The following is a 144,179-nucleotide window of genomic DNA, read 5'->3' as shown; positions in this document are numbered from 1 at the left end:
CTGTACAGAATGGGACATTTGGGTGCAGACATTCTGGCACATGACTTTTTGGTGTGATGATTTTTGGCATGGGACGTTTTGATGTAGACATTCGGACGCAGGTTACGAGTTCAGAATTTACCTATATTTGTTGTGAGTTATTACGACTTAATAAATTTCAAGCAAAACAAATAGAAGAATGGTACATAACGGCTACATTTACGTATTTGACAGATGTATTTAACCGTTTCTGGTTATGCTGATCTATCTCAACAATGTTGTTTTATTTATAGCAGTGGCATTGAATGCAGGTGTCTAAAATACCATTTGCTATCATAAGCAGAGAACCTGTTCAGACTAACAAAACCATTTGTATGATAGTTGTCAGCTGTCAGTTCGAGCTACGTATAACTCTTACTGACAAAATATGAGCTCACTACATCAGTAAATAGATAATATCTTGTTACCGTGAATTTTATGTGTCCTGAAGAGTTAAGTACTGATAAAAATAAATTTTCAAGTCTAATACAATGTTTGTTTTATTACGCATAAAAACTACAAACTGACTCTGAGGTTACAAGCCTACTTTACAGTTATGTCAGTTTCTTTTAACCTTTTAACCTTTAATGTGATAATATGCTGCCAAAAGTAAAAAATTACAGGACAGTTTATAATAATTATAATACGCTTACGGAATAAAACACTTACTTTAAGGTGTACATTTCTATGATCAAACATACATTCATACTTCATACATTTGAGCATTTGATTACAGTTTAAAGAAAACTTTCTCTATAGAAATTGTGCAAACTAATAGTAAACTGTGTTTGTCCATAAACACCCATTGATAAGTCTGTCTGACATGCAAACACGTGCTGTTTGCTCTGCCATTCTCACTTATTATCAAATTGATTGGAATGACTATTGAGGCATGCGTGTACCTATATACGTAGCCATATACGTAGCCATATAAGCATCTACTATGTACCTCTCTAGATATTTCTCTATAAATCTATCTATGTATCTCTCTAGATATTTCTCTATGTATTTATCTATGTATCTCTTTAGATATTTCTCTATAAATCTATCTATGTATCTCTTTAAATATTTCTCTATAAATCTATCTATGAATCTCTCTAGATATTTCTCTATAAATCTATCTATGTATCTCTCTAGATATTTCTCTATGAATCTATCTATGTGTCCATATGGGAATTTCTTTAGGCATCTCTCTATGTATCTGTTTATGCATTCATATATATCTCTATGTCTTCATATACATATCTACGCATCTTTCTTTCCATCCACGTATTCATGTGAGTACCTCTTTAGCTATCTATTTACATGTATGTATGCATATATTTATTGGTCTAGGTATCTATGTATCTGTATATTTATGTAGCTATCTGTGCATCTATGTATATAGTGATGTATACATCTGTGCATCCAGCTATATATCCATCTATGTATCTTTCTCTAGTTATTTATCTATGTATCGATCTATGTATCTTTCTCTAGTTATTTATTTATGTATCCATCTATGCATCTTTCTCTAATTATTCATCAATGTATCCATCTATGTATCTTTTTCTAGTTATTCATCTATGTATCCATCTATGCATCTTTCTTTAGTTATTTATCTATGTATCCATCTATGTATCTTTCTCTAGGTATTCATTTATGTATACATCTATGCATCTTTCTCTAGTTATTTATCTATGTATCCATCTATGTATCTTTTTTTAGTTATTCATTTATGTATCCATCTATGTATCTATCTATGTGATTAACTATTAAATTTTACGACCTAGAATCAGCACACATTGTCACATCATCATTCTATTTTGATTGGATACTAGAAGAAATGTCAAATCTGATGACCTTCAGTTACCATAAGAATCATCTACAATGTTTATCTTCTGTTAGAATTAAGCTTAGTAATTAGTAAAATTAGTTTTGTAACAAAAATACAATTCCTACGCTATAGGCCTACTGCTTACTTTATTATTATTTTGTTATTGCATAATAATATTATTATTTTTATGTTAGCTTTTAAACACAGCTCATGGCTGGACTTTTTGGTAGCATCTGGCTGCTCACCACGAGACTTAAAGTTGTAGCACCTTGCGAATGATGCAACACATGCCATTCAGATTATGATCATCATCATTGTTATTTTTATTATAATTGCCATTGTTACTACTACTATAATTTATAACTTGTGATTTCTTTTCCTATTATCTCTCATCATGATACAGTATATATGTATTTAGATTGTGAAATCTGACATTAGAAATGTTAAGTACACAGCCAAAACAAGAACCATGAAGTATGAAGTCCAGATTCTTAAACATAGTATTGAGTATGTTTAGCATAGCATCCTAGTTCTAGTACACTACCTCTAGTTTTAGTACACTACCTCTAGTTCTAGTATACTACCTCTAGTTCTCGTATACTACCTCTAGTTTTAGTACGCTACCTCTAGTTCTAGTATACTACCTCTAGTTTTAGTATACTACCTCTAGTTTTAGTACGCTACCTCTAGTTCTAGTATACTACCTCTAGTTTTAGTATACTACCTCTAGTTTTAGTACGCTACCTCTAGTTCTAGTATACACCTCTAGTTCTATTATACTACCTCTAGTTCTAGTATACTACCTCTAGTTCTAGTATACTACCTCTAGTTCTAGTACACAACCTGTAGTTCTAGTACACTACCTCTAGTTTTAGTACGCTACCTCTAGTTCTAGTATACTACCTCTAGTTTTAGTATACTACCTCTAGTTTTAGTACGCTACCTCTAGTTCTAGTATACACCTCTAGTTCTATTATACTACCTCTAGTTCTAGTATACTACCTCTAGTTCTAGTATACTACCTCTAGTTCTAGTACACAACCTGTAGTTCTAGTATACTACCTCTAGTTCTAGTACACTACCTCTAGTTCTAGTAAACTACCTCTAGTTCTAGTAAACTACCTCTAGTTTTAGTACACAACCTTTAGTTATAGTATATCGGTTTTAATTCTCTACCTTTTTCCAAAATAGAATCACAGAGTCACCAGTGATATAGACTAACTTGGCACATATAATTGTTGACTAAGCTACGGTTTCTTTTCCCTGATTATTTTACATAATATTTAGGTAGTGTAAGATTTCAATCATGAGGAAATATAGCATTACGGTTTTTATAAAGGTAAGCTGACCCCATTTCAAAAGGCCTTCATTTATAATCATATTATCCCCTCATGAGTATTCACAGTCCTGTTTTGATACACAATATTCATAAGTTGTTAAATGCGGTCTAAGCTCTACACAAGCCAATGTAACCACGGGTTTAAATTGAAAATTCCTTCACCCAAGTACGTTTCTTCATTCAGGTTATACAAACTTTCCTATCATAGTCTGTGACCTGACAAGAACAGGACTGGTGTTTTGTAGGGTGCTCAGAGCCAGTCCGCTCTTGTGCCAGCCTGCGATAAATTGAAAGAACGAATTGAACTACTTCAAACAAAAGAAGATGATTTACATTTTAAGTTGTCTGAGGTGAAGATGAAGATGGCAACAGCCACGAAGGAATCTCACCTACTAGAGGTAACATACAGGGTTCAGAGACCATTGCAGGATTAGCATCTTTAACATTTTCAACTAATTAGGCATCATTTCCTATTGTGGGGCAGCTCAAGTCTAGGTTATTTTGTGATGCCAACTTTGTAGTCAAATCCTTTGAGAAAATAGTAATAAAAGTTGGTATGGGTTTCACACGCTTACATCATCTTGAATATGTGCTGATCAATGGAATAAGCGAACAACCAATAGTAATCGATGATTAGCTCCTAGCTTATTGATTTCATTTGAAAATTGAAGATCAGCACGCAAAAAAAATTGCTAGAGGAAACAATAACATGATAATACTCTGGAATAACATATTCACAATATAAAACAAAACTATGCGGTCTGCTATTAATCATGTAACTGCAGCTCACAATTTGAAACCATCATCTATAAATTTCTGGTCAGTACCACAAAGAAGTTGGTGTGAGTCATGATTTACTGCTGACATGAAAGATGTTAGTAAGCAGTTTGAGGGTGTGGTTAGAGTGGCTGCTTCATGAATGACTTAATACTGATCAAATCTCTGGAAAAGCTAAAAATGCTTAATTTTAGTCCAATATCTAAAGATTAACTGCCACAAACAGCTTTCATTGTTTACTTTAGGTAAATCGGACACGCTGATTCCAATTTTGTACTCAAAATAAAAATTGCTCCACTAACATTCAAAGTCGTTTTTGTTTTAGAAGGCTTATTTACAGCGATTCAATATCGGGGTCGCAAACGACACAATCGACACAACAAGCCCTGGCAATAAATATGTGACGTATCTTAGCTTTTTAGGGATGGAACTTGGGGATGTTTAGTCTGATCTAGAATTATAAAGATGGGTGTCTTAAAACCCATTATTCTCTAAGCTCAGCCTTCAAAATAATCTCAGTCTTTCCTTAAAGGTAGATAAGTTATTTAACATTGCTCGTAGCTTCTTACAGGATGTTTAATAGGCTGAACGCTGAAAAAAATGAGCTCATAAAAGAGCTCGTTGTGTCAGTCGTTGCCCTCACAAAAAGGGGCTTGTTGGGACGATTGTGTCGTTTGCGACACCGATCTTGAATCGCTGTAAAAAAGCCTTCTAAAACAAAAATGACTTTGAAAGTTAGTGGACCAATTTTGGTTTTGAGTACAAAATCGGAATCAGCATGTCTGATTTACTTATGAAAAAACAATGAAAGCTGTTAATCTTAATGTCTAATGTACAATACCAAAATTAGCCTAGTTTTGTGGATTCATCTTACCTTTCACATTTTGCGAAATACCAAATTAAAGCTGATCCCTGTCAGATGCCGCAGCTTAACATTCTATTTTTTTAGCATATGTTCAACTGTCAGCAGCTGCCCACTGTCTAGTTAGCAATCACTAGACAGCAATCACTGTCATACATTTCCTGTAGGATCTACAGCTACCTTTCCTATGAGATAAATGATGATCGGGCTTTCGTGATGGGGCTCAAAATAAAACCTCATTAAGCAGAGAGTTGGCTTCCCATCTACTTTCTCCTACAAAGCGTTAGCCAAGGTTACTCTTTTGATTCAGTGTCAGCGATTAGCCCTGGCAAATAGTCAGCAGGTAGAATAGTAAACAAGTTGAATTGATAAAACTGTGAATTTTTTTACCTTGTTAGAAAAAGATTTTATCATTGCAATCTATGAGAATGGTTTTACATTAACGCTGCAAGTGACAGGTGACAGGTGACAGGTGACAGGCTATACATTGACCTAAAAGGTATTTCAAAATGTCAGTCCATAATTTTTAATGTAGGCGCCAAAATAACTTATTTGACAGGTTGGATATCTGTTCCTCAATCTTCAAGCCAGAAAACCATCTGTTCTATTGCAGACCGAAGTAATATGCGTGACAACAAACATACAAAGTTAGTTTATCATCCTATAGTCATACCTTTGATTTTATTGTAGACTGAGAAAATAAAGAGAAGGAAGAGTTGTGACAGGACTATGGAGATGGTGGCCGAGCAGACGACTGCTCTCAAGTCTCAAAAGAAAGCAACGACAACTCTCGCTCAAAAGATCAGAGTTCTGCAGAAACTAAAAAGTCTAAAACAGGCACCAGAGACAATACGAAAGATTGAATTCAACATGATCAACATTGACTACAAAGGTGAGGAACGATAGCCTTATATCTGGCATTAAAAGTGGGGTGGCTATGCAGGCCCTCATTTTAGCTTGCAATACACATCGTGCTGATGCTATAGTAACTGCAAAAGCTAAGAATCATGTTATTTTGTGCTATCCTGGGGTGAACGTTATGTGTTAGCCTATGAAATCTTGTTTCCAAACTTATCTTCACTTACCTCAATAACTATTTCATTAGTTATACAATGGTCTGCTTATCAGTTCTCCTAGGACAATATAATCCACCAATAAAACTTGAGTGATGTAAAATAACTCCAAATGAACACCTGACAGACCTCATCCTTAGATGTACTTGTTTAACATGTCAATATTTGAAGTACTTGCTGAACATGTCAATACCAGCGCTGGTGAAAGGCATATCTTATTTGTGTAGCCACTTGGTTATACTAGTTCTGTAGTTCTGCACCAGCAGTAAAACTGTAAACATAGTTTGACAGCCGTGACAGCCCTGGTTACTGCTATGTAATAAATCCTTATAACAGATACAACTGTTACAAATGCTATAGCAGTGTTCAGTTCGAGAGACAGAAGACACTAAGGCTAGTCTATATTGTTTCACCTAGATAAATGCGCGGATCTGTTTCAATTCTAGTCAATTGTGTTCATAAAATATTACAAAATGATTCAGCATTGATTCAAGAAGTACCAGCTATAGATAAATAAATATGAACATTATCTGTGATTAATGCCAGTTAAAGTGAATTAGAAAATGGATAAATTATAAAGTTGCTCCAAATATTCATTAACTACTATGATAGCACTAAAACTGGGAGACGTCTCCTTCTTATATAACTAATAAAGATCAGTTAACATGCCTTCAGGCGTGTACAACTGCAACTCAAGTGATACAGTGTTTATTTACTAAAAACTTGTGCACACTACACTATTTGCATTGTCAAACAGGATCCGGCATACAGGAAGTGCCAACTGTTTGATCTGTTACGGTGTTTGAGCTTGCCTCAGGTAACGACCTCAGCGTGTTGATCAAACACTGCGCTGCCTGGCTTAGTTACATAACTCGACGTCAGCGCCAATAGATCAAAAGACAATAAGAAGTGTAACAATGGTAACTTTGTTTACTTTGTAAATTTGAATATAAAAGGCAAAACTAACAATACAGAGATGCGTAAATAGTGACCGACGGCCAAGAAGTCAAAGAATTTTCTACGTGTTTCGTGCGGCACACTTGCTACACTCGGTTGGAGGTTACAAATGAATCTATTGAATTCTTGTATTGCCAGCCTCTAACAGTTTCAGAAACAATATGGTCTAGTGCATAATACATGGCAATGACATGAATGAGCCAAGGTTAGTTTCAATTGAAAATAAACAAAGTATCAGTTAGCGTTTTAAAATAGAAGCAATGTGAATTTGAAACTGTTTCAGTTTGATTGAATATTTAATTGCGTAGCTCGCTGCAACCACTCAAGTACGCACTTGAGTATACAGGCAGACAAATCATGAAGTACTTGTATACATGAAGCTGTCAATGAAGGTAAATTGTCAGGCAAATTGGATAGGCAAACCTTTTACCAATTGTCTCAATCAAGCATAAATGTTTAAAGCTAAAGTGGAACAGAAAATAGCAATAATATTTAAAAATTTGTTCAAAGTAGAAACATACTGGCAAAGGCGAACTTTGAGCGTTTTTCTACAACAAATCTGTTTTGTGATCCGATGTCACTTGTCATGAAACATATTTGTAAGGCAAAAATCAAAAATGGGATTTTCCAGATAAGTTTTAGGGTCAACGATTACTCCACTTATTATTATTAGTGTAAGTTTTTTTCTTAGCTTTGAATATTTATGTTTAGTCATAAAATTAATTTTGAATATAAAGGTAGGATAACTCACTACTTGTAAAGATTTGTTGACATGCTTCAAGATAATGCTGTAGAGAGAATAATATGCCAGCATTCGGTACTTTTAAAGATTGACTTGAAACACAGTTAGACCAGGTCTAATCTACTGTTTCAACTGTTAGCTTACGCCTAGTTCACCTCAGTCGCCTTTCACACGTAAAGGAAGCCTGATACAGATAAAAATGTTTGACCTACTCAAACACTTCCATTTGTATCAGACTTTTTATATGTGAGCAGAGATGAATATGAATCAGACTTGAAGCAGAAACATGCTGATTGTGGAGGATTGTTTAATAAAGGTAGTTGTCTCTTCTTGAGAAAAACTGCAACTCAGCACTTTAGCTAATTATGACTGAACCCAATTCTCCAATTTTGACGATGGCTTGTAAATTAGAGGTATGAAGTCTCAAAAAGCAATCTGTAGAAAAGTGGACTATAATTTTTCAATAATCACAAAAAGACTCTCTTTTTCTTTTAAAAACTTCGTTTGTTTTCCGTCTTGCATCTAACAAAATTTAAAATAATGCATAAACGGTGTAGAAATAACACAGTAAACACATATCATAAAATGTAATACAATACATAAATACCATAAAATCTAAAATACTACATAAACGTCATAAAATATAAAACAACGCCTAACTTCAATTCATAGGTCAATACACAAACACCCTAAAATAGTTAAAACCATACATAAACATCATAACATATATAATAATACATAAATACCATAAAAAAACTAACCTATAATTATCATGTCTAAGTAGTCAAAAGTTTACTACAAACAGAAGCTAAATAAAAAAATAAATTAACAAAAACAGCCTTAAAAACTGGCTACTAAGCGTTCTCAAAGTCAAACAGATTTACAATTTTTACTACCATTTCCATTTATATTATCAATACTTCTATTCTCCTAGCATTTGCGGTTTGTTTTTGAATGACAAAAGTGCCTGCTAGATATTCATCACAGCACCATTATTATACTTGTAGAGGCCATGCAGGCATGCATTTGGGAGATCTCTGCTAAAGTTGGAGCAAACTGGCCGGCTGTTTACATGAAACTTCCATTTATGCCTTTGAGGACTGGCGAGCAGAAAGCTGAGGATATAAAAAGTGTGTTCACATTTACTAAATCTGCATGTTGATACTTAAAACTATAGGTAAATCGGTAAAGATACATGCTATTTAAAGCAATGATATGTCTTGGGCAATCCTATGCAGCTGCTACAGCATAGCTAAACTGCAATAAAACTCAGCGGTAATGAAAGATATACTATTATATATATAATATATTCATATATAGTATGTAATGTATTAAATACTATTTATGATACAGAATTATTGTTATGTTATTACAGCTCATAGTCTTTTGTTGAAATGTGTTGTGAATACACACATCTCATACAATGGCACATAACTACTTAATAAAATCGAAATTGTCTTCTCTTACTTTGATATTACACAAGAAGAGACAACTCACAAATATAACATTTTGAGCTAATAAAAGTTTGAGTCCAATTTTAAGGCCAATTTGAATGCTTGTCTGGATTTATAGTTTAGTAATCGTCTGGCCAAGTTTTTGGTAAACAAATACCAAACTGCTTTTGATTTAATAGCAATATGGGCATGAAATTGCTTTGTGTGCGTTTAGTTTTAAACACAATAGTCTATGATTTGAAATAACATACCGCCCATATCATATCGAGAATAATACCAAGTATGACGAGTCTATACATTCTATTCTAGTACTAACTAACCTTGACATTTTTGTGTTTAAATTATGTTGATGCAATCGTATAGAAGTTATTATCTTCTTTTCAGTGCATACGGATCTGTGAGAAAGTGATTTTCTCTGTAGGTATAAAAAGGACAGGAAGCCACATGGACAGGGGAGATAACGAAATGGCAGCTATGGCATTTGAGCGGTGGGCTAAGCGAAGCACTCTGGCAACTATCAATGAGCTTACATACGCTGCTAAACCTTATGTTGAGCAGTTGCACAAAAGAGAAATAAGCAAAAGGATTAAATATTCCATTCCACGAACCAGAAAAAGATTTCAGCAATTGAAAGCAAAAACAAGCGTGATCTATGTTTAAAAAAGTCCTACCAGTATTTACATCTTTGTGTACTTACGTGTAAGTACTGTGAAACAATGACAAATCACCTTAAATATTTATATTTTATTTTCTACTTTATTAGTTATGATACCACAGCACATGTTCTGGTTGCACAATTGTTGCATCGGAGTCCATGACAATCTTATACTCAGCGGTTTGACAGAGTCTCAGACTTTATTATGATAATATTCATTTATATTTCAAAGTAAATAAATAGTCAACAACAATAACAATAATGTAATAAAATTAACAAAAATAAAACATAACTTATGTTGAGTGTATTCTTTGTAATTCGTCTGCAGAACTTTAGGATTGCAATGATTGGCAAGAGAGCAGAACTGCAGCAAATTCATACTTGTATTATGATAGGCTATGTTCATTTATCTTAGCTAAAGCACCATTTTTATATATATATATTTGTATACATATATATGTATACAAATATACATATATATGTATACATATATACATGTATACATATATATATATGTATACTATATATGTATTTGTATACATATATGTATATACATCAGATATATGATCGCCGGTGATCTATATGTATGATCACTGGCATATCTATGTATATACATAGATATGCCGGTGATCATACATATAGATCACCGGCATATATATATACATGTATATACATGTATACTACCGATATATAAAAAAATATATATGTATATATACAATATATATATGTATATATACAATATATAAATTATATATACAGGTATATATACAATATATATCGTATATATTATACATACAATATATATTATATATATAGATATGTATACAATATATATGTTATATATACATATAGATATACATATACATGTATATGTATATATAATATATATACATATATATGCATACATGTATACGTTATATGCTATACTCAGGCTATCGAAGCTTAGCTTTATATATTTCTGTAGTCCGACCTCCACCATTAGCATATATGAGATAAGTATTTGAACCATCTTTAAGTGTTTCCCAATCAGCAGTTCGTGCTGTCTCTATCTTGTGAGCGGGCACAAACTTCTCCGCCCCTTTCCACCTATAGATGATAGTTTCTTTGCTCGGATATTCTGGTCCAAATTCTTGTGGATAGCCAGGTAACTGGTTAGACGCAATGAGGTAGCTATCATTACCTACTGTGAAGTACTCCCAGTCTATGATCCTACAGCCACAGCAGAAACATGCACTAAATAATTGCATAAAAATGTGTTTTTAGTATCATTAGTTTGTACATGTGTATGGATATTATGGGTAGATTATGCTCTCTGGTGAATACTTATGTTTTGTAATTCAATAATGCTCTATAGGTAGATGTCGACATATTATGGGTAGGTAAGGTGGGCACAGACTTACAGAGAATGAATAACAAACACTCTACAGGTAGATGCTGCTATATGGCTTTAAAATTGTGTACTGAAGCATTCTGGGTTCATAGCACTCTATGTGTGGAAATTTATGTATTGTAACTATATAACGCTTTTTAAGTGGCAATTGAAATATTGTTGGTACAAAACGTTTTGAGAGTAGATAATACTCTATGCAGGTATATTGTATATAATACTCCATAGGTTGAGACTGAGGTATTGTGCATACGTATATAAAAGTGTACTCATGGCTGTTGAAGCATCAGGGGTGCGTCTCATGTTGTCACTGGGCACTGAGCTATCAGTGGTATTAGTATCACATTAAAAATATATATTTAGGAAACTTAGGGAAGTAAGTATTACTCTGTAAATAGATAATGAGCAGCTCTTTGTAGGTGAGTGCTAGGGATAAGCAACCTTCCAAAGGTTTATACTAAAAGTTTAAGGTTTTCCTTCCCAAGTAGATATTAGGAGTAAGTATTACTGGCTGAGTAGATACTACAATATGAGAAGTAAATATCATTTTTTGTGTAAATGTGGAGATTTTAAAAATAAGTATCGCTTTCCGTGTATATGCTGTAATATTAAAGGTAGATATCATGTCCTACATAGATACTGAGATATTAAAAGTAGGTACTTATGCCTGTATAGAAACTACAATAATAGAGGTAAGTATAGTTGTCCTTGTAAATACTGCAACATTAAAGGTAAATATAGTTGTCGGTGTAAATACTGCAATATTAGAGGTACATGTAAGTATAGCTGTCTGTGTAGATACTGCAATATTAGAGGTAAATATAGTTGACTGTGAAAATGCTGCAATATTAGAGGTAAGTATACACTAGCTGTCTGTGTAGATACTGCAATATTAAAGATGTAATTTCTTGTATAGATAGTGTTAGATAAAAAGAATTCGTTATTGGTAATATGTTACAATAACATGTTACAATATTATAAGCAAGCTTTCAAAGGCAATATTATGACTCATCAACTAGGTACATGGGGTATTACTAAGGCAACAGTGTATAACTACCCAAATGTAGGAATCTCCTGAAAGACTTGAAACTCCCTGCGAGCCTTATTAGCCTTGTATATAACTGAGACTGTGCTGTGGCGCTCGGTGCTGCGATTGGACTCGAGAGAGCTGACACTGTTAGCCACAGCCAAGTAATCATCACCGTTCAACTCGAAGTACTCAAAGTCTGTAGCGCCACTTGTCTACAATCCATAGTAGTTATTTGATTTTATTATTATTTATATATTACTTTATTGGCAATAATTTTATTCAAGCCAAGTAGAAATGTTTTTCAAATTACGCCATACAACAATAATAAAACAAAAAAAAATAAAAAGGGCACGAGTTAGCCACTAAAATCAAAAGGCATTACTAAAATATTAAAGGCATTACATTTTTGAACATTGTTGTTTTAGATGTTGATTAATAAATAATTTTGTTTTTATAAAGTTGGCTTTTCTGCCAAAATTTTAGAAATACCTATTTAATATTTACCAAAAACTATTCTGATTTCTGTAAAAGGAGGAACCATTTTTACACTTTGAAATAAGTGGCAGTACTTGTCAACGCCTGCATGCTTTTTTATTTATAGCTTTGGCTAAAAGATTAAAATATTTATTGTAAAAACTACTAAAAACAAGAAACCAATCTCCAGCTCTCCGACTTCAACATGCAACTTTTAGAGAGAGAATAACTCTATGTCATTGGCCTGTCAATAACAGGTTTTTACCAGTTAATGGCATAAGAAGAAATCCACTAGTCAATATGTTCTTTGTCATCGTAAGTAACATCAAGAACGAAAACTGTAGCTTTTACGCTGACTCAAAGTATTTTACTAAGCACATTCTTGGTAAGAGTTGTCTACTCAATGCTGAAGAAAGTGGGATAAATTTTGAAAACACAAGTTTTACTTTTATTCTACCTAATGCATGACAAACAGCTATGAATCTCTTAAAAAAATTTTTTATCAGTTTTTATATATACTTTTATAATTTTTATATAAGCTAAGAGTAGTGAGTACTCATGAATTTTTAGTCAAAATGTACTAAATTACAAAAAAATTGTTCATCCGTGACAAACACTGTGCTTAAATTGAAATTGACACTTTACATTGTCAAAACAATTTTTATTTAGGTTAGCAAAGTTTCTGGAAAGAATCAATGTTTCAGTATCACTGGAGAATCCATGACTAAGTTAAACCAATGATATACAGCCCCCACATGGGGGGCTGTATATCATTGGTTAAACTGACCAGATATAAATTAAATATTTCTTTTGGAGGGAACAATAAGCTTCCATCTACTAATTTCTTTACACAAACAATATTTGAAGTTCTTGCTATAACGCTATTTAGAACAATGTTCATTTACCTCATTTTAATTCAAATATTATTTGTTTGGTGTGAGCACATACATTAGTTGTCTACTCTCAATAAATGGAAAGATAACTCTGCTTAAAATAAAAGTTGATTTTGCACATTTATAACTGTATATTTATGCATATGTATAAAATGCATATTTAGAACTGTATCGACTGACTAATTTAGATATCTATTAGCATCGTAAGAAACATGATGACGTCATCTTCCAAAATCAAAATTAAGTCAAAATGTTTTCATGCAAAGGTTTTTTTACAATTCAGCTGGTCATCAATAATAATTATTACCTATTAGATTCTTTAGTCATTATTTTACTGTTCAATTAATGAGATAAATCTGATATGTACAAGTATTTCTCTAATTCATCATCAATTCAATTTTTGATTTTATTATTGACATTCAGTTTTGGATATCATATTTATTATATTTATGTATTCAGTTCTGTTGTTTACCTAACGTAAAAATGATATTTGCTTCTGTGTCACCAGGTGTTACACCACGAGTAATTATCATATTTTTCCAAGGTGCAAAGAGTTTACAAAATCACAAAAAATAACACAATAAATTATATAGTATGAAAATAATCCAACTTAATTTTAAACAAAACATAGCTTTTAACAGTTTGTTATTCTGCACAACCATTTTGGTAACTTCTGCTAGACACCCAGCTGAATGAAGAACACCTACCGATATTGGATGGTACTGGTAGAAGTTGCCGATATTTCCATCTAATTTACTCCAGTAGTAAAGTTGTGAATTCAGCTTGACGTTTCTATTGTTGTCTATTGTGTTAGCAACTACCAAAAAGTGAAACAGCTCCCCTGATTCGCTAGTCGTCGAGAAGTATGTCCAATCCCATGCTCCCTTTGTGACTATCTTTTGGAATTCTGCAAATGTCTTGTTTTTCTTGTCAAACTTCCAAATAAATGAGAGACCATTGTAGTTCACTGATGAGCCTAAAATGGGTTGTCTCAAGTGTCAAGAAAATATAACATTATTATAATATGATAATAATTATAATATTATTATATAGTGATAATATTATTATCACTATATAATAATATTATATAGTGTAAGTTGAAGGTGATCTATAGATTTCATATAAGTAATGATTTAATTGAAATGTTTGGTAATCACTTTTAATTAATCTCATTTTGTCATTGAGAGTCTGTCTGTTAGTCTGCATGATCGCTATGCATTTCCAAATTTTGCAGCTGATTTTGTCTAAATTTCACTCGTATCTGCTTTGAGGCTTCTGCCAGGTCACCGAAAGTATTCAGCTTCAAAAGTTAATCTGGATCTTGAGAACCAGCTTCTGGAACACTCACCTGCGGAGTGTCTGATTGTAAACAAAAAAAATCTCGAACTTCGCTAGAATCAGATTTTTTTTAAACTTATCTGCTACGTTACATCATGTTTTACAAAATTGATTGTAACATTTTTGTAACATTTTTCCCACAGAACAGATAGTTGCTAGTTAGTTGCATAGCATTTTAATTTTAAAAGTGGGAGAATTATGTAACTGGTTGATGTGGAATATTATCTTGCTGCTAATTATTCTGCCTGCACATTGATTACATGGTTTAAGCATTTTAACAGCTCCAGTTTTCCCCGCATTGAACACAATGTCAATAGTATGTTAGTAGTTCACTATTCACATGAAGCCAGTTTTTAACACTTTGAGAAGTATTTTGAAAAAATCTACTATTTAGGAATTTTTTAAACACCAAACATATATTTCTTATTGCTATTCATAGCAGGCTTTGCTCAACGATGCTATTTCTATTAAACAAAATTGACCATTTTTATGCAAACTTAAAATAGTATTTGCTGGCACCTGCTAGCACATGCTGGCACCTGCTAATGCATGCTTGCAAACAACAAAGAAGTCAACAAGCTATTTGGTAGAATATACAAATATAAAAACAGTTGTATGACTCAGCTAATTATAAAAACACTTAGCTGCCTGCTATACAGCATCAATCTCTTCATGAATAGAATACCTGTCTAGTTCACAGGCTACATAGACTGGCGCCTGCTAAGGCAAATTGTTTCACACATCAAAACACCAACACTTCAAATTACAGAGTTTAAATCATTTCATTAATGCTTGAGGTGACCCAACAAGCCACCAGGAACATTCTCTTGGTGACATTTGGGAGATGACAGATAGGCTTTAGGTATGCCATATTTTTAAAATAATGTTTCATTCATATAGCTCTAGCCAAGCTTCCGGAAGAGTCTGGAATATTTCATCATTCCGATACTTTACGTATCAAATTTAAATAAGCAACTTTGGATAACGATCATCGAGCCCAAATAAACAAGCTTCAAGTGTTATGACCAAAAAGGTATTAAGCAACAACACAAATATTCTTATCTCAGACAAACATATAGTTCCTACTTATTTCAACTCTCTGACAAAAATGTTAATAATGGAAGTGAATAAACATCACTCTGATTATCTTTGCATCTGAAAGACAATTAGGATATTTGCCGGCGACTTAAAACAATCTTTGACGATGTATACAGCTGGCGTGGAAATTATTTGACAAGAACACCTAAATATAATGAACATAACATTCGGTGAAATGGTTGTCGCTTTGAAAATCATTTTGAAAGTAGGAATTTTTGCTATGTTGTAGTGTACATCAAACCATACCTCGATTCGTAGGCTTCCATTAGAGTAGGTGCCAAGAGACGGCTAAGCATCCAACATCAAACACAAAACCAATGGGAGAGAGTCTAATAAATTCTAACATATGATCTGACAGACACAATGCTTCGCTAGACTCGTGCGTGACTAGAGGTGTAACTCTATGATGTCTTGCCAGCGACGCTGACATTCCTCTATATGTAATTAATTGTTTTGCTTTGCGATTTTAAATCGTCATGTTATAGCTAGCTTACTGAGCCAGTATTTTTTGGCGGTCACAGTGTCTGCAGATGTTTTTATTGTGATGATTGTGTTAACATGTTATATACAACTAGGTAATTATGATTATTGTGTTAAAATTTTTTATATAACTAGAGAATTATGATTATTGTGTTAACATGTTATATATAACAAGAGAATTGTGATTATTGTGTTAACATGTTATATATAACTAGAGAATTGTGATTGTTGTATTAACATTTTTCATATAACTAGAGAATTGTGATTATTGTGTTAACATGCTATATATAACTTGAGATAACTTGTTATTTTAATGCGTGAGGCTGAAGTGATATATATCGGAACATTCTCGATGTTGCAGTATTAAACATCACACACAGGATATTGCTAAAAAGTTATACAATTAGCCCTTATTTGGCACATATATAAGTTAGAGTCATCCACAAGATGAAAATGACACAAACCCGCAGGTCAAGCGAGTTTTGTTACATACAACTTCTTATTCAATGTTTCAGGCTTGCGAAGAATGGATACAGTCGTTGACACTTGCGAATGGTGCACAAGAAAATGCCAGGCAAAATATTTCATTTTAAACATTTCCACACTTCAGTTGTTCCTATTTCGATTTGAGCAGTTTGATGTGCGCCACTATGACCTTTGGCAAAGAATCACTTATCCTTTTTATCAAAGAGCCTTCGTTAAACCGCAACATATGAATGTCTATTGAAATGCTTATTGCATGGTAACTCAATGTGCACACAATTCCCAATCTATATCCTACACACACAATGGAAATGTAGTGATAGTCACATTCACACAGTTTCATCATCACAAAATGCCGTGATAAGCACCTGTGACAGGTGTCGAAAAAAGACAACTTTACTTACTCTCAGAGTCTTGCGCTGCTCTATGATTGGCCACCGCAAGAAAATGGTCTCCTTCAATTTCAAAATGTTCAACATCTCGAGGTTGTGCGCTAGGCAGATCTTGGTGAGCCTTGAACTTGAGTTTACGGAAATGCCATTTGAAGACAGTGACGTATTCAGCAGATGAGCGGGCTGAGCTTCGCTTCATGTTGGCTACTGCCATGTAGAACTAAAAAGAAACGAGTGGTATTTGTCAACAATAACTGTTCCAAATTTATTTATGCCAGCAAACTAATGAGCTGCGTGTAGTAAGTTGGTCTCACGTAGAAGATATATTTATAATAGAGAAATTCGGAAATTACTATGAAATTTTAGTAGCATAATTTTCTTTCAACATATAAACATCCATCTTCGAAATAATCATTTTTCAATAATGTTAAACACTTGCATTATCACCCAAGGGATGCTAATGACACTTTCTACTAAACTTTTGTTCAATACTAATAACTTTTATACCATTTCTCTCCTATCCCTTTCGCATCTCTGCATTGTTGTGTTTAATGACCATGTATGACGTATTGCTGACATAAGCAATAATGCCCCTCTCTATTCTCACGCCGACCAAACCTTAAAATCGTATCATTTTAATTCAGTTCTAATCTTAAAACATGAAAACTCACGGGGAACAATAAAATGGATTCGCAATTGACAATCAGTTTGATAAATGTACTCGTTAAAGAAAGGTTGCGGCATTACAATGAGCGTTTGCACCCAAAGTGCAATCAGATAATGACGCGATCAGATAATGGATAGGGCTATGCCTAGCGCAGGCTTGCCTGCTACCTCCTAATCTCTCACAACTGCTCCGATATTGTTATTTCTTACGTATATGTATGTGTAGGTATTCATTTGCAAGGCAATATATAAGCAAACATACTTTTTGGTCGCAATATAAATATTAGAATATAGAGTACTATTCACAAAAAACTACTTTTGCTCAAGTAAGTTTGAACAGATTTTTAGCGAATAACCGTTGCATTATTAAAAACAAAACAAATAATACATCTTCTAACTTATATCGTATGACTAATCTATTTTAAATTTATCCATCAAAAGAACTATTTCTAAATTATGCAATAAAACCAGTTTCAAAACACATCTTGCATAAACCAACAGAACCTAAAAACGTGTATGAACCCTAAAGCTCTCTAACGTAACAGGTACAGTTTTCTGAAAAGGAATAAATACTGTTCACTATAGCGGTTCTTTGCCGATGCACGGGAAAGCAATCTTTTGATGTCATATGAGTTTAAGTATTTAACTGTAGGTGCACATTTCCTAAAGTCTTATCTATTACAATTGATTTGTTATGTCAAACACTGCTAGTGCACGCTTTGGTCTGCCACAGACGTATAGGTTATTATGACATAATGAAATGCCAACTCCATTACATCACACACTTTCTTCTAGGACTTTATTTGATTACTTCCTTTGCTCAAAGGTGATATTAGTGTTTTTCCAATTGCACCACCGTTTTGATCTAACGAGCCAAATTGATTAGCTAAATGTGACGAGAAAAAGGTTTATTGAGGGTTATTATGATTGCATCAGAGATAAAAAACGATCAGTAAACACAGAGAGCTAGTATGACATGAGAAGAGGGAGCGGGCAATAAAAAGTGAAAAACCACGTTTTGGGGAATGCTCTAATCGAAGACAGTTAGCTATTTCAGGCTATGCAACTTCTGGGTCTTCGCTGTAGCTGAAAGTGGGAACCAACCTAATGATAGTTTAGGTGATGATTGATGGCAGCTTGCCAAGAACTCAGTGGCATTGCTTGACTTTTTGGCATTAGTTGCTCTGCTGTCAGAGGGTGCCGCTAAGAGACATACATAAATGTGACATAGTTGGCAGGTGATAATTCTGGTGTATGACTTACGTGCCGGCCTACGGCGAAGGTGGTGCAAGACGATGGCTCATAAACGCTGATGTTCTGATATGGCTGTATCGACTCGTTCACCCACTTGTAGAGCATCGCCTTCTGCTTTCTACAGACACGCGCATGCGGTGGGTAAGGGATGGTTCACCTTTAATAGGATCCAAGTTTAATTCCTAGTACTGGTGAACCAGACAAAAATATGTCTGGTAATCCCTCCAATTATACAACCATAATCAGGCATTAAAATTAAAAGGAGTGCCATCCAAAATATTTATCGTCAACCAGCCTCGTGCATTTGTGGCCAGGAGTAGCCGAGTTCAACTTCTACCACAAAATTAAATGCATTTTATATCTTCTAATGTTACCGAGATATTTAATAACAAATTTTGTATCAGGTACTTTATATTCAGGCAGAAACAAAACTGAACTAGGATGTGAAATGAGATGAGCGCAGCTGTACCTCGGTCCATTAGCGTTATAGTTAGCCATGAAGACAAACTGGCCTTCTCCAGGTATTGTGAACACATGGATGTCTATGGCAGGTGCTGGTGCCAATACTTTTTGATGCTCTGTGAAGTAGTCGAGTTTTGGAGTTCTTTCCACAGCGTTGCTAGGAGCTATAAAATTGATGACATCTTAGGTTCTACAGACATAAGACAAGAAGTAGCAAGGAATTCCTTACCTCTGTCCTAATCTTTTTCTGAAGGTGACTGACCCTGTGGTAGGTCTGTTCTAAAGATCACCCTAATGAATAGTTAATTACGTTTTGGTCAGAAGGCTAAACTGGTTTATAAGATACTTGCAGATAAAAAGTGTTTGTTAATAACAGTAAACAATTAAAAATTGAAATTGAAATCAAAATTGAATTCAAATAATTAAATTTATTTAAAATTTTTAAACTCAACCTTGTGTACACAAGTAGATTTGATACTAGACCTTATGAACAATTTTACACTAACTGTGGAAATACTTAGAATAGCACAATTCCTTTTAAACTGAATACATTTTGAAGCTTTGAGCTTCTTTCACACACTCTTAAAGAAGTGATGTTTTAGATTTAACTGAAGAACTATGATGATTGCAGTAAACCGAGTCTGATAGAGTGTGTATATTTGTTATGAATAGAAAAACAACCAGTTTTAGTGTGAAGCTCTTGTTGCTGAGGAAAAGAAGCTTCTTAGCTTTTTCTATTTCAGAATTTCAATCAGTGTTTCATTAGAAACTAGTGTCCTGTCAGTAGCCATTTTTCATTTCTCAGTCTGTTAGAAGTGTCCACTGTAGTTAGAAGTGTTCACTGTAGTTAGAAATGTCCACTGTAGTTAGAAGTGTCCACTGTAGTTAGAAGTGTCCACTGTAGTTAGAAGTTTCCACTGTAGTTAGAAGTGTCCACTGTAGTTAGAAGTGTCCACTGTAGCTCAGCAATATCTCATCAACTAATCATTCAATCGACTTAGACGTAGGACTTATAGTGAAAACATATTTCTCGCAAAACTAACAAAATTTCATAATCCTATGCAAATCAGAAGCGTAAAACAAACAACAATACTACAAAGCAAAAAGGGTTAACAAAAACGATCAATCATCAAATACAAGGAAAGGAAGTATGCGACCTTACAACAGGGTTTCAATTGAATCTTTCAAAATTCTGTCACATTCCCTACTATATATATATACATGTATATATATAGAGTATGGGGTATACAAAGGGTATGGGGTATGTCTAGAGTATGGGGTATACATAAGGTATGGGGTATACATAGGGTATCGGATATGCGTAGGGTATGGGGTGTACATAGGGTATGAGGTATACTTGGGTATGGGGTATACATAAGGTACCAGGTATACATAGGGTATCGGGTATACTTAGGGTACCAGGTATACATAGGGTATCGGATATGCTTAGGGTATGTGGTGTACATAGGGTATGGGGTATACATAGGGTATGGAGCACGCATAGGGTATGAGCTTTTATAGAGTGGCTACTGCTTAAAAAATCATAGCAATGAAAAAGAAATTTTATTATTTGGATTAATATTACGTAAATATTTGAAGCATGCAGAAGTCAAACATTAGGATAATAAAATAACAATAAATAACAATAATAACCTTTTTTAATGTAAAATAACCTCTGCTTTAACTCAAACAAAGTAAAGTTTAAACTAACTTAGGCTATACACATATATACATGTGTATATAATACAGTCATGGGTAATTGTTAGCACCCCTAGGATATTATCCCTTTGTCATATTGGCTCCAAGTAGAGTTACTCAATTAAGTTTAATCCTTTGACTGTTCCAATGAAGTTTATCCGACTATACATCATTAGAAAGCTGAGGTTCTACTTTGTCTGAATCTGGGGATTTTTTTGTGAAAATGTGAAAATGAAATAAAGTGAAAATGTCATTTTTTTGTTGTATTATCATTAAACATGTACTGTATTTATCCAGTGATTGTTAATTAATATATCAACTGTGAAAATAGATTCCCTGTATCATAAGCTTTCATTTGATGTACAATTTGTTAGAATTTGTTCAAACCAGTGCTCACAATTCAGAAAATACCTCAATAAATCTAGGGATGCTAACAATTACCATCATGACTATATAGGCATATATAGCTAACTATATATATTATATATACATGTATTTATAATATATATAGCTAACTATATATATATTATATATACATGTATAATATATATACATATATTATATATAGCTAACTGTATAATATATATAGTTAGCTATATATAATATATATATCTAACTATATATATTATATATACATGCGTATATAATATATAGCTAACTATATATATTATATATACATGCGTATATAATATATAGTAACTATATATATATTATATATACATGCGTATATAATATATTTAGCTACCTATATATTTTTTAATGTAAGTCACCTGACGAGTGCAGTAGTACAAAACAGACCTGTAGTGAACCTAGAAAGAAAGAACAACCTAGATTTCAAAATAAATGCCATTAACCTATTCCAACTCTCTAGTCAATTATAACACTCCGCACTTTCAAAACGTAGAGTGCTGTTAACATTAAGCCTGACTACTTATTCATAATATATACATATGTATATACATGTTCATATGTATGTATATTATATATAATATATGTGATTATATATACACAATCTATTGTTCTATTATAATATGTGTAATATATATAAGCATTATTATTTTTCATAATTTTTCTTAATTTTCAGCTTTTTCACTTATGAGGATACAATACTTGAAAAACCTCCAACGTTGTACGATAAACCTCTAACGTTGTACGATAAACCTCCGACGTTGTACGATAAACATCCAGTCAAATATTTGATAAGCGTCTATGTTACAATGGAAAGTTTATATATAAAGGTCATGATAAATAGACGTTTGAGTGAACTTTTTGTGAAAAAACTTTCCTTGCTCGATAAAGTTAATGTATCTCCTCACTGACATAGTTTAGCTATTGAAATTGTACAGAACATTTAATATTGCAAACAAAATTCTTCAATTCAGAACTATAAATCTTTAACCGTTAAATTTTTTTAAATCCTTCAACTGGCGGAAGACATAATGATTGATAGACTTCCACAAAACTCTCAAAATTTTCTCATATTTTACATCTGACTGTTTCTCCTTACCTTGCTGTGCCATCTGGGCCAATGTCCAGCTACCGCTGCGGCAGACCTTGAGTTGCTGCTGATAAATGTCATACCACAACTTGCCTGTTTCTTGCCAGCTGCACTCAGCATCATACGGAATCTCATAAGATATATGATTTGGATCATCTACAACGAGATGGTTTAATTTTAGAACAGAAAGTGGTTAGATACTTGCATGTTTGTCTGTTTCCAACAAATCGGAACACTAAAATAACATTAAAAAGAATGATAGCAGTAATGTTATTTTGAAATTAAGGTTTAATTTTAACACTGCTCGATGATCAACTCTGCCATTTGATGGTACTACTGCAATGGTTAATCATTGACAAGTTTATCTTGAGTAACTTCTTAATCCTTATCTTTAGAAAATCACAAGGTTGTTTACGCTAAGAATTTGCAGTGTATGATTTATTAAATATTGGTTTTGACCAATGAAAACGATTATAAAACAACTAACAGCCAATGATAATAAGGAATTAAAGCTTGGCATATCTGTTTTGTTTATAAATTAATTACGAGTGAGTCATAATCTCTATTTAATCTTTGCTATAATAACAGCCGTGTCGTTCAAAGTCATACTTGAAGGAGAGGTAAAAAGATTGCTTTTAACAGGGATTGAACTCACAACTTTCAGCTTGCTAGACTGACACCTGCACTAATCAACCACTTTGCCGCATTTTGGAATAACTGTGCAGCTACTTGTTACACCTGACTGTATCTCAAGGCACACCAGACTGCCAAGGTATCAGTTACATTCATAGAAAAAAAAAGTGTATTTGATAAAATAAAATGGCTGCCCACTATTGCTGGCGATTCTCCTAAAGACAGTCAGCGTGGTTGACAGTTTTCTAGTTGTGCATGAACCATTAGAAGCAGGTTATTGGGGACTTTAAGTTTGCTCATAAAATCACTGAGGGTAGATTATGCTTCAAACATTCATTTCTGACCGGAGTTTTTTTGCTAAATAGTTTTATTATACATTAAAAGCCTATAATTATGACGTTGGAAAACCACATCACATGCTTCACTTATATGAGCAAAAGATTGATGATAGTTTATTGAAAACACAGTTTTTGAGCTTAAAGGTTGCTATGAGTGATATATAATTACATCATAAACACAAATATCGGTTGTAAGGAAGCTCTCTTTATTGCCAATTTGAGGTCATCTCATTAAATAATTGTATTAATTCTTTTACCAATAATGTTCTAATTTTTTTACAGATGTTCTTTTTGCCTATTTTAATAATAATATGCAACAATTTAATTTGAAAGGCAAACCTTTTGCAAATTAATTCAGAAATTATTTATTTGAATGTAAATCCACAATTACAGCTGAGACTATAAATATTTAAACAGCGTTTTTAACTGTAGCTTAATTCATTAATTTCTTATTTTGGTATATTAAATAATAAAAACAAAACAAAAAGATTATATTCGTGTCCTTTATTATGCCTTATGTTATTACTTGTTTTTTAATGATAAGTTGGTATATTTAATAATAAAAACAAAATAATACATTAAATTGCCTTAAATTAAGTGTTCTACCAGCTTTAAATTATATAAATATTTTTAGTGGGCAGATCATAATCAGTTTTATAAAAAATTGTTTTACATTTTTATAAAACAATAATAACAATATAATATAATAAAAATATAATAGCTCAGGTACAACAAAAAATAAAATAAATTAAGCGAAAGGTATTAAAAGTATTAAATGTTTAAATCTGAAGTCTTTGTGTTTTTTTCACCATATTTTTTTAAAAACTACATTTGAAACAAAAAACTTAATAACGTACCAGCCTCCATCATCTGAACATCTGGCTGGGTTGATATACTGGGCATGCTTGGCATTTCAGCCGGACAAGCTAACTGGCCGGCATCTGCTCCAGGGAGTATCAGTAGCTGCTTTAACAAGCCCTAAACAGATATCATACAATCTGACAACACAGTTTAGTAGTTATTGGGGCCTCGCTAGTAATGCTTATTATGCACAAGGGAGAACTGTGGCAAGATAAATACAGGCAGTAAAGTGAAAAGGGAGAGGTATGCTATCATTCCTTAGGGCATCACAGTTTATCATAACCTTACAAAATATGACTCAAGCACGCATTGCAGCGGTGATAATGAAGCGATTGATATATATCACACTTCCTAATGCAACGCGGACACCTGCTAGAGGCTGCCAAATGTCACGCTCTGATCAGCTCATTCTAATTAGTTACTGAACGTGCCTGATGTGACCCTATTGAGCTCTACATTTTTTCAATTTTTTCCTTTAATAAGAAATCAATCTCTCACGCTAAAAATAAATTTTTGTTGTTTAATTTCAAAAGTGTACTTCTCCGCTTTGAAGTGCTTTTAAAACTTTTAAAGGAATAAAGTGAGAAAATTATATTACACTGAAAACTTACATCTACATGGATATTAAAACTGTAATGCTCTGCTTTAGTTAAAATGATTTTTTTCATGTAGCAAAGCTAAAAAAACAAGTGATTTGAAGAACTTCCTGTTTTCTTGTAAACACATAACAATTTTACAGTCTAGGAGAGAAAAGGCTTGTAGTAAAGAATGTCTCTTAACATTTAAATATATGTCTAAATACATACACTTGTTGCAAATTTTTCTGTTTTAAATGCTGATGGTACAATTTTTGTATTAAATGTTGCTAAGTTTTACAATAATAGATTGATTTATAATAGCATGATATGTAGTTTTAGACGTCACGGTGTTGATGACATAGTGTTAGTGCTGTGGTAGGGAAATAAAGTACGGCCACACATTAGTAAAGTTACAAACCTACTTCCTAACTGGTTGTGAGCAGTCTAGTAGTTACAGTCTGGTGATTACCAATTCATTATACTAAAGAAGTATATAAATAATGAATGGGAATAATATAAACGAAGAACGACAACCAGATGGCAGTGAGGTTGTTGTTCTTGGATTTAAGTGCAGAAGATAAGAATATCTGCCCAGGGTGAAGAGGATGAGAAGCTCACATACAAAATGATATTTTACCTGCTGCTTGGCTCTAATTGTCTAGTTGTGTTCAACTCCATCTTTCTTATTTGCATTTTAAAGTTTAAAGTAGTTTGACTAATTTTCCAAAAGTGGGTTCGAGTTCACACAACCTAAAGTGAAAATGCGTGATAACTGTTTCTTGTCTATTGTCTGCACACTTTCCTGCACGTTACGCTGCACAAATGACTAGCTGATAGATTGAGTAGCGTTTAACCACTCCATATTTCAAGATAACTAATCAGAAAAATAAATGAGCTGAAAAGTTGATAAACAGTTTATAACATCGTCAAAAACTCAGCCAATTATGACGGAGAGACACAAGGTCTAATCATAATCACCTGGGACAAGAAAAAGGCTGGGAAAATTTGTTAAAATGTGCATTAAAGTGCGATGAAATATGTGTGAAAAACTTTAACTGAGATTGAATCTGGGTTGTCGATACAGAATGTCTGATGAAAAATTGATTTTAAAACTTCATCGATGGACAAGATTCATTACAAAAAATATTTAAAGTGACAAGATGACAGCCTCTTGGCATGAACAGGAGTATTAACGGTAACAAATAACTTTTTCTGGCAGCTGAATTGTCGCTCAAACTATTTTCGTCATACCATTTCTATTTTATTATGTACTTGAACAATTAATTAGTATTTTATTTAGAAGCTAATAGATTGAACAAAACAATCGTTAATAAAAAATAATAAAAAACGGAAAATTTTAAAAACGGAAAAATATATGTAAAACCTTTTTTCTTTTCAAGTACTACACGATTAAGTAATTATAAAGACACACAAACCCTGAGTATTTTTACAGCAAACAGCAAACAAATTTAGCTTATCTAAAGTATGCAATCAGTATACAAGATACTAATTTATTTCATATCTTGTTTTTATTTAAAATGCTAATATCATAGTTGTAGACAATCACATATACATGTAATAATTATAATCATGTGAATTTTTAGCAGACCATATTAATGTTTCAGCGTTGTGAATCTCCATTATTTAATTATTTATATTATTATCCTATTAGATGAATGGTTGGCGTTTCACGAGTAACAAAAATGTTTTTGCACAGAAAATGTTCTTTTAGTCAACATAATTATACAACATTTACTATTCCAACTTCCAAATGAAGGTGTTTGTTTATTTCTGTGCATGCTAAAAGTTTAATTGTATTATTATACTATTATTATATTATTTACTATATTATTATCTTTAATAATAAAATATTATTATTATTTTATGGGCCTATTCTCCATGCATACCAATTTAGTATGAAATAGAAATTTTTATAATGACATCATTTCTAATCTATGCATTGCCAACGAGATTAAAATCATAAGATGGAAACCACCTGTATACCTGATTATTATTTATAAGAAATATAATATTTAGCGCTAGAATTGAGTATTAGTAATTATATTATTTATTATCATTCTATAATTGAGATCTTTTATAGTTAACACCAGTAATTAGCCGACACTGCAATCCGTTCAGAGTCCTTAGACTTAGATAGCATCCCCTTATCCGATTATTATTAATATTCTTATTATTGTTATTGTGGGAGGCTTTTATCGCAACCTTCAAGGTTGGTTGTAAGTGAGCAGTGAGCTATCTAAGGACCAGCGGGTTGACAACGCTTTTTTCTACTGTACAGACTTTCTCAACATCTGTGCTGTCGCTAGAATCGCTGATGTTGTGCTACTTAGAAGGACATGTCTGCGCCTTCTTTTACCAAGTATTATTATTATTATTAAAACCGTCTTCACAACCAAGTTGTTGGTAGTGAGTAAGCCCAGGCCTTTGCTTAAAGCCAAAGGGTTACTAATTTAATGATTCTTTCGACTGAAAAGTCTTTCTTAAACTCTGGGCAGTTCCTAAAATTGTTTCGAAAGACAGTTGAGCGTCGATCTCATCGAGATATGAAATAAGCTGGTTGGATATTGTCTTAAGTGTTCCAGTCAATCTCGGTGTCACTTTTGGTTGAACATTTCACAGCCTTCAAAGCTCAAATTCCATTATTATTATTATTATTAGTATAGTTATTATTACAAATACTATTAATATTACTATTATCGATATCAACAATCTTTCGCTAGTTTGTGCCACATTTCTAAGGCCTGAGTTCATCAGAGATTGTGTTACGTAAAGTCGCTCCAGTGCATCGATTAATAATGTTATTGCTCTTTGATCCAATAAACTGAAACTTGGATCGTAAGAAACAACAAACTGTATCTTTGAATTAACCCACCGATGAGACTAATGATGACTTGCAAAAGGATGGGGTCTAATTAAACACTCGCGCTATTGCTGAATACCCTCTTTATTCTCTCTATATATATTACTATATTATTCACATTTATTCTTTACGTACTTCTTTAGTTACCACTATTTTTGGTTTTTATTATTATTTACATTGTTTGTTTACTACTGTTATTAGCGCTGTTAATATTTTTACAACTGCAGCGACCTCTCGCTATTGTGGTTTATGGAGACCAGCGATGTCTTCAAAAAATGTCAAACTACCAAGTAGCAGTAACCGCCAGTTTGTACACCCATCAGACCAACCGTATGATGTGAGCCAGTATGTGTACAACTACAAGTAGCCTGTGATTGTGCTGTTTAGCTCATTGAGTTACTTTAGCCTGTGATCAAAAACTGACCAGCTTGTTCATCTTTCCAAAACGCTGACAGAACATCTTGAGACCGAAACAGTTATTGCTAATAACCTTTGCCTATACAGCATTTGATAGACAGCAAGCTAGTCCAGCCAGGCTTGTTTCCTCCCTTCTAATTGATAATCTGAGAATCTTGTGGTCTAATAGCTCTCTTTATTTGTTTGAAGTATTGTCAACTTTATTTATACTTCACCCGCATGATAGAACTGGAGCTATAAAGTTTGAGATGTGTCAAGGTCCAAAAAAATGAGGTGTGACGTCGCTGGGTATCACTCTATTGTTACTCTCATCATTAAAGCTTTATTTTGCAGTTATTATTATTATTAGTATTATTATTAGTATTATTATTATTCTATTGAAATACAACTTTTATTATTCTTGTTATCATTCATATCATTGTTATTTTCATCATTCATCTGTTATTGTTTCAATTAAACATATTATGAGGTTTATCCTTGAGTACTTTAAAAAAGAGAAAATAAAAAATATTGACTCAATGATGAATAAACAAAGAATACATGTTCTTAATTGTTGAAATGGACCTTCTGGACATCCTTGTAAATGGCTCAATTCTCACTTTCCCTTTTTCCATCCTCCTTCCCTCGTTAAATGGTGTCAGCATATGAGATATTTTATTACGAGCTAAATTTATATTTACAATGCTAAACTAACGGAGCAGCAATTACATACATAATAATTGTTATCATTTATTTAATTATTATAATTTTATAAATCAAATAATTTTAACTAAACTAAATTATATTTTATAAACATTTTAATACCGTTATTCTCATTAACCTGATACACGCATTTATTAGGCTGACGCAAAAAATATTTTTGTATTCTTGATTAGCACTAAACATTTACTCTTTATGCAGATCATTTGACCTGCTGCGCTGCCCGCAGGTTAACTTCAGTGTATACTTAGACTTGCCTGCCCATCTATCCTCGGAATACCCGATTAGCTTCCAAAAATATTTGCCTACTCTGAGAGCGCCTCTCCTGCCAAGAATGTGCTTGAAGAAAGCATGTCTGCAAATATACTCGGCATGCCTTTCAACCACCTGCCATGAGCTGCCATTTTTATTGATGGCTAAAAGGCAGCCAAATTTTTTCTTGGTGGGCTATGTTGAATTTGCTGGTTCCGGCCTGTTATTGCAACAGATGACAATGTGCGTTATAAACTGACCTCTTGTTTATATCAAATATATTATTCCCACATTTCAATATTATTAGTTGATTTTTGGTTAAAAAACAGATAAACCTTATAAAAAATTTATTTCTTGAAATAGTTATGCTAATTAAATTGAAAATATGAAAAGAAGAGAAACATATCATGGCCTAAAATCGAAACCATTTTGCTCTACTGTATAAAACACGGTTAGAGTGAGCAAACTTCTATATATAAAAGGTTAAAACAACGATCACATAAACTGGATTTTTATGTTTCAAAGATTCATCGCTTAATAATAAACGAAAATACCAAAATATTATTATGTTGTGTGTTTTTTTTGTAGATTAGGTTATATGAACAATCCTTTACTTAACGGAATTGATAATATATTAAGTTCTGAACTGTATGAAACCATATCTGGTTTGTATTCCAGACAGTCTGCCATAAGTCTTATCATTGTAAACTATTTAAGTATCAACTATGACAAGTTTATTAAAGTTTAGTTCGAATTTGAGATTAAAAAAACCATTACAGCTCATTTGTTGAACTTGAAGCACTCGAAAAGTAGATCACTGATCTTGTAAATCAATATTGGTAAATAGATCAATAGATCATTAATAGATAAACAGATCGAGTAAAAACTGTATAAAATTCCCATGGCTACTCTTTAGCCAAAAAACTAAATGCGCTTGAAAGCTAAAAAATTAGGTTATATTCACCCTTTTCTGGCTTCATAAACGTGCATTTGCCAGAATTTCTGAGAAAGTCAATCTTCAAAGCACATTTGAGCACTTTTATGTATTTTTTTAGATACAAAACACTTTATATTATAAGTCGCTCATATGCTTGTCAGTCCCGGGCACTGTGAGAGATAGTCATGAGTAAACAGCATGACTATCCGATTGAGTTAGGTAGTAGTTAAAACGCTAGACGGTAAATTGGAGTACCCGTGTTCAATTCTCGTGTGAGGTAATTTTGTTTATGTTCTTATCGTAGCTTTGAACAAGCGGACGTACAGACGGATGGAATGACAGATGGACAAACAGACTGACGAACAGACAGACACAACTCTTATTGTATACACAGCTCTTATCATAGTAAAGATTTTTATGATACCTTCTGTTTATAAATGATCTCTGCAGCTGGGTAGATGACCCACATAATAGGTAAAGGCATATTTAGTACAATAGCATAGATTTTACCCTATGTGTAGTTAAACATGTCTCAACGTCGATGCGAGCTTATGTACTGACGAGGTGTAACATATATAATTTCCATCAATTATCATTGTCGTATATCACGTAACCTACGTATTTATGAGGTATAACTTACGTAAATACGTAAAGATGTGTATGAATGCGTCACATTTACTATTTCTTGATATAAAGCTGGAGTTACACCATTAAAGTGATGCAAATGAAAATAATCTTTCAATGTAATCTTAGCACAACAGACTTACTTTACCTATTACTTGCTAATTATTTCACATTTACGTTTAAACACTTTTATAGTTGTTTTATTTTGCCAATTAATTTATTTGTTCTGCACAAAACATTTTTCTCATGATATGAAGTTTGACAGTTAGAATGGTAACTGTTGTTATATGTTAATATGTTAAATCCAATTAAATTTTCCGTGCAAAGACTTTTATTACTCGGGACATGCCAGGTATTTAGTAGTATCAATGTAAAGTTAAGACATCAAGCTTGAACGTGATGCAATTTTTGTCTTGGTAGACCTACCCATTCTAGAGATATAATAGTTCGAATGAGATCCTTTCTTGGACTGCTCAGATTCAAGTGGAAGTACAATTATGATGCCTATAGCTGCCAAGAGACTGACAGAATAGAGACACGTAATGCTGCATGCAATATCCGATATCAATAGCCGATATCAATAGCCGATATCAATAGCCGATATCAATAGCCGATATCAATAGCCGATACCAATAGCCGACATCAATAGCCGATATCAATAGCCGATATCAATAGCCGATATCAATAGCCGATATCAATAGACGATATCAATAGCCGATATCAAGAGCCGATATCAATAGCCGATATTAATAACGATAGAAACAGGCAGCCACACCACCAGCCTTTTCTCAAAGCAACTTCTTTTGAGCACATTATTTGTCAATTTTGTTTTGACGATTTTATTCTTGAAACATCTTGGCTGCCAGAGTATCTCAAACATCAAAAGCAAACATAAATGGTAGAAAAATATCGATACTTTTGGATAAAATCTTCTAAAATTTTGTGTAAGTTTATCTTAGGCAGCGCTAGATGCCAAGGTTCATCTTAGGCAGCGCTAAATGCCAAGGTTCATCTTAGGCAGCGCTAAATGAAACAGTGACAACTGCAATACGTAAGGTCAGCTCTCATCACATAGACATATAAATATATAATAATATAGTGAGAGCCTGGACGTGTACTCCATATTACAAATTTAATAAAACTGTTGTGAAAACATGGATGCCTGCATGTGCATCGACCTATAATTGCAGACATACACTTAAGTTGATATTATCAGCGAGCTAAGATTAATGGTTTTATTTTAAATCTGATTATTTGTTGCCCATCCAATTAAGAGAAATCATATTTTCATCATATTTTCATACAAATATATGTTTTCTCTGTAGAGCTAAAGCAAAATATGATCAGATTTCTAGTACATCACTGCAGGCATAAACATAGTGCATCTGAAACATCGTTTGATTTTAGTTTTAAATGTAATTACTTCTTGTCACTTAGTTTAACAAATACTTTTGTGTCTGCTGTACTCGCCAGCAATGAGTCAGCATAAAATATCATTTTATAGTATTAATAAAATAATTACTCCGTTCATCAGTTTATTAGCGCGTATTCAGTAAGCGCTACTGATTACCATATCAAAGCGTATACAGTAGCGTTTTGAAAAATTTACAAAAATATCCAAATGAGAGAAAAATTGGCTAACTTCCCTTACGATGATAGCCGAGGATGACTTGTATTCATAGCAACTAACAACATGGCTGGTGAGTCAAAAGACAGACGACTGCTTATGACACAAACTTACTCGACAAAAGGTCACAGATTTGTAAAATTATAGCCATGACCACGACATCGGACCAGCACAGTCAATTGAATTTGAGTCAAACACTGGTCGGGAAGCAATCGTAAAGATGAATTTGGTTGAGAAAATATGAAGGAATGTTGATCAGACCGTTGCTAAAAAATAATCGTATCATAACTGAGCAACAAATATGGCAAACAATTTGGCGACAAATGGGAAAATCTTTTGAAAAAAACAATACGTGTAGTTTGACAAATAAAAAAATTAAAAATATAAAAAACAAAAATGTGTGATTTCTAAAATCTGCAGTACGCACTACCGGCCTTGACGATGCTTTTGCTACAGATAATACCATAATATTCATCAGCAGGCGGAATAAGACGTCATTGATTGGATGAAAAAAGTCAAAATTGTAAAGTGGGAAGGACCAGCTAACAAATATCACCGCTACATATTTTTCTAAGATCAACATTGTAAAAGTTCAATCGATTTTAGACACAATAACTGAGTGTCATCAACAAAGCTGCTGACCCATAAGGATCAGCCCGTTTGCTGACAGCAAACAAGCCTTAAGATTTTGCAAAGATAACAAGTCGAGGCAATGCTATCTGACTCCTTAGACTCAAGTTGCATTGTGTTGTAATATTTTATTCTCTTATGCTGCTATCTCAAAATTCACACAGAGAATATGGTGCTTTCATGACCATAAAAAGAAAACTATGTTTTTGCGTGAATCTACAATCACAAATTGTTTATTGAAAAAGTTCGACTTTTTGCTATATGAATATTTAGTTTGAACTTTACCAACACATGAAAGACACCACAGCGCCTGATTAGCCCAGAATATTTGTATTTATCCTTCCACAAATACGACAAACATTGTTTTGTATTCTATAACACCAACATACTACGCCTACCATCATATGTTCCAGTATATGAACTTTCTGTTACCAACCCTTCAATTCACTATCTCGACTCCCTTTGCAACACTATTAGATTACCAACTTTTAAAAGACATTTGTTCAACACACTCAATAATTCCAGATTTCCGTTTTCTCATTTTTGTTTTGGCATCTAACGAAAAACATCATTTTGCTAATTAAAAGTTATACATGTACATACATTAGTTTTAATATGCCTGATTGCTGGAAGTGTCAGTTATTGCTTTCCATTCCTTCAACAGATTCCGAAAAACGGCTTAACCAGATTTCATAACCACCTGCTCATTATTGACAAATATTGTATGTCCATCTGAAGTGTGACATAAAATTAGAATACAAATTCATGTAATTATAACTGAGATACACTGAATTAATTGCATTTGCTATAACCATAGCTAGTGCCTAGAAATTCTCTCTATCGTGGTAGCAAAAATATAAAGATATCTTAATGTGGTTCCTTACCACTCTCTAGCATCTGTTTTGATCATCATAAGTTATATCTTAAAAAACTCATTCGCTGTCATTGTCAAAAATTATGTAGGAGTTAATTTACCAAATATGAACTAGAGCAGCGAGTTACCAGTCAATATGTTATATATTATATAATATATTATAAATATATTGTATCCTTAGATTATATAATGGATCTGTCGCTGCCAGGGATTTATTTCATTCTCAATCAGATAGCCTGCTGGTGGGTGAATAAGAGGCTGATTTTCAGGAACCAGATAAAGTTTTGAAACCAAACATTTTTGGGGCTTAGCAGAAGACACGGAGCATGAGTGTGTGCAAAATTTGGATAAAATCGTTCAAAACTTATAGAAATGCAGAATGCTTACCCAGACTAACAGACACACACAGTGATATAGTGAGCTTTATTAATATTCATAACGATGATGACATAATAATTATTATCTTAAAGCAAAATTTCAAGATATTATGATGTAATAAACACATTAAAATAATATTGTAATATGCTGTACATATTCTTACCAACAAATCAATAAAATAAGAAATAGGTACACAAGCAGAAACAAGCTTATAAAATAAATACGATTAAATATCTATTGATAATAAGGTCATCACTAAAACTGTAAAAGAATACAAAGTGTTCTCTATCTTGTTCAAAGTGCCAACGTTAATTTATTTGTAGCCTTAGCTCCAACTACTTGTAGTTTGTTGTACAGTCTACTTATAGTTTGACTGACAAAAATTACTATACTGATACTAAGCAAACTTGGAGTATTTTGAAGTATGAGATTCTAGCGTATTGTTATAACTGAACAATATCATAATACAATTACTAATGCGCTGGTGTTACAAAGAGAATACCTGGTCTAAATAAGTGATATAACAACATTTCTTGGAGCTGCATGAAAGTGCATCAACCTCTACTTAAGATACATGTAAGTGCCTTTTGATTTATATGAACCAGCATGTATTTCTTATTTTAATATAGTTTTAATGATTTTATAAAACATATAGAAACATTATGGTAACCTTAAAATATTAAAACTAATATAATTATTTGCATACTAATAATATGTCTAACTATATTAAAACTACTTAACACATCACACACCTTTTCCAAAACTATTATATTAGCTATTTGTCTCATATATAATAAACAATAATATAATAATTCTAATAAATAGTAACAATGATACCACGGTAATACAATATTGTAGGTTAATGCATGTCGATGCACTTATTCAACAAAAATAATAATACAAGTGTTAGTAGTTTTTATTATACTCATATATTATAAAATAAAATATGGTCTTAAATGCTCATCTTGCAGTTTTTGATACTAGAAACTGAGTGAAAATTTATTTTTATTTTAAATTTATTTTGAAATTCTATTTTAAAACTATTTTTTGATGCTGCCAGATTACAAAAGCTACATAATAAGTATCATTCTACAATATGTTTAATCATAGTCGATATATAATTACAAAATAATAATAAAATAAAAATAATAGGGATAGTAAGAATATAAAATAAATGAAATAAATTAATTTAATAAAATTTGATGCAGTGCGATAGAACATTATTCAATATAATATCACTCGATATAATATTATTACAATGTAGCATAAAATAGTATAAGATTGCATATTAATAATATAATATATATATATATAATAATATACTAAATATTAAATACTAAACTAAATATACTACACTACTATATTTAAATATAAATATTTATATAATACAGTCAAAAATAATATATACAGTATACTATATACATATATAGTAGGATATAATATCATAAAGAATACTGTAACAAAACATGATAACATTGTATAGAAAGATAATAAGTATAACTTAATACAATAGAACTTGCTAAATTTCACTACAATATCGCTTACATGAAGATGCTATATTACTGTAAGTTAGGTCTATAATGTTAACATTTTATTGCATGGTATGATACTATGTTAAAGAGTGTTATTCTTCATTATACTAGAATGGATTTGTATTATTGCCTTATACTAAGACTAACTACACGGCTGAACAAGGAAAAATTACCCAACATCAAAGTTTTAAAAGATTTATGTGTTTTGTTCACCAGCTAACTACCTCCAGACTCACATTAAAATGTTTTTCGGTTTTGCAGTGTTATGCGTCATCATTAAGCCCAGTAGCATTACAGAAAATTTTTTCACTGAATAAGTTGAATGCAGACCACAATAAGAATTTATCCCATATATGTATATGGTATGGATTAAAATTTATATAAGTTTTTACATTTGAGAATTTATCTCCCCAACGCCATCCGCATGATAACATTAGTGGCTAATTAGTAGGCATAATGATAAGATTAGAATTGACCACCACAGGCTGTTACAGGCAATCTCTAGTCTAAGTTGCCTAAATTATAGCCTCTGAGTTTTTCCGCAAAGTTCGGTGTGTGGTGAAATAATGGTAGTGGAATGATTACAGGTTATGGTGGGAACAAATTTCGAGGTTCGTTGGCGAATGATTTATGAAGGTGTTATTGACAATGAGTCACAGGTAATAATAGTCACATCAGGTTCATCAGGTTCATCAGGAGGTCTATTTTATTAATATATTAATATATTTTATTAATCCGTGAAAAACATACTTTAAAAATTGTTTAAATTAGAATAAAACAAGTTTTGAAAAACTGTGATGTCTACAAAAATGAAAAAATTACTAAATAGCGTCAACCAACAACCTGTACAGTCATCAGACCAGCCGTAGCTTACACGGCGTGAACCAGCTGGTGTACAACCAACAACCTGTACAGTCATCAGACCAGCCGTAGCTTACATGGCGTGAGCCAGCTGGTGTACAACCAACAACTTGTACAGTCATCAGACCAGCCGTAGCTTACACGGCGTGAGCCAGCTGGTGTACAACCAACAATCGGTACAGTCATCAGACCAACCGTAGCTTACATGGTGTGAGCCAGTTGGTGTACAACCAACAACTTGTACAGTCATCAGACCAGCCGTAGCTTACATGGCGTGAGCCAGCTGGTGTACAACCAACAACTTGTACAGTCATCAGACCAACCGTAGCTTACATGGCGTGAGCCAGCTGGTGTACAACCAACAACTTGTAGTCATCAGACCAGCCGTAGCTTACATGGCGTGAGCCAGCTGGTGTACAACCAACAACTTGTACAGTCATCAGACCAGCCGTAGCTTACATGGCGTGAGCCAGCTGGTGTACAACCAACAACTTGTACAGTCATCAGACCAGCCGTAGCTTACATGGCGTGAGCCAGCTGGTGTACAACCAACAACCTGTACAGTCATCAAACCAGCCGTAGCTTACATGGTGTGAGCCAGCTGGTGTACAACCAACAACCTGTACAGTCATCAGACCAGCCGTAACTTACATGGTGTGAGCCAGTTGGTGTACAACTACATGTAGAGTGTGATTAAAATATTTTGTTCATTGTCTTGCTTTAGCTTAAAATCAATAGTTTAAACTGACCAACTTGTTCATCTTTCCAGCAGTAAGGAGACCAGTGTCCTGGCAGCGGTAAGGAAACCGCTGCCAGGACATCTTAAGACCGAAACAATTACGGTGAACAACCTTCACCTTTACAGCATTTGATAGACAGCAAGCTAGTCCAGCCATGCTTGTTTCCTCTCTTCTAGTTGATAATCTGAGAATCTTGCGAGCTAATTGTTTCCTTTATTTGTTTGAAGTATTGTCAAATTAAAGTTGACTCTGCCATCTTTTTTCATTCAACGCATGATAGAACTGCAGCTATAAAGTCTGAGATTTGTGAAGGTCAAGAAAAATGAGGCGTGATGTCACTAGGGATTACTCCAATGTTACTCTCATCATTAAAGCTTTATTTGCAGTTATTATTATTACTAATATTGTTATTATTCTATTCTATTGAGATATTATTCTTTTAATCTTGTTATCAGTCATTTTATTGTTTTTGCTAGAAAATAAAATTAAAACAATATGATGAAGTAGATTCCATTGTGAACGAGTCAAGCTGAGTAAGATATGCTAATTAGTGGGGTATTTCTGTAGCGCCGGCCTACAACATGTCATTTCTCAGTGATGGTTTATCACTTTAAGATCAAAGAGGGGGAGTGACTAATAAGTCGACCAGAGACCATCTTGTGCTGGATTGTTGTCAATCGGAAAAGGCCAATGTTTTGTCCTTCCTCTAGACTGTTGGTTAGCAAATTAACCTTCAAAGAACTCTGATTCACCTTGGAAATTTTTAGACCTTACGCCTATTTGAAAGTCTTGGGAGAATAATGACCAAGTGGCTTGAGCGTTTGAGAAATAGAAATGTGTGAGAAAATTACAAGGAGAGTCAGATATTGTTTTAAGGAATGTTTGAAAACTGACAGAAAAAGAGTTGAAACTATAAGGCTGATCAGTGACCAATCGGCACACTGACCAGCAGTTGTCAGAATGGCATTAGCAAGGTTATGGTTGCGTCACCTGTCAACCGCCTGTAAAGTTTTGTCACATCAAGTTTTGTTTCCTGACCAGTCTGTTTTTTAAACTTGTAAGAGCTCTTGTTCTTCTCACAAACTTCTTGGACATTTTATAATAAATATGTTATACCGGTCCAACAATGCTAACAGCGTAGAAACGCCTACTTGTGTTGGCACGTCTGTCAAAAGTTTCTTAGCGCAAAATCGTCTAAGTTATTTGTACATAGACAAATAATTATTATGCTATGAAAATGACCAGTTCAATCGCTTTTAGCAAGAAATAAAATTTAAAAGAAAAGGAAACCTAGTGATAAAATGGAGTGTTTTCCCAAGAAACCATATTTTAAGGAGAAGTCAATGCTTTCAATCGCAATGACCTCTCCACTCATCTATAATTATCAAATTCTTTAGCATGCACTTACCCTGAACTGACCTGGCTGTATCTTCCTATTACCAACATGAATCTGATCTCCAGCAGTGTCAAGAAGCGCTGGAAATGTCCGTTCCAAAGGTTTATTTTCTATGTCGCCACAATCAACTCTTAAACCCACTACATTTCCTGCGACTGTCACAATAATCGTGTGCCATTCGTCGTCATAAAGTCTTTTCTCGAAACTGATAGATTCCGGAAGAATTTTATTGTCGCTGTAAATGAAAGTCACTCGATCCCGAGAGATGCTGACACCTAGCTTGATGTCTGCTGTCGATTGTGGGATGAGACTGAAAAGGTAGCCTGTCTCCCAAGGTTGTGTGTCGGAGTCAGGAGAGAGTCTGAAGGTAGCTAAGATGGAATATTCTTCAGGCCAGAAAGAGCATCTCGTGAAGATATCGTTAGAAGGAAAGTTGAGATTGCCTGCATGCTCTGTTAGTTGATAGGCATGTAGACTGTGCTTCTCATCGTATACTATACTCACACCTCGAGGTAGGCTGTAGCGGTTGGGTATCACATGGTTTATTAGATACAAAGGCTTCAAATCTAAAACAGAACAAAATTTTCTGCTTAAAACTAAGTTTTTTAGTGTTAAATTTAAACTTTTTAATACTTTTTTGCTTGTTGTCTTGAATGGGAGAGCGCACTTTCCATAAATTGAGTTGCGCAAACCTATGCAAAGATGTTTTCTATCAACTAATGTCAAAGTTTGTTTCAAACGGCCACTTCACCACATCCGATGTAGAAAAGAATGTTGATTACCAATGATATTATCCTACAGATTTTTAAGCAAAACAACCATTCTCTGCGATTGCTGAGCATGACAGGGTGAGGACAAACCGAGCAAAGCAGAACAGTCAAGCAATTAGAGCCGAGATGATTTCGGTTTAGACGCCAACTATGGGAGCGAGTAGTACAAAAAACTTGGTGAGATGAGATAACCGAAAGATGCTCCCACGATACAAAGAGACAAGTGTTAACAGCGAGGCTGGTAACAAACAGGTGTTATCTACATTTTTCTCTAATCGTTCGTACACTTGAGAAAGAACAAATAGCCGCCGTGTATATCATCAGTATAGGGCTTTTACACCGCACTTGAATGTCAATGGAAAATCTGATAACACCAAAATTTTAAAACATCAAAGAACTTTTATGTTTGTTTCTAGTTTTCTACAGGTCATTATGTTTGTTTAATAACTGAATATCACTCGCAGACTTGGCAAACACACAGGAGAACTGATAATAAGGATGTGATCATGACCACTCATTCATAAACATTTTACTCTGTATTGTAGGCTACCGTCTGCTCAGTATTGTTCACCACGTGTTCGAGTACGCGAGGTCAGTCAGCACAATCGAGTAACGATAAAGATTTAGCTCGAGACCTAACTAAATGAAAGCGCAGACAGATATAAGGCTACGAGAAGAAACAACACGATTTTTTAAATTTGAAAAAACTAGGAACAATACTGATGTCACTTTGGTTTACACAACGTATTCATATTCTTTGCCCGTTGTAGGGGCTCGAGCGAAACCACAAGCTTTTAATCTCGCCCTAGTCAATGTATCCAATGATACAGTATACTCTGCATACACACTCTGTGTGCCCTTCTGCCGTGATCAAACGCACTAGATGATACATTTACATGACTATTCGCTGGATGACAGGATTAGGCCTGTTTGCTGTCTCCGATTTGGGTCTTTTCTTTCCTCCATCAACCTATGGCACCCTCAATCCTACTTTAGTCAATTGAGAGGCCATATAGAGCGCTATCTTCATATTCGGCGCTAACTTGACGACGGGAAATGACAATTTACTCCGTTAAAGGACGGAACGTTAATTAAACTTTGTATAGACCACCCGAGTGTTTATGGTATAACAATTAGCTTATCAATGCATCTCGTGTGCTCAATGCTTGCATTCAGCAATTATTTCATAATAATACCTGCGTCGGCAACATTGAAGGTACCTTGTTTCATGTTTTCAACTATGCAAGCAATTGTAAAATTAAAGGGTACCGAATTTGGTGCCTTGCTATAACATACGGAGATGGAATAAGCTCTGCTGATGGAAGGCGTGAAAATACAGAAATATATTGAAGACCAGAATTTAATCAGCATGACTCTAGCAAACCACAAGTTTGATTTGTTTTACCTCGATAACATGTGAATCAGGAGAATCAAATGTCTGTTAGGAATGTTTCCTCACAGTAGCTGTAAGTCATTGTGAAAACATTCGTTGCTGGAGTGAAGAGAAAACAACCGTTCATTATTTTAGAAATATTGGCTGCCTTATCTATGGGTTTATATGTTAACACTCCAATCATACCACACCTGGCAGCTCATACTGATTAGTTAATATTCTGCATAACCTTCTTTAATTGGCTAGTAGCCTACCACTAAAACATTGACAGTTTTCTGGAGGGCTCTATAGATGGTTCTATAGATGGTTCTATAGATGGTTCTATAAATGGTTCTATGGATGGTTCTACAGATGGTTCTATGGATGGTTCTATGGATGGTTCTATCTATGGTTCTATAGATGGTTCTATGGATGGTTCTATGGATGGTTCTACAGATGGTTCTATGGATGGTTCTATGGATGGTTCTATAGATGGTTCTATAGATGGTTCTATCTATGGTTCTATAGATGGTTCTATGGATGGTTCTATGGATGGTTCTACAGATGGTTCTATGGATGGTTCTATGGATGGTTCTATGGATGGTTCTATCTATGGTTCTATAGATGGTTCTATGGATGGTTCTATAGATGGTTTCATGATAAGTTCTATGAATGGTTCTATCTATGGTTCTATCTATGGTTCTGTGGATGGTTCTATGGATGGTTTTATGGATGGTTTCATGGTTGGTTCTATGAACGGTTCCTCCTCACCAAATACTTTCCTTTCTAGCTTATAGACGAGAATATCTATCTCAATTTTACTTAGCTAACGTTTCGGTTTAGTAGCTAATGGAAAGACTTGAAACAAATAAACACTACCATGTGATTCGCTGTCTATGTTTTTCATAACATTACATCATGCTACATAGAATTACATAACAACAGTGCAGTAAACCTGATACACTTATGATTAAACATGATGCATCTATGATTAAAATCTACCATAGTCTAAACATCTTACCTGTGCAGGTCCTTATGCTGACTGGCATCGATATGCTGATATCTATCAAAAGTCCAATACAGAGAGTAAGCTTGTGACCCATGATTTGATGAGATTGAAATTCAAAGCAGTCTGGTGTTGAACTTGTACATCCCCAGCTGCAGACAGAATACGACACATGATATGCAAAAGTATAAGAAGCATCAATTTCTTCATAGTTAGCCTGTCAGCTTATACAGGTAGCATGAAGAACGAGGGGGTTTGAAAGACTCACCATACTTTATCAAAGATAATAATGAACTAGCGAATTTGTTTCTTTGTTTTAAGATGCGCTTCTCTTTCAGTTTTATTGCCAAGAATTAAAAAAAACTTATTTTTTTTAAATGATATGCTTTAGTTAGATTATATAACCAGGAACTGTTTTTATTATAAAAGAGGAATCTAAACATTAAGTAACTTTTTTGCACATTTTATGTATTGAATGACAAAATATTTTAAATTGTACCGTAGCTAGTCATTTTTACAGACGCTAATAAAGTCTTATAGAGAAATGGAAAAATGCAGCTGCAGACAAACAACATTTTAGCAAACCAAGAGCAAGAATGAAGAGAAAACAGAGGCAACTATGCTAAGTACATACGCACCTTTACTTTAAGAAGATTTCTCCATTGGTAAGAAGTTGATTGCGAAAGAGAAGGCAAGGAACAACAGCTGCATGCTTGCAGGCCACTTGAAACACACCAAATGAGTAGAGACATATTTGAGGAGCATTAATAGGGTTTCATGCGCGTGGTTTCATTACAGCTAATCCACCCAACCTCAAACAGCCGCCATTGGCTTAACGTTTCAAGCAGTTTTTTAAACAGCCAATCAGTCTCGTCAGAACACGAGTGAATGAAAGGGAACAATTAAGGTGATTTGATGTGAGATAAAGTGTTATAGACGAATATCAATAGGGCTGGAAAAGACTTCAATGGAGAAAATACCAAATATCCATCAAATCTTAAACATTGAGAATGAAATGAAAGAAACTCGTAAATGATAAAGGATATTGGTTGCAGGTAAATTGAACCTACTGTCGAGGCATTACTTTATTTTGCGTGTAGTCATTTTGACCACACAAAAGCTTGCTATTTCAATCTTGTTATATGTAGCTTGGAATACACTTGAAAACAACTTTTGCTACTATGGCCCATTTATACTCTTAACTTTCCAGTCAAAGGCTAAAACAGAAAGTGAGCTTCGCATAGTGGAACTGTAACTTCTCTTTTCATATATTTGGAGAATTTTGACCAAAGTTGTCATACGATGCACATACTTGCTATATAATAATAATAACAACAATAATAACAACAATAATACTAATAATAATAGTAATAATAATAAAGATGAGAAGATTGATAAATACAAAGAGCTTGGGTTCAAGATAAACAGACTGTGGAAGGTGAAGACCGAAGTGATACCAATAGTAATTGGTCCACTCGGAACAATATCAATGAGGCATATAGCATACTTGGCTGAGGTGGGAGTAAACATGTCTTTTGAGACTATACAGAAAGCAGCCATCGTAGGAACAGCTCACATTTTGAGGAAGGTTCTCTCTTAGTGGAATTGAGGAAGATGGTGGATCCTTTGGCCTTTTGTTAAGACCCGGACTCAACACGGACTAAAACCAGTCACCTACCATCACACGACTGTGAAGAAAAACTTTTACAATAATAATAATAATTAAGGAGGGTTAGGTAGCTCAGAAACGTCCTGTCCATCTCAGCCTAGTGCCACTAGGTCAATGACAGGAAATAACACCAGCTTAAGCTGTTATAAAACCAATAATAATAATGATAGTAATAGTATGAAACTCTTATGGAACTGCATATGATTAAAAATATTGGTGCTTGACTTATCAGCTTAAATATTCCTTATAAACTATTTGAAATACTAGCAAGAAAAGTAGTAAATATTCCATCTCCTAAAAAGCTAAGTGTTTTGTAACAAAGCCGTTTGTTTGGCTGTTGATTTACTGCTTACATAAAAGTTTTAGTGACAAATAATTTGATATGATAAGGCTGCTGTCAAAACCAGGCTGTAAATCTAAACAAACGTTGATAAACTAATAGTAAGTTTGGACCTAAAATTGTAGTCGCGAATCCATCACACAATCCTTGTGAAACGTAATGAAAATTTAGGTCGAAATATGATTTGACCGTTTGATATAATAGAATGGCCTTTCTCTCTCTCCTATCACTATCCAGTGAGATATGCTAATTGTTGTGTGTGTAGCTTTGATCAGCCAACCATTGAAATCTCTTGACCAGTCATTTCCCACTCGTTCAGAGGGTTTAGGAGGCCATTCTTTTGTTGTCGTTGTCAACTGGCAAGATGTCTGTCCAGCTGACCCTCTATGCATCTAATAATACTAAGTATGGCTCCCAATTTCATTTCATTTAAACTATAAAACAAAGATGAAATTTGTTAGCTATTTGTAAGTTCATGATAACGTGAAATATGAATTTTTATGCATAATCACAGCAAATAACTAAATTTTACGCAGGTGAGTCGTGACGATGGCGTGAGAGTTTTCACACAACAAGACATACATAAGACAGTTTGGAAAAGAATGCGATGTTGATATATAACAAGAGTGATGAGACATCCACAAAAACAATAATATTTGCAGCGTAAAAATGCGTTTTAGAAGTTGTTGATAACATATACTATTGCAGTAATAACTCAATTGAAATCATAAATCCTTCAATACGAAAGTGTTAAAACACGACTAGAAAAACCAAAGCAGATTTAGAGGCAGTACAAATTCCATTCAAGCAATGCGTGTCAAAACTCACATATCTGTTTGACAGGCAACTCGTTAAAACCAAAATAGTTAATCAAAATGTATCGATGAGAAATGTGTAGATGTGATTCAGCTACGCAAGTTTTATAGAGGTGTGTCATAAAGCATCAACCCCTAGAAAGTAGGTCTATAGAGGTGAAGAAGATGTTTCTCTATAGCAAGCATTATTCATAGGAGACTTTTGAAGATAATTCTGAAAGTGTAAAGAGAAGCCTTAATGATGAACTTACACAAAATCTTTGTAGATTTTATCAGAAAGTTTCCTCATTTTTCTATCGTTCGCGATCGTCGTTGTTTAAGGTAATCGGACTGCCAGGATGTTTCAAAATTAAAATCAACCAAACTTAAGTTAACACACTCAGACCCAGCCAAAGTGCGATTATAACATCTATAGCTGCAAAGAGACCAACAGAATAGAGACGCGTAACGCTGGAACTTGAACGTAATAGCTGATATCATCTATAGCAACGATAGCAACTAATGCAACTAATCTTCTGAGAGTTTTCACCACGATCAGGTTTTTTGAATTGTAATCTATAAACATGCTGGCAGTAAGATCACCTCTAAAATTAAAAACAATCGCAAATGATAAAAAATACGGCTACTTTCTAATAAAATCTACAAACATTTTTGAGTAAGTTCATGTGTAAGTATAAGTATGTGTAAGTGTATAAGTATGTGTAAGTATGTGTAGAATGGCCGAGTATTGCTCTAGAAGTGACAGAGTTGTGTTGAGAATGGCCAGAGTATTGCTCTAACAAGGACAGAGTCGTATTGAGCAGCCATAGTGATTGCATGGCAGGCTGTAGGACTCATAAACACCATGTTGTCGGCCTGCTAGCTTCTACCTTAAAATTATGTTTTGATGACATGTCCATGCAAGAGCCGGGGCACTGTGGTTTGCTTTATGGCTGAACATAGGTGAATCAAAGACAGCTTGTTTGGAGAGGAGGCCCACTCACCACAGTATAGCTATGATACAGAAGCATAGTGCTTGTGTTGATAGTTTTTATACAAAATATAAATCATTAAAATGTGAACTTCATGACATCTGATGAATCAAATTTGAGTGCTTATAGTTCAGGCTGAACAGCTTACAAACTTGTGAATTTTGAGGTTGATTACACCATGGCCATTCGCTAATTGAACAAAAAAACAGTTAAAAAGACGTTCGGCTTAGATCACAATAAATTCTGGATTTTATCTGCAGTTTATCCAACCAAAATTATTAATTTAGCACCAGTAGACATTATTCCATTTTTTTATTGTTATATTAAAGAATTATTTGCAACATTGTTGAGTTTATATGGTAACAAGAAATATAAGATGGATAAAACTGAAATATTGTATTTATGAACAATAAAACTTAATAAAAATGAAAACCTTTCCTAACTGAGGCTGGTTAAAAACTTTTTAATATAAAATGAGATAAATAGGTTTGCCAAAGTAATAAAAATATTAACAACAAACTATTAAAAATACTAGTGATTGGAGACCAAGTTATAGTCCAACCGTTATAGTCTCCTTGAATACTATAAAACAGTTCTTTTTAGCCTTGCTAGATGTACTGAACCTCACCAGTTTCATATGCTCTTTCACTGGACCCTTCTTTATTAAAAAATAAACATTATTTTTACAATCAATACAGTTATATATTTTCTTGTGCGCAAAATGAACTGTGCATTAACATCACTGAGTTAAAACAAAACCAATGCGATGCATGAGCTCACGGCAAATTACGGTAGACCTCCGCCATAGGATATGAATTCGTTCCAATGTTGGCATTGTAAGGCGAAAATGTTATATAGAGTAGTATAGAAACCCATAGTAATTATTTAATGCAAAAATCTCCTGGTAAAAATCATGAAAATCATCTTCATTAAAAATGAATACCAAAATAATATGTTAACCTTAGTAACTATAGTTGCCTACAGTGATTTTAATGTATTTAGTCGTTATGATCTGCAATAAAATGTAACATTACAATTTACTCTGTAGGGAGTTCTCACCTTCGAGACAGACGTATACGTATAACATAAACTTTGAATTTAATTTAAATGAATTTAGCTTACTAAACACACACTTGAAGCTAAGGTTTAGCCAGTGATGTAGTGCTACCCTAACTCTCCCTAACTAAGTTATGGTTAAAAAATTTGTGTGTTTTTTAAGCATAACTATAGTTAGGGTTAAAAAAATTTCGACTTTGCCAATTCTCAAGGTATATTATAGCTCTATTTCATTGATTCAAGTACACTAATGTCAATATAGTCAACATTCAATGGCCATTCAATATAAAAGCAGCATATACAGTACAATACAGTGATGTAATGTTCATGTAACATGACAAGATTGTGATCCTAATTGGTTGGTTTAACTTATTTATTACTACAGATGTGCTCATTTCCCATATCATATACATGATTTTAAAGCCTTTTAGGCTTTGGCTGGGGGGCTCACTGGAGGGCTTACAGCCCCCCAGGCCCCCAGCTGTTCCAACCGCCACATAGTTGGAACAGCCAAATGGTGGAGTCTCCACCATTTGGACTCTTGGTCTCCTACATCCATTTATTTCAACTTTACAGTTATGGTAAAAAAAAGGTTAGCGCTACATCACTGGGTTTAGCATGTATTTTACTAAACTAAACTTTAACTTTGTCACTTGTCTAAAATTTTATTCCTCATCTGTTTTCGGTTTTGCTTTCACTATAACTTATAAGTTATAACGTTGAACTGAGAGTGCAAACATTGTATCTTTTTTAAGCATTATAGGAGAGATATAGGCAAATAGCGTATCGGCATCTTCGTTATTCCAACTTATTCAGCACATCGACTACCAAATTTTAATTCCGCATTCGCAATGTCACATGGCGAAAAAATGCCTTATGGTGGACACAAAAAAGTATCGTCTGTGACATCGTTAGGCAAAAAAATCATAATATTACAGTGACATCGTAACCAGGGGTGCTCTGTACATATTTTGTCATCAATACATGTCTTTGTACATCAGTACGACTTCTGCTGTTGCCTTTAAGAGACCTCCACCAATCCCCTGAGACTGGCTCACCAAACCACTGGTGTTTGATCAAACCCAGGTTTAAAACCACTACTCTAGAAGCTTGTATACATGCCTCGCGATTGAGGGCGACTTGAAACCGACTCTTTTGCTTAAAAATCAAAATGGACGATAAATTCTACAGCTCCCACTAATACTACGGCCACAGTCTTTCTTTCTCAGCACGGAGCAGTTCATGGTTATACGTTTTCTTCTGTTCTGTTTGTCAATATTATCATCTTTAGACATGACGGTCATATAATATCGGCCAGTTTTTTGCAGTTTATAATTAAAAATTTAAACCATTTTAAATGTTGGCAAATTAAAGAATCTCAAATTAATCAAATTAAATACAAGCTCATTTGTTTAGTTAACATTATCGTCTTTTGAAGTTTATTTCTATTCAAATTAGCAACGGAGGTTATCCTTCTTTTTGAAATGCTGCCTCAAAGCATGGAGCCCATCATCTACGCTATAAGATGTAAATACGCTGTCCTAAAGATGACTGACTCAAGCTGAATGCGCGGTAAACCAAGGAATTTACTTTTCGTAATTGACTACTTTAGAGTGAAGAGATGTTCTGAATAAGAAATGACAAACATCTAAACTACACATTGCTAATAGTTCGTGGCATAGTCGAGCTAACAGAAACTGTCATTTTTATGAGAAACTACACGCAGTACCCTGACAGTACGGTGCGTCGTGGGAGATTGTCAGGTGTAATAAATATCTGCACAATTATTCCGCAATACAGCAAGGTGGTCGAGTTGCAACCGAGGGAAGCGTGCCTAGCTGCTAAGCCAAATGTCCGAGGCCAAAGACTATGCGATGCAAATCTATTTCCCAACATTCACCCATGGCTACAGGTTACAGATGAACAGACTTGGTTAGCATTACAGTAATGATTTCACATAATTTAGCCCCAAAAAAATGTGAAAACTAAAATGTGAATACTGAATTCACAAAAGCTAAAAGGTGAAAGAGCATTCTAAGTCTAGTACTAGCTTTTTAATAGCCATAAAAGCAAATGGTTATTTTCTGTGGAAGGCGCTAGCAGCTCTTGATATACCTTTATTAGTGGAGGGAGCCAAATCATCTATCATGTGATCCAGTCTTGGCAAATATAGGTCAAAGTTCATCAGATACTACTCTGAAGAAATCTTTTATAAGAATTTAAGCAAACACAAAGAGTAACACAAATCAAATCACCTATCTCATGGAATGCTTATTTACTCCTAAGCCGATTGATGCGTAGGGAAGGTTGTATAAGCGGCTTTATGAGTGAACATCGGTAGGGTCTTCATGGAATTGTTTTTCGTGAAACTTGGCAAAATCCCAACTATGCTAGAGGAATTATTTGGTTGGTTGTAGAATAACTGACTATCAATCAGAAAATGACACATAATCAGTGTTCTGAGACGAGGTACTTTATGACAGGGCATGTGTTGATGATAGCTTTTGGTAGAGTAAAGGTACGACCAAACATAATGATTTTAACGTTGCTTCTGACTGAAATCACGAAATTAAAAAAAAACACAGAATTATTTGGCCGAAATTCACAAAATTGTCAGAGCTGTGCATGCAAACCGAAATCGTTGACGAAAAGCTTTTAATTGGCTAAACAAATTATTAGCAAGCAAAATTCTAGCAGCTTTCGCAATTTATATAGTCTGAGGCACATAACTCGGCACGCAAGAAAAATACTAAAGCAATCTGCCATAGTAAATACGATGCAACTGACTTGATTGCGCTATTGTTAGTTTTTTATCGTTCGGACAGCACGGCTACAATTCATTTCTTTTTTAAGAATAACAAATGTTTTTAACAGCAAAAGTTCGGTTGTAAAAAGAGTTGCCATCTTTAGCGCAATCAAGTCGGTTGCATCGTATTTACTATGCTAAATCACAGTAGTACTATTTGCGTGTCACGATATGTGTCTTGGAATATATAAATTTCAAAAGTTGCTAGAATCACGCTCGCTAATAATTTGTTTAGCCAATTAAAAGCGTTTCGTCGACAATTTCGGTTTGCATGCACAGCTCGAACAACTGTAAATTTCGGCCGAATATTTCTGTGTTTTTCATTCATTTCGTGATTTCGATAAGAACTAACAATAAAATTGTTACGTGTGGCCATACCTTAATAAGGTTCTAATGAGCGACACGAATGTGGCCTTCCCGTCTTCTGAGTTTGATAATGTATGAATGTGACGATAAACATTAATAACAACATCTGTATGTTGGTATAAGTTTTGATGCCAGACTGCATAATGTATACTTCTGTAAATGTAAATTTTTCATTTTTTGTACTTAACAACTTGAAATCAAAAACAATCAAAAGAATTCTTTTGACCCAGAAGCTGCCATGATATGTACTATGACATCCTCTGCACCGGTACATTTATGATTATAAGTTGGACTGTTGAAAGAAAAATCTGAAAAACCTGGTTTAAAATGTTTTGAAAAGCATATCTACAGTATCTTTGCCTCCTAAAATAAAAAGTTCCAGAGATTATGTCAAACCCTGATTCATACAGGGTTTGACAGCAAACAAGAGATATGCTGGTCAGAGTGTTCAGAAACTGAGGATTGAGGTGGTTTCCACCATATTACCTGTACCTTCCAACATCTACATATCTGACAAAAATTTATTAGAAATGGCAAATAATAAAAAAACTAAAATAGTTTTCAACCAACACAACAATTTCACTCTAAGGGGTGAAACCATGAACATCCATTTTACTATTGTGAATTTTTTCATGATATTGGTCTTCAAATGTAACATTGGTGTAGGATCTCTTTTGCAACAAGGAGGAGGAGGAGCGAAGAGGGAGGGCGGGCGCTTGTATGGGTTACCGAGTTAGCTTGATGCATTGGCAGAGAACAAATGGAATCCTCGTCATACACTTCTGACAGTTAACAAATTGTAACAAATCTTTCATCGATGCATAATTATATTAATGTAGCATGATTACAGTACTTGCCTGAATCTATAGAGCAGACCCGGCATTCAGCCGGGGCATTTTAATTTTTAAGGACATTTTAAGTTATTTTAAAGTAATAACTTTTAGCTTATTACTTATAAAATATCTTGAAACTTTATGTTGTCTTAATTTTCATTCGAAACTCTTTTTGATTTTCCATGAGACATGACACTTTTTATGGAAGTATACAGACTAAAACAAGGTGTGAAAGTAAAAAGTTGGTACTTTGATTCATTGTGAATCTTCAAATCTATAGTTATTTTTTCAGTGGTACAATGAAACGTCTGTTGTTTGATTATTCCTACAATAGAGTGTTAGCCTGAGATTTAAGACCTCACTAATCTAACCACCCTTTAGCCCCAATATTCGCTATGCTTTGTGCTACTTTCCATTAGGTTCCACACGACAAACAATAATGGGTGATTTCAGGAAACATATTCTTGTCCAGCGTCATGATATTCACGGTCAACAGAGCAGCACTTAGTTTTACAAGACAGTATTTTTAGACAAAGCAATTTATTAACTGCTATACCTTATAAATTGCTTATCGTTTTAGGTGTATGGGTGGGAAGAATATCAAAGTTAGAAGGGATAAATTGTCACATATTTCTATGGTATAATCCATGATAGACCCATACATGAATATATTACACGAAGTCAGACATTCACACACCCTGGTAATGCTAAAATTATCTTTGACATAAGGTCAATCTTGAATATTCAGGCAACATTTACATATAACACCAATCTATTTTCATTCCGTGTAATGCAGTAGTACTTGCATTGTTTTCCTGCGTTTATCATTTAAGATGTAGTGATAAGGTTTCCCAAGATTGACAAGTAAGACAATGGTTCTCCTATGCTAGCATAGTATACAACCATCAGTTAGGAATCAATGCACGAAGTACACAAAACTGTTTTGCCAAGTGACTATAACAAAATTTCACTGTAACTTTTTTAAATGCCAGGGTCCTACATACTAGAGAATGACCTAAATTACGCATTGTTACTGACGATTGTTTGCTAATAGAGAAAGAGAAGGACAATAGATTATGCGCAGGCAGTAAGTTAGCATTGACATTTTGCGCAGGTGCTTTTATTAATGAATTAGAGATTGATGTACATGTTATATCCATACAGTATGGAATTAGGATAGAAAATCCTATCAAAATAAATGTGTGATACCAGCTGGCAAAAGGTCTTAAAAATTCCCTAATCCTAAGCAACAATGTGCAAGCTTTAATATTGGATAGCAAAAGTAAATATTGCACCAAACCTGACTAAAGAGTAACATGACCGTAAATACTAAGAAATATATAATTATTTTAATAAAAATAATAGTAAAAGCGTAAAATGTGTACTTAAAAATATTATAATCGTAATTAAAGCACTCAGGTTGTAGTCGTAGTTGAACCGGCACGGTGTGAAGTGACTAGTAACAAGAAGATAAGAAATGGGAGCATATAAAATAACAGTAGATTTACGATTCATCTGTACTGATGAACGATTGAGATAAGCTGGTCTCTATAGCAAGACACAGCAGTTGTCTCCTCCTTGCTTTTTCTTTACATCTGGCACCTTCTGGTTTATTTGCCTCACCAACTCAAAGAATATCTAAAAATATATATAAAAAATTGAGAACACATGCTAGAGCTGATAGGTCTAAAATAAAAACTAAACATAACTGAGAAGTAACTACTTGCAGCAATGTTTCTGTTACTATCAAAAACAACTTCGGATTTTACTACAAAAAACACTTCCCTCCTTCAGATGTTTTGTAATGTTTACACAAGACGGCTTACAAGGTATGTAAACAATATCTATAGCAAAGTATAGACTGGATTACAAATGGCTTATGTACCACTAACTGAAAAGTTGTCTTCTACTTTTACAATAGCTAGAACGAGGACACAACTCCGAAGTACTAATAGAAAACGACTACATGTATGTGAAATCTCTGTAACATCTTCAGCGGTTCATTTGTATAACATGGCGTACACCAATCATCTCCGTACCCACCATAATAGTTTAAGCCATCCTCCACCTACCTATCTATTTATGTGTGTTAGATAGGTGTCTCAGGCTAGCGATCACCTGATAAACAAATTTCTACAGACTCCAAATATAACAAACATGCGAGTGTTCCACGACTGATGCCTGATAAGAAATGGCTGCCAAAGCTTGTGTACGCAAAACTAGTGGTGATCATCAGTGAGAAGGAAAAAAATTAATTGCCAGCAAATTCTGGTATATTCCACACCAGAAAGATCTGGAATGTATTTAAAGGTTGACTTGCAACAAAATTAACATTACAGTTATTTGGTATCAAAAGATTCACCATGTCTTACTCTGCTGTGTTGTAGGTGCAAAATATGTGGAAATGTGACTATAAGCTCTTAAAAGCTCAAAAACGAACAGTTAATCGCAGCCATCACAAAACCGCCGTAGATCGGAATCAGTTTATTTCTCTGACGTAGTCATTACATTTGGCTATTGTTTTGTCACGTGATGTTGTCACGTAAATGGAAAGGCCAATAAAAGGCTCAATATAAAACGTCTCGTAGCACTAGTTTATGACAAACACTTCGGGTTTTACCGAAGACCCCGTATCAAATATAGATGCTCGCTACTTTACAGTTTTGTTTCGGCTTGGTCTAATCGTCATCTGATCATGTGACCCATACTTCGCAAATAATTTCTGCAGCACTTTTCGATTATCAAAGGTGACTAACAGGCTCGTCATGTTTATCAGACAATGATATGTACTCTTTCGAGCGATGGTTAAAAAATTAACGAATTTTTACGGTAGGTTATAAGATATCAGTGCTCAAAGTGACAGCATTACAATGAGAAAATGGACGCGCAAGAACAATAGACATGGTTTTATTGAATACGTGAAGTATATTTGTGAAAATATTTCAACAAATGAGGTTGCGTGAAAGTGTGAACGGAAGCCATCTTGTACAACTACGTCCCATTTGAGCCATTTTGGGAAGAGATTTCAATCTACGGCAGTTTTGTGATGACTGCGATTTACTGCTTGTTTTTGAGCTTTTAAGAGCTTGTAATCACATTTCCACATATTTTGCGCCTACAACACAGCAGAGTAAGACATGGTGAATCTTTTGATACTAAATAACTGTAATGTGAATTTTGTTGCAAATCAACCTTTAATAATAATAACCTAAACTCCTTGTCTGAGTGAGCCAATTGTAGTGGTTGACATGTGGTAGCCACACTGAATTACACCATCTAGGACAAAATCGGGTCCTGTGTTCAGCCTAAATTATTGCATTTTTAGGAAAACCAATTACCATGTTCTATTTTATACACACTGACCAGTTTTTCGAGACTGGAGAAAGCAAAGCGTGATTCGCTCAATCTGATCACATATTTCAAATCTACACATTTCAATAGTCAAGACAAAAAGTTACCTATAAATCTTTAAAAACAACATTTTTCTGTCAATGAATTGAAAATAACATAACCATTTCAGGTCTGCTTATCGACAAACAATAAGCTAGTAAGTTGAAGCTCCCGAGCACAAACAAAGAAAACTGGTGTTAGTGTTCTTATTGCCACTTTTCACCCACAAGGATGCATTTTTTTATAACACACCCCATATCCATTTTGAAGTTCAAAAGGTCCTCTTTCTGATGCTGCTTTCAGATTTCTTATAAGTTAATTACATATCAGTAGAAAGCCATGTGAATTCATGGCACCGACTGATCAGCTACAAATTTTTGTTCAATACACGATGCCTATAACTGAGTGCTTGTTAGAACTCAGAATTTAGATGCTTCAGACTACTGAATATATGTCATCGAAAGCTAGAAAAAAATCACCTCTTGGCAGCTGCTTGTATATCTCAAATTGCTTAATTACAACTGAATTTACAGCCGCGTAAGATCGTGTAGTATTGAGTTCAAATTGACAATGTTTTTCCTGCAGCCTAGAGTACACATACTTGTAACAGTTTTGAAGTATTATTTATCACAATTTCAAGTACATTTTACAGAATTTACAGGTCAAGATGTTCCCTAGCCAATCAGACATCAGCACTACATGTGCTTGCATGGAATGTATGGAAATTTCCACTCTAAACAATGTTGTATGCAGAAGTCACAATAGTGACTCAAAGACCTTTCATAACAATGGGCCATGTCAAAATAGTGACTCAAAGACCTTTCATAACAATGGGCCATGTCACAATTGTGACTTAAAGACCTTTCATAACAATGGGCCATGTCACAATTGTGACTTAAAGACCTTTCATAACAATGGGCCATGTCACAATTGTGACTTAAAGACCTTTCATAACAATGGGCCATGTCACAATTGTGACTTAAAGACCTGAAATGGATAAACGACTTTAGAGACATATTATTTATACATATAGAAAGCTCCAATTCATTTTTCATAAGCAGTCTACGAAAGCGATACGGAGTACCTCAGACACGTTGGTCTTGCTCTTAGCCGATGTCTCCATGAACCTCACCCTCCATTCATTGGCCAGTCCTTCACCCTGATCTTTACCAACAACTCTCTCGTCCTCCAGGTCACATTTGTTACCAACGAGCACCATGGGTACCTGAAGTTGCAAATAGATTAGTACATAAAAATAAAAACCACGTTTAAAACTGACTAACAGTTACAATACTTACATAGTGGGTGTATAGAATAACATAGCAGATGCCATGAGGTAAACCTAAAACTGGTGCACCCTACTACTCTACTACTAGACAGGATTGAGAGCCACATGGAATTGAGTGCTGAACTAACCTCTGCAGTATCCTTGACCCTTAGTATCTGTAGCCGGAGATCTTGTAAATCGTTGAATGTGGATTGAGCCGTGATGGAATAAACTAAAATGAAGCCTTGTCCATTCTTCATGTACAAATCTCGCATGGCGGTAAATTGTTCCTAAAAAGTAGTAACATTCAAGTGAGAATATATTTTCTCCAAAAACCTCTATTTCCAGATATTGGCTCCGTTTGCTTGAGAGTATTGTAATAAGAGATGCTATGCCAAAACAATGACAGCTTTAGTTTAAAATGAATAGGCCTTTTAATTGCTAGTCCCTGTAGCATATGGACCAGCTAATGAGCAAATTGGAACAGCCTCTAAGGCTAGAAATGTCCTGGTTCACGATACGATAGCTGATTTAAATATCATTCCACCAATCCATTCTAAAGCTAACAAGAACCAGATATTTAGTTTTACAGAAAATATGAATAACCTAAGCAGGTTTTTATTTGTAAGCAATTGCGAAAATACCACACAAATTTAATTTGTAACTTTAGTCTGTAGAAGCATTACACTGCTCCCTTGCCCGTGATCAATAGTGAAAATTTTCAAAGTGAAAACTTTGGAGTAATTGTGCACTTAGGTATTACACCCTGGCGCACTGGACTGTCAGAGTACTAGTAAGAAATAATTGGGCCATGATCAGCACTAATTAAACAATCGGATTTAGAACAATAGAAGCTTGCAGTTTATGATGCTTGTTAGTGGATAAACTAGGATACTATTACTATACTATGGTCATTAGTGGATTTATGGAAATTATGTCAGAGTAATTTAAGAAAAGGTCAGCTGATACTGAGCCAAATTCCTTGACCTCAATAACAGAGCCAATAAGGCTACTAGGATCAGAGTATCTCGATGTATCATCATAGCGTTTTATTTAACTGAACACAAACAACTATAAAAGCTGCGTCAAAGCAGAGAAACAAACATTAAGAAATAAAATGACATAAATTGGAACCTCTACTCACGAAAGACTCTACATGTGAAATTTCATGTTACAAAACGTCTTTTGGTAAACAATTTGCCTCGACTTATGAAAGATATTTCTAGATGCAAAAATCCTTTTGTACTTGGGCCCGTTTGATCGTTTCGTGCCATGGCCTGTTTGCTTCTCACGGGTATAACTTAGAATGCATCTCACTCAGTGTCTTGTGATAGCAAACGTAGTTTATTCTAAGTGCTTCATGTTCGCTTGCGATATAATTTGGAGTTATCCTATATCATATGCAGAGTAGGACAACTGCCGTTTCTAGCAAATCCAAATTCTGCGTTCTGTATGACAACAGTTTTTTAGTTCGTGTTGATGTAAATCGATCTTTCTACTTAGATTTTTAAAAACATTTATTCTGCGCAAAACAAAACCAAGACAACCATACAACACCAACCTCTTCTGAGTTCTTTCGTAGTTTGTTCTTATCCTCGTCTATATGACCCATGCCAACGGTAAACAAACAAACCTTCCGGAATGAACTATTGTCGTAAGTAGAGGTTCCACTGTATAGAACAACTTATTATTCATGAAGAGAAACCAAGATCAGGACCTATGACTGGTTCTATCAATGCCTTTTATATTTTCATAGCTTTTACTCATTATTTTTTGTTTTTCTTTTTTTCAATGTGTACTTCATCTATTTATTATGTAGTAACATTATTCTAACAAGTAATCGCTTCTTAGTAATCGGTCTTAACTGCTAAACGTATCTACATTGTATACAAATGTTATATCTGAGTTCCGGGGATTAGAATGGATTATGATATTTACACGGTAAAACTGTTTCTACTTACAGAATTTTCTACTTACGAAACTGCGTCCAGAAACAATTATTGTCGTAAGTAGAGGTTCACGGGTATAAAAAACTCATTATTCGTGAAGAGAAACCATAATCAGAACCTACGACTGGTTCTATGAATGACTTTAATACGTCTGCCACTTATTTTGGAGACGGACTTCCATAAAGTGCGATTGTGTTGAAAAAATGTTTAGGAGACGCCTCACCTATGTGAGGTTTGAACCTAAGACACTCAGCTTACTGAATTGACGTTCTAATCAACTGAGCTAATCTTAAGTTCCAAAGTCTTGGAATAATTCTGCCGATTGCTTATATCTTATGCTTATATCGATTGCTATGTCTTATTTGTTTGTTTTATTTGTTTGAAAATGACAAGAATAAAAGCACATTAAAAACTTGAGTTGTATTTTTCAATTTATTTTTTTGAGTTGTATTCTTTTGCAGTGTTAGGGATGTCTGCTTGTGATTTCAATACAGTAGACACTCCTACAATGTAGAGAATCCATTCCGGAAATGTTTACATTATAGAGATTTACTAACAGTAAAATACTTGTAAATAGTCTAATCCGTTCTAAGTTCTTCCCGAATTACTCCTTTGGCCTGGGAAAAAGGTAAAAAAGTTGACTCAACTTTTTAATTTAATGAATGTACAAAAACTAGCATTATTGGCTTGTATTGAAAACTTTTCTCCTATTTTTTATCACTTTCACTCGGTCCATGATTACGCTCAGTGATGAAGAGCACACACCCTCAATGTCAATTTACATAGACTTTTTTCCTAGACAGCAAGGTCTAATCTGCAAAGAAAAAAAATAAAAAATACTTTTATATATCTCAAATAAAGTAAAACCAAGTATGTATTTACTAAAAGAGTGATGCCTGTCCGTCTATCCATCGCCAGGGTTAAAGGTTAGGATATAAGATAGCTTTCGATGAGACTCCAACTGGTGACATTCATCTTGGTAAACCGACACTCTAACACTTGCACCGATCGATCCATTTTTATATTATTTTTGAATAATTGTGCAGCTACTTATTCTCTGTACTTTATCAACAAACCTGATCATCTCTCATGGCAAACAAGACTGTCAAGGTACTAGTATTATATAATAAAGAAAACCCTATATGTAATTTTCTCTCCCAAGTGCAGCAAGGGAGAAAGCGTTATTTTAAAGGCTAACTATGAGATGCTTGTTATCCAAATCAAATCTGAGAACTTTCGTCGACTTTACACTTTGAGTCAAAATTCAATTTTTCATGTAGTAAAAAGAAAAAACTTTAAATAAATATTTTACGTTATAAGGAATTTACTTATTAGGATGTTTACATTATAGGAGCGGCTACTATACTGAGATCTCAGAGGGTTGAAAACCAGTTAAAAAAGAAATCCCCACCTCAACTGCATGGCAGTAAATTGTTCTTATGTAGAAACAGTACCACATAGTGGCAGATAGTAATGGTGTTCCTAAACGTTATCTGGCATCACTAATTTGAGTTGCCACTGTACTCCCCAGCGACAGCTATGATATAATGAGAAACGAAACGGTTATGCAGCAATTGCAAAGCTTATTATACAAATATCACTTGTTAATTAAATCTGTTCAACCATAATTATGTTATTAGAACCTATGTGTAACCATTTCTTCAGTGAAAATAACAGCAAAAACGATCTCACTTAAAGCACGCTTACGTACTAATCTCCAAGTCAATCATCATGCTACCATTCTCATCGCCGCACGCAATTTTATCACTAGAGAGTACCAATTGAAACAAATGACTATTAGCGCAATGTAGAGTCCTATACACGGCGTGCCAACACTGCTCTATCAGTACTCTGTCTTCATGAAAGGTTCTACATAGCAAAGTTTTGAGTCAGACCCTGCTCTTGTAAAGTTATCAAATTTTGGGAAGACAAAATGTAGAGGAATCTTGACAAGTGGCCAATTCTTACTTTGGGTCACCTAATATAAATAAACACAACAGTCAAAACCAAAATAATATTATCTATTTTCTAAAAGCAGTTACAAGTCATGGGGAGGATAAAAACAATACATCTGGTAAAGTATGGGCTATTTTTGTAACAACATCATTGTAATGGTAACATGTAAAACAGTTGGAACAAACTAAAAAACATTGCTTCTAACAGTGGTCTCATGTACTTGTCACAAGACAAGTATGTAGTGTACCAAGTTGTAAGTATTAAGTTAGTGCCACTTACAGTGCCAGCAGTGTCAAGAATCTCCAGCATGCAGTTTTGATCATCCACTTCAATTTGCTACAAGGGATCATAAACACTAAGATATGAGACTCAAATTACAGAATATTAAAACTGAAAATAGGGAAAAAAGGAAGCAACATATCGGAATCAGATCTACTACCTATAATCTACTATCTATAATCTATAAAGTGAAAATTTTGTTAAAAAACCAAGTTTTAGTACAAGCAGTTATTTAGACAGGGGTGGTTTAATTGCATAATTGGTATCAGAGCTTAGAAACACTACACCAGGTAATTAGAGATGAAAACTGAATGATTTTGGTAAATTGAACCAAATTTGGGCAAAAAATTCAGTGAGCTAAACTTTTTCATTATATATTGCAATCAATATTTAGTTGAAGCAGAATATAGGATATGGCTCAACAACTATTATGATTTCTTATTGTAATTACTGTATTATAATTGAAAGCAAAATAAAGATATATCTGTAACTTATAGGGTATATATATTTAAAAAAAATCATGTTATCGCATTAGCAATTGATCTTCTAAAATATACAGCTAACGGTCACTTACCTTTCTGTAGCTATCTTCGATTGTAGGGTCATACTTTTCCACAAATATACCTTGCACAAACTGGACTGTCTACAATTTCATCAATAAAATGTTCATTCTTGACTTGACAACTGAAGACTGAGAGGCCATTTCAAAGACACCGATATCATTATTCCCTATGAAACAATGCATGAACACATTCATAGTTTTGGCCTATTTGATATACAATTACACCATACAAATAACAGACATATTTTATATACCCAATATATGTATCACTCAAGAAAAACAATCTTAATAAGATGGAGCTTTCTACTATGTATGCTGGCATGCAGCAATGACTATTCTCAAACAAATGGTTAAGTTAAACTTTTCCGTGTTAAATTACACAATATTTCGATACCAGTCAAAAAATCAAAACATTTAGATATTACTGAAAGACAGCATTAATTCGACAAAATGGTTAATATATATAACTTTAAAATATTGCTACATGTAGTAATACTTTAAAATGCATAGGTAGGTCTATATAACTTTTGGAAGAGAAAAGGTCAGTCTCAAATGACTTACCAAAGCGCTTTTGCCAACACCTCCTGAGCCTAGAACCACGAGTTTATACTCCCTCATAATGAAACAAAAGGCAGAGACAAGAGTTTCAAAATGAAACACCGAACAAGTAACAGCTGTAAAAGAGAACAAGCAGTTTGCAAGTTATACTTACCTAGGTGATATTAGCATAAGCCTAACTCACAAATATGAAATACTAAAATATTACGCCACACCAAAAGCAGCTCTTTAGTTAGACCTAATTATATAAATGGCAATTGAACGTTTATATAGGCAATAGTGCTAAGTGAAAATACTGCGTAAGAAGGTTTGGGGGCACGTAGTGATAAAGCAATCGTATTTACATGTCGAATTATCAAAAGTACCGAAGTATTTATATATGTAAATTTTTAATGAATGAACGTTTTATCACGGTATAAACTGCAGTCACAATTTGACACTCAACATAATTTCCCTAAACTTAGATCCGAACATGACCTAGTGTCCAAAAGCGGAAATGTTATATAGTCTGAATGAAGTAATACGTACATATGATTCATCCTGGTAAATATGTCCGATTATTTACAGGACGCATCTCCAACTAATGCGTCACATTAAATTTCGTGCAACGTGAAAGCGTTTCCACAAATTTAATTCACACAATTTTGATCTTATTTGATCGGAGTATTTTGCTCGCAAATGGCTCCGAAATGACAATAATCCATGCCAGAGTTATCTGTCGATGAATGGCAACTGATCAAGCGATATACGGACTTGATGACGAATTGCTCATAGCTCAAAGGCCTGACTAGCATAGCCCTTGTCATGTTTGGACTCACCAGACATGACGATGGTTTTGTCTATATTAGTGCCGAAGATGAGTTTATGCATTCTCTGATCCGTTCTTATAAAGTTAATTTAATGAGTAAACTCACCAAAAATTGTTTAGGTATCTTCGAAATTTTAGAAGAAATTAACGTAGCGACTAAATTGCCGCAACCTAATAGCTCATGTAAATACTGTGCCTGTGATTTGTGAACATCATTTTCAGAGTAACTCGACCTACTGGATAGATGTGTATAGCATTTATAGTTCGTACATGAGCCAAATATGTACACTGGTTTTCAGGATAACGTAACACGTTACCACGGTATGTCTGGTCTGTCCAGTGGAGTATGACTTCTAACCCGCCAAATATGTTCATATGGAGGTTGAGAAGGACTTTCCCAGTTTTACTTTAAAAATAAATAGCATTCCTGTTCTACAAGCCAACAGTGTAAAATACTTAGCGTCTTTATAGAAAATAGTTTCTAATGGCATGAACACATCAAAAGTGGCCAAGAAAGGTAACAAGACCCTGGGCTTTATAAGAAGTATTTTTAACACCTCCTGTAAGACCAAACCGATGGCTTATAAAGTAGTTGTGAAGCCAGTTTTTGAATACACCTGTCAGGTGTGGTCACCATATAATGTCTTTAATAGATATGCTCGAAACTATCCAGAGATGTCCCATTAGATGGATTTTCAGAATAGGGCAGTTAAAAATTGTCACCAACTGTATGAAAGAGCATGCTATAGATACACTTGAGGCTCGGCGACAGGAAGAAGATAAAAAGTTTCAATGAAAAGGTTTAATCTGGTCAATATTGACATGAAATGATTGTCTCTTTTAATAAATGGTGTTCTACCCGAAAAGGTACTGTCATTCCTCATTTTCGCTTGGTCCAATTCAAGTTCACATTCTATAATAGAATCAAAGTTTTATTAGATTGACTGGCGCAAATGTCGTCATGGTAAATTGTGGCTAATTCCTTTTTCATTTTAATGAGAAAAAGGAAGGCAAAAAGGGAAATTTCGGATTTATTTTAGTAAATATCAATGCAATGCTTACGGGCATAATGGATTATCCTGTATATATGTAGATATATATAATCTATCATTGGTGTATCTATATATTATATAGATACACCATAGATCATCCTATGTATATATATATATATAAAACCTGTTTCCTCATCCCGGTTAACCCGTATGGGTGGTAATTTCTGCTCCAACTCAGGTCTTCTATCAGAGACCTGGGAGTTTGAGCATTCGCGTCAAGATCTTAGCTGTTCCCAATAGCGCACTTTTCTGCAACTCACCTGAGTTGATTGCTGTCGGTATTTGGGCAAGCCACATTTTATGCACCGGTGTTATTGCGCCCAGTGCCCCAATGACTGCTGGGATTACAGTTGTTCTTACATTCCAGAATTTTTCAATCTCTTCTCCAAGAGGGAGATATTTCTCTGCCGTTTCTTTGCTGGCTATCTTGTAGTCATTGGGTACTGCTATATCTATTATAGTAGCCCTCTTGCTCTCCTTGTCCACCACCACTATATCTGGTTGGTTTGCTAGGACATGCTTGTCAGGCCGGATGTAAAAGTTCCAGAGGATCTTAGCGCGGTCATTTTCATTGACCTTACCAGGAGCTTCCACCAGTGTTGTGGTTTATTACATAACACTGGTGGGAATTGTTTATATATACATATGTATATATATACAGGATGATCTACATACAAAAAAAATATTTATTCTGTATATACAGAATACATATATATTTCTCAAAGTTGGTTGTATGTAGGCCTTGGAAATCTGGCCTGTAAAATCTTGACCTGTAAAATGGCCTTCGACTGTAGGCCTGTAAAATCTTGGAATAAAGTATCCATTTTGCAGAAGATTTGATCTCAGACCCTCCGGTTTACCAGACTGACGCTCTACCAACTCAGCCACACAAGCTTGATGTATCCTTTAGGGCGATATATGTCGCTATATGAGAGCAAATCGCTACCGCTCTCCATCACGACGTAATGTGATGGTGTTACGTCATGAGAAGCGGTAGCTCTTATTAGTAAGCTTACTCAAATTATTCATTGGCAATGTGCGAGGCTAATAGCAAGTGATTGGCAACTCTCATTACCCCACATTGTTTATAAGCTGATTTTCAATACCCGGGCAACGCCAGGTAGCACAACTAGTACACATATATTTATAAAGTTGGCAAAGCATATACATGTATATATATAGTATATATGTGTATATGCAGTATATACAAAGCAACTTTATGGCGAAACACGACAGAAGTTACCAACTGGTATCTATATATATACTAGCTGTGCTACCCGGCGTTGCCCAGGTAATAAAAAAGTCTGGTCAGAAAATTGATTTGTATTTAACATATAACAACATTTGCCATTTTAACTTTCAAACTACATATCATGAGAGAAGTGTTTTGTGTAATTGAAATAAATTAAGAAAGAATAAAAACTGCTGTAAAGGTTTTCAAACTTTTTCAAACAACTTTTAAACTTCATATCACAAGGAAAATGTTTCGTGCACGTCAAATAAATTGAAAAAAATAAAATGACTATAAAAAGGTTTAGATGTGAAATAATTAGCAAGTGATAGCTAAATTAAGTCGGTTTTGCTACGATTTCGATAAAAGATGATTCAGTAATGATACAATATGTTGAATTAATAATAACAATTCTTGCATAGAGGTCTGTGGGTATAAAAAAGATTACTGTTCTACCAGAAGATATCCATTAAAACTTTAAATACTACGATACTGGTAACTCTTGATACCAGTACAGTTGGAAAAGTGAGATATCGTACTGTTTTTGTCTGACCAAACAGAGAGATGTCGAGGCTTTTCTCATGGAAACAATATAATTGTCCGCGCGAGAAGAATTGACCTTGACCCTAGATATAGTAATTTAACCTTACGAAAAATATTTCTTAACATGGCATTGTAACGCGAGGCCGCATTGGTAAAATAATCATCGTGCGCTAAAGCTGGAATGACAGACATACTTTGAGAAATATATACAGATGTATATATATAGATTATTTATATGTGTATATAAATAAATTGCATGGTTAATACAGGTAGGTTAGCTTGTCAGTAAAAGCTCAATGAAAGAAAAAGATTTTAGACAATAATTCGAACTACAAAACCAGCTCAACCTTAGTTATTATATGGGAATGCCCCAAAATCCTATATAATCACAGGCTAACTCAAGATCCTTGTTGCTAATCTGAAAATTGAAAAAAACAAGGAAAGGCACAAAACGAAATGTGCTCTGTGAGAATTTACACATGAGAGAACTCTGTCAAAGCTTTATACCAAACTCAGTTTTTGTGCAATAAATGTTTTGTAGGAATGTCGTGTGGTCGTGGCAGAGTGCAGGTCTGCCATGTATGAGTACCAAAAATGTGAAAAATGGCCCGTGTGGTCGTGGCAGAGTGCAGGTCTGCCATGTATGAGTACCAAAAATGTGAAAAATGGCCATATAAAATAAAAGATGAGCAATGCATTCATATACACGCATAACATGTTGGCCTGTCGGAATACAATTACATGTACGTAGATTGAATGAGGCATTGTAACTCTTAATTCTAGTGAATCATTCCAGTGACACACATTTTAAGTTCTGTAAATACTTACTTTATTATTGAGAGTGTCTAGATTTTATCTAAACTAGCATCCTGGGCACCATGAGAGATCGTCAGGTGTGTTCATAAAGCACAAAGAATAATTACATGTATATGCACAGTAATTATAAAATTTCTGATACTAACGATTGGCGCAGGTAATAGCAACCGGCTGATGATGCATGTATCATCAGCCAGTTGATTCCTGAATGATGCAATTTTTTTACCAATTTCCATCTGTTGCTTTGGCCAGACATGGCTTTTATTATAGCAGAAACTATGTGAGTTTAGGCAAGTTTGAAAGACCTTATTGTTGATCATTCTATGACAGCATTGGACGAATTTGATATTCGACTTGGTCGATCTTGTACAAATGTAAATTCTTGCAGCGCTGGCAGTCTCATTATTTTCACTTTTGGTAGTAGGATATCATTTGTTGCATACCCAATCATTTTTCTTTTTTGTCTATTATGTGCAATGACTGGACAAAATGCTTGGGTAATCCAGATATGATAAGAATGGAGTTCGAAGGCCTGTGCCGTGCAAAAGATGGGCTGTAACTGTAACTACGGTAAATAACTCTTGCACTAAACCAGTCTGATTGAGCTTGTAAGATATTTAATAAGAATGAGTTAACTTGTATCTCCAGGGTTGTGTGGGCATAAGTCTAGGAAGACCTGCTAGGATGAAAAGCCATGTGTGTGAGATATAATCTCTATTCAACATTCTACATGGCTTGTTGACAGTTCACAAAATGACAATAGAGATTATGCAAGCAGCGTTTGGGACTATTTCTGTTGTCAACAATGCACTGATGCTAATATGTCTGACCAAGGACAAATGATTAGGCTCAGGGTTTTAGTAATACAGACACTCCAAAGCTCATTTATGTAAACTAGTGAGAGATCAAGGCATTATCATTAGTGCAATGGTAGCAGTAATAAGCATGATAATCAATTTCAACAGGTCTGTTGTGATTATAGCTATGGGTGTAATTAGCAGGAAACCATTATAAGAACAGCTGACAGAATCCTATCAGTTGTATTTTCATTAAAACCTTTAATTAATACTAATATCTCTCATGCAGTCTGGTGTGCTGTGAGAGATCGTCATGTGCTATATGTATCTGGATAATTAATCTTAAATTTTGGTAAGGGATTGAATGGTTCAGATGGTAGTGCGTTTGGCTGGGACACTTTTTATCTGGGTTCAATTCATGTGGACTGTAATCTTTTTTCTTAACGCTCTTAGCGTGGCTGCAGACAGACATGGCTTTCATTATAATCAAGATTATCAACAATAGCTTGAGGTTGCCATAGAATACCAATAATCGTAAATGCTACATTCGTGTAAAACACTGTCCAATCACTTGAAAGCATTACTCAAGGACAGTAATTCCAGTTGTAATTATAGTATTACTGTAAAACCCCTATTTTAATGCCATGGTGCTCTATTTTTCAACCCTTGTCCTATAGTGGCGGTCAAATAGAGAGTTTACTTGTAATTAGATACTTTAAATTCATTGATAGAGCAATAGTAAAAATATAGCCGTCCCATTGCTACTCTGACTGGTGAGTGAGTTGATATATGAAACCATGCAAGCAACTAGATCCGAAGATATGTGAAAAAGCACAACTGCATTTTTTAATACAGAGATGAAAATATTGCACTCATTGCACTCACTGATATGTTTGCTACAGTTTGCAGCCAAAACTAGCTTTTTATGTGCAAGAGAAGTGGAGTTATGAGCATCGATTCATTGTAAGCCATGTTAAGATAGCCGCAAGGATACTATTAAATAACATGCTATAAATAAGCATATTTATAAGCTATACAATAATAATCTATCAAATGATACAAACATATTTATGAACAAGTGACATAAACGAACCATACTTATATTATTTGCAAAGACAAAAATTAACGTTTTTAAAACTACTATTAGCCTGAGACCATTATTGATCATCTCTATGGTGTTGCCTTCAAAGTTTTAACGAAAAGCTTCGGAAATGGACAACGAGAGAATGAATTGTTATTGATATATAAGATTCATTATTATTACGATTTTGTGGACACTTTTCTACTGATCAGTTGATATTATGGGCTCATAAAGATCAAACAATGTCAAAGTGGCGGTCAACTGGAGGTGGCGTTAAAATAGAGGTGGCGTTAAATTAGAGGTTTTATGGTAGTTGCTATGCAACCTGTCCACATTGGACACCATATTTGCAACTCTCAAAACAAAGGCTGTTGAGCTTTTGAGGCTCCGCTTAGGAAAGTTAAAAGACCAATTTGTATGTTTTAATAAATTAGTAACTGGTGGAACATAGGCCTAATGACCCACAAACAGAATATGATATAGTATTCTTTTTAAAGCAAAAAGTTAATTGTTGGCTAAATTGCCTCGTAATTCATATAGCAGAGATCTACAACATGATAACTATAGAGAATTATTGAACAGTCTTAATAAATCGCTCTTCTATATATTATTCTCGTATATTATCATCGTTCATTACCTGTCCGTCAGTTTGCTTTTTCTGCCAAAAAGCCATCTTTATTCTGTGGCTGGCACAATCATTTAGATGTTTTGTAAGGTGTAATAATGTGGTACATTAGCTCTGTAGGAACTAATCTACGTTAGTTACTATGTTAGTAACTAACGTACTGAGTACTAACTAAGTTAACATCAGTTAACTTAATAACTAATGTTACTAACTTAGTAACTAATGTTACTAAGTTAGTGACTAATGTTACTTTAACTAAACTAAAGTACTCTCTAACCCGGTGAGTGAGTCTAATAAGCTGAGTGTCACGAGTTTGAGTCAATATTGGCCACCATTTTAGTCATTTCATAAATGGCATGTGAAGAATTTTGTGGTTGCGTGAAAGTTGGCGCATTTAAAACAACTGCTATCATTACATGAAAATAAAAAGGTTTGACATCCATCCTGCACTTTATCATTTCTAACAATTTAATGTTGATTCATAACTCACCTTTTATTAATGATAAATCTGTGAGTCCTCTTAAACGAGCCTCAAATGAAGATATCAGATTAAAAAAAATTGCAATCTCTCCGATGAGGATGACTCATTTCAATGAATCAAATATAGATAAATTATTTCACATTCATCTCAATTACAAAGGCTTATGAATGGAGAGACCAGTAGTTATCATTCAGCTTGTATTTTATTATATCTAAAAAGTTATAAAAAATGGTAGGTTTATTTTTAACAAAAATTACCTGCCATGAACTTGAGCTTGCTGTGTTATTCAGCCCAACCAACAAACAACATTCCTGGCTTCGTAATATCAATTTATAGAGGTAAGTCTCGCCCAAGACTTGAATAAAATGCGATTGCAATCTAATAACATTAAATCTCAGGTTGTGGAACGATCTTACAATATTTTATAAAAATAACATTATTTTTATCAATGACTCCATTTAATGTCAGTGTGTTTTGATTATAACAATTGGTCCTAAGAACTCGATAGCAAATGCAGCGAAGTCTTGAATTTATATCAGCAGCTATTCTTCGAATTCCAGCACAGCAGCTGCTCCCATACCTGACCCTATGCACATGGATACGATTCCGTATGCCCTGCAAATACCAAAATTAATCAAAAAACTGTAGAAGTTTTTTAGCAAATAGATCTTAATATTTTGCTAGAAATTGCGTTGAACATTAACGCAATGTTAAACACGATGACAGGTACTCAGACTTTAGCTGGCCTATACCCAAGCCAATGAAACAACGATTAATTTATTATTTACAAAACTAAAAAATGGTGAATACATCCACATGAATCCCATCTGAAAACTGAAAAACCGCCGTGAGATATCACTGCGCATAGGCAGGGGTTAATATGCTCTCTTGCATAATTCATGGAAACTATGACGATGTACAGAAAGTCTAAAGATTTGAAAAACTAAGTTACTAACCTGCGGCCTCTTCGTTTAAGCTCATGCAGTAGTGTAGCCACTTGCCGAGCGCCGGTACAGCCGAGTGGATGGCCTAAGGCTATAGCCCCACCATTTGGATTAACCTTGCTCATTGGTATTCCTAGCTTACTGACACAGTAGGACGCCTGGCTGGCAAATGCTTCATTTATTTCAAATATGTCTACATCTTCAAGCTTGATCCCTGCAATGGTTTCATTCAGTTATACACACACATCACTCCTTTGACTCTATAGTAACTTTTACAGGTTGGAATCCTGTGCAAATAAATTAAGAAATTTAATTGTCCTCTCATGCAATAAAAATTGCATAAACCATGAGGTAACTAGAGTTGAAAAAAAATTTCTTTTTGAATATGTTTGTGAAACGTAATTTTAAAGTATATAAAAATGTTCAATTTCTACAGCTTGTTCACTTTTACTCACCAAACTGTAATGCTTCAACAAATTTCATATAAAGTTATATACTTTATGCGTTAAAACCAATATCAGCTCAAATTTTATGCCTGCTAAAAAGTGACATATAGAGACAATTGAAACTTAAGGTTTCACAGTACAAGGAATGTAAGAGCTGTATATAAATAAATAGCCTAAAGTAACACAGCATTGCAATTCTGTATATATAACATGACATGTTTTATATACATGTACATATACAAGCAGTACATAACTTCCCGGTTGACTGCAAAGCTAGCAGCATATAGGTACATATACTAACAATATGCCTGGTGATGTCCAAGATTGCTTTCATTTTCAATCAGATATCCTACAGGTGGGTGTTTAAGGGGCTGGGTCTCAGGAACTAGATAGAGTTTTGAGATCAAATACTTAATTGACCCGGCGTAAGACATGGAGCAGATGCGTCGGAAGTTTGAATGAAATTGGGCAATAAAAAGGAAAAATGACGATATTTACATGGCCTAACAGACAGACATACAATGACAAATTGAGATCTAGTAATATAAATTACAGCTAATACTAAAAGTGTACTTATTGAAGCAATGCAGTAGTGATAGTAGTAATATCTGGTTGCATGTACCATTAGCTTACTAATGTCTAATATAAAATATATTATATACTATATCATAGTAGATAATATATAATATGAACTACTATATAAGATACTATAAAGTACTATAAGATACTAATACAACCTTAGGCCATTTTAATGTCATAATTAATAAAACTTACTAGCAAGCCACAAACATGTAATTACTAATTACATAAAATACAGCTGAAGTACCGTATATAGCTGATATAAGGGTCAACAGTTTGGTTTCATTAGCTACCTTCTAGCAGTTTCTTGTATATGTTATGGTTGTTAGAAGAACATGTAGCCTCTTTTACATGTCAGCTCACTATGGTGAAGATCAGGATTAAAAATAAATATGTTAGTCATTATTAATTCATTGTTTTTTAAATATTTAATAGACGAATTTTAGTGATATGCACAACAACGGAAAACTAAAGATGTTCCGCACGTGAATGTAATTAAATATCAACGATGTTTGCCTGTTTAGTCTGGAATTAGTGTAATCTAGCAGTATCTGTACGTTATGACAAAAATCCAATAACACTAAGTTTAAATGTGTCGACAAAATTGGCCAAATATAAAATGATTTTTGAACAAATGTATGCACTACTGAATACCCGGCGTTGCACGGGTGATAAAAAAAGTTTTTGCCCAAAAAATGTATTTTTAAGCAACATATTTAATCACTATTCTAACTTTTAAATGAAGGCATTTGGAAGGTGAAGGCGTATTGGATAGCAAGCCAGTCTTCAGAACCAAGGTTTCTGAGTTTATATCCAGTGTGAAGCAATTGGGTGATAGTCAGCAAGGGGTGTGTAAGAGGCTGGTTCTCAGGTACTAGATAGAGTTTTGAAACGAAATACTTTGGCGACCTGGCAGAAGGCACGGAGCACATGCTTGTGAAGTTTAGATAAAATCGTCTAAAAAGTGTGTTTCAACATTTTTGGGTGATTTTGTCACACAATGACACGCACAATGACGAAGTGGGTTTTTTAACAGAGGTGATATGTCTGTATGTGCAAGTCATAGGAAAATAGAAAATAATAATCGAAACCATCCTTCAACATACAACTTCATCGGGCAACATACAAACGCTGCAGGTATTTGCAAAAAATCATGATTTTATATACAGCTTTGCGAGTAAGATATCGACAAGTTTTACTGGTCAATGAAACCATCAAAAGTGAAGTTCTAGCCATGTAAAGAGTGGCCTGCTCAGCCACCTTTAGTCATCTGTACATAATCATCTCTACACGCACTTAAAAACACAGTTTCATGTTCAATCAGATAGTCAGCAGGTGGGTGGATGTTTAAGAGACTGGTTCTTAGGTACCAGACAAAGTGTTGAAGTCATAAAGCACATGGGTGTAGAGTTTGGATGAAATTGACCAACCAATGTGAAAATGCAGAGCATTTACGCACGCTGCATGCGTACACGCACAATGACAAGGTTTTATTTATTGCAGTTAGATTATCCCACGACCAAACGAGCGTAGCGAAGTGTGGGAGTTTTTATGATAAATGCATGTGCACACAACTTACGAAAATTATTCATCAACAATGAGACGAACCCTCGTCAAGAAATTTCATCAACAAATTTAAGCATCGTTATGTAAAGTTGTTAAAGTATAATAACGACACAAAACACATTTAAACCTATTTAAATATGTTACCAAGTCTTTGTAAACCGTCGGTATTATCTTAAAACTTACCCATCTGATCGGATTATACACAAATAGACAGATTAATTTCAACGAAAATCGCCACAAAACACTTGAAAAGCTTGGTTTAATAAAAGTTAAGACCAAAAATTGAAACGCCGAGGGACAGATAATAGAACGATGAAGTCTTGCGCATTTCACGAAAAATTAACGTGCACTTTTCACCAGTCTATAGCATTGTCGAATTGCCGAAGGTTTTGGCAATTAACATAGGAGTACAGAAATCGTTTCATTTTTGCCGATTTCAATTTTTTCATTTTCATTTGCCGACACATTTGAATACTTTCCCATTCTAACTGATGTCCAACGCAGTATAAGTAAAGCAAATGATGATGATATTTTTAACGTTTCTTATGAGATTATTACAATAATTAATTATAAGTTTGGATGACTACAGAACAATGACTACGTAGTACAGACTTTCTAAAAATCTAACGCAGTGTAAGTAAAGGCATGACGATGATATTTTTTCTAACGGTTCTAATGAGATTATTGCAATAATTAATTATAAGTTTGGATGACTACAGGACAATGACTACGTAGTACAGATTTTCTAAAAATCTATATAAATATCACAACTTCGTGATATTGTTAGCTATGCCGTTTTGAAATGTAAACAAAATTGTGCATTGGTTTTTTATTATTACTATATAAATAATATTGGTTATTCTAATAATATCAGTGCATTTTACTTCTAATATTGGCCAATATTGCATTTCTTTTTTTGCAGGAGGAGAGATATAAACATATAATCTTTTCCTTTCCTTATTGCTATTTGTTGTATATAATAACACCCAGTACATTACAGCTACCATTGCAGTTATCCTATTTGACTGCTAATATTGCATTTCTCAACCATCAGTACCCTTTCTTTTTTCCAATATCACTTTGGTCATGGGCTGTATGACAGTGGAATTTCTAGAAATTTTCCCCCTGTACGTAATAATCAACAATGCAGCTTTTTTACAGGTTTACAGCTTGAATTAATATTTATTTTAACCAACAAACAACTTTCAAATTGTATATTACACGGCAGCTTGCCATTTACTTTTAATATTGCATTTCAATATAATAAGAGATATAATAAACATATATCATTATTGCTGTTGTTATTTAAATTACGTACAGTAGTTTAGGTCTACAGCTTGAATTAATATTTATTTTATTATTGTAAAACATAAGTTTGAGATAGTTAATTATTTATTTTATTAATATTTATTTCTGTTACATTTCTGTTATTTCTGTTGCGCCTTTTTAGAGTCGTGCTCCCTCAAATTTATTTTATATCATCTCAAACAAGTCTCATTTACATTATACTCTGTCAATTCCTGCTGAGAACTACTTTTTCGACAACCAACAGTACCCTTTCTTTTTTCCATTACTACTTTGGTCGTGGGCTGCATGACAGTGGAATTTCTAGTATATATATATATATATTTACATATGTATGGTAGTATAGATATACAAGTCTCCATGTAGATATACTATAATATATGCTTACATATATATATCTCATGCACACCCACACATAAACCATATAATACATGTACCTACATGTATATCATATACGCGCCTGTTATATAAGCTATATGTATATAGAAACTGATATTTGTGCCATACATGTATTTACCCAATCAGCATTGATACAACAATCTGCCATATAGCAACATAATTAGCTGCATCTGTCACTTGTAACAGTGGACAATCACACCACATAGTGACTACCGATCTGTACTTGCATCAAGTATATTTACCTGTATGTACACAATATCATAACCTACACTTACATTAGGCAATAATCTTGTAATTACACTATGTAAAGTTCATAACCCACCAGCATGGCTGAGAGCAGCAGGAATGGCTACTGCTGGTCCAATTCCCATGACATCTGGTGGAACCCCAACAACCTTGAAACCACGTATTACACCGAGGACAGGGACGCCCAGGCGCTTAGCGACAGACCTTCTCATGAGCAGCACTGCTGCTGCTCCATCGCTGACTTGACTAGAGTTGCCTGAACAGTGGTGTAATAAACTGAGTTATGATTGGTTGGAGCTGAATTATATCCTAAACTGTTCAATAGAAAACTGGGATGTGATTGTTTGGAACAAAATTTTATCTCAAACAATGCTGCAGTAAATCGTGGCTTGTGATTGGTTGGATCAGAATTACATCCTAAACAGTGTGATAGTAAACTAACATGTGATTGGTTAAAACAAAAACCATTACAATCCCTGTGAAACCAAAAAAAAAAACTGACATAATTTCGTATTCTACAATACTGCCGCTAACTATGAATAGCTATTTATTTTATATAAAACATTCAAGGAAACAAATATGACACACCACTAAAGTCGCATTACATTCAGAGCACGCAGATTTTAATGTGAAATGTTTATGGTATGTAGAAAACACCGTGATACAAAAATATAAAAATATACCCTAGTTCAAATCTACATAATTAAATACTCAAGTCTGAGTCAGCTATTCTTCTACTACATAAACATTAACCTGATGACATCGACAACGAAGAGCTGAGCATTGAAATAGCGTCCTTGTCTATCGTTGTTACTTGTTATTTGTTATCATAATAAAACTTTAAAAACACAATAATTGACAATTCAATACCAAAACTATTTAAACCCTGGCATGACAAACAGGTAGTTGAAAGTTTAAGCTTGGCATGACAAACAGGTAGTTGAAAGTTTAAGCTTGGCATGACAAACAGGTAGTTGAAAGTTTAATCTTGGCACGACAAATGGGTAGTTGAAAGTTTAAGCTTGGCATGACAAATGGGTAGTTGAAAGTTTAAGCCCGGCATGACAAACAGGTGAAAGTTCAAATCTGGCATGACAAACAGGTAGCTGAAAGTTCAAGTCTGGCATGACAAATGGGTAGTTGAAAGTTTAAGCCTGATATGACAAACAGGTAGTTGAAAATTCAAGCCTGGTATGACAAATGGGTAGCTGAAAGTTTAAGCCTGGCATGACAAACAGGTAGTTAAAAGTTTAACCTAAGACTAACACAATTATCTTCAATGTGACGACCATTAACCTGCAGCTACCCTCAACTGCTAAATATGATGCTGAATTTCAAAGAGAGGGCAACTATTAACATTTTATAGACCAACATTAATAAAACGAACTAAAAACTGTTTGGAGATTAAGAAAGTTGGAAAAAATCAAAAACAAATAAAAACATATTTTTGGTGTGTTATCAAAAACAATCATGACATTTTCTCATAATTTGTTATATGCCATATTTTATTTGACTTTTGAATGTACTGAGGTTTGTAAAACACTTCATATTATACTCAATGCATGTTTATGCACTGCTGAAAGTAGTCGAAATGATATTTCTTATCTGACATCTGAGCTTTACATGCATGCTTCGTGTAGATATATTTATAATGTGGAAAGTGTAAACGTTACACTGATCTTTGTCTCACTAGCTTATTCGGTATATACCAGCGACATTCCATGCTGACCTTCAACTCTCCTTGCATGGCAGTTTAGTAGCAAAATGTTCAGATTCATTTGCTCAGAAGATGTAGATCAACACACCTGCAGTAGTTGAGCCTCCTTCTTGAAAGGCGGGGCGAAGTTTAGCCAAACCCTCTATAGTTGTGGTTGGCCTGATACCATCATCAGCAGTGACCTTGAATACAACAATAATGTTGTCGTTATCGATATAGCTTCTTTATATTCATGCGCTGCCAGTCAAAATGCATCTCATTAAAAAAGAAACAGTACAGGAAGTTGCCAAACAATCATCGATCTGCTCGATGAAATATTTGATTACTGCCTAGTTGAGTTGTTACAGCCTCCTATACAACAATATATATATATATTTATTAAAAAAATTAAGATTTATTAAAAATTGGTTTGTCATATTTTATGGAAAAATTGGAGACTCCAAAACTCTTCTTAGCAAATTTTATAAATCTTTTTATTTATGCACAATTATTTATAAATAACTAGTTTATACATAAATTATACCTTTATTAAATTTTTTTTATAAATTTTAACAAATTTTATAAAAACTGAAATAAACTTGCAATTATTACAAGCATCTCCAAAAATGTTATACAAACACAACTAAGTGATTCTGGCAATATAACCTGCATTTTATAACACTCAGACATAAATAAAATTGGCGCAAAGTTTAAAAATTCCAATGTTGTTAGTGTAGAGATTGCGGTAAACTTCGGCCATAATTTGCCTCTTTTATGGTTGAAGTGTCATTTTTTTGTTGAATCTATTGCTATTTTGTATTCTTAATCTTATAATAACGGCTACATCTGACTTGATTTAGGTCATGAAGTTATGTGTTGTTGATACGATGTTTATAACCTTATAAGGCACTTTGAATCACAAGTATATTAAAGGTAGGATTTATGGTCTATAAAATGATCTATGAAAACAGGTAAAGTACTATGACACCATCAAGCATTAACGATATCATTACTCTGAGGCATGAAAGGAAGAGTTAATAAAATGCTGCCACTGACCTAGATGCTGACCAAACCATAAAGAGTTTAACAACGACAACTGACTATACAATATAGTTATAAACATTAGCTAGAAGGCAAGCAGTGGCTGATCTTTATAGCTAGTAACACGCATCTACAACGGTGTTCTACACATTGGACGAAAAGAGTCTAAATAACCAGGGATTTATTTGCACACAACCATTTATCACCAAAATACTTAAAAAGAACGAAGCTGTAAACCAGTCTAACTACTTACTGTTACAGTTTGTGTGTTTCCTTCTTTATCTGTAAATCTGGTGCTCACTGGAACTATTTCATTCGAGAACCTGCCAGCCTTTGCGGCAGCGGCAGCTCTACAAACACACAAGACACAAAACATTCCATAACCTTTACACTAAATAAACAGTAAGTAACACAAACCTGATTTTAGTCTACATGCTATAGTCAGGTTTAAAAACCTTCTAAAAATGCTTTTTTTACTACAGTACCTGCCATAGCTTATGACTACAAGAGTGTGTCCAAGCAGAGTGAAACAATGGATTAAAAGTTATCTGCCCAATATGAATAGACAACTTCAACACAATACTATCTATTTAAGTTTTACACAGAGAGTAGCTGTGGTTGTTTGCTTCCAAGCTACTTGTTTAATACCCGTCTCTAAAACTACGTTGTACACTTTTAACTTATGTAATGCTTGAATTCATAACAATCGCAACATATTTGCAAAAATATAAAAAAGATTCGAAGTTGTCTGTCCACTGTCAACAAACAAATCCAAAAACTCACTATTCGTTAATTTTCTTTTAGTTAAAGAGATTGTTATACAACAGTTTTGCTAAAAATCCTCTCAAGTGGAGCCTTCAAAATATTTATTGTCTGGAAATCAAACTTCCCTCCTCAGTTAATCAATGTTATTGAATAAACAAGCTGCTGTTTCTTACTTGGTATGAGACTCGTATGCAAGCCTATCTTGGGCTTCCCGACTAACACCATATCTCTCAGCAACATTTTCAGAGGTGATGCCCATGGGTACTGTACAATCCATGGCCAACTGACACTCTGACATCAGCGGATTTATATCACCATTCTCAAACTCTTGGTTCTGATACTTGGTCATTGATTCTACGCTGGAACGTCACATAGTAAATGTAAAATTTATTTGTTGACCACCTAACCTACATATTCCTAACACATATAACAGAGAAGATTTTTAACTCTTGATTGCAGCTATTAATGCAAACATTCTATATATTAGTGGTTTTTTAGATTTATATATTCTGTATTCAAAGCCCGGTAGGGAAGCTACTAACAACATCACCAAAATACAGTAACAAAAAGACATGTGCTGCAAATTTGGCATTTCTGGCAGAATAATTTCAGCCAGCTTCAAGCTCTCACTGTTCATGACAAAACCTAAACTATTGGAGGTCCTTTAAGCATTTCTATTGCAAATGAAAATCCATTTCTGATTTTATTGGATCACAATTTTTTTTTTAAAGTGAGTCAGCTTGGGAGTTTAATAATTAGTATTCACGGCGCTATAAAGCCCTCAACATGCCTGACTTCTGCCAGATTTTTGGGCTCAGCTTGAGCCGCTATCTTTGAACAACAAAGGTTAGAGAAACAAAATGATTAAGGCGATGGCGGTGATTTAAGCTACATAAGCTGGTGGTTTAGTAATTCCACCTCAAGTAAAAAATCCTTTATAGTTTTCTTCATATCTTGAAGTCTATTTGTCAAGATGTACTGATACTCACTAAAGTGAACCTACATTTGACTTTTATGTATGCCACAAAATTTAAAAAGCAACACAAATTTTATGAAGATAATAAATAGCTAATACGTAACTAACAAAATATGTCAGTAAGTTGTGAGACTCCAGCTATCTGCTTAAACAGCTCAGTCAGGCATATTGGAAGAAATAATGCCCTAGCTTTCAAAAGACCAAAATATCTGTAAAACCGAGTTGGATCTAATGGTAAGTCTTAAAAGGTTCATTAAAAAACTTAAATTAAAGTAATAAGACTGATACATAGCCGACTTTGAAATATTTGAAGGAGATCGACATCTAACAGGGTGTTTAGTTCCACCTGAAAAACTTGTAAGAGCTTCAATTCCAGATTAGGAGAGATCAAGACTTGCTAAAACCTAAGAATCTGATGTCAGCCTTCCAGTTTCCACGACAACAATACCAGACTAATTTTACCTATCAACATGCCCAAATTCTCCAATTAAAGATATTGTTTTTGTAGACATATAAGGTATCCGTAAAAACGATGGCACCCTGTTGGACTGCTTAAGACATTCCATATATTTGTACATAAAACTAATGATAAAACTTCTGAACCACTTACTGTTAAAATCTAAAGCACGCGAATATTCTTCGATAACATTCAACTGTACGGATTCCAAAAGGAATTGTCTGTTTACGTCAACCAACAGGCAGACAGCTAATACAAGTAATTACAGCATTTTTGGCTCAGGATATTATTGCCGTAGCCAATGAATTAACTAGTGCTATGTACTCAAGTTTCAAGTTAATTTTATAACAACAGGTTTGTGAAACTAGCATGAGGCTTGCAAAACAGTGATATGCTGATTTGTACCTCAGAGAAAGTTGAAGTGATTCTATTCTGACTTTGTTTTAACATAATTTTAAACTAGCATTTGCGCTTCTTATAATAATCATAATTGAGTTCTGAATTGTAATCCAAGTAATATTAATACTTGGTGCTTTTAATTGCGGTGAATGTTCAATGCCTGTTTTTATTCATTGCTAAATGCATGCATGTTTGAACAAGTGTCTCTTATATAGATATGATCACTTTATACAGTAATCACTTTATACACTAATGAATAGATGACAGGCGCAACAGGTGACAAATGCAACAGGTGACAGGTGCAACAGATGACAGGTGCAACAGGTGATAGTTATTGAGTAGTACATGAATTGATAATGCAACTTGCTTCTAATGCATGAACATCTGCCATATTGTTTAAGTATTATGAAAGGGTATGATATGCTCTAATGTTACAAATATACTTTGTTACTAATGCTTCTTCTTAATCCTTATTCCACAACAAACATGATTATTGTTAAGATCCAAGGTTCGCTTTGAAAGGTAACAACTAACATATACAAGAGACAGTCTAAAATAAACTGATTGTTGAGGCATCAGGAATATGATTGGCACCAGGGAACAAGTGATATATCTAAAAGATATTTTAGTGTTGAATGAATGGATGGCAAGGGTAAGATTATATCATAAGTTATGAATAAAACACCAACATAAGTTGCAGTTTTTATGTGAGGTAAGTGTGTGGAACTGGCATCTATTTAGGGATGTAGATGTGAAAGCTTTGTTAAGGTCAGCGCTGTTTGAACCCCACGCTGACCAAATATATAATTCAAATGGGTCAAAAGTTGGGCATAAACTCTAAAAATATTTAAAAAACAATCTAATAAGAAATATGTCTAAAATTTTTTAGGATTGACAACCTAAAATGGGTGAGGCTATATCATAAGTTATGAATAAAATGAGAACTCCTTACCCAGCTCCAATTCCAATGTCACAGCTCCCCATTTTAATAGCGGCAGCGATGTTCATTACAGCCTGTAATCCAGATGAACATTGCCTATTGACGGATGACAGACAGGTTGTCTCTGGAAATCCCCTAAAGCAATTCCAAATGTTTATTTGGCAGCACACTATCAAAATTTGTCTAATATCACAAATAAAAACTGCATAATTTATGTAGGAGCCTATGAAGAAAAAATGTTACTATAAATTTTTTTAATCTTGATAAAAAGCTCCACTTTCACTAGCTTTTGTGTTCAACTCTTACCTTTTAATTTATACAATTGTGGAACGTGTCCTGACAGTACTTCATAATAAACAGAACATAGCCTTCATATTTATGCAGATTAAGTTGAAATAACAAAGGTTACATCATCACAGCAACAGGTGACAAATGAGCTAGCTACAACTTCACGTTTTCTGTCAATTGTACCCTCCAACACGTCATCACAAACGCTGTTTTAAAATCAAATATTATTGGAAAAGAAACAAAGTCTCTGTTCCTGTGAGAGCAGATGGAAGTGATGACTTACAAGGTTTGCACAACAAGCAGCCAATCCTGAGGCTAAAATGCTAACTACTAGTTATTAGTAGTAAGCATTTTAGCCTCAGGATTGGCTGCTTGTTGTGCAAGCAGCCAATAGATATAACTACTAATAACTACTAATTATTAGCAGTTATATCTAGTCACAATACATTATTGTGAACCTTCAATACTTTAAAGGTTGACTTGCAACAAAATTCGCATTACAATTATTTGGTATCAAAAGATTCACCATGTCTTACTCTGCTGTGTTGTAAGTGCCAAATATGTGGAAATGTGATTACAAGCTCTTAAAAGCTCAAAAACGAAAAGCCGCCGTAGATTGGAATCTCTTTATTTCTCTGACGTAACCATGAAATTTGGTTATCGTCTTGTCACGTGATGTTCTCAAGTGAATTGAAAGAGCAATAAAAAGCTCAATATAAAACTTATCGTAGGACTAGTTTATGACAAACACTTCAGGTTTTACCGAAGACCCCGTATCAAATATAGATGCTCGCTACTTTACAGTTTTCTTTCGGTTTGGTCTAATCGGCAAGTCGTAACCTGATCATGTGACCCAATACATCGCAAATAATTTCTGCAGTGCTTTTCGATTATCACAAATGACCAACAGGCTCGTCATGATTATCAGACAATGATATGTACTCTTTCAAGCTAAGGCTAAAAAATTAAACGAATTTTTACGGTAAGTTATAAGATATCAGTGCTAAAAGTAACAGCATTAAAATGACGATAAAATAGACGCGAAGAACAATAGACATGGTTTTATTGAATGCGTGAAGTATATTTGTGAAATATTTCGACGAATAAAGGTGCATGAAAGTGTAAACAGAAACCATCTAACACAGCTACGTCACATTTGAGCCGCTTTGGAAAGAGAATCCCAACTAAGGCGGTCTCGTGTGGTTGCGATTAACTGTTCGTTTTTTAGCTTTTAAGAGCTTGTAATCACATTCCCACATATTTGGCACCTACAACATAACAGAGTAAGACAAGGTGAATCTTTTCATATCAAATAACTGTAATGTGAATTTTGTTGCAAGTCAACCTTTAAACTTTTAGAACTCAGTCTACGAAGTTCATGATGAAAGTTTTAGTTCTACTAAAATCACGAAAACAGCAGTTGATTCCTAAGCAATTCCCTATCATAAACTTCGGAAAGGAAATAGAATCAAAAGGTATATAATTAAGAACACTGTTTGATCATTTAGATAAGTGATTTTGGAAATAAGCTATACTTCCAACAGGGTTGTGACCATTACGAAAAAATCATAGTTGTGCATTGATAAGTACTCACAGATGCCCAGATGTAAAGTGCATTGCAGTTGCAATAAATTTTGGACTGGATATCTATGTAGACGTATTAGCAAATAATTGTAATGCACTACAACGTTACTATGTCCTGTACCCCAATAACGCAGTGCAGTTCTAATGCGTCGCAACCCTGACATCCAACAATAATTGCCACGCAGCATCATTTTAATGTTGTGGTCAATCGAAGACTGACATTTACTTACGCAAAAAATTGCGCCATTCGGTTGCGCATGCCTCCACAGCTAGGCATTGACACATTCCCTACACAAATATCATTTACTTGCGATTTATCTATGCCAGCATCTTCAACAACCTGTGCAAGAACTGGTGCAAGCATCTCATCAGGTAAGGTGTCCTAAAAAGTGAAAAGTCTTTATATACGAAAGCACCTGCAACAGATTTATTCTCAGCAAACTTGGTGTTTGTTGTTAACCAGTTTGTTAAAATCTGGTATTAAATTGCTTGTGCTCATTTTCAGGCCTGACTGAAGATTTGATTAATAAATTATCTCCTCTTGACTTGTTAATTTTCATCTCAGAGAAAGTCCGCTCACAAATATAAGTTGATGCAAACAGCACAACCATCTCTTTTGCAAATCTCTGCTGAAACTTTTTTTGAGTGCAAAGGCTCAAAAACTCAACCCCTGGTTTACTTTCCAACACCATCTATGAAGAGTTATGAGCAATACAATCCGTTCCATCTCTAATTCCTCAAACTTCTCAGCATTAGTTTTAATATCACAAGCAAAAAGTGATCAAAGCAAATCAACTTGTTCTTTTTTGTCTTGAAATTAGCAAATCGTCTGATAAATTTCTGTAGTAAATCCAACAACTGACAACTCCTAGTGCTTCTCACCAAACTTAGTGTTTCTAAAAGATTAGCTGTTATATTTTAGATTTTAAAATTATAAAATCTAAAAGCTTTTATAGCTTTTAGATTTCCTTGATGTTGTGTAACAGTGTATGTAGAAGCAATAGACAAATGTTGTTATATGAATTGAAGGTTTGATTCAAACAAATCTTTCTACAACGAATGCGATCTATGTATTTGGGTAACTTGTGGTGAGAAACTACCTTGAAGGCACCTCTGCGAGCCTTGCATATTGCTGTGCGTCTCGCACTCACTATTACTACGTCCTCATCAGACTTGTTATGTGATGCCGTAGCATGTGCTGCCACTCCAGTCAGTTGTTTTTTCAAGGTTTGAAGTCTGTCAGCTGAGCTGCTCATTGTGCAAGTGTGCTGCTTCTGCAAAAGCAACACACTTTTGTACGTTGATCATTTTCAAAAACCTGATTGTTACTTAAGCAAATGTTGATCAGCAGGAAAAACTAGCATAGATTATGATATAAAAGGTTAAACGAAATTGGCGATTATTTACCTAAAAAATGCAAGACATTAGAGATCTACAGCAGCATCAAACTGTAATTTTTTACTTTTTATGTCATGCAATTTAGGCTCCTTCTCATGGCCCTCATAACAAAACAACAATTTACAGCTAACATGGTAATAACAATTGCGCATGGTAATAAGTACAACATACATAATGAAAGACATTTTGAAGAGTCATGGTAGAATCAGAGCTAAAATGAAAAAATGTGTACAGCAACAAAAAACCAACATAACGAACAAACATAGAAAATGAACTAACTTGAGAAAAACTATATCACACCATTTGATAATTCCAAAATGAAGAATCTTTTAACATATTCCACTTAACCAATACCAACTAAAGTTGATGGCTCCACCGCATTTATAGAGAGAGCATTGAGTTTTTTTAGTAAATTCAATTTATAGGTTGGCTAATATTGCCAACCTATAAATATAACCTTCAATATATGTTATGTTTTGGTAGATCACATTTTAAACAAACGCCAAAAGTAAAAAAATAAATCTACATTTTGATAAAAAAGTAAGCTATGTTTTCAACTCCAGTACGTACAGTAAAAAATTCAATTCAATCAAATTCAAAAAAAAGTTCTTGAAACTGAGTTCTCACGTCTTTTTGCCTTTAGAGGCTCTCAGTGAGAACAATCTGATCTGAATTGATAAGAATGGAATTTTTTGGAGTACTTTTGGAATCCTAATCCATAATAGAAGGCAAGATAGCCTATATGTAAATCGACTAGACTGCGACAGCAGTAATTTCATAACGTGCAACAAAGTAACCCAGCTCAGTAAACACAACCCAGTAACCCAGAAAGTATCAATGTAGATATATATTCCATGCAACCACTTGTTTTGGCAAAACTATGTCAGACTGGGATGTTTGTAAGAAAGACAAGGTCAACTGCAAATTATTTAAAATTCAACTTAAGCTTGTTCTACTATACATTTTAGTGTTACGATTATGCTAAACAAATTTCAGAAAATTAGCACTCGCACAGTCGCACTGAACTCTTCAAATAAGGCAACAGAGTAGGGACTCTTTGACAGCAAATATGAGCTTTTTATGAAACATTTTAAGCATTATGTCAGCGACTAAATAAATAACAATTAAAGTGTTAAAATACAACGTTTTGAATTAACATTAGCTAGTAATGAAAAACCTTTGGTTGCACGACATAAGGCAACTAGGGAACGCAGTGATCTTTGACCACTCCTTCCAAAGATGCCGACATTCACATAGCCGTGCTTTCGATCTTATATTTTTACGACCACCCGCAAACATGTCTCTATGTGTAGTTCTGGCGGCAACGTTGTCATTGACATATTTAGCGACGTGAGTTTTTCAGTAGTTGTCATTTAGAATTAGGTGCTTTTCTGAAATGTCAGTTGTTTGAAATACGTCTATGAAACGAGTGACGAGGCTTGAAAAATCGCAAAGGCGTTTGCGAAGACAATATGTACATCCTGTTCCTGGTGTTAGGTACAATACTTGTAGTAACCGCATCGTTATTCTAGTATTACGTAAAGTCTCGAATATACTGTAAATTTATAATTTTTTTATCTATCACAACAACTGCTGTCGCTAGTAGAGGGTTTGTAAACTATTTGGCTACTACGTTGGTGCAAGCCTGATGCAAGCCTCAAGCTGCATGCTTATTTGATAAGTCGCTTTTATTTTAGCTTCTGTGATTGTAGTTACGCCCGTACAACTATTTAGCAAGTCATAAAATTGTCAAATGATTGCTAATGTTGTAGCTATGTAATTGTTTGCCATTTTACACTGCTGTGTTTTATGTTTACAGTGTCTATTTTTGTGTTAAGTTTTTTCTTTGGCGCGTAAGATACCCGCTTTCCGTGACAGTCTTGTTGCATAAAGACCTATTTATGTATTGTTAGAAAATTTTTGTACAGTCGTTGTGATATTAACTAAAAGTATTTGGCATTGAAAGTTTAAAAACAGTTTCAAAAAGTATTTGTTAAAAATAAGACATTAATTTGCATTCTTTAGAACTGACGTGATTTAGTAACAACTGTCCTAATTATTATTTAATTATGAAGTATATAACTATATATCTTTTGCATATCTATGACCTGTCACATGGTATACATTGCATGTAGTTTGGCCATTGATAATGAAGCTCTTAAATAATTTGTAGTGTCTTCAAATACAAAAATACTTTGGTTTGCATCTTTAGACTCTTATGTTTGCTGATTTTTGTTAAGTAGAGCTGTGTAATAGTATAATTTTACTTAAGAGGTGTTGCAAAAACTTGTTAGGCAAAATGTGTATGCTACTCAAAGAAATGCTAGATCAACAGCAAGTTCTTTTAAATCCTTGATATATCATGTCAAAACGCTTTGCACCGTTTTTTATTTAGGGTAAGATAACCCATAATGTATGGTGTTGCAATATCCTACAATGGTAGATTATAATTTTTTTATTGCACTGTATTTTGACTGACAGTAACTGTATTTCCAGCCTCAACTAATTTGTGTTGTATTATCTATGGGTTGGAACAGATTAACATTCATACACAACATAATCTTTTTTTACATTTCGCATAATATGCTTCATATTTTTCTTAATTTGTCATATTTTCTTTTATCTTATACTATTATATTATATTGTATTTTAAACTGGCATTAGTTTACAATTGTGCCATGGTAACGGAGGATGGCAGTGCAGCGCTGTTTCCCTCTACAGATTTGAAGCTCTCTTTGAAGCATCAGGTCAAAAACCTGATGTTTATTATTTAGTCATTTTTTCTTGTGGCTTCTGCACAACACGTCTTTCATAATGTGAATATGAAACTTTATTCAATGTGTTATTAAGTTGCATTTATTTTCTCATTTTTACATTTTAGCAATTGTGCTATAATAAGTTCATTAAAATAAAAGACTATGTCAAAGGCAAAAATGTGCTATACAAAATGAATTTAAACAAAAGAACAAATTGGGTTGTATTTGGTTCAGTAGTATATGAGTTTTTTGAAGTTTTTAAATGCTAAAATTTGTTGTACATCGTCGCTATACATTGTTGGCTTCTTAGGTCACCACTATTAAGTTGCATTATTTCACAATACTCTTACACAATACTCCTATGTTACACAGGTTAATGAACTATATCAAGATCTTTTTTTTTCGTGATTGCGTATTGCTTGTAATTTCTGTGTTAAATGCCATGACACGCAAACCTTTGGTTGAAAATGTTTTGCAAGCCTTGGTATTTTTTGTTGCTTCATTCTCAATAGAGCTGCTAAACTCTCTATTTACAGCATACACAAATTGATTATGTAATATTTGATGGGTGGTATCATAGTAGTTTAATAACAAAAATTTGGACTCAATTCATAAACTTACACTAGCCCTTTAGTTTGTTCTTATTCATTTGCTAGATTTTCTTTTGATATGGAAATTTTATTTTTCAAGGTGTGCTAAATCAGTTCAGATAAATATCTGTAACAACAATTTGTATTTTCATACTCAGATTTTATGGTGGATGTTATTCATGCAGTTTGTCTTGTAGTGTCTTGTTAGCTTAGTCTGTCATCATTTCTAATTTTAAAGAATCTTATGTTTTATCTGCTGAAAAATTCAGTTTTCACGCTTAACATCACATTTGTCGAATGTATGACAAAGGGGTGGTCATATTCTAATCTTGATAAAAAAAATACCAACATGTACCTTTTTAAATTATTATATGAAGTTGTCTCATTTTGCTAAAACTTTGTTAGTAGTTTGCCTGTAACTGCTGTTTTTTATTACCTTGAATCCTTCAGAGTTTTCAAGCATGATTAACTTTTCAAATTTCTAAAATGTGTGTAGCATTTTTCTTAAAGGTTTACTTGCGACAAATTACTTACAAACTCTTAAAAGCTCAAAAACAAACAGTTAATCGCAGCCATCACGAAAACGCTGTAGTTTGGAATCTCTTTATTTCGACGACGTACTCGGACATTGTGGTTATTGTTTTGGCACATGATGTTATCACATGAAATGAAAGGCCAATAAAAGACTCAATAGAAAACGTCGCGTATCGCTGGTTGATGACAAACCATTCAGGTTCCACCGGAAAGCCTGTATCAAATATAAATGCTTGCTACTTTACAGTTTTGTTTCAGCCTGGTCTAATCATCTAGTCGTAATCTGATCATGTGACCCATACTTCCTGGTAGACAGTGTGAACAATTTCTGCATTATTTTTTGACTATCACAGATGACCAACAGGCTCGTCATGTTTATTAGAGGATGATATGCACTCCTTCGAGCTAAGGTTATAAAATTGAACGAATTTTTACGGTAGGTTTTGCGATGTCAGTGCTCAAAGTGACAGCTTTACAATGATGATGAAATAGACGCGTAAGGACAATAGACATGGTTTTATTGAATGCGTGAAGTATATTTGTGAAAATATTTCGACGAATGAGGTTGCATGAAAGTGTAAACAGATGCAATTGTGTTCATCTATGTCCCATTTGAGCCGTTATGGAAAGGGATTCCAATCTATGGTGTTTTCGTGATGGCTGCGATTGACTGTTCGTTTTTGAGCTTTTGAGAGCTTGTAATCACATTTCCACACATTTTGCACCTACATCACAGCGGAGTAAAACACGATGAATCTTTTGATACAAAATAACTGTAATGTGAAATTTGTTGCAAGTCCACCTTTAAAGACTAGCAAGAAGAAAAACAGATTGAGGAGCTTCTGAGCTTTAAGATGATACCGAGTTTTTGTATTCTTGTCCTTTTTTAAGACAAATTCCAACTAGTTATATATATTTCAGAAATACTATATTATTATAAGCGATCCTATACTTTTGGACACGACTGTATGTTACACTTTATTTTGAGTAACACTGTTACTCATGTATGTTACACTTCAGTAACTCTTCAGTAAGTCATCTTCAGTAACACTGTTACTCGTGTTACCTAATCATCATGGAACTTGACTGGAATCCAACAATGAGTGTTAATTTAATGTTATAGTATGTTTCATGAATAATAAAAGATAATTTTTTAATGTTATAGTATGTTTCATGAATAACAAAAGATCATGCATGTCCTAGTTGAACCTACTCGCTCAGTAGAGGAACTTATTAGATCGGGACAATAATAAAATACGGAGTTCCATACTTCCTTTTGGCAAGAAAGACTACACCAAAATTGTGATGAGTAACATATGTCATAAGAAGCTCAATAATCCTAAGAAGAGAGCACACTACGTAGTTTAATCAAAACATGCCCAATTTTCTTGCAGACTTTGCTGAAGGTCAAAGTTTCAGTTTCATTTCAAAATCTCATTTAATCGAATATTCAGCAAAGTTTCTAATGTCTTATGTTCAACGTATAGATATACCAGTGCAACGAGGCTGTACCTCTCATTATTCCAGAACCTGCGCATTTGATTTGTATTGTGGAACTCTTTTGTAATTTTGAACCAATGAGATGATGTAGTGAACAGTTATCCTTCATGAACAAGGGGTTTTTGACAACATAACTGCATCTCATCCTAAAACCTCATGAACAAGGGGTTTTTGATAACATTATAACTGCATCTCATCCTAAAACCTGTTGTCAATGTGATTCAGCTTTCAATTGAATGCAGTTTGATAAAAGAATTGGCTGGACGCTGACTTTGTAATTGATGGGAAAATATAATCTATAGATCATAAGGGCCAAGGCCCAATTGTAGTCGGTCCCATAGCTGAGACAGGCTCAGAGGGTATACATTACAAGTTTATAATTATACACAGCTCAATGAGCTCTATGCTGAGAGACCATATTCTTACCAAGTTTTTACCTGCATGATCAAATCACAGGGCATTCTTCAAGCTTTGTCCGTGGTTTGAGATTATGTTTTGTGTATAACTCTAAACCTGTAAGGCCAGGTATCAAGCAGTCTCTCATAAATTGCTAATATACTCTTAGAAGTTGATATTGTTTTTATGTGGTATCATGTCAGCTAGCTAATAAGGCTAGCATTTTTTACTATTCAGCGCATTGCTATGGAAAGAAATACTAAAACTTACGAGTGTTTTTGGCTGGTTGCTCATGCTTTTTTTGTAATGCTACCTCAATCAGCTCATCAAAAAAACAACTTAATCAGCAAACAAGACCTTTGTGTGACTAATTCATTCCTTTTGGTATAGTGAGCATCTTTAGTATTTGTTTTTGTGGTCTTCACTTGCAATCGCATCATAACACACAAGATGTTAGCTCATGACACATGTACAATAGACTACATTCAGTTTTTGGATAAGCTTATGTAGTATCTAGTTACACCGCCTCTAAGGCTTTTGCAGTGAGAAGCTGCAACCGTTTGTTTCATTTTGTAGGTGAACCAGTGGTGTCTGGTTAGGGCTTTACAATGCCTACCGTCGGGTTTATTCGGACAAAAGTTCTCCAGGCAGAACGATCTGGAGGAATGACTAGTCCATTTGTGGCTGTCAATGTGAAGGAAGCCATGAACATGCCAGGTGAGTGGGGTGTGCTGTGGGTGGATGGTGGATTAACACCGACATGGCGATATAGTGTGAACCAGCCCTTTATGATGACATCGATATTAGATCTATGATGTTGATCTTTGTTCAGAACCTTTTTACATCACTCTATTGGCTCATTCTGTTTACAACAAACACATTGCGATTTAAAAATCTATTTACAAAAATAAACATGCCATTCTGCTAATTCTTTTAATGACTATAATTCAAATAGATCTTGATTGGTGATCATTGTTTGAACTTGTAACTTCATACTTTTTACATAGGAGTACTGACAGGCATTATTGAAAAAATGGTTTATAAAAATATACACCTTGCATAAAGGTTTATAAGAAAATATCAGTAGCCATATTGGTTCTTAATAGCCCCTTGACACCTTAGCACTATAATGTGCTTTGCTGGACATGTGCTCTAAGACATAAGCCTATGGTCCTTAGTAGCCTCTGACACCTTAGCACGATGTGCTTTGCTGGACATGTGCTCTAAGACATAAGCCTATGGTCCTTAGTAGCCTCTGACACCTTAGCACGATGTGCTTTGCTGGACACGTTTTCTAAGACAAGCCTATGCGGCTACAACTTTAAACCATATTTGTCGTGTACAACTTGTGTCGTATTTACTAGCTAAATCAGACACACTTGATTCCAATTTTGTACTCAAAATAAAGATTGGTCCACTAACTTTCAGAGTAATGAAGGCTTTTTTACAGCGTTTTAATATCGGTCTCGAAAACAACACGATCGGCACAACAAGCTCCGCCCATAAATACGTGATGTAACCTCGCTTTTTAGGAACAGAAGTTACGCAGGGATGTTTAGACCGATTTAGAATAATAGAGATGGGTGTTTTAAAATCCATTAATATCTAAATTCAGCCTTAAAAATAATCTCAGTCTTTTTTGAAAGGTAGATGAGCTATTTAACATTGCATATTTAAAAAAGCGCGATAACAACGCTAGCTTGTGATAAAACTAGGCTTTTTGAGATCATTTTTCTTGGCGTTCAGCCTATTTAAACATCATGTAACAAGCTACGAGCAATTTTAAATAGTTAATATACCTTTCATAAAAGACTGAGATTATTTTACAGACTGGATTTAGATAATAATGGGTTTCAAGACACCCATCTCTATTATTCTAAATCGGACTAAACATTCCTAACTTCTGTTTCTGAAAAAGCTAGGTTTCTTCACATATTTATGGGCGGAGCTTGTATTGCCGATTGTGTTGTTTTCGAAACGGATATTGAAACGCTTTAAAAAAGCCTAAATGATTTTGAAGGTTAGCGGACCAATCTTTATTTTGAGTATAAAATCGAAATCAGCGTGGCTGATTTACCTAGAAAATACGATAAAAGTTGTATGTGACAGTTATGGTTTAAGCGAGACTCCTATTTGCTCTGTTCATGCATCTGTGTATTCAGCTGGAGTTGGGGAACTGCAATCTGAGACAACTTGTTGCATATAGAACCATTAGGTAGTTTCTTCTCACATTTTTTTTTTTTGTCTTATAAAAATCTTTGGCATCAAAACACTTTTGCCTTGTTTTTGTCCACAACAGATCTTATTATGCTCTACTGGCTAGCTGTAAAAGATGGTTTGCTCGATGCAGTGGTCATACATATCCATTCAAGGTGCAATCCTTCTCAGCTGGTTCCTTGTGAGCACTGAGGCATGCAACTGAGGCTTGCAATCAGCTTCACTCACTTTTCTCTATCTTATCGACTACTTTTTACTAAGTCGCTTGTTACCCAAGATATAGCTAGATTCAGTAACTTCCTGTTTTATATTGCAATCTATTAATGGTTCATATCAATGTTTCACTCAGTATTCAACTTAAAACAAGGGTTTTTGCCTACATCTTCATCTATGGGATTTGTTGTGCATTTCATGGTCCGCAAACATAGCTGGTTTCTTGTAGTCTGAGCATTGTTGGGTACGTAGCAAACTATACGCACCCTTCAAGATGACCGCAAACAAAGTTTTTGTAGGTTTTATCGGAAAGTATCGATATTTTTCTATCATTTGCGATTGTTTTTGATGTCTGAGGTGATGTAATTGCTAGGATGTTTCAAGATTACAATTGATAAGACTTCATCACGATTAACACGAATGGGCAAACGAAAGTGCGATTATGGCGTCATTAATTGCAAAAAGACCGACAGAATAGAGACGTGCAACGCTGTAACTTGAACGCAATATCGACTATCGCAACGATAGCAACTAGTGACGCCATATTTTTTTAACATTTTAATCGCGATTAAATTTTATCAATTTTAATCTTGAAACATCCTACCAATCAGATCACCTCAAACATCAAAAGCAATTGCAAATAATAGAAAAATACTGATACTTTTTGATAAAAATTTATGTAAATTTATCTTTAAGTAACATGTTTACATATACAAATACAGCGACATACTAACCGATACGTGACAGCATCAGCATAAGTATTTTTGTTTGTTAATAAGCTTACAGTTCAGAGAGAACAGCGTTAGTCGTGTAGAGATTGTAGTCAACTTCAACCATAATTTGCCTCTTTTACGGTTAAAGTGTCATTTTTTTGTTAAATCTATTGCTATTTTGTATTCTTAATCTTATAATGACGGCTACATCTCATTTGATTCAGATCATGAAGTTATGTGTTGTTGAGACGATGTTCATACCAAAACTCTCACCCGCTAAAGATGTCTGACATTAGTTACAAAAAACTTCAAGTGTTATTTCAGTTATAGATGGATAGTAATTTCTATGACAGCTATTGCTCAAAACAAGTGTACAAAGGTTGATTAATCATCTGGTACCGCTACTGATTTATGTGGTCAACTGAGGACAGTGGTGTTGGGAGGGCCCAATGTTCCCAAATAGTTCCCAGATATGACAACTCTAACAGTAGTTGGGGTAAAAATAACTAGCTGTTTTCCTCCATATTCATTGTTATTGGGGTTATGAAGTCATGGGGAATAGGCTCCGCTGCCTTATGTTCTTCATCAGTTATTTATAAGTTTTTAAGACGATCTTGTTACCTACCTTCTTCAGTAAAAAAATCCATTGGTCTGTACAATTGAATCCAAATGAAGAATTTTAAACATCTATGAAGGAAGCCAATTATGGAGCCTTAGATCTATAGCGACATGAGTTCAACAATGGCTTAATCGACTAGTCCTTATTAATAGCAGATACTCAATCAAGAACTTATTCAACTATTAAATGTCAAGGTCTTTTTATTCAAACAACTGTGTTTTTGTTGAAATCAAGGTGTGACTACTTGCTGAAATCAAACATTTGTACTTCAGTCTACAGTACAGTTTGGGTAAGGAAAGTTTTATTACAGCACCACTGATTGAGGGACTCGCATTATCCATACTTGATATAAAAAGTTTCATTTTCATGGACTACTTAGCCTTGGTTCCAAATAATAAAGTTAATATGAAGGAATGGCTTTTACTGCATATCGATGTTTGAAATTGTTCAGATTGTTGTATTGGAGGTAAGGCGTTCTTTGCATTAGGAACGGAGCACACTTTCTGTGGACTAGAGATGTGGCCAGCTGTGCCTTCATTTCTAGCCTCATGAAAGTTCTTCAAATATGTGCCAACTATAGCAACTTACTTGAGAAACCGGTTTACCTTTAGTAAAAAGAGCTAAAACTAATAGTCTTGTAATAAGTGGGCCACAGGGTTGACGACATACATTTGACTATCGCAGCTGGTTAGCCCATAGAATTGAGCGCCTACAGGCCTGCAATATCCTGCTACCTGCAAATAACTTTGAGTTCATATGATCGGCTCTGAGAGCAGCCATCTTTTATCAATTAAATATAGCAAATTCGTGTGTTGTTAACTTACTGACTTGTCATCCCTAGAGACACGATATATCTTATTCTGATTATGCTGTAGGCTTGTACAAAGTTGATCTTACTTTGACATGTAGGCTGCAAGTAGTTAGCTCGTGTTTCAAGTTAGAACTTTAGCCTGTGCTTCTATTTATCGATTTGTACCGCGGGGTAATAGCCATTTCAGTAAATAAATTTATATCTGGAATGGTTCATTATTTATAACTGTTCTTTGTTATGGTCTCTACAAGAGAGCTTGGTTGGGTGTGTCCGAACTTTTTACTAATTGCATAAGTCGCACAACCTTCTTAGTAGAAGTTTTTGCACTGCTTAGCATCCTTCCTGTGTGAATCCAAATGGTTGCTTCCCTACGAATACACCATTTCTATCACTCGTGAGGTTAGGTCTGCAAATGCCTGTGAATTTAAAACTACCCTAGGACACTTATGTATTCGCGGCATCTAACTTTCGCGTTTTCGCGGTGTAATCATCTCGCGAAAATTTAATGAGCGAAACTAAACTATCATAACGAACGAGCGAAAACGCGAAGTTAAATAGCTTTGTTCATTGATATCCACAATAAAATCGTTATATTAGAAATGCAGGCAACTTTCGTCTGTGGTTAGGATAAATGGGAAATTTCTGGTAAACTCATTATAGCTAATACACCAACTGAGCAGCATGGCAAAGCAATATCAGTTTAGTCACCGAATTTGTAACTGATGAGGATGAAAGTCTGGTAGGTGAAGTCGTAAAATTGAAGAATAATTATTGCAGTGATGAATTTTATTACCATCCAAAAACAATATCAACCCTCATCAGGTCCAACCACATTATCTCTTTCACTGCCAATCATGTACAAATTCGTTACCGGCCTAGTGTCAGCCATTTTACCGAAATTGCCGATATTGCTTCATGATATGTATACAGTATTTTTCAAGTTCTACTTTAATTATCTGTATAAACGCAAAAATCTAAACTGGCTATTATGTCATCAACAACTAATTACCTGTTTTATGACACACGCGGGGTAGTTAATGAACTCGCAGAAAAATGTTCGTTTTTAGATTAGAAATTATCAAACAAAAGTTTAAAATTGCTTCGTTGTTTTAGGCTGATTTTATAGAGAAATCTTTGGACAACACAGTCAATTTCATAAAACACTTAAAGACCGTGGGTTACGTGGTCAACAAATAAAATCAGGTTACCAGACAATTGCTGAGAAAGTCAGAAAATGCGTTTATGTCAGTAGCCCCTAGAAAACGCATAAATGCGTTTATGGCAGCGTAAGGGTTATACAGTTTTGGTTGTGAAGTTGGTTGTTACCTATCTATTTTCTTCTTCTTGGGATTCGAGTGTGAAAGTCACGGCGGGAGGGACCTAGACGTCATTGATAGTCTAAGAAACAAATGGCAGCAAGTGATCAAATTGAATTGTCGATCTCACCCACACATTTCAACCTGTGGTTTACAAATACGAACTATTCCCAAATTGAATTTTTTTCTTATTAGTGAACTGGACCTGAGGAATGTAATGTTTTTTCCACTGCATTTATTTTCACACCACTATATTTTCGCACTCATCAGAGCCACGAAATTAAGTTGCAGCGAAATTTTACTCTGTGTGCTACTCACGAAACTAAATACTAGCGAAATATAAGTGTCCTAGGGTATAGGTTTTCAGCAAGAAGCAAATGATGTTGTAATTGTTCTGGAAAGCATAGAAAAGTGGCTTACTGTTGTACCGTATTGTTGGCCGTACTGAACCACCACCAGTTTTATATGCTGTTATACTGAACCCTGCTGAAGTGAAAAATCCGTCGGTTTTTCGTGACGTCATTTTATCGTTGTCTGCCATCTTTATGGACAACTTTTATCGTTAAAAACACGAAGCTTCTGCAATTAATTATTGCAAACAATGCTTTTGTTTGCAAATTTTTTATTATAGTATCAAAACAACACCGAAAAATACTATTAATCAAGAGAATGACGATCATTTTCTACAAAGATGGCGGTTTTTTCGTCGACGAGCGCTTGTGCAAACAGGGTGATGACATAAAAAAAACGATGGATAAAGTATGATTTTTTACATTGAAGTCATATGTATATGTTTTACCGGTCACAAAAAACTGCATTAACATCATCGTGTTCAAAGACCAATACAATGCATGAACTTACAACAAATTACACAGCTTTTCATAAAGACCTGTCTTTGCAAATCAGTGATTTTGCTGTTGCCTTTGAGAGACCAGTTGTATGTCTTGACCTCCGCTGAACCCCTAAGACCGACTCACTGAACCCCCTACGGTTTGATCAAACCAGATGAATGAGAACCACTATTATATAAGAAGACATGTTATTGAATCCATGAGCAACACTTTAAGCATTTACTGATAGTGTCTGTTATATGCCACTTATAGCAGGGAGAAGATTAACAATAGAAAAGATTAATAATAGAAAAGGAATAGGTCCTTCTCCTTTTGTAAGGCTATGAATTACAAAGGGTAATTTTGACGGATGTTTGTGACAAATTGAAATGGAACATTGATCACATTATGCGTAAGCTATCTGTTATATTCCAAAATATGCTCTCTACAAGGAAATGCATCCTAATAACAAGCAAGACTTAATAAGCATCAAAACTGAACACTCCTCCCTTAATTGATGTCTTTGTAGGAACTTACAATCACCAGTAATTAGTAACTATAATAATATGCTAAAGAATTGCAGTGTAATCGATTTGAGTCATACAACAGTTCTATGCTTATCAAACTAATCGCCTACGTCAGTCTGTGACGAGTCGCTTTGGAATTTGCATAAATTGCTCTCCGTACTGTGCTTTCTTACATTGTAATAAGCAAGTTCACGCCCAAGTTGGTCTCTATAGACTGTTCCCTTTACTCTATCTCCTCAGTAATTGTTAGTGTATATAGTATTGCTGGAGTGATTTAACTTAAAAATTGATGGTTTGTGAGTTCGCTGCTCTTGCAGCCGTATAGTCGTATTTGAGGATCAAATCGTTGCAATTTGAAATCTTCTCAACAAATTTAAGGACAGTTATGTTAAATTCACATCTCTGATATTCACCATATCTGAAGGCCCAATATCTGTATTTATAATAGAACTGTTTAGATTTACTTAAAAAAGTCATTTTACATTACTAGTGATGTGATCACTTACTGACAGTACCAGCATTTTAAAAAGCCTTATTTCACCTGATGGTCTATATCACATGTAGATAGAAAATGTAACTAACGTCCCACGTAGTTTGATTGATGGCTTGATTAGCCCTGTTTAACGCTATCAGACTAGCTGCTATTACACCTTAAGCTAAAGGCTCGAGCTAGCGAGGCAATGTTGTATGCCGATTATAGTATCTGTGCCAAAAGCATCATAAATTTATAAGCAGATAGTATATTAGATGTCGCTGACACCAAACAACGGATCGCAAGGCATAAAAGAATTCACACCAAAATAGCAGTTGGAAAAGACTTTGAAAACTTGAAACTATAAATTATGTAACTTCTGGGATTTTTTTATCTATTTCTGCCAACTTTCATCATTTTCACAATTATAAAATCGTAAAAAATTATTATTAGTATTTTTTATTGTCTTATTGGTAGTATTATTGTTTTATTGCGTGCGTGCGTACGTGCAGTATTATTCGCATTATTATACCTATGGATTGAGCACTGCGAGATAGTCCGAATGCAAGAATAAGCGTTTCTGCAAAAAACTTAGATTTATTTATTACAAACTATTTAATTGTGTTCCTTTGTCAGTTTTTAATCTTTTGTGTTACTATTTGCAAAATGGATTTGTTGTGCATAACAAAAAATCTGTTGTAATTTGTTTAGAACACGTCTACATCACTTGCACTCTGTTTGTTAGTTTTGTAACGGCAAAGAAATTGGTGTGATGAAATATGCAGCAGTTAAGCTGGAGCCACAAGACTGACCAAAATAATATTTCTGATATGTGTATGGTTCAATCAATCTAACTAATGTTTTCAATGAGTTATCATATAAATGTGAACCAAAGATCATTTTTGGCCAAGTCTAAAAATGGAAACGGAGTCCAAATCGCTTTTGCAAATGCTAGCTCATCCAATCAACTTGCCGAAAAGCAATTCCATTTCAATAGAGTAACATTATTTTTTACTATTTTCTAATTGTCATGTGTCATTGTCTGCTTTTGGCCAACAAAGAATATGAATAAACAAGGAGTGAAAAATTGTGTTTGCTAAAATTATAACATCAAATGAAACGTGAGGCATCATGTGTCAGCCGAACAAAATTGCTCATGTATGATGCCGTTCAATATCACAATTTTCTGTTTCAACTCCAGTAGCTCATTTCTGGAATTACATCTACTACTGTTCCAAAGTGACATCTACAGCTGACACTTGTGTCATCTGCAGTCATCCCTTGAGAGTATTAGAATTATTTATGAAATGAGTAGCCAAGGCGCAGTCGTTTCTCGGTTACCAATTGAGCATTAAAATCGATAGTGTCGGTTGGAGTGGGGAAACGACTCCTGTAATCAACTCTTTTTCTTTCCTAAGGTTTCTGTAAATGTAATTAAGGTGATGGACTCCATGAATTTCTTTAATAAGTTTATCTGTCGGCAGGAAAGGAGACGACCTACATTCAGAAGAAGCAGACAATATATCCCGAGTTTGGCTCCTCCTTCGATGCCCACTTATACAAGGGGCGTGTCTTGCAGTTTATTCTTATGGAAAAGCCGCAGGAACTTATTGCCGATGCTACAGTCGAGGCGCAAGTTCTTGCAGAAAAGGCTGACCACAAAGAGCATAAAGTCGTCAATTTATGGGTGAGATAGCGTAGAAATGATGAATTCTGGGTAATTATAATGTGAGCAAATGAGAAGTTATTATTATATAATATCCAATCATTAAGTGTGAATTTTTGGTACTGCAAATCTGTCATGTCAGTGTACAGCTACATGTAGCTGCAATCTGTGCAGTTTCAATACTTTACATTGCATTTTAGGTACTGTTACGCCACATTCTAAGTAGTGTGACATTGTAAAGGGGGAGCATAAACTTGCACTTTCTGTAGTGTGGAGTTGTATTTTTAATAGTGAGGAATTTTATTTCGATAATGTATAATTGTATGGTAAGTAGGAAAAAATTGTATTCTGGAAAAATTATACTTTCTTGTGATTAGAAAAGAGTACCATAGTATGAAGTTTTGAGTTGCGTAGGTGAAATCTCATTATACATAAGTTAGTCTTTATTTCCCATATTTTCATTAGCAGGTGTCGCCAGGTGTCAGCAGGTGTCCTCACTTGTCATGACTTGATTTTAAAGATTAATAAGTCAAATATTAATTAAAACCTGAATTCTTTACATATCTTGCCTTTACTTTGTGATCATCTTTTCAGAACTACAAGCAGTCCACTCTCTACCTATTACTACCTCAGCGTACAAATTTTTTCAATACAACTGGAGCAGATATTTAGCAAACGTAAGCCAGATGTACTTTCAAGCATGTGGCTGTTGAAGTTTTAAACAAACTGCAGGTTTGACTAGGATAATAAAAATTTAAAATAAAATGCTAAGATAAAAGTCTAACAAAGTAAGTTTACACTTTACCTAGTTTAATGCGAACTACATTTCCTTATTACTACCTCTGAATCTGCATTTTTATTTTTGCATCTCAACCGTAAAAACCTTTTTATTGAATAATAAGTAGGCCTACTTATTAATTTAGTTTTTTTTCAAGAAAATTCTTTTTTGCGTTTGGTTTTATCATAGTTTTATAGATTTTATTTGCTTTAATATGATAAGAACAATAATATGATAAGAACCGCAAGTATTTACTATTAGGTTTTTGGGCAGTTGAATCAAGTGCATTATTGGGGGAATATTTTCTCCAATGTACGACAGTGTTGTCATATGAAGCAAATCCCTATAAGCCTTTGCATTTGCTTTGCGTGTAGAGGTTTGACTGTACAGTCAAATCTTTATGTGAAAGAATGATTCATTTCGAGATCTGCTTTGTACGCTACTCAAAACCATTAGTTGTTACAGCAAATACTCTCAAAGAATAACACTTTTCATTCCTTCCACTGCTCAAACACACATGTTAGCTCCAAAATAAATACTGCAAGTAACTTTACATAGCAATAAAACAACTGCATTATATAAAGCTATTTTAAAAACTATAAAAAAGACTTCAATTACGTTTAAAAAAAAACCAAAGTACTGCACCAATCTTTGCTATAGTCTTTACTATAACATTTAACAAGCCTTTACTTTTTTTCGAGTTTTTACTAGCCTGTTCACTTTCTTTCACACAACTGCAATGTTTTAAGGAACTATGAATTTTGAAAAGTACTTGGAATTAGAGTTTAATATCTGTTGAAATTTCACAATGTATGTTGTAAAATGATTATGAGTAGGTGATCATAGGTATAAATTTGACTGTATTAATGTAAAACCAGTTTCACACAAAAATCTATCCATTTGGGTGGCTTAAATCAAAGCTTATTTTCTACTGGCTTTAGTTGGACAAAACACGCTGTTTCCACCGCTTCCTGCATTTGCATAAACTTAAATATCTCTGAGGTGTAGATAACATTGGCTGATGGAAACCTAGTGATTATCAGTCTATGAGAATAGCATCCTGGGTATGTTGTGACTGCAGTAATAATTTAAAGGCTAGTAGTTATTTTGGGCTATAAGCAGCATAGTTGTTAACATTTTGAAAATATCTAACCCGTTCACTGGACTATTTTGATAGAATTGCATAGCGTCACTTGGAGTGATGACTTGTCAAAAGTCTATCATATCTGACACCCACACATCTAGGGTATTAAGGAATATGCTGATATTCATATCGCATTGCTGTGATAGGTTGGCTCGACGGATTTTGATTCGACTATATTTATCAGTAATTCTGTGTTTCCTGATAACGCAATGATAACGCAATGATAACTCATACGGCTGATTTCGAGGTAAACCGATTGATTTTTCATACCCACATTTTTTATGTATCGATGTTCACCTATCTGTTCAATTTAGGCTTTATTCCCGTTATAACTAGCTCAGCCTATTCAACTGTTCTAAGTGTCATATCCTGTTTCACACGATATTTTCGGTGACAGCAGATAACATTTAAGGATTGATCATCCCATCCTTCTTCAATGTATAGAAGCAAAGGCGTACATCGGTCTGGCAATATGCTATACAATATTAACAGTGATGACTACTTTTGCTGCTCAGGCCATAGTTTGTTTATAGGCTAGTTCGTACATAGTACCCGATTCTTAGAATAGTTAGCAGTGTATCATAATAGCTCAATTTCAAAAGCATACTGTTGCTCTCACCACGTTTCGTTGTTCATTTGATTTGTTTTTTCGAGTTATCCACCTTGTAGAATACTTCTTTTTGAGGTTTCCTCTACTCATTGCATTGGTAACAACTACCAATGCTACATAGAATGCCTTAGAATGTGCTAGCTTGACTGGCACCACGGAGACTGCCGAGCGAGAAAAAAAAAGTTGGCAATGATTTCTATATCCAGCCATCTGGCGTGTATTGGAGTAGATGAGATGCAAGGAGCTTGGCCCAACTAACTGGAGTGCCCAATGCTACTCTTTATGTTATAAGAGAGTTATATCAATGTTGCACATCGTTTTTTGTTTGTAATCACGACTGAAAGGCGAGATTTTTGGCTACTGAAAAATCTTGAAAATAATGAAACTACTTTATTACAATAGAAAAAGAACATATGAAAAGGACTGTTTCTGCATGCGAAGAGTGCTTACTCATTCACATGGCTCGAATGAAATTTAAGAGTGGCTTATGTCTTGTAAAGTTATCGTAATTGGTGACTTAACCAGAGATCAGCCGGTTGATCCACCCCCAGGGCTCCATGTAGCTCTCTATCCCTGTTTCCATGGTACGGCTAATCTGCAGGTTTGCATTATTGTTAAATAAAAATGGATGAATAATGAAAAAGGAAAAATCGTAACCTGATTATTACGAGTTCAAATCTTGTGCGATGCAATCTTTTTTCCAACATTCAAGAATCCTGGCTTCAGGCAGGTGGACATAGCTTTATTGTACACTATGTTTCCAATAGTGCGGTTAATCTGCAAGTTTTATATCATCCGAAAGATGGAATCGTCAAAAATCTGCAAGTCAAGCGAGTTTTTTTACTCGCAAATCTTTTTCGAATGTTTTATGCTTGCGAATAATGGACGTGGCGTTTGTAAATGATGCACAAGAACACGTGGTGTAAGCTATTCCATTTTAAACATTTTCCACACTTCAGTTGTTCCTATTACCAAAGCGTGCTACTAAGCGTGACAGAAGTGCACCCCATCACCTCCGGCATAAAATGCCTTATCTTTTTAACAAAGTACCCGAGTTAATCCGCAACACGCAAATATCGTGATGCTGCCGTGCGGCAGCAATTCATCCTCGCGGATTGCGTTCATAAGATTTGTTTCATTTTTAAGCGATGACAAATTTAACTACTTTACTGACTCCACTTGTTTACTGCTCTACATTTTATTGCTTGTTCAATGAAAGTAGTCGGTGTTGCTAAGGAAAGCTCACATACAATACATAACATTGATCAACATGTTATTGTTATAGAGCTAAAACAACATGTGCTAAAACAATATATATAATGGTCCACGCACACGTGTCTATTCATTCTCTTGAATTTTAATGGACAGATAAGGTTGAGTGCCTGTATCCCGTATTACAGATCGACAGTACATCGTTCAATGTGTCCCACAATCAGCTGCGTCTAGAGCTGAGTTCATATCAGGAATACGATTCTTGTATAGCTTAATTTGGAAAACATTTTTTCTGCGAGATGAAATTATCGCCAATAAAGTAGTATATATATGGACAGTGTAGTATACTTTTTTCTTGTAACTTTGAGTCACTGAGATGCAATGTTGGAAGATTTTTTTCTAGAATGCTCTTGCATTACCCAGCTCTCTAGTGCGTACCCGAGTGACCATGCCACTAGTGGGTTGCTCACTTCCTTTGAGTAAGGAAGTGACGCCTGCCCCCCCCCCCCTCTTCTGTGGCTCTATAGTACATAAATCAGTCTTATCGATGACTGATGCTTCCTTTTATTCATAATGACAATCAATAGAACACGTTTCAAGTAGCCAAAAGAATTATAGTAAATAGCTGTTTTATATTTTTAGTATTGGATCATAATGCCTGCATTATTGTATTGTACTAAAGTTCGACTAAAATGATGAAATCCAAGGTAAATTCCATCGATATGGATTTTGTTTTCTTTCAATTTATTAAATTATGTTTAATTTTATTTACTGAACAGAAATGGTTTTTCTAGAAAATCTGACATTCGTTATTCACTACAATATTTTTTACTCTGTTTCAACTTCTATCAATGTAATTGGTTCATGTAAGTTGAAAAAACCAGTATATATACTTAACCTAAATATACAGTCTATACTCACCTAATTATACAGTATATACTTACCTAATTATACAGTATATACTTACCTAAATATACAGTATATAGCTACTTACTCAAACTGAGCTTTCAAAGAAACTTACTACGAACTGAAGTTTATGGATGTCGTCATTTTATGTAGCGACATTTAGTTCTTTATGGTCAGGTATCGGCTTTTTTATGCCAAATCCCCAACATTCTTTCTGAAAACTGGTGTACAGTCAAACTTTGGCATACAAGGTTAATTTATTCTAAGGTTTTCTTTGCTTATCAAGTTGTTTTTGTTGAAATGAATATATTCTGAAGGATACCATTTTTTTAAGCATTGCACAGCCTTAAAACCTAACAACAAATATTTCAGGTAGTTAGACTATTGCATTAAAACAAATCTATTTTATAAAACTATATAAAAATATTTGAAAACAAATTTAAATTTAAGGAAGTAAAATCAATAAAAAAGTGTTTTCATCATCTTCACTATTAAAGACACGTGAACAGAAGTACAGCCTTGGTTATATTCTAGATGATGGCATGTAGATAGCCGTGGTGATAAAATTTAAAGTCTAACGACTAACATTATAATAACATTGTAATAACTTATTTGTCTAACGACAAAAAAGGAATACAAATTCATTTCGTAAACTTTAAAGTAGCCTAGATATTTTGTATTTTTGTTGCTATATTTTTTTCATTTTGTTTGCATCTACCTTTTCTGGTCTCAACACTCACAGGCTATTTATTTATTTATTTATTTGCATCACTTTCAGTTCCTTCCTCGCTTTAACTACTAGATGCATTCATCGATTCTTCAAATAACTGATCTAAAGATGTTTGCTTATATTTTTCCATAATTTTTGCGACAATTCTAAGAATAACATTGCCTTTTTTTCCTCTCCATCATGGCCACCACTCACACTAGTCTACTAGAGGCAAAAAACAGTGCATGAAGCACTGTTTAATATTACTTCTAACTATGTGGAAGGTGTACTGATTTAAAAAACTGCGTTGTTTTTCAAAAAAATTCAAACATATGCTGGAAATTACTGTTAAGGTGTTGAGTTGAATACTTTCTCAAATTCTACCTGGCAAGTTTAGATGTTTTTGTAGTAAAATGGTGATAAGACAGAGAGCCCACAGAGAGATTCTCAAATTTGGTCCCAGAATCTGCTGCCTCATAGTTGCATTTACATGTACTACAACTAGGCAAGTGCATTGATGCTCTCTGACAAGAAGAATATTACTCTTGCTTTGCATACCACTGTCCTTGACATAAATTTGATCAGTGAACGGTCGATACATTATAGAAGACCAGTAACTACATAGTCATGGGGTAGTTGTCGGTCGGTGAAGGTGGTTAATGCAATAGTTGCAAATCATTTAATCGGTTCTTGTGAAGAGAATATTGCTTATAGCAGAAAGTCAGTTGGCCATAAAAATCTGTTGTGTGACGGAAAGCAATAGATATAGCGAGGACAAGGTTGAAATAACAAGATGTTACACTTAGAACAGGTTTCTGTTCTAAGTGTAACAATCGCAAATGATAGAAATTGTTAAATAATAATATTATTAAGAATATTGAAAAATTCGATTAGCGCAGCGAGCTGTTGTTCATAGAGATGCAGAAATACATGTTCATATCTTCTACATATCAAAATAAATATCGTAACGCCATCAATCCTGGAACACGTTTCAATCAAATAATAGCAGAGACAGGCAACAAACAATCAACGATCATCAAATGAGTTTGTTTATATGTTGCTGTTCTGGAAAAATGTTAGACTCTCATATATTCTGAATATGTCTGTTTTTCAATATGCTTTAAGCCTTTTTGTTGCATTCAAAACGAAACAAGGTGGTGCGATATTGCCCTCGTCGGTTTGAGGGGTTCAGCAATAACAACGAATAGGAAACAACGAATAGGAAACAACGAATAGGAAACAACGAATAGGAAAGAGCTAATTTTCAAATAAAAGAGCGAATTGCAAATGCATGATTTCAAAATCTTGCAATTCACACTATTGACCTTGACATGCTCTGGCAAGGTCATTATTGTTGGTATGGTACTGCTCATTCGCGTGTAGCAAGATGCTTTGGATCGGGTTGAAAAAGATTGATATTATAATTTCTGCATTTTAGTCAAACAGCCTATTGACCTAATATATGTACACAGTAGCTAAGGGTCTGTAGAGATGACATACCGTGAAACTTCTCATTGAACGTAAGAGCGCTCTATTTTTTAACCCTTCCTTTCTAGTAGCGATCAATCGGAGGCGGTGGTCAAATAGAGGCTGGGGGTGTATTTTCAAAAGTCTCATCAGAATTTTGGGAAGATAATTTTAGCCCTGTTACAGGCGAAGCGAACGACTGTCGCCTCTATTTTGCTTTCTTTTTCTGGTGGAGCAATATTAATCCTTTTGGATGCAATGAATCTGCCAACTTACCTCCAACTTGTCAAAGATCTCTTAATAAATATGCATCGAAAAACCGAAAAGTATCTCTACCAGTTGATATCTATTGCTTGCAATTGGCCTGCAATGATAATATAGCCTGTGTCCTTCTTTGCAATTTGTTAGCATTTTCAATTTTTATTTCATTCTAAGTTTGAAGACATATTTTAAATTTATATCTATATTTAACAATGTTGCAAAAAAGCTCATTGCACTCATTAATATGTTTGCTACACTTTGCAGCCAAAACTAGCTTTTTATGTGCGATAGATGTGGAGTTATGAGCATCGATCAATTGTAAGCCGTGTTAAGATAGCTGCAAGGATGCTATTAAATAACATGCTATAAATCTACATATTTATAGGTTATATAATGATAATCAATCAAATGATACAAATATATATTGATGAACATGTGACATAAACGAACCATACTTATATTACATGCAGGGACAAAAATTAATGTTTTTAAAACAAAAGTATTTTCATCATTTGCTCGGATAGCCGCGTTCTGAATGTTGCTTTCTATGGAATGAACATTTTCTAGTTGTCCAATACCTTCCACAATATCTTGTGGCCTCAACTCTTCTTCTGCACTGCTGAACAGTCGATATTAGTGTTCAAACAATTTTTTGGCAGAGCAAAACCTCGCTAAAGCTCGCTAAACGTAAACTTTGGCCCAAAACTTGCAAACGGTTTTTATTTATATGCATGTTCTTCGAAGTATTAAAACTATGTTAAACAAGGAACTACTATTAGCCTGAGATAGTTAGTAATTATTTGTATGGTGTTGCTTTAAAAGTTTATCTACCATCGTAAATTTAAATTGTTTTTTTATATATGTAGGCTACTTTGAAGTAGAAAGACCACGTTAAGCAAGGAACTATTATTATCCTGAGACATATTAATTATTTCTATGGAGTTGCTTTCAAAGGTCATCTACCAATGTAATTTTAAACCATTTTTTGTATAGGTACATGTACTTCGAAGTATTAAGACCGCGTTAAACAAGGGACTACTATTAGTCTGAGACCATTATTGATTATTTCTATGATGCTGCTTTCAAAGTTTTAACGAAGAAAAAGTGAAAAGCTTTGGAGTTGGACAACGAGAAAATTGATTGTTAATAATGTAAACGATTCATTATTAATACGATTTTTGCGGACACGTTTCTACTTATCGTTTGATACTATGGGTTCATAAACATCAGAGATAGTCAAAGTGGCGGTCAAATGGAGGTGGCGTTCAAATAGAGGGTGGCGCTCTATTTTTCAACCCTGCTGTCGTAGTGGTGGTCAAATAGAGGTGGCGTTCAAATAGAGGTGGCGTTCAATTAGAGGTTTTACAGTAATTGTGGTCATATACAGTAGCTAAGGGTCTGTGGAGGTTTCATTGCCCCAGAGAAAGAAAAGATGCCACACATGCCCCTTTCCACCTAGCTTCCCTTTGTTTCTACTTATCTCCTCCATCATATTGATCGCACATACTTTTCCTTTGGCTAGCTTCTGTTAATCTCTCGGGATGTTCTGATGACTATAATGAACATAGGCTTGTGTATCGAATCCTCGGTGTGACCTTTGTCCTCCGCTGCAGCTTGTGTACTCCGGCTCACTCACTTTATCAATCACTCTCTTGCCTGTAGTTATCTCCGAAGGTGGCTCTGCAGACGCTGACCAGCATTGCTGCCAGGTAATGTAGTTTTGTAGGGTGTTGTGTCTTCGTTTATTCACTCTCAGAGCATGTCATACTGCAAAAAGTCTTTTTTTTTCCTTCCCAACTATTTCAGCTATTCCAATATTGACAGTTTGTCTAGTTTACCAGAGGGTATGTGTTGTCTCATCAATCTTCCTAAGTCATTCTTTAGAAGTAGTAACCTCCTTATGCTTGTGAAATGATTTCCACACTGATCTGTTCCTAGTTTAGTTTGAAGTGTTGTTGAACTATGCTACGCATGGTGGTGTGTATCAATCTCTTAGCACCATGTTATGTAGACTAAGCATTCTCATATTATCACCGAATTTCAGTTCATTTGTTAACATAGAAGCATTAATTATTTCAAAAATAGAGCGCAACTGGTTACAGCATTCAGAAAATCAAGCTAACATTGTATAAACACTGGCACATGAAAATAGAGTATGTCGAAACCATCATATGTTGCAGCCAATACTCCTTTTAAAAGCTCAAAAGACAGTTATTCCGCATAACCGCTTTAAGTTTCTACATTTTTTGGACAGTTTCATCCAAACTTCAAGCGCATCTGATTCGTGCCTTCTTGTGCCGAGAACTTGTGTCTGTATCCTGAAAACCACCTTCTTAAACACCTACTTGCAGCCATTTTTTTTCTTTTGGCATTTAAAGCAAAACATCATTTTGTTGATCATTACTAACCTTTACTATAATAAGAGCCGTGTCCGTCTGTCCGAAACAGCCATTGATACTCATTTTAGTAAGATGCGATTGCCTATCTGATTGCGAATGAAAGAGCTCCTGGGCATCACCAGGCATACCGCTAGTTCTGTATGAACTATATGAAGAACTAAATGTTGAAAGATAAATTATGTGTAAGAAACTAAATAAGTAATATTCGGTAAAAACGTTTTTTTATTGTTATTTTACTTGAGACAGCAAAAAGTATAGGTTAGGCAATGTATAGGTTAGAGTTGTTTAGAGTTAAGAGCGGTTTAGAGAAAGTGGTGCACGGTGTAACTCACTCCAACCTACACGAGATAAAGTTCAAGGTAACTTAGTGTATTTATTTTTCTAGTAATTTTATATTTTCAAGTTTCACTTTTAATTTTCACTTCATTTTCACTTTATTATTTCATATGTCGAGAAAAGTATTTGCTGCAATTTTTTGTCGTGTATCAAAAGATTTCTATGCTAACAGATGTGAATAGTGGATAGCGATGCAGCTGTGATGAGAAATAAGGTTTCAGGTGTATCGAGTTACGCGCTATCAGTCGGAGACTTGTTGATCAACTTTTAGAGCGTTTCTTCGTATTATGTTACCTTATTATATCCTCAACTTTTGCCACTAACAACTGGCACTACTGAAATTATATGTAAGTACAATATAAATGTATTCGTGTAGTTAAAAGTGGGTATGCAGTTTCCGAAAATGGCGCACGTATATAGTTGCATGCTTTTGATGGCAAACGTATGGGGCTATCCTCTATGTTGTTAATGGTTGTATGAAATTCTTGTTAGCGTTCATTTTTGTACAAGACATGACCTCAATAGTAATAGTTACAAGAAATTAACATTAGCATTAGAATTGCGATATGGCGGATTGGGAAATACTAGGGAAATACTATCGCCGACAGCTGTTTCTGAAATCAAGTCAGAGTCTGCGAACTGAACATGATATGCGGCATGTAATGTGCTAAAATAAACATCAATCTGGGCTATTAATACTTTACTATGGCATTTAAAAGTCACGACAGGAGAAGCTGTTGCAAAAATTCCAACATTCCTTTCTTCGAAAAGCGTAAAGCAACCTTTGGTCATCAGCTGCGCAACATTAAACTTGCCGAGTCAGACCGTTTCCCAATATATCTGATGTTGCTATTCTTGCTATGTATAAAGTTTCATCGGCGCTAGTACGCTGGTAGTCTCGTGTGCCGTGAGAGATCATAATATGTAATAACTATACGGACAATTATTCTCAGAAGTGGAAGGGTGTTTGAGTGATGCAGATGGTAGTGCGCATGGATGGCAATCTGAATAAACAGGTTTGATTCTCATGCGGTGCGATATTTTTTCCTAACACTCTTATTGTGGCTACAGACGGAGACAACTCTCATTTTAATAAAGGTTAGTAATCACCAACAAAATGATGTTTTTCTTTACATGCCAAAAGAAAAAAGTTACGAAATTTTTGAATGAGTATAAATGTTTTAAAAGTGGGTAATCTAACAGTATTGCGGAGGAGTCGGTATAGTGCATTGAAGGTTGTAGCAACAGAAAGTTCATAAACTGAAACACATGATTGGTGTAGTGTGTTGGTGTTACAGAATAGAAAACTAGGTTTGCCATATGTGCGGAAGGGTAAATACAAATATTTTGGGCATATTTTACGCAGGACTTTAAAACCTGTGACACAAATGTAGAAATAAAAATAATGGGAAATAATATAGTGATATCATAAGTTCTCTAGTCTAATGTAGACATTCTAAAGGCTTATTTACATTGACTATTGCTTTAGGCATACTTGTGCTTGTTATCTCTTTAACCAACGCAGCTATGTATTGCCCGATGAAGTACGAATTAAGGCATTGTTTTCAATTATTTCGTATTTTTGGTTGCACAGCAAATTATCATAGGTCGCAGTCTTATGCTCTTATGCGGTAAAAAAGGAAAAAGCGGGCTCGGTTATAACAGCATTAACCAATACAAACGCATGGTTAGGAAGCATCAATGTGCTGAAGTGTTTGTCTATGCCATGAAAAGTATTTGCTTACAATATTGATGCCGACCATCGGCCTGTAAAGTCATGGTTTATCGTTTAATTATCTGTAGAAAGATTAAAAAATAATCAAATCATCTGTCGGCATTAGTTTTGTTGTGGTCAGTATTCAGTATTACCTGACATTGCAGTGCAGTATATATTCTTTATCAAAATATACAGCTAGATGCAAGTTAACTGGTAGAGTAGATAAAGAACATGAGGCGGGTGAGCATTTATACATATTCATTATAAACTGTATTACGTATAGCCTATATAGTATGTTCCAAGTACATAAGTTAAACTTAGTTCGCCAATCGTAACATGGTACCTGCCGACTTAGGCTAATTTGCACAAGCATGCGTCTAAACATCTCGGCTATATATTCTGAGTATATTTACCGCAACGACCAAAATTTAACGGTGCTTGTCCATATACACTGTCTGGTAAAAATTACACTAAACAACCCTATTAGCCTTTCACATATATTGCATCTATTATTGTGTCGTGTATCATAAATGTGTCCATGGAAAATATTGAGAACTTGAGAAAATATCTATGCACGCAATTCGCCTATTTTAATTTGAACTACAGAATTTCTGATAGAACAACCAATGATTAGTAAAACTTAACTATTAGCAGTGCAAAACACATTTAAATAAAACAACCATGCATTAATAAATAATGAAAAAGTGTAATAGCCAAAAATTAAACACCACTTGCTGTTGGTTATTCGTTTACAATAAATAGATGCAACTCAATACAGAGAGATTGCTAGTTATCGTATGTTCATCCTGGTGTCTCGCAATTTACTACTTGCATGGGATAGTTTTGTAGGAAGTTTCTAGCACATTCTAGAAAAATAGTCTGTTATACAGCCTATTTATTATTAAATAAAGGCAGCAAGCCAGTCTATTTTGTGGTTTGTGAATAGACTGACCTACCACTTATTATTAGCCAAGGAAATTATTATTTTCAATAAAAATTATATATGTATTGCCAGGTTATTATTCTTTAATTTAATTATTTTTTAAATTATTTAGTTTTAAAAACATGCATGTTTTACAGAATAAATTTAAATTTAGCCATACATAGGCTGAGGGAGGACTTAATTTCTGTACGCAATGTGTTCACCAATCTAAATTGTCGATATAACCGCTTATTTGTCGACAACAAAATCGATGGTTTTGTTAGGATGGGCTGAGCTTGTATTTTTACACTTAGTGAGTTGCTTAGCGTAAACCTCCGTCTATACAACTGTTCAAACTACTGCCATGACAAATAAATTAAAAAATCAAACTTCACATTTTAAGACGGTCAAAAGTACAATACATGTATTTGCATAAATAATGAAAACGTGATCAGCCTATTTCGAACAAAATGTTGCAGCGACAAAATAACAGGATTTGAGCCATTAGAATGACTATACCTCTCCGACTCGAGGGCTAATATTGCCTAAAGTGAGGTTTTCTTAAGATCTCATTATCTTGTGGGTGTTACTACGTCTCGCAGGGTTTGGTATGAACAAAGGTGCTTGTGGGCATAGTATGCTTGCGAATGTAATACTTGCTCCTCCGCACTACAGCAATACCTTCTTTTATTCTATTTGATGAACTTGTTGACTCAGTGACAATGGTTTATTGGAAATACAGAGCTGGCTATATTTGTTTTTGCCTTTTGTAAACATTGTCATCACATCAGCAAATGGTGACGTGGCGGGGTAGTGAGTAGAAAATTATATTAAAAGTACGTTTTGTTGATTCTTTGCCTTGACTTTGGCTGTCTAACACTTGGCTATATCCGGACAATTGCCTCCAGACAATTGCTCCTATAGGGTAACTGCTACCTTTTTAAATAATAAACTATAAAAATATTTAAGAAAACGTTATCAAGATTTGAGCAAAAGACTTTGAAAACCGCCATGTGTTAGACTCTTGGAGATTTATAGCATACAATTCACGGCTTTAGTTTCAGACGGGGTAGAGGCCAGTTCTTTATGTTTCACGAACATGCAACCTTCATAAATAAGCTTAATTTTACCTTCAGTTCACTTTAGACGGAATCCATGAGGGAGTATCCTCGTGCATCCGAATACCGATGTAGTCACTATCAGTAAATAAAGGGACAATAAAATAAATTGTCCATGGGGAGGGGGCAATTTCAAGCCCCCTTCTTCAGTGGACAATTTATTTTATTAAATAAATTGGCTTGGCATCCGGTCATTACCCAAAAAGTCACATACTTATCAATAAGATTATTAGTGCCCGGTTGCTATGAAAATATGTTTAGTCCTTTATTTTCTTCCATCATTTGTCTGTCTGAATTACAAATTCATTTCATTAGTCTAGCACTTTCTATTTATTGTCATCGCTGAACGATATGACTGACGCGGACAATTTCACACCCTCTTGTTTTAAATGAACAAAAACGGCTCAAAACTATGAAAAACTGACATAGTCAAAATATATGAAAATAGAATGTTACTAGAAGACCATTCTAAGAAGAGTCCACTGTTTTTACACAGCAACAACATATAAAAACAACTTACTATATGGCCTTTGACCTTTTCTGTCTCATTGCTACTATTTGATTGAAACATGGTTCATTGTGAGTAAGTGAAATGCGCTGATCATTTTCAGGATGGATAATTATGATATTATTATTGGTATGGTGTTTATTGTTTATGTATAGAAGCGATATAACAAACATGCTTTCTTTGTCATCCCGGTTGATTCTTGCACACCCCAACCTCCCCCTTTGCAAACAACAGGCCCCCTCCATTGGACCGACATTTAGGTAGCAATGGCAAGAATATTTGTACTAATAAGTTCTGTTCATATCATACCTTCATGCCAGTCTGAGTCTGTACTTAGAATTTACACTCTTCTCAAGTATATTATTACTCCAAAAAATTGAGATGGGAATTTAAGAGCTGCTTTGCAATGGGAGTATGATTCAGTTCCAAATCATTTGTCTATCTGCGTCAATCCAGTGTTCAGATGATTTTACCTCTGCTGTATTTTATAACGTGGTCAGATATGTACTGCTATACACATTTATATACGCAGTTTATTCTAGTATGGTATGACGATATGTTGTTTAAAGTCTTGCTGAGATTCTCATCAAGGCCAGAAAAAAACCAAACAATTTATAATTTTGTTTTTTGACACTAAATGATTTCAACTAGCCCTGTAGAGTTGTGTCCCTTTGACTTTGCTAACAAGATAGAAACTATAAAAATGAACAGTCTTATGTTATTAATAGATGTCAGGGTAGACTGGGCTCCAATGCTACCAACTATATAACACTGCTAGTAATTATTTGTGAGTAACAGAGCTCAAGGTGTAACATGTTAGAATTGCCAATAATTACTAAACGAATATCAGTAAACCTTTTTAGTTTCTTGTTGACACAACCTTTAAATTAGCATTTTCATGATTTAACCTGAGCTCTGTGGTGGAATACGTTTTTATTTTTGTGTATTTTCATAAACAAAATTGTTTTATTTTTATTATTTTATTTTGATGTTTAAATGTGTTGTTGTACTTTAATAATGATTGTTTAATATTTTGGTCTCCAGCTTATAATTTTTTTAAGAAAAACCTAATTTGCATCAATTGTGAATTCCCTACTGTTGCCTCTCTCTGGACTAAGGGTAATTTCATAAAAAGGTTTATCTAAAAGCTGTCATCTTTCATTAGCCTTGCGAGTTACATTACTGTCTGCAGCCTTTATGAACCTCTATGAACGCTATTACTGCAGTTGGATCTGAGCCCTGTCGGACGCCTCGAACTGCAGATCAGGTTCTACTCGGAGACGAGTCCACCATCGGCAGAGAAGGATAGAGAGATGAGTGTCGCTGAGAAGAGGAACACTGGTGGTATTGCCAGACGCCAGGGAGCCGTGAAGCACGCTAAGCTTCATGAGGTTAAAGATCACCAGTTTATTGCCACTTTTTTCCGCCAGCCTGTGTTTTGTTCCTTCTGTTCCGAATTCATGTGGTGAGTGAATATTGCTTGGTACGCTGGAGCTTGTACCCAACTACTCTGGTGACATGTTTAGCAGGTGGTTATGCTTAGAAAGGGTAGGGTTGTAGTGGTAAGCACTGCTCTCTATAAAATAAATATGCAGCTTTTATGAAGTACTCTTTGCAGGAGTACCCTTTGCCCTTGACAATCATTGGAGTTATTTGCTCTTGGCCTTAATAAAAGTTAGCCTTAACTTAAATAAGGGTGCAAGATCTTTAGAACTCTATAAGAGTTGTTAGCTCTTTGACCTTGCTAGGAGTTATTAATCCTTTGACCCTTTGAGGCTGTCATATGCCTACAGATAACTCCACAGTTGGAACAAAAGGTTGGAAATCTGAGTATAAAATAAGTTTCAAGGTGGATGTAAAAAAGTTTTAGCTTCCATCTTTATAAAATTTATTTAGTTTAAATGGCTACAAAAGCCAGTAGTTGTTCGCTCTTTCTTAAAACGTGAGTACAGTAGACGCTCCTATAACGTAAATAATTCGTTCCAGGAACGTTTACGTTAGAGGAAATTTACGTTGTAAGAACATTAAAATACATGTAAATTGCCTAATCCGTTCCAAGATTTTTCCAAACTCACCCAATTGGTCATGCAAAAACAGTAAACTTTATTTAACTCTTTTAATTTGTGAGCTGTACCGTAACTGCAAAATTATTGGTTTGCATCAACAACTTTTCTCATTTTATAATCAATCTCACTGGTTTTATAGACCATGATTGAGGTAAATTTACAACAAGTTGATAGGAACTGCACATATTCGATGTTTGTTTACAATAATTTGCTTATTTTTCTAAACGGCAAAGTCTATTTTGCAAAGAAAAGCTAATAACAAATATTTTGTACGCCTACAATAAAGCAAAACAACAATATTTTTTACTATAAAAGCAGTTCTACCTGTTCTTCGTCTATTACTATCCATGGGTCAAGGCTAGGATAAAGATAATTGTCGACGATACTCCAACTCATGACAATAAGACTGGTAGACCGACACTGTAACACCTACACTTACCTATCGATTTGTATTTATGAACCATTGCGCAGCTATCCTAGTCACCTTTTTGTCTACACATTTAACGATCTATTACGACAAACTAGAATGTCACGAAAGTACGCTATTTTATAGTTACTTTTTTACTAGAATGTCATAAATAGTACGCTAAGCGCACGGCATTTTTTCTTCCGCAAGTGCGGCGAAATAAACTAATATTCAAATCGATGTTGAAAACTCGTCTGACTTGACCCTTTAGGTTATATGGAATTTTTGCCTAGTAGGAACTAGGAAGCGAAAACTTCACATACTTTATGTACGTTATCTGGAATGTACGTTATAGGAGCGTCTACTGTATTGATGCAAACTCACCACTAATTCTATTATGGTTTAGTAAACTACACTGAACATGTTGCTGATAGAACAAGAGAAACTCTTATACGAAACGAGTTTGTGTTGAGAACGTCTCACTGTTGTCATCTTGCCATAAGTCAAGATTGTCATATTTGCTCTACTTTTTGCACTGTAGATAACATGTTAACTGTTTATACATAAAAGAGAGTTCAGCAATATGTCGGTTACTCTACCGTGGTTATTTGCAATATTATTCTGAGGGTTCTGCAGTGACTCAGTATAATGTCGCAAGTATTGGTTTCTTTTGTGGGACTAGAATAAAGTGTACTCATTCTGTGAGCCTACAACTGCATTGCTACTAGGAAAAAGTGTTACGATAGTTATGTGTTACCTAACTATGTGATGCTCCGTTGCAGGGGCCTGAATAAACAGGGCTATAAATGCAAGAGTGAGTATTCTGTAGATTTATTCCACGTAAATCATTTTAGACTATCTGTTTATTACATTTGTGTCTGCATATCATTGAAATTAAAAAGTGTTTCAGGTTCGTGACACGTTTTGTCTGTTGATAGCATGCTGTTGTGCTGTGCATAAGAAATGCCATGTTAAAGTGCTGCACCAGTGCCCAGGCAATGCCAAGGATAGCAGAGAAACTAAAATGATAACAGAAAGAATGGGCATCAATATACCTCACCGGTAGGTTGTATAGTCTTGATGTACAACATGTACAGTACAGATGTACAGTCTTCTATGCAAGAAGTTATTTTATGTTAAGAGGAGAGATAATTCCTATATCTCTATAAGTGTAGTGATTTGATGTAGAGCTATTTTCTTTACACTTAGCAATTACATCATGAGACCTATCTGTCTATATACTTATAAAACTTTGATCATATGGTAATCTTTTTTGCTAAAAGGTTGCTTTGCGTAGGGCTCGATCTCGTGACATTCAGCGTAGGATACCAACACTCTACCAACTGCGCTAAGCTGACAGCCTTCAGGTTCTCGCAGAATATTCTGTACTATAATAAGACTGATGTTCCGTGACGTTAAAAATTCTCGCCTGATGGAAGCTCCATGCGTTACCTAACGTTAACAGTTGTTAGTGGCAAAAGTTGTGAGGATATAAAAAGGAAACAGAATGTGAAGAAACAATCTAAAAGTTGACCAGCCAATCACCGAGTGATAGTTCGTATCTAGATACACCTGAAATCTTATTTCTCATCACAGCTGCATTTCCATGTACTATTGACAATTGTTAGCTTAAAAATATTGTGATATACAATATAAAAATTCAGCAAATATTTGGTCTCCACACACATTGTTTCCAGCATACGATGTCCAAAGTTTTGCGAAACATTCTCATTTTATGAGTGAAAATGGAGAAGCTGGTAAATATTAAAAATAAAACTTGAGAAACTATAAAGATATATACACTAAGTCACCTTTAAAGTAGTAAGTTAGAGCAAGTCACACCATGCATAACTTCCTCCTATACCATGGACTATCCACATCTATCAGTATAGAAATCTTTTGATATATAACATATATCTTCTTTATAAGATGTAGGAACACAAACCTGACTTCGTAATGTCTTACCACATCTGACTACATGTGGTTGATCCACTGGCATATTGTAAATATCGTTTGCTTTCCACAAAAGAGTCACGTTTGTTTCTACGTTTCTGAATTTCAATTTCTTAACATCTCAGTCTTATGTATTCAGGAGCTATTTGCTGTCACATTGTAAGACATTTATTAAATTCTCAGCATCCAAATATCTTACATTATCACTATTTTAACGGAGTTGTACCAAAACTTTTTAAAATCAACTTCAGGGTAGACAACTTCACACTAGTTTGGAGTTTACATCTGCTAAATACTCTTGTGTCAATACACGCTCACCATTTCAATATTTGAAGTTGTCATAAAACCTTTGTTTATGTCAACTCACGGTGACATATTGATGAAAATGTTGTAGCGCTCTTTAGCCTTGTTTCCTATGATGTGCGATGGTGTGCTCTCTTTAGCTTTGTTTCCTATGATGTGGATGTTGTGCCTGACATGTGGGTGCTATAAAATAGACAGCATCTTAAGCTCTGCTCATCTTGCCACGTCAAGTTCAACTGAGTCAACATTTTTTATGGTGTTGTACCATGTACGACGTCATATAACTTTTCAAAATGACTGTTCCAGGCTTGATGAATGTCTCTTTTACCCATGAAACAAAGAAAAACCAGGTTTTACTGAACCAAATATCTTTTAGCATAAATCTGCAGATGACAACCTCGCACGCTCCTGTAAATTACAAAAACCTCCTGTAACACCGAGGTCTAGTTTAATTGTTAAAATTCGTGTTTTATTACTATCTCGTTGAAGTAAGTTTTTTTGTGCTCACTAATATTTGTATAACTCAGAGCGCTCATGTCTCAAACCATTAACTACGAGCTCGTGTGCAAGAAGCTGGTGCATTTGCTATTCTGATGTAAGTTGTCTTACTATGCAGGTTCAAGATACACAACTACCTGACTCCAACATTCTGTGACCACTGCGGTATGCTCCTTGTTGGGCTCATCAAACAGGGCCTCAAGTGTGAAAGTAGGTAACACGTCCAGTGATATTACTTAATCCAGTGTGTGTTCTAGATGTGCACGCTCAAACTCTCATTCAGTGTTTGTGTATAATTATCTATGCACTATTGTATTGTCGAAGCTGTTCTAGATCATTGCATAATGCTAGTGCAGTGGTGTCTTATATATGAAATAGTTAAAATAAGATCTCGTGTTGCCTTTATAGCCTTATGCATTGTTTATGATTTTTATCTGCAATACTGTTAATCGTTATAATAGTGGTAAGTGTGATAATCTTTGCTATAATAAGGGTCGTGTCCATCTGTTCGAGCAAGGGATTTAGGTTGGAAAAAAGATTGTATCGTGCAGGATTTGAACTCGCGACCACCTAAAATAATCGTTCATTTTCATGTATTTTAGTATAGTTGTGCACACACTTATTCTCTTGGTTTTATTGACACACATGACGGTCTCTCACGGCGCACAGGACTACCAGAGTGCTAGTAACTATAACAGTAGCCACATTAGCTTGTCTGCGAGATTAGGATGTTATGATCCCATAATTTCCGCAGCTGCATTCTCTCCCTACACCTAACCCACACTATCATAGATTGAGAGCTAAACAATACTTTATTTTGACCCTCTGACCTTCACATAAACAGTGGATATTTTATCTAGAAAATCTATCTGTACTTGAAACAGCCAAAATAAAAGCTAATACCAGTTTTAAAGACATTTTTTATTTCGTATTTATACCTTGCAGCTTTTGTAAACTGCTCTTTTCATTATCATACGCTAAACATGGCTACACACTATCTAAGTTGACATGCTCTGCACTTTTCCTGCAGCTTGTGGTGTCAACAGTCACAAGAAATGTGAGAAGCTGATGGGAAACTTATGTGGAGTCAACCAGAAGCTGCTCTCTGATGCTCTAGGGGCTATTAAGACCAAAGGAAAAGTTTCTAAACTTGACCCGGTAAATAGATTTGTCCTCTCTTTCCTTTTTGTCTTATTCGTTAAAGGCTGGTTCACACTATGTCGGCATTGTACTCTCGGCTATTATTCTTCTATTGTGTGCACCGTAATGTTATGGCATCATCGAGGCAGCTCTGATACGTCGGGAAATATTTCATCTATCAAGAATTCCCGAAAGTTTGCCGAACATTCATGAAAGACTCCTATGTATACCACTTCGGCGATGATGATCGATGATGATGATCGCGAATTGCTTGATCTATATTTTCTTCTATGGCAGTTGATGCTGGACTAGTATTTCCAGTATTTCTAGTATATATTAGTATAATGAGAATGGTATGCTGCGGACTATCTGCTGATGTAAATGCGTATGAGTTTGTGTTATGTGAACATTTTTATCATAGACGATCACCAAAGTATTGAGAGATTAACACTGGCATACAGCGTTTATAGCATGAACCAGCCTTTAGGAGTAAATTACAAGTTAGCTTGCAGTGGGACAATAACACTACTGTTAAATCTGGCTGTACCATTTGATTTGTTTGCAGACAATGTCGATGTCTAAGATGGCTTTGTTGCCGAATGAAGAAGAGGAGGAGGAAGATGAAGAATATCAGGCCATTTATGAGCCACTGTGGGATGCCATAGGGCTGCCTCCTGACAAAGACGAACATGGAAAACCCATTCCTGCTCCTCGTCCAATAAAGTATAAGATAGACGATTTTGTATTTCTCAAGGTTCTAGGAAAGGGTAGCTTTGGAAAGGTATTTACTCATTTCTTATTAATATGTAATGTGGTACTTGCTTGTGGCTGTCATGGCTATTATTGTATTATACATGCGCTGTCATGGGAGTGCTACATGATCTAAATAGGAGTTGTTTCCTCTTACATCATATAATTATTTTACGAGAAAAAATAACTCCCACAAAACTGAAGTTGTGTTCATGTAGGATCTTAGACCCTACTGCAATTTTTCGAGTTTTCAAAGGAATTTTCGATGCCAAAAATATCGGACAAAATCTACTAGATTGAGTTTAGCATCTGATAGAATAAACTAGTCATCTACACTACTATAATTGTTTCTATGGATCTGCGTGCCTCCCCTCGTCATTTAGACTTTAAATTTAGATTTCTCATATAATTTATTTCCTGAGTTAGTTCAAAAGGTGTTATTGAAACATGGAATAAACTAATTGCTAAATATTAGTTTTAAACTCTTAAATATCATAGATAGATCATTTGCTTGAGTCGGAGAGAATGTCATTTTCTCCAAAGCCCTGTGTTATGCGTTAAAACTAGAGGTTGACGAGTTCTAAAAATCACCAGAATATTCGATATAGTCAGGTGTGAGATAAATCGCCATTACATGATTATATCGTTTATATGATTGTCAATAACGTTCTAAATGGTGGCGATTTCAAAATCGTCTACCTTAAAAATTGCTACCAAACAATTAAATCGCCATATCGTGAAGCTCTATTTACAACACATCTTTGCTGTTCGTGAAATATGTTATTATTATTTGTCAGCCTATCATATGGTCAACATTATCAGTACTCTTATTGTTGTATTGCCTCATTCAGAGGTCAGTTTTACTTCTCAATAGAATGGTTATGGTTCTTCCTTAAATAAATTGATAGGTAGTTTCTGTCAGCAGTTGTACTGATTGCCATAGACAAGGTTCAATGTCTGAAGGCCATACAAAATACGCTCATTTAAAACTGTTCAAACCTTTTTCCTGTTTGTTTACACGGCGCTGAGGATGTGGCAGCAGTGATTATATTTGTTTGATAAATAAAGGACGTTGTTTTGTCACTAGCGAGCAGCAAATCAGCTTTTCTTGGCTGACCAAGTACAATGCACCTTCAGGATACGATTTTAATCCATTCCTGGGTTGGCATCGTATGGTGAAACAATTGTATGGAGGGGTGTAGAAATCATATAGTAATTATATAATGCAAACATCATCTGGTAAAAATCATCATTTTTTATACAAGTACTGTACATATTAAAAACTTGTTACAAAATAGTATGTTAACCTTAGTAACTATAGTTACCTGCAGTGACTTGAGTATATTTAGTGTATTTATTGGTTACGCTCTGCATTAAAATGTAACGTTGCAACACCTTATGTGCAGTACGTACCGTAGAGAGTTCTTACCTTCAAGACAGACTTACTTATAACAAAAGCTTTGAATTCACTTTAAATAAGTTTAGCATACTAAACACACACTTGAAGGTAAGTTTTAGATTTTATTTTTAACTATTTCACTGAATGTGTATAAAATATACCCAGATTTTCCATTATGCGAATCTGCCCAAAGGTAATAAGAACTTCATTGTTTCTCGACTTTTTTTGTGGATTTGGATACTTGAAGTCAATAAAATTATGTGTGAAAGCATGTTTGTGTAGACATTTTTTGCCAGAAGATACTGCACAAGTTGACTGGTAGTTCAATTTTTTATAGGGTGCCATACTCGCCATGTTTAATACGGCATTAGTGATTCCAATTCTATTTAACTTGCAGTGGCTGATACCAAATACCAAGTATGTGTAACTGCAACAGATATTGGCTTAGCTGAACATAAACAATAGAATGAGGTCTTTAAGAATTGTAAGCTTTTATATATTGCCAAAGTTACTGTTAATAAATTCACTGTGAGATCATCAGGGATTTTTTGCTTTTTACTATAACGAAATAAATTGCTGCACTCACCGGTTGTATGAGTGTTTAGTTGTGTTCTTTTTGCCATTCGCAATAACCTTGCTTTTCTGGACAGGTCATGATGGCCGAGCTAAAAGGGAAAAACCAATTCTATGCAATAAAAGCCTTGAAGAAAGACGTGGTACTCGAAGATGATGACATCGATTGCACGATGGTCGAGAGGAGGGTCCTAGCCCTCGGCTGCAACAATCCCTATCTAACGCATCTCCACAGCACATTCCAGTCTAAGGTATTGTTATACCTTCCTTGTTTATTGTCCATTTCTGTTATTGCTCATGTCTGCCCTGTCAGCCTCCGTTGTGAGACTAAAGGTTTCTGTATCTATATAATAGAAGCCTTGGTAACTCTTTTTCTTACTCATCTGGAGAGTATTTCACTTATTGAACTTTTTACAGAACCTGTGTTATTTGTGAACTGTCTTCAGTATGTTCATTCTCCTTTCAAGTAGTTACAGTTCTTTTCTAAACTACCACTACAGTTGGATGATTGATTGGTTGATTGATTTGTTATCTTCTGAGAGCATACTAGCATGAATCTATCAACAGAGTTCAATTTAAGTGTCACTTTCCTAAGCAATTATTCTTATATTGGCATGGCTTCTTAAAATTTCCTTTTTCTTACGCTAATTATTCCCGTCTGACCACAATGCACTTTTTAATTTAGTGTTTTCCTAGCCTATGTTCTCCATAACTCGCATTCCTTCCTGGTGTGTGATGCTCTCTATTGTTAGTTTCTTGCCATGTCTCTCTCACTCTGTTTTAGACTCATCTCTTTTTTGTAATGGAGTATCTCAATGGCGGAGATCTCATGTTCCACATTCAAAATGCCGGACACTTTGATTTGGAGAGAAGCAGGTTAGTTGATAAAAGCCTCCTATTATCAGTTTTGGACAATATACAGTCAGCTAGTAAAAGTTATTCATGGCATTGAAGTCAAGGCTACACTCGCTGACACATTCTGCAATAGCAGCTGTTTTGTTATCTTATCTGTTCATCAGTAGAGTATCTTCTTTGAGCTGTTAAAATTAGCAAAAGGCAAATGTTCTCGTTTGACAAATAATTTAGTTAAAGTGTTTGAACTTTAAAAGTTCTCACGCATCAATGATAGTAACATAGAACTGACCTACTTCTTGTTTCTCGAGCACAACTATCTTTTGATGTCTAATAGGTAGCATGTGATTATAATCAAAAATTTACTTAGACAAGTGTTTCAAAAGTAGAATAAAGGCGTATTCCTTTTTCCGACTGCTATTATTAGCATCTTTCAAGCCATGTAGTTTTAATGGCGCCCGGCAAACATTGCACTATTTAAAGTACTGGACATCATCGTCAAATAGCACCAGCACAAGAGTGTGTGAAACTCTGAAATGATTTTCCATGTTTCAAGTGTTGCGTGGTTGTTTTGAACCACATAAACCACAGAACATCTGAGGCGCTGCACATCATCAGGTTAAGCTGACTTAGTATGATGGAAAGCACTTGCACCGTCATATCATTGCTCTTGTTTATTGATTATCAAAATCACTGATATCATATTCCCATGTGTTCACACGCAAGAGACTAGCATGCTCAAAACCTCACTGCGTCAACAGAATACATTTCACAAGCCACTGAATAATGGATCACGGGAGGGTTTGTTTAAATGGAGACAATTTTGTAACAGATGTTGATTCAAAGATTCTCATTTTAGAATGAGGAAACTTGTGTGTGCTGTTATCGCCAGCAGCACACTATATATATCAGCATTATTTCATGATTGCTCAGCATTTTAGAGCATTACAACTACATGATGATGAATATTGCCTCTTTCATAAGAGAGCGAATATTGGAATATTGCATAAGGCTTTTTACACTGATTCACTGAATCTATTGTTAGAAAAAGGGGAGTTTCACAGGAAATGCATTGTATCTGCCATCGTATTAGTGATTGTTTCATCATGTTATGGATGAAGGTGAAATTGATTTGTGGTGGTTGATCAGTCTTTCATGGCTGTGGATTAGGGCTATGTTACGAAATTCTCACCAATCGCTTTACAATTTTCAGTTCATAGTTAGTTTGCCTGTTTTTGTTGTGTTTTTTGTTCCACAATGTCAGTGACTAACCTTCATATCAGCAAGTCACTAATCATCAGAGTCGTGTGAAGGCACGGAACTGAATGGATGCTTTGAATACCAGCTCACTTGTTTTTGAAATGAAAGGGTTTCTCCGGATGTCCTATATATATTCTTGAGGTGTATGCGTGACAGATGATAAAAATACTTATCGTGGAATTGGTGCTCAACAACCATTAGTGTAGTCTTATGTGTATTCATAAACTCAGAGTTATCTTCTCTATATTACTCGTTCCTTTAAGTGATGACCCGCAAATGAATCCAATCCAAAAAATCTTTCACATTCACTGAATGAAATTTTTGTACATCAAACATTTAGCTATTATAGACTACACACATTAACTATTTATAAAAATCTCGGGCTATGACTTGCTGATGCATTGACGGACACGGCGCTTAGCCACTTTTAAAGTACCCGAGGCTAACCTAACTCATTTATTGTGTATCCTTATGTAACCCAATCAAGACCAAAACTACCATAAATTTTTTACCATTGTGAAAGGGTCTTAGTTTGGAATCCAATATTATGCTTCAACTATACTTTACCCCACTTCATCGACTCCCCACCCCATCTATACCCCACCTCATCTATACCTTACCCCATCTATGCCCTGTCCTACTATACCCTACCGCATCTATACCTCACCTCATCTATGTCTTGCCCTATCTATACCCTACCCCATCTATACTCACCCCGTCTATACTCACCCCATCTATACCTTCTCCATCTATACCCTACCATATCTATACCCTACCCCATCTATACTCACCCCGTCTATACTCACCCCGTCTATACTCACCCCATCTATACCTTCTCCATCTATACCCTACCATATCTATACCCTACCCCATCTTTACTCACCCCATCTATACTCACCCCATCTATACTTACCCCATCTATGCCGCACCCCTTCTATTATACCCTACCCCATCTATACCCAACCCCATCTATACCCAACCCCACCTGTGTATCCCTAATGCATAGAGAATCCGACAGAACTAATACTATAAATAGAACATTTATAAATAAAACAAAGATAATAGTAGTAAATGGAATTTACATGAACATTTTTCTTGGCAAGAGAAAAAATGTGAATATACTTATAAAACCAGTTCTCATACATCTTCCAAGCCGCTGCAAGCAGCATGTGAGGCCGCGTGAGAAGCATGCCAATTATGAAAAGAAGCACACACACACCTAAGCATGGCTTATCGTGAAATCATCTGTTCAATTGAATCGACTTCCTCTTCGTTGGGTGCAAGTACTATGCCTTCTGCGATTCTTGGTATTCATTGCAATTATCACACTCAATCGCTGGCAAGAGATAATAACTAACTTTTTACCTCCACTTGAAAGGTTTTTATCAAAGGTCATGCATTTGATTAAGGTTTATTCAGCACCAGTGATCATCATTTACAATAAATTCATGTGTGGAATAGTAAACCAATGGATTTAAGAGTCGAGCTAAATTCATGGCTTTTCAAGCAACAAGCCGGTGCGTGTGAACAGTTGTGTTAACATCGCAATGCATGCTATCGTTGCGATGCATCTGTAAACCATGCGAGAACTTTTGAGATGCAATGATAGCAGTTACGGTTTAGTTCCGTTATGTCACATCTTGCATAGCATCTGTTTAGTTGCAATCGACCAGATTGCAAAATGTCAAGAATTCTTAAGTACCCTAATTTTTGTAATCTCCAGGTTCTACGCTGCCGAGATTACCTGCGGTCTCCAGTTTCTACATAAAAAGAATATTGTGTACCGGGATCTCAAGCTAGACAATGTGCTGCTCGATAAAGATGGACATATAAAGATCGCTGACTTTGGCATGTGCAAGGAAGGCATCTTTGGTAGCAGCAAGTGCTCAACCTTCTGCGGAACACCCGACTACATCGCTCCTGAGGTAGTTTCTTCCGTATTCTGTTAGCACGACCTAGTTTTCTCAAATTATAATAAAGCTGAAGAGCTAAAGTTAACTCACTGTTAGTTTAGCTCTATTTGAGGACACGATGTCGGTCACGATATACTTAATAAAACAAAAAGTTTAATTTTATTCGCTGTTGCAAATGTTGGAGTTTTACAAAATTCTTGAGTAAAGTAAAGCTGCTATGATTTTCCGATGATGTTATGTAATAGAAGTTTTTTATAAAAGTAGTATGATTAAACAAGTGTCATTAGCTGTTTGCATAAAACTTTATTTTCCTGAATAATTTGCAGTGGAAGCGAGCTGGTAGCGGTATAGGCGGTCATAGAGTATTCATGCCATTACCGAAAAGCATCACAGAAGCTAAAAAACTTGTTTCAAAATACTTATACATTAGCGTAACAAATAAAAGCAAGTTTTAAAATATATATCTCTCTCTCTCTTGCAGTCGATCTTTTCGACAATGACTGCCTAATAGTTTCAGCTTTATCACTGACTTCCACTGGTTTCTTAAATTAAATGAGCTACAGCTGGTATTATGAGAGCCTTTTTGGTAAAATTCTGCTTTTGGACTGGGTTATTATTTGGCAAGCTAGATGAAGCTTCCAATTTCGTAAGCTTCAGTTGGGGCAGGAGAAGTAACCAAAGGCCAAAAGCTTGCAACCGAAGAAGATCAGCAATGGCTGATTGGGTTTAGCTAGGTGTCACCAAAGGACTTGAGAACTGCCCAATTAGGTTGAGTTAGGTGTCACCAAAGCTTGCATTTGATTGGACAGCATATTATTAGTGAATGTACTATATAATATACATTTTGTATTAACAAACGATTAATTTAGTCAAGAGTCAGATCACATCAAATGGACCAGAAGACAATAAATACCGTAGAACTTTTATTTGAACACCATGGAGCTCTGTTTTTCAACCCTTCCCTTAGAATAGCGCTTTGTTAGAGGTGGTGTTCAAATAAGGGGTAGCTTTGTATTTTTCAAACACCTCTCCAGAATATTGAGAAGATAAGTTTAACCCTTTCACAGGCAAATTAAATGTCGCTTATGTTTTGCACTCCTGCGGGCAGAGCGACATTAAGCCTTTGAGTGGAAGAGATTCGCTAAATTATCTTCAACTTGTTGTAGATCTGTAAATAAATATGTATGGGGAAGATGATACATGGCTCTACCAGTTGATATCTATTGCTTGCAGTTAGCCTACGATGATTATATAGTCTTCGTTTGCAGACTATATGATCATCCTATATTCATTTTAAATTTGTCGAAATTCATTTGAAGACATATTTTCATTTTATAACTATATTTAACAAGGTCGCATAAAAACTAATTGCACTCATTGATATGTTTGCTACAGATTGCAGCCAGAGTGAGCTTTTTATGTGCAATAGAAGAGGAGGTGCGAGTGTCGATCCATTATAAGCCAAGTTCATATTACCGCAATGATGCTATCTAATAATATGCTTATAAATCTGCACATTTATAAGTTATAGAATAATAATAATCATCTATCAAATGCTACAAATATATATTCAAGACTAAGTGACATAAATAAACCATACTTGTAATACATTTAGAAGCAAAAACAACTTAATTTTGGTTTTAACATTTTAAAACCAAAATTAACATTTTGAAAACGAAAATATTAGCATCAGTTGCTCAGCCGGTTGCGTTTTAATTGTTGTTTTCGATTGGAAACCTTTCCATATTATTCTCGCTGTTCAATACCTTCCACGGTGTCTTCTTACCTCAACTCTTCCTCTGCACAGCTGAGCTAGTCAATATTGGCGCCCAAACAATTTTTTAGCTGAGCAAAGCTTTTACGCGGTACACTTTAGAATACATGTATGCACGCTTGCGCGAATAAAGAGAAGCTTTATGTAATCATGATAGCCTCAAAATTTTAGCCTCATACTACTTAGTAGCACAGATTCCATGGTGAATGCAGAAACCTTTTTCACATACATCAAAGTAACAAGACTGCATTAAAAAAAAAGAAATACTATTAGCCTGATACATCTACTAATTATTTCTGTGGAGTTGCATTCAAAGTTTTAACGAAAAAAAGATACATCTACATCTATCGTTAAGACTTGGAGTTGAAAAACCGCCTTCAATATGAACAGAAACAACGAACAATTTAATTGTTATTGATATAATCCAGTCATTATTAGTACGGTTTTGTGGACACTTTTCTGCTGGTTACTCGCTATTATGGTTTCGTAAAGGTTAAAGAATGTCTAAGGGGCGTTCAAATAGAGGTGGCATTCAATTAAAGGGTGGCGCGCTATTTTTTAATCCTTCTCCCATAGTGGGGCTCAAATAGAGGTAGTGTTCCAAAAAAGTTGGCGCTCAAATAGAGGTGGCTTTCAAATAAAGGTGGCTTTAAAATACAGGTTTTAGTTTTTTTCAATTCAGATCTGACAAGTTGTTTTTCTTATAAACTTAGGTTTCTTTCACTGCATTCTGTGTACTTTGCGAACTCCGGCTTCGTCACCAGCCTCAGCAACTGAGTCAACACTTAGTGTACCCTTAAGTGGCGGTGCATGCCAACTCTCAGGTTTACCCATGCCCCGCTCGTATCGTTCTTAGAGCTTCCTTCCCTTTGGCCCACTTTTCACATCCTTTCCCACACTCCCTTTGGAATAATCAGGTTTCTGCTTCCTACTTAATCTCCTATCCCGCTTAAGCAGAATTCTCTTCCTCCGCTATCTTCTAGCCAGCACTCCCTATCTGCTGCTCATCTCAATGGAGCGCTCCGCAGCTGGCTAGTTCCCTTTCTCTGACTCATAAAAAGGTGGTGTCATCCGTTGAATAAAAGCCTTGTCTATTCTCATGACTGATTAGCCTTCGCGGAAGTTGAAGTAACATAAATCAATGTTTCTTTAGTCTTGCCGTGTCCTGCGTCAATATTGAACATGCTTCGACTGGTATGTCTACGCTTCAGGTACAACAAGACTCACCTGAAAAACATTGCGTTTGCTAACTTCAAAGGTTTGAAAGAAACTGCTGACATCAGGAATTGGAATATTGCCTATTTGTTCACAGAAAAGTCTTCTTACACAATTAACGATTATCCATAGATATAATATCCATAGATATAATAAGGTTTATTATATCTATGCGATTATCAATCATAATGGAGCAATGCGTCTATCAGACATGAAACATTCTTTAAAGGCTGGTTCACACTATATCGCGGTATGTCAGTGTTGTCCTCTCAGCGATTTTTTGTCGATTATGTTCACCGTAACCGATGGTATCGTCGATGCAGTTCGGATACTTCGGGAAAGTTTGAAGCTGTCAAACTTCCTCGATGGCTCACTGAACATCCACGACAGCCTGTGCAATGCGTACTGCTTCAGCGCAGGTTATTGTTCGATACATATTTGCTTTTACCAGTTGCTGCGAGACTAGTATTTCACCATTTCTGTGACCGCATCATAAAATGAGAACAATATACCATGAACTATTCGCTAATGTAAAACACTGATGGGTTTGTTGATAGTGGGAACATTGTTATTACAGACGATCATCGAAATATTAGGGCATCAATGCCGAGATATGGTGATATAGTGTGTACCGGCCTTTAGCTTGGCTTAAACAAAACCAATAGACCGTTCTTACATTCTTGTATTCCTATCGTTTGCATTGAAAGGGTTAATGGAAAAAGTATTTTTAGACACTCTGTTTTTTCAAGTGTTATTTGATGCTCTTCCGTACAGCACACTGTCGGTAAAATCAATAGTCCTGGTCATTTTCTAGATCAAGTGCATCGTAGGTTGCACTGCGGAGGTTATCCCTTGTCAAGGAGTGTAAAGTTTACTGATAAGTAAATGCATGGGCAGCGTCACAATCAAGTTCATAAACCCATATTAGATTTGCAAAAGATTTCGTTTTCAAAGAGCCTTCTGCAACTTCTCTGTAAAGTAAATGATGATAGTCGTTTCATAAACAACTGGATTTTATCATGATTTGTTGACTTCTGTAAGGTTGGACCACGTCACATCTGCCTCTAACGGAAGCGATTCCTTGGCTGAACTTGAAAATTGAGTTAATTTAGAACCTTTAATAAATTCTGACCTAAATGAGAAATCTTTCCAAACGTGTACATTTGGCTTGATGAATGTACGCAGCACCATCCTTCGCTATCGATAATGGTCATGAGTGGGGTTTGAATCACTTGATTGAAACTTAAGTCCACAATCTATACCATTCTGTTCACCAATAACAGATAACAGTATCTCTTTCCATCAATTCGTCACTCAGTCAGCACAACATGAACTGCTTATCTATGAGCTCATCACTATACATCCGTGCATTGTACGCCAATGGATATTTGCCTGGTTCGTTTCATTATCTTTTACGCTTTCGGAAATTGATGACGTGAGGCTTTAAAAGGGTTCTGAAAGTAAAGTCAATAAATAAACATTTTAGGCTAATCAACATTGCGCTATGGTTATAGTAGATATGTTGCGTAATATCAACTTAACACTTTGCTTAGGTAAGTTGTTTCGTCTCCATGTTTGTGGTATATTTATGTTTCGAAATAGCTACGCTAGAGCTAAATATAGCTTTGATATTAGTCGCTGAGCCGTATATGGTTCATAAATCATTTGATTTGTTCTCCTATTGGCCGAGAGGGTCAAGTGTCAGTTTGTGACCTCTGATAAGGGTATGGCTCTTAATGACTCACCTAGAAGGCAGTTAGTAAGCTGATATCAAAAGGAGCTGGCAAACATGCTGATAGGTTTGGACAATTGTTGCCAATGTTGCAATAAGTGTTTCGTTTCAAGCAATTTGTAGTTGGAAAATTACCAATGCTTCAGTAGCCTTGCTAAATACACGATTGTAACGGAAATTCCAAATTGCCAACGTATACTTTTATGACAAATCTGAAGAAATAGTTGATTGATGAACATATGTCAACCAGGAAAGTTTCGAAGGAAGTTTCCAGCTTCAGTGTTTGATAGTCTCGTTTCCTTGTCTTTTAGCTTGCCCCTCGCATTGTCCTATAAAGTAAAAGCCTAATTTTGGAAACATTTTGTACGTTTTACGACCGATAGATATTAATTAACCATATTATCACCGTTCATTGGCGTTTAAAGCAAATAGTATAGTAAATGATTGAGAAAAAAACTCTTTTTGTATAACGCTGTTCTATAATGTAAATTGACAAGGTCTTGATGTCTGGTGTATGGTGTAGGTTCTTTTTTGAGGAAGTAGGAATGTAATGGATGGTCAGGCAGATTGGAGACATGATTTGATTGAGTATTTTAGACAGCAAGTATCTAAAAATAGATTTAGCTCCTCAGCAATAAAGAAGAGTTTTCGTGTAACTCCTGGTGACCCGCATAAATAAGGATAGTGAATGAACAGTTTTTAGATATATTTAGATAATATTTTGCGCATCCTGCTTATCTTTCTGTCGATCTTCGTGGGTTAAAAATGTTAATAAAGCCTAATAAAGTGAAACATGGATAACTCAAACTTCACGGGACCGAGCGAAATTGTTTGAGTTATTAGAGCGTTCAAGTTATCAGAGCACAGTCACAAGTGAATGTATTTATCAGTAGATACATATACAAACTACATGTATGTATAAAACTAAAGTATAGGTTGTTTGTTGTAAGTTAAAGGGCATCTGATGTAGAGTTTTAAAGTATTTATCAGAAAGTATAGATATTTTTATACACTTGAGATTTGTGTGTTGTTTTAGGTGATGTGACTGCCAGAACTTTTTCAGATTAAAATTGGCAAAACCTAATCGCGGTTAAAACGCTCAGAAGACATTTTTTCTTCTGAGTGTTTTACTCGAGATCAATTTTGCCAATACTAATCTTAAAACGTCTTGTCAGTCACATCACCTAAAACTGCAAACAAATCTCAGCCCAATAGAAAAATATCTATTCTTTCTGATAATTTTGTAAAAGTGGACATAAGTAAACATTTATGACCAATGCAAAAAAGCATGCTTTACATCTGATCAGTTGTTTCATTTAAAAAAACTTATCGAGGGTAGTCTGTGACAAGGTATTTTTTTGACAAAGATCAACAGTGTGACTTATTGTAGAAATAGATTTTAAACAGTTATTATAGTCCTTAAAAACTTGTTAGCCTTTTCTAACAAAATTGACCCATCGATAGGTGGGACTTCACTACGCACTTGTCTAAACCAAGTCAATAATACAATATCCAAATCATCGTGCGACATTGAACGATCTCTTAGCCTTGATGAATTTTGGTCACATAGCGATCTTATTCTTTCTTTTTGTTTAATCCATGTTGACACTGTGCTTTTTGGAAGATTTTCTCTTTTTGATAATGCTGATAGCTTTTGTCCTGCTTCGATTTCCTCGAGTACTTTAAGTTTGTCAGAAGGTTTCTACGCTTTTCTTTGCTTGCGTGATGCCATCGTAAAGCGGATGTCTGTTGTAACGGACGCCAAGCCACGAGCCTATTTGTGACATTTTATCTTTATGTATCCGCATATAATCACTGTAACAATATGTATTTTGCATGCTGTGTCTATCTTTATTAAATTTTTATTGCTAATACCTTCTAACGTTTATAGCTTGGCCGTAACTAAGCGAACGTCTTAGCGACCCTATTAATCATTTTTATACGATTTCTTTTTCGGTTCCATTATACGGTACGGGGGAAATTATATGTACACTATATGCGTATAAAAAGCGCTTTCGTTAAGAAAGCAGAGTAGTCTCAGCTCCGCAACTAGTGGAAACTCCTTAGAAATAAATTGAACGGAAACCACGTTTGTGAATTCGGCAAAAAACTGTTCGAGTTAACGGTGCCTAGGTCGAGTTATATAAAGCCATTTATCATTGCGTTGGAACGGACCAAGCAAATCCATTCGAGTTAACCATGTGTTCAATATATCCGAGAGCGAGTTATCCATGTTTCACTGTACTTGGGGAAAGTTACGCAAAATTATTGTTAAAATCTATCAGTAATTTTATGGGCTGCCGGTAATCAGGCCTGTATTCCCTGGTTGCAAGTTGGGGCGGCTAAGCAAGTTGGGGCGGCTAAGCAAGTTGGGGCGGCTAAGCAAGTTGGGGCGGCTAATGTTAGGCGACGAGTTATGAGCATCTGGGGGTTTGGAGGGGCCGTGTCAGCCCCCCTCAACAGTTTCTTTTATGTAGGGCCTCAACTGGGCATCTCATGTAAAGTTTTAAAAATTTTTATCGGAAAGTATAAACATTTTTTCTATTATTTGAGATTTGTTTGTTTTAGGTGATGTGACTGCCAGGACGTTTTCAGATTAAAATAGGCTAAACTTGACCGCAGTTGAAACGCTCAGAAAAAATACATCTTTTTCTTTTGAGCGTTTCAACAAAGATCAATTTTGCCGATTTTATTTTAAGTTCATCCTAAGGTTTCTACGCTTTCGTGTGGCTATTGCCAAGCGAATGTTTGTTAAAACTTGACCTTTTGCAAGCCTTTATAAAAGTCGTTAACAAGAATATTTTGCCGATGATGATAATAATGACGCCCAATAACTATTAAAAGTTGACGTTTATCTATATGGCTTGGAATAAAGTGATGCTCTACAGCAATAAAAACGGTCCCCGTAGCCGTTGGGCAAATAACTGTTCGAGTTAATGATGTTGAGGTCGAGTTATCTAAAGCAGCTTATCATTGCGTGGGAACGGACCAAACAAATCCGTTCGAGTTAACCAATTGTTCGTGATAAAATTTTACATTTTATTCGAGGGCGAGTTCTCCGCGTTTGACTATACTTAGCCGCTAAAAATTCCTTAAAAGTTGGGGCGGCTCAGCCGGCCAGCCGCCCCAGGGAATACGGACCTGCCGGTAATACATTCATTTTTTAGCTGTCACCTTTTACAATTTTTGATTTATTTTCTCTTCACATCTCTATCTGTATTCAAAAACTAGTTAAAATGCCAATGTTTGATTTTTGTTGGTTGTAATAAACATATGTTTTTACTGCCGAGCGGACTAGACTATATAAATCTCAGTTTTTGTCGTTCATCAAGTAAAAAATTTTAGGAACAAAAAATCCGCTTCGTGAAGGATTTGAACTCAGAACCGCCAGATCTGCAGACTAGCGAGTTTGCTAGTTCTTGCCGTAGCATAATAGAGTATACTCATTATCACTTGCAGACATACTAGCATGCTTTTAGTTCATGATTGCGTTTTAGATCATTACACGTAATGAAATAAGTTACTAGCTTTATAAGGTAAGTTAATCAAATACTCAGAGTATTCTATTACCCAGTTGTGTCAGCTCTTTCTGTTGGAAGCCACAGTTGGGGGTAGAGAAAGAAGGTTGCATCAGATAAGAATTTAACTTACACCTTGCAGCATGGTAGACTGGCACTCTGACAACTGCGCCACTCAACTACTCAGTAGCGTATCCAAATAATTGTACACATATTTATTACATCTAGCAATCTCACAGCCAGGGTACTAGTATAGACAGTTGCAGGCGCGGCATCAAATAAAAATTCTACTGCCATTCTAAAAATGCATGGCAACTGATAACAGGTACCCGCTTCAAAGCCTTGCTGATATTTAAAGGCTTTACATGTCTGCATGCTTAGTGAATCTCTACAGAGCAAGAATCGACACATTTTTTTCTGCATTTATGAGGTAGAGACTACATATCTTGTTTCATAAAGAGAACAGAAGTAGTTTGACGTTGTTGGCATTGTTGCTTGACTCACAGACATTTGTGGTCACTAAAACCCTTTTAAAATCACCGGAGTATGCCTAGGGCAATAACAATTCTTCTCATTTCTCAGCCCTCGGATATATTCCATATATTCCGTAAATTTAGCTGTTTTTAGCAACTTCCTGCGTGATCGTGTTCAGTGATCACCATATCAATCATACCAAAATTTTGAAGTTTTGACTCATGTCACTATAATGTTTTGTAACACAGGGATGTAATATCCATCTACTGGATGTACATGTATACGTCAGTCGAGTAACAAAAATCCCCTTATGTTTGGTTCCTTTGTGTCCTTTACAAGTAGCTACTTTGTATCTAGCTCACTGTGGTCGGTTTGCATAGAAATAAATGTCTTTCTAACCTGATGTTTTGTTCATCAAGTGACTCCTTGTCTAGATTCTCAAGCAACAGAAGTATGACTCATCAGTGGATTGGTGGAGTTTCGGAGTTCTGCTCTATGAGATGATACTCGGACACTCGCCGTTCAGCGGTGACGATGAAGATGAACTCTTCCACTCGATATGCAATGACAAGCCTTATTACCCCCACAGCATGAACAAAGAGGCTGTGCGTCTTCTCGAGCAGGTCTGTCTGTCTGTCTGTCTAGTAGTGTCGTTCTTTTTCCTCCTTTTACTTTTTCAATAGTTTATGAGTAAGCCATACCGCTATCACTAGATGGAAATGAGTTCTTTTGCCCACTGGCCATATGGTAAACTGTACGAATGAAACATAGGCTTCCAACTTTCACCACTTTTTTCAATTTGAATCAATCACTGTTTCATTCCCATTATTGTGCTCACAGTCTCTGGCATTGTCAGATTAAGAAACTTAGGCTATGATGACTTGCATGTTCAAATTTCTCACATTTTTACTTTACATAAGGGCTACTAATTTAAGAGCTTCGGTTTACCACTCACCTTTTTAGAATTTTAATTTTAATGAAAATTCTAAAAAGGTGAGTGGTATTTTAATTTTCCTCCCTAATTTTTTGCAGACGCAAGTTTAATACTAGAATCTACAAAATCAACATAATGAATTTTCGATCTTTTCTTACATTTGTAGCATATCCATTATTAGCGTTTGCATTTTATTGAGATGGGTTCTGGTCTAGTATGTTTGTATTTGTTAGTTAGACTCATGTCAGTCATGTGACATGATCACTATATTAGTTTGTCAGTCACGATGAAGGGAGAAATTGACCCAAGTACATACTAAACATTATTCTTATCTATGCGTCAAAATCAATTTAAGCTAATTTTGTTGCTGTATCTCAAACCCCTGAACCGTTAACAATTTGTTTTCTGGTTTGATGGCAGATTTTTGTGAGTCATTTAAACATCTAGGCAAGATGTCTCATCTTTACTCAGGTCAACAGTTGTTGGTCTGCTGACTATTAGTAGAGGTAATTCAAAATGATGGCCCGTGTTTCTCATATCCGATGAGGCCTGTATTTATCAGTTACCAAAGTTCAAGTCTAATCTGATAAGATGAAAAGTTGATTGATATCTGTGATATCACAAGGTGATTCATAAAGGCTTCATGGGTGGTCTCGAATGAACTTACGATAAGGCGCTGATATCAACCGCTGCAAATACTAGACTTGATCTTATATTTTCTATCAAGTTTGTGTGAAGGTGACTCACGGAGGGCTCAACTATAGTCTTGACTTGTCAAATGTCTTTAGAAAGGAAAATATGCGCTTGAATACTCCCAGATATGTTCAATAGAAAGTATCTTAGTAGAATCGTGCGGTGCAAACAAATTGAAGAACACAAACAAACTGGTTAGATTTATCTAGATTTTAGATTTATCTATTTAGATTAGGTTTATTTCTTTTGTAGCATTTTGTTGAAGTTTATATTTACTGTATGAAATAATGCAGCTATATCAACCAATATAAAATCAGTGTGAAAAAATTTATTGTAATAAATAAATATTTTATTGTAATAAATTTTATAACAAATTCATTGTTTATGAGATGAGGAGAGAGAAGGCTGCCACCGATTATCTGAAGAGCTTTGACTATTGGTTATACTTTGCTATTAACATGACTACATAGATTATCTGATCACCAACTTAGTAAAAATTCAGGATTCAGTAACGTCTGGTGGGTTCAATCATTTCTTTGAGCCTGAATGCACGCTTGATTTTTGTGGAAACCTAAAGTCGCATTTCCATGAGCAATAAATAGCAGTGTGTTGGTAATGTGACATCATTTGCAATTTGATGTTTTGTTGACACCGATCAACCGGGCTTGGTATTTTGAAAAATTCTTAGTTGGTTTTGTTTCAAATTGACAAATTAAATAGCATATTTGATTTGGCTGGGAAGTCTTGGTTAATGTATAAATACTATTTTGGCATTCATATTAAATTGATAGCGTACTCGCTATCAAATATTCTAAAAACTGATAGGCTGTCTCAACCTATGAGATTTTGGTTGTTTTTATAAATATATTTTTTGACAATTTTCGGTCATGCCAGTGGCTTGCTTGTGGTTTGGGCAAATTTTCAGCATTTTGAGAAGTGACCCTATTTCACCGAAAATCCTGTGATTAGGAATAATGTACTACAGCTTACGGGATAGGAAGTTAGTTTTCTTACAGTTTTGTATATGGTTTAAGTTTATAAATTAAAGACGACAGCACGGAGTGGCTGCTAGCATTGATTAAGAGAGAGTGGTTCAGATAAAAGTGGATGACAAGCATCTCAAGTGTATTGGCAAGGGAATTGTGGGTATTCACTGTCTTTTTCAATCAGGATGTCCCTATGAAATAGTTATCTAATACTATAATTATTTTCTATTAATTTTCTTAGCTGTTCAATCGAAACACTGAGGAGCGCATGGGAATGCCTGGATGTCCAAAGGGCTCGATACGAAGTCAGCCATTCTTTGCATCTGTTAACTGGGATAAACTAGAGAGACGAGAGGTTGTACCGCCTTTCAAACCTAAAATTGTAAGTTATCTTACCTTTTCTCTAACACTAATGTCAATTGAAGGTCAAAATTTCGTAGCAAGTAAGTCATCACGACTATACTATAAGACTATTGAATATTGATCAAAGGCTTTGTATTGACTGGCTGGTCTGACAAAGCATCGGCTGTCACCAAATAGCGTTGCTATAGGCTTAGATAAATATTGCGTAACACTGAATAAACACAGCGTAATGTATATTACTGTTGTATCTATAGGCAGCTCATTATAAAAGCCTTTTCACCTCGACTATTGTCTTTCCATTTACATCATGTTCCGCCTAACTAAGCTTTCTATTTACCAACTCCATGATTCACACTTATGTAAACATTGCGCAATCTCTGATTCCTTGACCACGGAACTCTTCAGCTGCAATGAGGATTCTTAACTATGACGGTTTTACTTAGATAAGCGCAATTTACTTTACCTATAAGTCTATGTGATTTTAGTATTGCTAGGTGTAATACTTTTCTCTATGTACAAGCTAGTGCTCACCTATTGACATCCACTTAACTCTGTCAACTTTATTCCTGCACTTCATTATTATCCTTTTTTTTTGTGGATGCTTCTTTTCCTTTGTATATCTCTTCATACGCCTTCTCATTGATATTATGTCTCTAATCATTTTATTTTATTTTTTGATTTTATTTTTAACCAATATACAAACAGTCTTAAAACAAGCAGACTGGATGAGGCAGTAAGAAACGGCAACTCAAAATATTTCATCATTATGCTAATCTGTGCGTCATAAAGAGAGAGATTGATTGTAATAAACACTAAAAATATATTTATGACACTTATATAATTTTTAACTGTTGTAAACTCTGTTAGCTGTTTTGGTTGAGTATCTCAAAATTCTGACTCTGTTAGCTGATTTGGTTGAGTATCTCAAAATTCTGACTCTGTTAGCTGATTTGGTTGAATATCTCAAACTTCTGACTCTGTTAGCTGATTTGGTTGAATATCTCAAACTTCTGACTCTGTTAGCTGATTTGGTTGAGTATTTCAAATGACCGACTCTGTTAGCTGATTTTGTTGAGTATCTCAAACGACTGACTCTGTTAGCTGATTTGGTTGAGAATATCAAACTTCTGACTCTGTTAGCTGATTTGGTTGAGAATATCAAACTTCTGACTCTGTTAGCTGATTTGGTTGAGTATCTCAAACTTCTGACTCTGTTAGCTAATTTTGTTGAGAATATCAAACTTCTGACTCTGTTAGCTGATTTGGTTGAGTATCTCAAACTACTGACTCTGTTAGCTGATTTGGTTGAGTATCTCAAACTACTGACTCTGTTAGCTGATTTGGCTGAGTATCTCAAACTACTGACTCTGTTAGCTGATTTGGTTGAGTATATCAAATTACTGACTCTGTTAGCTGATTTGGCTGAGTATCTCAAACCTCTGACTGTCCTTTTCTATTCTTTTCCAGATAAACACACTATTTGTATTGGTTATGTGAATATGAAAATGCTGGCATAATTAGCAACACGCAGCAGTTTAGCTCGTATAGGTTTGTAAGTTTAGGTGTGTGTTTTGAAATCAGGACATCTGCTTATCAGAGTAAAGACTTACCAATGTTAGCAGAACTAATGGATGACGTCACTGGTCCTTTTCTTACTTATTTGAAAAATTCCAATTTTTGAACATTCCTTTGATACATGCCTTGTCAATAAATGACTACATGACCTCGCCTCTGTTCTTCCCTCCCTCCATCAACCTGTCCAAAGATACTTTTCTCCATCAGTGTACTATATAATGTATGTAGGTATATTTATTTATTTTGATGTATGATCGCTGTCAATACGTGACCTTGACTGCTTTCTATATAGAAATCAGCAAGTGATGTCGGGAATTTCGATGTGGATTTCACAAGAGAGAATCCTAAACTCACAGCTCCTGACAAGGATTTGATTAAAACGCTGAACCAGAATCTGTTTGAAGGATTTAGCTTTACTAATGTGGCCATGGTTAGGAACTAAGGAAAACTTGGTAAGTCTATTTATCTCCTTTTGCATTATATTCCTTTTGCACTTTACAGCTTCAAGTATTCCATATTATTTTCATTTTTATGTATCATTAAAACATAAAGGACTTTCACTTTTACAGCCGGTAATATACATGTAACTTCACCATTGTTCATGATCAACTATAAAACAGCTATATAATCATTACTGAGTTGGTATGAATAATAGTTTTATATATGTTTCTACTAGAGTGAAATCTGATCGCCTTATAGTTTCCTAACATATACAAATACATCAATTTGATTTAACTCTTTTGGAAGAATGTAGTGCAATAATTATTCGATCAAAATGTCTTTTCGCTATCAGAATTCTTTTATCCGCGATCAGCAGTCTCACACACAAGAGGTCAAAGGTCAATTGCAGAGTATTTATAGAGAACATTTAGACAAAGATACATTGTCCCTGCACTTGTTTTATTACATTTCATTAATAGGTACAAAATGAGGTTCAATTGAACGGGTTTTTTTTTGCTTTTATCACATTCGTTCTATAAATACAACATATCATTTAAAAGACTTCTAAATAGTTTTATAATATCAGTTTAGTCCAGGCGTAATATTTGCACGTAATATTTGCACCGTTTCTCTTCTCTATAACTAAAACTATAATTAAAAATGAATGATTGAAATTTTTAATTGTCTATTTTAAAATCCAAATGTTAACTCCTAGGAAAAGTGCAGAGATTCAAAATTTTTTGAAGCTTATCCTGATTGGTTCCTTAGAATCTTATGAAGCTATACAAGTTTTTTAACTTGGTAGCTATTGTAGGTCATGGAATTATTGATGTAGATAGCCTTCCATTGATTCTAATCAAGTTCTTTTTAAATGGCGTGTAAACTTGGGAGCCTTTATAAAATACAGCTGTTATTATTATAGATGCTATATCAAGGTCAATGACTCAGCAACTCAAGTGGTGCTAATGGGATAGTGGGATAATAATTAGAGCCCCATTTTCTTCCCATATTTATGTTTGCCAGCAAATAATCTGAAGATTGTTTTGCATTTTCATTATATGATGTGCTGGGTAGGCTCTACATCCATGGCACGAATGTTGATTGGTTTAGTAGTTTGTTGTCTAGTACTCTAACCATAGCATCTTTGTGAAATCCTAAACTCAGTTGGCTTGTGCTATAACTCGCTGACTTTCGTCATATGTTTTTTATGCACCTTTTTAAAGAAAATTAATTAATTACATAATATATATGATATTAATATGTATATTTATATATTGATATTTTTATAATAATATGTTATATATATTTTATATATTAATATATATAAATATATTAATATATATAATATTATTATATTTATATATAAACTAATGTTACTATTATATTAATAAATATAATATATTAATATATACATTAATGTATTATAAATAATAATAGATTTATATTATATATATTAATATATATAATATTATATATAACTAGTGTCACGCCACCTCTCCCGTTGTGTTTATAAGTTAGATGTTGTTGGTCTAATATGGATGAAGACAGTCTGTTTGACATATGTCAAGGTTTCTCTCGGGCATGGTCCTACATACACCGCTGTTTTGGGTTTTTATGTGAAACCTCACTCCCAGCTTTAGAGCATCTGTCTACATTACCCAAGGCAATGACATCAAGGGCACCTGCTTAGTAAGTCACTAAACTGCTTTTGTTTCAGGCAAAGTATTCAATGATATGCTCTCGGGTCATCGCCCCTGCTAGCATAGGGTACTGGATACGATATCGTCTATCACGACAGACGCCTCTACATCGTCATACAGTTTCATTAGCATTTTGTTGTTGGCATTCGTGGCAGAGCTTTCAATTGTTTCGCATAGATAAGGATATTATAAGATATATTACGGGCTTACGGCCTATTATGCATGTTTTGTATACTAGTTTATTTTGCAGTATTCTGTGATGGTATACATATAGGATGCAATCGAACTAGCGTTTTTTATGTAATGTCAGTGTTTATGATATAGTCTGTCTATTCCAGTACATATAGGACTATGCTATGTCATATAGGAACTTTGTACGTGGTGTATTTGTATTCCGATATATCTTTACCTCGTATAGTGTGTCAACAAATACCCAATTCTCAACAGTATATGATGTAATTTTTTTTAAAGTTTTATTCACATAGGCTATTCTGTATAATTATTAATTGTAAAATTCTTAATAATGGGGTTACTTTGTGTTAAGGTCTATACTACCTTGAGGATATTTGTAGCTTAACTGTCTTGTTCAAGTCATGCAGGTTGTTTTCCATTTTTATACTGCAAGCTTTACTCAAGGCCACCAACATTGCGTCATAGTATCGAGGTCAAATTATAGCTGTATCTATATTGTATCATGTCCTACTTACACCTTTCATATTTTAATCTCTCAAAATAATTACAAATATTATATTGAAATATACTGATAATATAAATAAATATATTTCGAACTGTGCTTTCACCTGTCTCATAGACATCAACAGAAGACGTTATATAAGGTTAAAAGGAACTGCGGATGTTCCTGTTGATGCCTTAGTGCCTATACACATTGCCCATGTTATATTCATAACACTTTGTGCCCACTGGCTATTTCAACGACTTTAGCAATGGTGAATGTGTGGAACTATGATGTCAACCATTGACGGATACTTATAAACTAATCTGCGCTAGTAAGAATATACCACAATAGTAGGATCGACGTTTCTAGTAAAATGCAAAAGGTGAATTTGCTGCTATCAGATTTAGCCAATCAGAAGCGAGTGATGCCGATTAGAGCTGGAACGGGTAGCTCGTCCGGTCTTGACCCACCGGGTCAGAGGTGCCCGGATTGGGCTACCCGACCCTTGAGTTTTCCTATACAAAGACATGGGTAGGTTTATGGCTAAACGAAAGCGATTGTATATCGCTTTTTAAGTGCGATTGAAAGTCCTAGCGTGGAAGGACCAGGCGAAATAAAACAAGTGGAATCAATGCTATATTTTTACGTCTGCGACAATAGTCTTTGGACTATAGGTTTTGCGAACGTTTCGGCAAGAAATAATCAACATGTCGGTGGTCTGGGAGTTCATGAAGAAGCCAGTCACGAAATGGAAAGACCAAGTTATTTGTACAATATAGTAAAGCAATTTAAACTACAAAGAAGGGTCCACCTCAACATTATTGAGGCATTTACAACAAAGGCATCCTGAGGAACTTAAAAGCGCATCTAAGAACCTAGCGTCTAATTGTTTTTAATTTGAGTTTCTTTCACTAATGCCATAAGTTTTAGGGAAGTGATGGATTTTTGCTTTCTACTATGCTGGGTTATCTATTTCTATATTTGTAAAGTATTTCTTAACTAATCTCTTCTTGTTGATTATAATAGCAGAGTTGAAAATAAAATCTGTAATAAAAACACTCTAGCCAAAGTCATGCCATTAATCTATTACCCATTGAACAGCATTGATCCACCAATGTCTAGCCATAAATTGTAAATTGCATCTATAAACCAAGCCACTAAATATAATGATTGGTGTGATAATGGGTTCTTTTATCTTAGATTATTGATGTCACAACATTAGGTTGTAATAGAACTATCTCTTAACCTTAAATGAATAAAAATTCGCGCCGTGCTGACCCGGCCCGACTCGATCTTGGCCCTCATTGCTGACCCTGAATCTAGCCCGACCCTGCATTCTTTGGTCTCGTTCCAGCTCTAATGCTGACACGTTCTGAACAAGTGCTAAACATGGTAGTCCTAATGCCGCTATGATAGCATAAAATGACCTGAGTTCTTCAAATAAACTGTGCAATATAGTCGACAGCATTGCATGAACAATTGTTTCATCTTTCAATGTTAACAACTTTTAACATTATTTAACAGCTTCCTCTTTTGGTGGAGTAATTCTTGCAAACAGGATTTCACTTCAACTGTTAAGTGAAACACATTTGTATCCAGTCACTCACTGAGAAAGTACACAAAAGGGGTGGTCACACGAGCGCCGAACCGAACTAAATGACGCAAAACGACGTCGCTGTCAGCTGTAAAAAGTTCAGCCGAAGACATTTCTGGCCGAAATGAACCATTTTGGTCCTGCTCGAAATTTCGTGGCCGAACCCTTGCTCTTATTGGCTGGTTAAAATTCTAGCGAGCACGCGTCACATTTCTCCTTACGCGCGTGTGAGCAAAGTTAAAAAAGAAATGGAACGATACTTTTATTTCGTTAAATAAACAACATGAAGTATTTACGACAAGGCTCACCCGGACTTGTGATTGTGTTGTTGCATAAATGTAAGATGTTGCACATAAGTTTTGCATAAATGCAAGATAATGGTTGTGATTTTCTTTCGTGTAGCTTATAAGTAATGTGTTCTGTATTCTGATGAAGTATCGTTGATTGAATTATTTATGTAAAACCACAGTACTATGATAAAGACTGTTTTTGTTTGTTATGTACTCAGCATAGGAAAACATTCATATGTTGATAAAAAATATAATTATGTTGATGGGAAGGGTTGGCAAAATCTTTGTATCGAGTGATTTATTTTGAGCAGCTGAACGATCT

The 144,179-nt window shown here is 34.8% G+C and overlaps 5 protein-coding genes across 6 annotated transcripts in view; 2 read left to right on the top strand and 3 right to left on the bottom strand.

The window, feature by feature from the left end:
* LOC137391724 (uncharacterized) overlaps nt 1–9,789 on the top strand; it is an 11,006-nt gene extending 1,217 nt beyond the window's left edge. Inside the window, exons 2-3 of the mRNA XM_068078256.1 lie at nt 8,572–8,714; nt 9,460–9,789. Coding sequence (XP_067934357.1) covers nt 8,572–8,714; nt 9,460–9,698 — 382 coding nt within the window. The 3' untranslated portion in view covers nt 9,699–9,789. The remainder of the gene's footprint in view (nt 1–8,571; nt 8,715–9,459) is intronic.
* Nucleotides 9,790–10,621: 832 nt separating this feature from the next.
* On the bottom strand, nt 10,622–42,983 carry LOC137391217 (thrombospondin-type laminin G domain and EAR repeat-containing protein-like). Its single transcript, XM_068077622.1, has 11 exons — nt 42,891–42,983; nt 42,268–42,404; nt 39,117–39,670; nt 24,675–24,795; nt 22,856–23,002; nt 19,658–19,814; nt 19,198–19,306; nt 17,281–17,488; nt 14,185–14,453; nt 12,138–12,322; nt 10,622–10,902 (listed from the first exon to the last, which is right to left on the bottom strand). The coding sequence occupies exons 2-11, from the start codon at nt 42,347–42,349 to the stop codon at nt 10,626–10,628; spliced, it is 2,109 nt and encodes a 702-aa protein (XP_067933723.1). The 5' UTR covers nt 42,350–42,404; nt 42,891–42,983; the 3' UTR covers nt 10,622–10,625.
* Nucleotides 42,984–52,200: 9,217 nt separating this feature from the next.
* Nucleotides 52,201–61,232, bottom strand: LOC137391090 (ras-related protein Rap-1-like). The gene is made up of 6 exons (XM_068077447.1): nt 61,073–61,232; nt 60,524–60,592; nt 59,950–60,006; nt 55,915–56,055; nt 55,583–55,723; nt 52,201–52,746 (listed from the first exon to the last, which is right to left on the bottom strand). The coding sequence occupies exons 1-6, from the start codon at nt 61,127–61,129 to the stop codon at nt 52,657–52,659; spliced, it is 555 nt and encodes a 184-aa protein (XP_067933548.1). The 5' UTR covers nt 61,130–61,232; the 3' UTR covers nt 52,201–52,656.
* A 7,454-nt stretch (nt 61,233–68,686) lies between these two features.
* LOC137389870 (3-ketoacyl-CoA thiolase B, peroxisomal-like) lies at nt 68,687–83,408 on the bottom strand. The gene is made up of 9 exons (XM_068076018.1): nt 83,235–83,408; nt 82,365–82,516; nt 80,275–80,397; nt 77,664–77,849; nt 76,979–77,075; nt 75,794–75,887; nt 74,065–74,244; nt 69,460–69,661; nt 68,687–69,118 (listed from the first exon to the last, which is right to left on the bottom strand). The coding sequence occupies exons 1-9, from the start codon at nt 83,388–83,390 to the stop codon at nt 69,046–69,048; spliced, it is 1,263 nt and encodes a 420-aa protein (XP_067932119.1). The 5' UTR covers nt 83,391–83,408; the 3' UTR covers nt 68,687–69,045.
* A 1,600-nt stretch (nt 83,409–85,008) lies between these two features.
* On the top strand, nt 85,009–142,090 carry LOC137391813 (protein kinase C delta type-like). 2 transcript variants are annotated; one of them, XM_068078348.1, is made up of 16 exons: nt 85,009–85,029; nt 89,885–90,025; nt 98,511–98,713; nt 114,006–114,244; nt 116,034–116,065; nt 116,190–116,313; nt 118,124–118,215; nt 119,036–119,163; nt 119,711–119,926; nt 121,945–122,118; nt 122,652–122,743; nt 125,703–125,904; nt 135,040–135,228; nt 137,460–137,600; nt 139,449–139,608; nt 141,315–142,090. In XM_068078348.1, the coding sequence occupies exons 2-15, from the start codon at nt 89,917–89,919 to the stop codon at nt 139,596–139,598; spliced, it is 2,091 nt and encodes a 696-aa protein (XP_067934449.1). In that variant the 5' UTR covers nt 85,009–85,029; nt 89,885–89,916; the 3' UTR covers nt 139,599–139,608; nt 141,315–142,090. The 2 variants fall into 2 exon arrangements, with proteins under 2 accessions (XP_067934449.1, XP_067934448.1); XM_068078347.1 differs by having other exon boundaries at nt 85,013–85,141.
* Nucleotides 142,091–144,179: the final 2,089 nt, after the last annotated feature.

This window comes from Watersipora subatra, chromosome 3 (assembly GCF_963576615.1).
Source record: "Watersipora subatra chromosome 3, tzWatSuba1.1, whole genome shotgun sequence".
Classification (NCBI taxonomy): domain Eukaryota; kingdom Metazoa; phylum Bryozoa; class Gymnolaemata; order Cheilostomatida; family Watersiporidae; genus Watersipora; species Watersipora subatra.
The sequence above is the reverse complement of the archived record's forward strand: the minus strand, read 5'-3'. Positions and strand labels throughout refer to the sequence as shown.

Excerpts from the sequence above, each read along its gene's own strand:
- LOC137391217 (XM_068077622.1), bottom strand. The coding sequence starts at position 42,349 with ATGGGTCACAAGCTTACTCTCTGTATTGGACTTTTGATAGATATCAGC. Across the intron at positions 39,671-42,267 it reads CAGCATAAGGACCTGCACAG|ATTTGAAGCCTTTGTATCTA; the intron begins GTAAGATGTTTA and ends GTTCTGTTTTAG. Across the intron at positions 10,903-12,137 it reads CAGGAGATTCCTACATTTGG|GATCATAGACTGGGAGTACT; the intron begins GTAGTTATACAC and ends CTGTGGCTGTAG.
- LOC137391090 (XM_068077447.1), bottom strand. The coding sequence starts at position 61,129 with ATGAGGGAGTATAAACTCGTGGTTCTAGGCTCAGGAGGTGTTGGCAAA. Across the intron at positions 60,593-61,072 it reads GTGTTGGCAAAAGCGCTTTG|ACAGTCCAGTTTGTGCAAGG; the intron begins GTAAGTCATTTG and ends ATGAAATTGTAG. Across the intron at positions 60,007-60,523 it reads TCGAAGATAGCTACAGAAAG|CAAATTGAAGTGGATGATCA; the intron begins GTAAGTGACCGT and ends GATCCCTTGTAG.
- LOC137389870 (XM_068076018.1), bottom strand. The coding sequence starts at position 83,390 with ATGAGCAGCTCAGCTGACAGACTTCAAACCTTGAAAAAACAACTGACT. Across the intron at positions 82,517-83,234 it reads CTCGCAGAGGTGCCTTCAAG|GACACCTTACCTGATGAGAT; the intron begins GTAGTTTCTCAC and ends TTCACTTTTTAG. Across the intron at positions 77,076-77,663 it reads GCATACGAGTCTCATACCAA|AGCTGCCGCTGCCGCAAAGG; the intron begins GTAAGAAACAGC and ends GTGTGTTTGTAG.
- LOC137391813 (XM_068078348.1), top strand. The coding sequence starts at position 89,917 with ATGCCTACCGTCGGGTTTATTCGGACAAAAGTTCTCCAGGCAGAACGA. Across the intron at positions 114,245-116,033 it reads TTCTGTTCCGAATTCATGTG|GGGCCTGAATAAACAGGGCT; the intron begins GTGAGTGAATAT and ends GCTCCGTTGCAG. Across the intron at positions 119,927-121,944 it reads GAAAGGGTAGCTTTGGAAAG|GTCATGATGGCCGAGCTAAA; the intron begins GTATTTACTCAT and ends TTTTCTGGACAG.